General features: G+C 33.0%; 3 protein-coding genes across 5 annotated transcripts; 2 read left to right on the top strand and 1 right to left on the bottom strand.

The window, feature by feature from the left end:
• Window positions 1–14576: 14576 nt before the first annotated feature.
• Window positions 14577–43064, top strand: LOC143238356 (phosphatidylinositol transfer protein alpha isoform-like). Its single transcript, XM_076478507.1, is given in 12 exon segments — window positions 14577–14710; window positions 22720–22750; window positions 23289–23452; window positions 25648–25739; window positions 32910–32917; window positions 33212–33289; window positions 34340–34420; window positions 34772–34849; window positions 35213–35308; window positions 39939–39973; window positions 39975–40059; window positions 40673–43064. Coding segments are annotated over 12 exon segments (810 nt in total). The 5' UTR covers window positions 14577–14693; the 3' UTR covers window positions 40718–43064.
• An 18404-nt stretch (window positions 43065–61468) lies between these two features.
• Window positions 61469–73349, top strand: LOC143237675 (putative carbonic anhydrase 3). 3 transcript variants are annotated; one of them, XM_076477185.1, is made up of 7 exons: window positions 61469–61696; window positions 63643–63684; window positions 65423–65581; window positions 65709–65863; window positions 67678–67767; window positions 68401–68425; window positions 69261–69485. In XM_076477185.1, the coding sequence occupies exons 1-7, from the start codon at window positions 61645–61647 to the stop codon at window positions 69263–69265; spliced, it is 528 nt and encodes a 175-aa protein (XP_076333300.1). In that variant the 5' UTR covers window positions 61469–61644; the 3' UTR covers window positions 69266–69485. The 3 variants fall into 3 exon arrangements, with proteins under 3 accessions (XP_076333300.1, XP_076333299.1, XP_076333298.1); XM_076477184.1 differs by having other exon boundaries at window positions 67678–67777; XM_076477183.1 differs by lacking the exon at window positions 68401–68425 and adding an exon at window positions 72804–73349 and having other exon boundaries at window positions 61475–61696.
• A 5386-nt stretch (window positions 73350–78735) lies between these two features.
• On the bottom strand, window positions 78736–128654 carry LOC143237676 (uncharacterized). The gene is made up of 5 exons (XM_076477186.1): window positions 128555–128654; window positions 128269–128349; window positions 84714–84867; window positions 81995–82125; window positions 78736–79035 (listed from the first exon to the last, which is right to left on the bottom strand). The coding sequence occupies exons 1-5, from the start codon at window positions 128638–128640 to the stop codon at window positions 79002–79004; spliced, it is 486 nt and encodes a 161-aa protein (XP_076333301.1). The 5' UTR covers window positions 128641–128654; the 3' UTR covers window positions 78736–79001.
• Window positions 128655–132783: the final 4129 nt, after the last annotated feature.

The raw sequence follows: 132783 nt of genomic DNA, 5'->3' as shown, positions 1-132783 counted from the left end.
AACACAATGAAATAAGAAATTTTCATGTAAAAAGTAACTTCATATACAAGTTCAGTTGCTGGGTTCACAGTAAATCAATGTAATCATTTTATGTTCAGTTTGATAATTTGTTACTATAATAATAACATATTATGCCTTATGGAACTGTTTCTAATTACGTAATTTAATGGCCTGGCATGGCCAAGTGCTTGAATGAGTTTTCATTAAGAAGCTATTTTGTGTCCGTAAAAATACTTTTGAAGTGCCAAAGATGTAAGAATACGTTTTTAGACAAATTAATAATAAGTTGTCACCCTTATAATGGATAAGTGGCTGAATATCAGTTGTAAATCTGATACGAATAAAAATCTTCCTAGGCCTAATACAAATTCATCGTCGTGTGCAAGAACTTCAATGCAAGGTGATGCAAGTAATACTGAAACAAGAAAGAAAAAATATGATAAAAGTTTTATTGAATATGGTTTTAACTAGGCAGGTAATAAAGATGGACCTAGTGGGTTGTGCGTTGAATGTAGAACAGTATTGAGTAACAGTAGTTTGCATCCAGCAACGTTAAAACGACATCTAGAAACCAAACACTCCCAATTAAAAATCCAACTTCCAAGTATTTCAAAAGAAAATGTTTGCAATTAAATGTAAGGGAAGCTACATTTCGTTCGTTTGTCCGTAAGGACAACAAAGGTGCTCTTGTTACTTCATATCGTGTTAGTTACCGTATTGCAAAAGCAGGTGAAGTTCACACAATTGCAGAAGATTTGATAAAACCATGCGCGATTGATGAGAAATTTCTTAAAAACATTAACCCTGTATCCCTTTCCAACAACTCGGTTTCTTGAAGAATCAAGGATATATCAACAAGTTACTTAACGGAGTTCATAAGGCGAGTAAAACGAGTCCAACTCTTTCGCTTCAGATGGGTGGATCAACAAATGATGCAGGTTATGCAATGTTGCTTGTGTTTGTTTGCTATATTCACGAAGCTAGTTTTGAAAAAACTTGTTAATTTGCAAACCTTTGCCTACTCGAACAACAGGCGAAGAAATATTTAAACTGATCATGGAAGAACATGATATCCAATGGCATCTTTGCTCAAGTATTTGCACTGATAGGGCTGCAGCTATGGTTGGAAAAATTTCATTCGCATTAGTACGCATAAAAAAAAAACGCACATCGAGACTACTTACTTCTGACTGCTGTCTTCATCGTCATGCACTTGCAATGAAAGAATGCCAGAAGACTTAAAAGAGGTATTGGGTGATGTCATAAAAATAGTTAATTTTATAAAATCAAGACCAAAGATCATTCAGTGCGAGAATCTTCAGTTTAATCTGTGAGGATATGGGAAGTTTGCATAAAAATTTACTTCTTCATATTGAAGTCCGATGGCTTTCTCGGAGAAAAGTGCTTGCTCGGTTTTACGAATTGCGTGAGAAGGTAGGTTTCTTTTTACGTGAATGTCATTTTGAACTTGCATACAAATTAAGGGACAAATGCTAGATACATAAAGTGGCTTACTTTTTGGACGTATTTGTCTATCTAAATTCTACAATGCAGGGTAACATACTTCAGAGCTCAGAGTGAAATGGAAGCGCTTCAACGTAAGCTAAAACTTTGGGGTAAATGTATACTTACAAAAGAACTTGATTGCTTCGAAAATCATAATGGATTTTTTACTTATGAATGAAATTTTCTTAAGTGAAGATGTAAAAGTTTTAGTGTTGCTGCACATATCTGATTTGTCTACGACTGTTGGGGAGCACTTCCCTCCTCATTAAAAAAAAAAAATTACTGTGGATTCAATATCCCTGTGTTGACTTTGCAAATACCAACGATTTGTCTTTGAAAGAGAAAAACAGCTTATAGAAAATTCAACTGATTATACCCTAAAAAAATTTCAGCAGGAAAAAATCACACAATTTTGGATTCAAATGGTCATGGAATGCCCTGAAATAAGTAATAGAGCATTGAAAATGTTGATGCGTTTTCCAACAACATATATTTGTAAGCAAACATTTTCACTGTATACAACTACAAAGACCAAATTTAGAAACAAGCTAAATATTGAAGATGATTTCCTTACAGGTAACAATCATAACCTCAAATATTGAGTCACTAAATAAATAAGTACACTGTGCTTTTACTCATATAAATTTTACAAGCAGAAATTTTTAGTGTAAAAGTAAATTTTTTCTTTAAATATTGATATTTTTAATAAATTTATATTTTAAAAGCTTAAAGAAAACTTCATTTGGTGCTAGTGACCGATTGTTTATATTATTAGTGTATTTTTCTATTAAGGTTCCAGAATGTTTTTTCTTTCGGATGTGAAGCTCCGCAGGTCTAAAAAGTTTGGGATCCCCTGATTTAAACTATGCTAAAAAGAGTTCAGATGAACAAATACATTTGTGCTGATTTCATTGAGAACTGGGGAAGCGAGAGTCTAGGATAGTGTGTTTGTATGTTCGATCCTTTTTTATGAGTCTACACAAACAACTACCATTATGAAGTTTATATTAGTACATATTTGAGCTTTAGAAGACAAATATGTTACATGGCAAATTAAATTTGTCTTATTATAGTAAAATTATTAAACAAATTAATGCACGTGAAACTATCAGGTGTTAATAATAGAGAGATATTTTAAACAATTTCTTATGTATTGTCTTAAAAACATCAACAAAAAAGTATTTTGTAATGAAAATAGTAGAGAATTTTATACTGGAACAACTAGTAATATTCAGTCATTACATGCAAACTTTGAAAGAGTTTGACTAAACTAGACTTATCTAGAAAAAGAAAAAAAAAATATTGGACAGTTCTTGTAATTAGCTGAAAAACAACTAATAAAGTTGAGGAAAACTACTTAATGCATTAAAGAACTCTTTTGACACAAAGAAACCTACCAGTAGCTCAGTGATACATAATATTTTCACGTGACTTCTATGTATACCCTACTGGCTGTTGGTGTACCCTCTCCATTTCAACACTGATCATCAGTTAGAGTAGGCGTCTCTGTTGTGATGACAGTTGCACTGTGTTTTACTCTCAACTCGACTTGTGTCGCATACGGTGGTTGACTCTGCTGATCAGTGTAATGAGCAGAAAAATAGGAATGATTTCATTTCTGCGGTTACCTTCCCATTACTAGTGATGCTGAAATGTGCAGTATAAAGCATATTAAATGCGTGTTTTCATTTATTTTGGATGTTTTAATCCAAGGCCTATCGAAAATATATTCAGACGTAAACTTTCTACAACATGGTGTTTTTTTTTTTCTTCTAATAGATATTCCTGATAGAATAGCTTTCGTTTCAAAATTTTTTAGATGAAATCAGAATGACTATCCAAACTTGTGGAGGAGCTCACTATCAATATGATTTCTAATTGGTCGATTTTTTATTCATTTTTATTAAAACGTTTACCCTCGGTGACACAATGGTATGTATGTCTGTGGATTTGAAACGTTAAAAACCGAGTTTCAATAACCTTTGTGGGCATAGCTTTGTGTTGATACTACAAACAAACAAACAAATGACAGTATTTGAGACTGCTTAAGTGGTTATGTTCTTCATAGTGTCACTTTTTGATTTACTCTTAAAATAAATTCACGAGATCTTGTTATATTAAAACTGTAAATATTAAAACACATAAAGGTATTACTGTAATGGCATAGTCTGAAACTAAAAGTAGAATGATTTTGCCCAAATGCATGCGTATGGTTAGCATTTCTGAATTTATTATGTTAATGAAGTATTCTCAAGTTGAATTAATTTTATGAAATAGTATTAAGTAAATTTGCTTTATTATGGGAGGATTAAAAGAATAAATTATGAATTGTGTTTGGATTTAACGAAATTAACTATGTAATAGCAGATAAAGAAATAGACAGAACGTTGCATGATATGTTATACAAAATTGATACAATATTTATGCCAAAGCCAAAATGACAGTGTATGTATTTGCAATAGGACATTTGTTATACAAAAATTAATAAAGAAATACTAAATATACTCTCACACAAAATCATCAAGAAATTCTGCTTCTTCTCATCTTAACCCTACCAGCAGATTCTTCAGTGCTGCTGTTGTCTTATAGTTAATGTCATGGTGGTCGTCAGGCCATTTTTGGCTTTGGCTAGGGTTCTCTTATTATCGGCCGGCTCAACTAGCAAACAGTGCACTTTTTTCTAAAACTGTGATAGAGAGCAAGAGTTTCAGTCCACTTATTAATATTTCTATGTAGCGTCTATTGTATACTGAGGCCTGCTTTAACGTAGTTTTGTTGGAAGCTATAATTTAGCTCTCTCTCTTGATTTGGTCACGGATCTATTTGCTGTGGTTGTTTGGTGAAGTCCCCTCTCAATCTCCAAGCTTCACTGTTTCTCTGAATGACCATAATCTCTTTCCATAATTCCCCCAGTTTTCCCTGCTGACAAACCGACTTATTTTCTAGCATGGGATCATTTCCGAATAGAGCCTGGTTCCAGCAGGAAGGAATGGGAATGAAGAATGTAAAGCGGTTTCAACATACTTTGGACTTAACTCGGTTTAAGCAACCTAAACCCTTAATTATGCCCATTAGAATCCGCTAACGTTCACAATGTCTCTCTATTAGTATGTGTTTTTGACTTACAAAGCTTTCACGACATAGTTTTTACCTTCTATCTCCTCATAATACAGTTAAAGTCTGCATATGCATCTGTTATTATTGAATCTAAAATATCCAGTAAAACTGTGTGCTTATTAAAAGTATTTCGACTTGCATCACTGAATATATTCTATTACAACAAAATAAAATATTGGATACACGAAGTTTATATTTGTAATATCTAAATCTTTCCCTGTGAATTTTACGGATTATTGATAATTTTTTCACTCATGAATGCCCCCTAGTAGTGCAGCGGTATGTCTCTGGATTTACACCGCTATAAACCGGGTTTCGATACCCGTGGTTAGCAGAGCATAGATAGCCAATTGTGTAGCTTTGTGCTTAATTCAAAACAAACAAACATTCCAGAATTGTACTAATCTTTATGAAGAACACCAGGCAAGACTGTGTTCTAAGTCAGGTGTAACATGAGTTTCCATGAGACTTTTATTTTTTAAAAGAAAATTCACTATATGATGATTATTTTAATCCCAGAGTTAAAACATTCTCTTAATAACATCAATGAAAATAAAAATGTACTGTATTTTCATATGATACCTTCCGGGTCAGTTATCACAGTTAATGTCATATTATAGTTTTAACATCGAAATCAAATCCTTTATCTCCATGCACATGTTGCTTGCGATATTGTTATTTGTATAACTGATTCTCCTTATACGATACTCACGAATGACTGGTGATGTTCACATAGGCATGCAAGACCAAGAATATACCTTTGTATGTATATATATATATATATATATCACAATTACGTATTGTCTGTACTCTAGTACTTGAAAAGAGCCTTCCTTTGACTCCCATATAAATTACTTTGATAACCTCCTCGGTGTACTGTAAAGCCACGCTTCAGTAATAATGATTTTGTAACGTTCTGCTATCTAGAAGCTTTAAAACTTAACTCGTTTTTTTCATTTCAAGCATCACAAAACGAGCAATGTCTTGCATAATTCAGATAAAATAACTTTTCAAATAAAACTCTCTTCAGCTAGGACTAATACTCGTACTGTTACTACTGTATATTGTAACGGATTTTCTAATGTATACTTATTTTAATGTTGATTTTTGTATCATTTAATATATGTTTAGAAATGCACAAGTCCTGTCTGTTCGCTAAATATGTAGAAAATTCTTGAGTATAAATATCAACAATATATTTGTTAGGAAAACACTAACGTACCTTCGAATATTGTTTTTAAGTGAATTTTCGAGAATATCGCCTAATGGGTATAAGAGCTAGCTATCGCAACACGCGGAAAGACAGTTTTAAAATAATGTTGGCTGCTACAACTAATATGCTATACATCTTGGTAGCTATAATTGTTGATTAACGCTTATTAATCGGAAAGCTACAGACATTTGACCAGGAACGATTATAAAATTCGAACATTACAGACTTCAGTTAATTAACTTCAGTCATTAATATTTCTACGTAAATTTAAATATCTTCATATTATCTTCCTCAGTAAAAAGTTAGCTTGTAAGCGGTGTGAGGCCAGTCAAGATCTGACCGTTGGTGTAACAATATCAACTCAGTCATCATTAATATTGTTGTTGAGTTTGTAAAATATTTGTATATGTATCATTATTTGTAATAAGCGTTACTATAAATTGTATTTTTGTTTGTATATTAAAATATGTTTGTGTTAAGAAAGAAAATTGTGTGTCAAGTTTGTTGGAAAATATCATAAATTTAATACAGATCAACATTTAATTAACTTCTAAATTTAACTTAAACTTTCCGGCTATTTGAAATTATAACACGTAACATAAAAAATCGAAAAACTCGTCCGAGATAAATTATAATCGTAACAATGTCAACTGACATACAAACCCTCTACACGATGCACAATCAACATTCTTTTTCAGGAGAGAATACCAGAAGGCATTCTCCATAGAAAATCTTACCACTCTGCTAAATCAGATAAACGATTCTCTCAAAATATCAGATGAAATTCCACTTTAAAAAAATTCACTCATTAACTTGGAAACCAAGGGTCGCAATGTTTCTTCAATCATTGATTTTTCTAGAAATACATTGTTTGTTTTTAATTTCGCGCAAAGCTACTCGAGAGCTATCTGCGTAAGCCGTCCCTAACTTAGCAGTGTAAGACTAGAGGGAAGGCAGCTAGTCATCACCACCCACCGCCAACTCTTGGACTACTCTTTTACCAAAGAATAGTGAGACTGACCGTCGCATTATAACGCCCCCACGTTGAAGGGGCGAGCATGTTTGATGTGACGGGGATTCGAACCCGTGACCCTCAGATTACGAGTCGAACGCCTTAACCCACCTGGCCATGCCGGGCCCTAGAAACACATAGAACCCCTAGTTTACGAAGTAAATCAAATGGAAATCGTCAAATGTAGTGCTTAAGTTGTACCACAAATATCACCTGATATGTCAAAAAGCAAAGGTTATAAAGCCTTTTCAGGTGAGGTTTTGAGCTTTTAGTTACAATTTTCAGTTGTGCAAACTGTTAATATACAACGTATTACATCTACTCATCCCAGCTGTCTTAGCTTCAGGTAATTTAATGATAATCATGCAATGTAGTGCATAACTTGTACCTTACCACACCATCCAAAAGCTCAGGAATTTCTGATCAACAAAATATTTCAAACTTCTGACTACCATATTCAGTTATGCAAACTGTTGATTTACTAAGCATTATATCTATTATCTCCCAAGGTGTTTTTACTTTTATAATTAGATACCTATCATTTAATACCAGGTAGATCTCTTTCTAATAAAACTCTGGTGAATAGATTAGAAAGTATGGATAGATGAGCAATTTTGATTTCATTAATTGTCTGATCAGCAAATTGACCTAGCTCTGTATTAATCAAGTGGACGTCAGACACACTTTTTTCATTATCTTACAATCAATGATTTTTCTAGCTCTTGGTTATCATCTAGTCCCACCCCTATTGGTTGGGAGGCTGGTTTCACTGACTTGACTGACTTTCACACTTGTCTTTGGCGTTTACTCATCTGGTTTCTTGTGGGTAGTCAGATACGTACTTTCAACTCTTTTTTTTCCTCATTAAGTGAGTCCATATGATTTGCAACTGCATTATTGTCATCCTCTGGCTCTTTAGTCTCAGTTTCAGACTCCTAAACAAGTCAGTGCATGAGAAGTGTATGTTTTCAGCTAAATGACGTGATCTACGTGTTTTACAGATGGATCCAAGCTTTTGTTGCTGTGCTATCGGCATGTATTTCATTCAGACCTGTATTCCACACTGGTACATATGTTTTTTCGCCATTTTGTTGAAACACTTATATTATTGAGCAACCTTTAAAAATTTTTAATGTGTGAAATTGTGAACATCAATTAATCAAGACCTTAACCACTCTATATTTCCATTGTCATCGTGAAACACCCGCTCACGAGGGAGGATCATGTATCAACATGGGCATGTTTAGTGAAAAGTATGTGGATCACTGTTCAGTTACTCTGTATGCCATCGTAACGTATGGAAAATGGTCTTTCCAATTAGGTTTGTCAGAACTAACACATTTATTAGTTTGTTGCCCATTCTGCTCAGCCTGTGATAATGCATGTCTTCGTCACAGTTAACACCTCACACAGCTCAGAGAACAACTTACTGTTGAAACTGTGTAACTGATCCCCACAAATTTTACTGGTCTTACAGACTGTGCTATTCATTATTCTACCTACACATTAACTAGACACTACCTTTATGTATTGATTAATGAATGAACCCACTTTGTGAAGTAGTTGATAGTCGTGAGTCTATAATTATAACTTCTCTCTTTCTCCAGGAACAAACCAGTGATATGTAGGGCTATACTCTGTAGAGGAGACCCAACACACCTCTTTTGGAGTATATCTGCCTTGGCTAGTTCTTTCTCTGTGCAAAGTACTGAACATCTCCATTCAAATATGGTCAAGAGAACCATCATGTAATGTCAGCACACGTACAAGTAATATTTTGATGTCGTCCTGTTATTGTTTTATGTAATTTGTGGACACAGTCTTGGCTTATTGTTCTGGAGAACACTAGCTAAGAACCGTAGTTTAATGGCTTATAGTTATAGTACAGCATACCTTCCTGCATATCTGAATGTGACACAGCTTTCATGCTTTTTTGCTATGTTATTCTGTTTGTATTGGTCAGAATTTGTCATGCTGCATAGCAAGGAATTTACACTTAAAGTCTTGGTCTTTCACTTACTCTTTTTATGGTTTTCAGGCTGTTAATTATGGCATATATCCAGTGACAGAATCTCCTACTGCATGACTTGATATTGTTCCCAGAAAAAAGGTCTCAAATGCCACATGGTGTCTACAATATGGACATTCAATAAGCATACGGTGTCTTATCCACTAAAGTAAGCTTTATGGACTGAAATACTTTGTAACATCCTTCATTGCATACAAAGTGTTCCTCAGTTTTAGTGAGAAAATAAAAATTGTACTGATCAATATAATGAACAAATTCATACTTCTTCTTTAGTCACTGGTTAAGGCCAGTGTCATCACCAGAGTCTCCAGACACGCAACCTCTGCCTATAATATAACCAAGAAACTCCACTTATCAGTGCATGATGGTACATCTTTCTAGTTTCAGTTTTAAGCCTGCTTTACTGAGCTACTCTAATACTATTCTGAGGTTTATCAGCTGCAGATGCTCCACAATGGCACAGTAATACGTGAACCCACAATGCCAGAAACTAGGTTTTGATACCCGTGACGAGAAAGCACAAAGTGCCCATTGTTCAGTCTGTGTTTAGCTTCAAACCAACAAATAAACTGTTGCAGAAACAAACATGCAAGCAAACACTAAAAACATTTTTGGTGTAGATAATGCAATTATCATATTGCATCCATTTCAATGTGAGCTCCATTAGTCTTTTGAAAGTAGTGGGCATGCTACCTTGACCTTATACTAAGTTGTGGAACTTATGCAAGCCATCTATCTTGCTGAAAGAAAGCAAGTCTACTCTCATCAGCTAACTCAATTTGCCAATGTCCAGATACCAGATATAAAGTATTGAACCAATGGTAATCTTCTAATGTATACACAAATTTACATTTTTGGGAATGAGTGTATTCACCCATCTAAAATCGACACAGAAACATAGTGTACCTTAACCTTTTTTGATAACCATTACTGGATACGACCGAGCAATATTTAAAGGTTATATGACTCCATCTTGCAACATCCCCTCTATTTCACTCCTAGCAACGTCCCATGTTCCCCAGGAAAGTTTTCATGGTGATTGTTTTATTGAGTGTGCATCTTGTATATTTATGTGGTACTGAGTTTCTTTTATTTTACTTAGTAGGCCATATCGTTTCACAGATACATTAGCCTATTCAATCAAAAAGTTACTGAGCTGCTTTTGTTGCATTGAGTCTAGCTTGACTGCACATTCCTCAACCAATGATCTAAGCTATGTTGGTAGTCAAGCATGCTTCCAGCTGCAGTATGATGGAACATACAATCCTAACATTACTGCTTATGGCAACTATTTCATTTTTTCTTACCATGCCTATAACTATTCCAGAACACATCTGGATAGCCAATCAGTCTTTTGAATACATGTGATGTCTAGTATAAAACAATCTATTATTTTACAAAACAAAAAAAGGTGTTCTGATTTTGCAAGAAGTTTCGTATTTTTATTTTATGATAACGTCATCATGACTAGTTATTCTTTCACTGCATTCATTATCAATAACATACAAACATCTTCCACTCGGCCAGAAGACGAAATTTACAGTCAACGATGATTTTTTTCATCCTGGATTTACGATGTCACTGCAGTATACCCATTAGGCAAAGAATACGTTGTCTGCTATAAAGAACAAATATAACTAAAAGAAACTATCGTTAGGTGGGCTGTGCTTCACATTCACATTATTTTTACGAAATAATCCAAAAAAACCTACCCAACAATAAAACAAGTTATAACACTGCTGTTAAAAGTGGTATTGTTTCAGTCAAAATAAAAACAGAATTTCGATTAAATTCCAACTTTCAGTATGACAACAACAGAATGAAGTGAAATCAAATATTTCGTAAATGTGAAGAAACATTAGATAGGAGAACAAGGGAAAATAAAATAGAACATTAGAGGAAGTCCAAGAACAAAGAGATGAAAAATAAAAAAATGATAAAGAAGAAACAGACAGAAAATGAATAGAAAAACAGAAAATTTATACACAAAAACAAAACAATGACAAATGTTCTGTGTTGAGCTGATAAGTTGTTGTTTTGAATTAAGCACACAGAGCACAGATAGCCCATTGTGTAGCTGTGCTCTGTCCACCACGGGTATCGAAACCTGGATTTTAGCGGGTAAGTACGCAGACATATCGCTGAGCCACTGGGGGGCCGAGCTGATAAGAGTGGATGAATGCTTTATTAAATGACTTCATGTCAGTTCCATGTGTCACCCTTGTAGGTTAAAGTAAATTCTAAACTAAAAATAAACCCCGAATAAAGTTTAAATACAATGAATATAAAACCACAAAAGTTGTTTAGGAATAAAAACATATTTAAGGTTAAACAATAGGACTGAAATGTTACAGAAACATTAAACTGAAATCGAATTGTTTAAACTTTCTTATATTCATTCATTTTGCAAAGTGAAAGTAAAAGTTAGAGATTAGAACAACGATAAATATAAAAAATGTAGACCATTTTTGCTGACAGAAAAACACGTTAAATAAAGTTCGAAAGTTATCAATGTGTTATAAATGAAATATGGAATATTCTTTAAGTGAATAAAATTTTTAAAATGTCCTTAAGGTCTTACAAATCCTATCTTATAGTGGCTAACTTGGCTTTGAATACAAAAAGAAAAACTGAAAGCAAAATAATATTTACACATGAAATGTATCTTGCGTATGAAATGTGTTTCTACTTACAGTCAAACTCTAGTGTGCAGCTACTCTTGACTTTTAATCAAATTGTAGGTACACAAACTAATTTACATCAACTATTGCAAAATTTACCTACATCACATATTTCTCCAGACACTGGAATCCGTCTGCACGAGACAAAGAATGATTCCTCATATCCATTTGGATCTGAGCTTTTGTCTGAACATCAGGGCACTGGAAAAAAACTAGTAAATTGTTATTTATTTGCATGACGCATAATCATAATATGTGAAAAGTACTCATGTTAACCAATTTGGTCAGAGTTCTCTAACTTAGCAAGCAGAAGCCTGACAGTCCACATCACACCCTTAGCCTATCCATCACACTGAGAATAATACAGGAAATGTTACACTTTTATCACACCCATTGCTTAACACAATTTCAAATAACTGGTTAATAAAATCCTCTCCATAATTTTTATATCTTTCTACGTGCTTCAAATTACATTAGTAATTGTTCAGCCAAAACATCAATGATGGGTTATGCTAATACATCAACCATAGGATAAGTTTTTAGCCATTTGATGAAGCGGTCAAATATTTCAGTTTTGGGCAGATAATATATTACCTCAATCAAAGAACATACAACTCTTCTATATTTTTTTATAATATTGATGTTTTTTCTTCTATAACAGAACGTGTGAGTATTAACAATATTAAGTGGCCTGGCATGGCCGAGCGCGTAAGGCGTGCGACTCGTAATCCGAGGGTCGCGGGTTCGCGCCCGCGTCGCACTAAACATGCTCGCCCTCCCAGCCGTGGGGGCGTTATAATGTTACGGTCAATCCCACTATTCGTTGGTAAAAGAGTAGCCCAAGAGTTGGCGGTGGGTGGTGATGACTTGCTGCCTTCCCTCTAGTCTTACACTGCTAAATTAGGGACGGCTAGCACAGATAGCCCTCGAGTAGCTTTGTGCGAAATTCCAAATACAAACAAAAACAAACAAACAATATTAAGTTAATACTTTCGTTGCTAGGCAAGATGACATAAAATCCACTGTTGTAACGCAGTGTTACCAAAACGCACTTGTTTTTCAATAGATCAGAAGTCGTTAATCTAACTGATTTGTATCAAGTATTATGCCATGAATACACCACAAATTCATTTCATGAATGATCTTAATTATGGTTGGCTTACAAAGGAACTTACTGGTATTTAACCACTTTGACTGCACTTTTCTGCTTCTTTAATAGCCAAGCTCGATTTCGCAAAATGTATTTATTTCAGATAGCTATGAAAATGCCCTCCGCTAGTACAGCGGTATGTCTCCGGATTTACAACGCTAAAATCAGGGGTTCGATTTCTCTCGGTGTTCTGAGCAGATAAACCGATGTGGCTTTGCTGTAAGAAAAAACACACAAAACTATGAAAATGATGGTTTCGTATAATATGCCCTACCATATTTGACTAGTATGTAATAAGCAATAGATTCAGAAAATGTTTTGCAAAACCTAAAGTTTTTGTTTGTTTTTAAATTTCGCACAAAACTACTCGAGGGCTATCTGTGCTAGCCGTCCCTAATTTAGCAGTGTAAGACTAGAGGGAAGGTAGCTAGTCATCACCACCAGGGCGAGCATGCTTGACGCGACGGGGATGCGAACCCGCGACCCTCAGATTACAAGTCGCACGCCTTAACAAAACAAAACAAACTATAGGAAATAGTTTATAAAAATAAGCAACGTAGGCAACTGCACTGAAGATTCAAGGTGGACAAGAAATGTTTACATGTTTAAATTAAAAAGTAGAGAAATACGTATATGACATCCATAAACCAAGATTACCTATGTAAACGATTATTACGAATATACGTTCATGGGAGTTACATCTCAAGGTATATTACAGCAACACCCATCGAAATGAGTACGAACTCAGTCAATGTGGTATTTACCATTTGTCTAGGATAGAGATTTAACGAAAGTTTACAATATTTCATGTCCTGTTTACAAGAACGCCAATTAAATAACTCATACTGTAGAACACCTGCATGAGAGTATATAGAACAATAATAGACATACTTTTCTTCCGATTTATGAAAAATTGGATTAATATATATGAAATTAACAATTATTTGAACTCTGACAATAACATTTCATCTGTAACAGTATGTATGATAGATGTACCTTAAGTTTCGTTTTCATGTTGAAGATTTTTTGTTTGTTTATTGGTAGGTACAAAGAAGCTACACGTTGTGCTATCAGTGCTGTGCCCATCATAGGTATCGTAACCTGAGTTTTAGTATAAGAAGACCACTAATGTACACGGCTGAATTTGTTTGTTTGTTTCGAATTCCACGCAAAGCTACTCGAGGGCTGTCTGCGCTAGCCGTCCCTAATCTAGCAGTGTAAGACTAGAGTGAAGGCAGCTAGTCATCACCACCTACCGCCAACTCTTGGGCTACTCTTTTACCAATGAATAGTGGGATTGATCGTACATTATAACGCCCCCACGGCTGAGAGGATGAGCATGTTTTGGTTGGCCTGGGTTCGAACCCGCAACCCTCAGATTACATTTCAACTCAGATTACGACCCTCGGATTACGACTCAAGTTCCTTAACCACCTGGCTATATCGGGCCACGCGGCTGAAACACAGAGCGTGTTGAAGCAGTATCGAATTTACAAGTTAAATACCAAAATCATAATTTTTTCTTCGTCATCTTATAACTTGATTACAATTGAAAAATAAAATGCAGACTAGTGGCATACAATTCATATTATATTTCAACAAAAACTCAAGCATTTTTCAATTAATACAACTGTTATTGATTAAGGCTTCAATTCATGGATACATTAAAAAGGTGAGATATTTTATGAAGGAAAGTCCATCCTTTCTCTGTAGTATGTAATAACCTTCAATGAAATGAATAGTAGATTTATTTCGAAAATCTTTTACAATAGTTTTTTTTGTAAGTACTTTATACTTCGTAATCTAATTTTATTGAGTTTCCTTTAATCACAAAAATATATTTTATCTTCACGTTTTCAGTAATTTTATTGATTAAATATCAGGTGAATAATGTTTATGACGTCATGCAACACCTTTTTTTATTCTTCCCCCATGTGAAGGCGGATGATGATTGTACTTGTGAACCGTTATAAATTACTAGAAAGATGTTGATTAAAGAATTGTAAGTGATTAGTTACAAATATACACACGCATGTATATATATATATTATTATTGTAATTTAGGTGTATTACTCGTTCTACTCCTATATCTATATTCATTTGCTAAGAAATAGTAGTATTACTATTACTAATAATAGTAGTTGCTAGTTGTACTGGTGTACGTGTAATTGTAAACTGTAATGTGTATAGTTATAAGTAATACCAGTATTACTATTAAAGTACAGGCTTATGACATTTATAAATGCGAATAACCTGAATCTAATCCGGCATTTGGACTAAGATTATTTCTACCATTGTTAACCTCATTTTAGTAGTGGAGATGTATTCCTAAATCTGATTTAAGAAAATATTTCAGTTTTACTCGTTTCAGCGTTATTCATTTGTAATACTAATACTGTAACAGTAGATGATAATACTATTAGTGTCTCCCAGTGGGATAGCAGTAAATCTGAATTCACAATGCTCAAACCAGGGGTTCTATTCCCCACAGTGGACACAGCAGATAGCTGCCCAGTGTGGCTTTGCTATAAGGAAACAAATGTACTACTAGTATAAAAAATCAGGAAATAAGTGATAGTAACAATGGAAGGCTTAATTAAAAACAGATATACATTATTAGCTTAATATCTGATGTTAGTTAAAATGTCTGAGGCCTGGCATGTCCAGGTGGGTTAAGGCGTTTGACTCTTAATCCGAGGGTTGCGGGTTCGAATCCCCGTCGCACCAAACATGCTCACCTTTTCAGCCGTGGGGGCATTATAAAGTGATGGTCAAACCCACTATTCATTGGTAAAAGAGCAGCCCAAGAGTTGGCAGTGGGTGGTGATGACTAGCTACCTTACAGACGACTAGTGCAGAGAGACCTCAAGTAGATTTGCGTGAAATTTAAAAAACAAATAAAATTAAAATGTCTGCATGACTGTCTCAGCATGAACTTTTATAGACTGTAGCATTTTATTTAGTCCATCAGGCTATTTACCTTTTAGCTTTAAGTGTCTTAATTATTTAATACAGAAATAAAACTAATTACAATGTGCTATTTTTCCACAGTAATTTATCTTAAAAGTTCTTCTTCTAGTATCGGTAACAACTAGTAAACTACCAAACACCAGACGTAACCAAAAAAACTTGTAAGACTGAAGGTTAGGATTTTTTACTCTTTAATAGATGGTGATGGAAGGGTCTCTAATAACTAAAAATTAAAGTTAATGAACCTCACAGATGCTTCAGTTATGGTCATTGGGAAAGGCTACCCATGTGAAGCTACTTTTTTGTGACTAATAAATATGTCTTGTTTATCAACTGTTTAACATAAAACACTTAATAAAAATAATAAGAATAATGTAAGGCTTTAACTTTAGCATTTATGAATGATTATTTATATTTTGTAATTTTAATAAACTGTCAAATTCATTAAAAACTAAACCAAAACCCTCAAAGCTAACTTTTATCCTTTAAATATTTATCACATTTTCCTTTAAACTCCTTCAAATTTACTATATCCACCATATTTCAGTGTGATCCTTTTGACAAGCTAACCACTGTGTAAGAAAAACAAAACTGTCTTAGCTGAAGATGATTCCTACCCTGCCAAAATTTATATTTCTGTTTCTAAGGAGTTATACCATTTTCATTGTTAATTATGAGAGAAAAAAAATATACCAGAATTATTAATTCTTTTAAAAATCTTAAACATTTCAATCAAATCCCTTATAACTTCTCCTCTCTCTCTTTTTTTTTTTTTTAAGGTGATGGTAACTTTTCATAGGTCTGGCATGACTAGGCGAGTTAAAACGTTTGACTAGTAATCTGAGGGTTGTGTGTTCGAATCCACATCGTGCCAAACATGCTCACCCTTTTGGCCATGGGGCATTATAATGTGATGATCAGTCCCACTATTCATTGGTAAGAATTGGCAGTAGGTGGTGATGACTATCTGCCTTCCCTCTAAATTAGGGAAGGCTAGTACAGATAGACCTTGCGTAGCTTTGTGCAAAATTAAAAAACAAAACAAAAAACTTCTCATATGCTACCCTTTCTATACCTAGTATCACTGTAGTAAACTTCTCTCACTCCTTCTGCCTGGAACGGCCAGGTGGGTTAAGGTGTGCAACTCATAGTCCGAGGGTTACGGGTTGGTATTCCCATCGTGCCAAACATGCTTGCCCTTTCAGCTGTGGGGGCATTATAATGTGACAGTCAATCCCACTATTCGTTGGTAAAAGAGTAGCCCAAGAGTTGGTGGTGGGTTGTGATGACAAGCTGCCTTCTCTCTAGTCTTACACTGCAAAATTAGGGACGGCTAGTGCAGGTAGCCCTCGAGTACCTTTGTGCGACATTAAAACAACAACAACAAACAAACAATACTCTTTCCAACAATTCAATATCTTTCTTAAGAACACAGTACTCCAAGTGAAACCTAATGAGTGATATAAAATCATAACCTCTTTAGAATTGTATTCAGTATTTCTATAGAGACAACTTAAAATTCTGTTGATCTTAGTTAGTGCAACAACACATTAGGTGACTTAAGGCACTGACCAACAGAATACTAAGATAATTTTCTTACTTCCATCAACTTCATACTTTCTTTAAATTATAAGTCCACATGCATTATCTTGAATTTTATAATTAAAAGCCATCTTCTTAACTAACCAAATGATGATGTAACTCCCTCTGAAAAGCAACATCCTTCTCTTTACAGCTAGCAACATTTAAGACCTTAGTTCATCAGCAAGTTTAAGGAATGTATTTGCCATTTCTTCAAAAACGTCATTGATGAAAATCCAAAATAATGAAGATTGTAATATTCACCTTTTATGTGGCACATTTTCAGATGATTTATTTAAGGGCAGATGTACCAAATTCATACCTTTGTCATCTTTGCAAGCAGTAATCTCTTCAAAGAATGTAAAAAAAATTAGTAAGTCAGTTTTCTCCCAGTGAAACCATGTTGATTATCAAACAAAATTTTAAACTGTTAAATTATGCTGCAAAGTATCTTTTGTCAAACTTTTCAAAACTTTTTCCACAGATGTAAGACTAACAGGCATATAATTACAAGGGCAATTTTTATATCAAACCTTGAAAAGAGGAGTAACATTGGCCTACTTCCAGTCATTGCAAAAAAATATCAAGTGGCTTACATGTTACATAACCTTTTTTGAGATTCTTGGGAAAATATCTTCCCAAGGAGCTTTATCATTCTATAAATTTCCCAATTGTTTTGTAAATGAGGGTGAAGGTGTAGATTTTGTCTATCTGGATTTTCAAAAAGTACTTGACAAAGTGCCACATAAAAGGCTTGTAAAGAAACGTATCTCTTTGGGTGTGGGAGATAACCATTTGGATGGAAGAGTGGCTTGATGAAAGAAAGCAAAAGGTTGTTAGATGGAGTTCAGTCAAACAGGATTAGTGTCACAAGCTGTGTACCTCGTAATTCATACTTAGGATCATTGCTCTTTTTGATTTGCATTAACATCATAGATGAAGCAGTGGGCGATAAATTACTTAAATACACAGATTATATTAAGATCTTGGGTGGTGTTCGTTGTTTAGGGAATGCTGTTGAGTTACAAAAATATTGAGGTAATTTAGTGAGTTGGGCAAATAAATGGCAGATAATTACAAGATATTATATGTGGGGCTATCATGATTTGATTGGGAATAGCCTTAACACTGTTAAAGAAGAAATGGATCTAGATGTAACCGTTGATCAGTCTCTTAAATCATCCGAGCAGTGTGCTGTTGCTAGTAACAAGGCAATTAGAATTTTAGATTGTATCTTCAGAAATATTGAATATAAGTTTAAAGAGGTTATAATTTCATTGTTTTGGTCACTGGTCAACTCACATTTGGAGTAAAGTTAGGTAGGCATGACTGGAAGATCAGTATAATAAAAAATATATAGCATTATGAAACGTATGCGAATTAGACTAAACATGTAATTTCATGGTATAATATGCAGTCATTCTAGCATGAAAAAGCATAAATAATATTTATTGTCTAACATTTGTTTGATGTTCATGAGGTTGGTCAAGTTACTGCACAGCCCATGTAGTTAGAGTATAGAAAATAACAAAATACAGAATATTACAAAAAAACAATTGTTTGAAATGTATTTAGGAAGTTTTATATATTATGCAAATCTTAAGTAAAAATATGTAATTAAAAATCTGATTTTGTATGTATAAAATACTTATCTTTACCAAAAGTCAACCAAATTTTGTGAAGATACACATGTTGTATCAAAATTTATAGTGCAAATACTTAATGTGTGCAAATTTGTAGATGGACTTGTGTGTATTATACTGAGCCTGTCACAAAAGCGTTAATTCATTAAAATTGCTCTGTTAGTCCTCAATTTCCAAATAAAATACATTCCTTGCACTAGCACACAGTAGCAGCTGTGTGGCTTTCATACCTGTGCTACTCTTAACCACTATAGTCTAGAAGTGAATAACACTATATAACACAAATTTTGTTCCTGGATAGTATGTGTTTCTTAATTGCTTATGTTTTAAAAGTACAATAAAATGGCTGTTATTTCCTTCAAACTTTGCTTTTGTGACCTGGATAATGAAATTTAGAAATTAACTTATTTTCTATCTAAAAAATGGACAAATTTGCACATTTTCATTTACATAATGTCTGAATAAAACAACATATGAATCAAGATTTACATGTATTTATAATAAAGTTATACAAAAATGTTTAGAAGTGAGTAGTTTTTCGAGATTTGCGACTGTAATGTAAATCACTTTCACGTATCAGCCCCCAAATATAATCTCCCATCATGTTTTCGTTATACGCTCCTTGGTAGCGGCATTCAGAGTCCAATATATCTTGGTGGAAACACTTGCCTTGGTCCTCTGAGTATGCTCCGATGTTCTCCTTGAACTTATCAAGATGAGCGTCAAGGATATTGACTTTCAGGGACATCCTGCAGCACATTTTGCCATAGTTCTTCAGCAGAGCCTCAACCAGTTCCACATGAGTTTTGGCCTTGTGATTGCCCAAGAAGCCCTGAACCACTGCGAAAAGCTGCCCCAAGCTTTTTTTTCCTTTGTACTCAGCTTCTTGGAGAATTCTGTGCACTCCAGGATCTTCAGGTTACAAAAGCAAAGTTTGAAGAGAAAAATAGGTCTTTTCCATTTACTTTGGGTGTAATAAATGGAAAATAACACTTTCTGCCCAGGAACAAGAAAAAGTAAAAATTTTGTTACATAGTGTAATCAATACTAAATGCAGCTAGCCTGTTTACAACACTGTTAATCTTAATGTTTGAGTAATAAATATGCTACTCTATAATTATCTTTATACTAAAGTAATTCTTTATCTTTAAAACATATGATAAATAACTAGTCTTTAGATTATATTTATATAATAATACAATTTATTTAGCCTGTTTTGTAACTTATAAGCTAAATTGTGGCAAAAGTGGTTGTACACTGCAACCTAATCTACACTAGTTTGTACACAAGCATGTCCCAAGTTAATTCTACTATTAATATTTACCTGTTGTATTATGTTATCTTTTTTTATTATAATCATAAAATTATTACAAGTAAAAATATTCATCAGATACTTAGATATTTTAAAAATATATTCCAAAAATTTCAAAAGCTTAGTTTTCAAATGTGTTTACTCTTCCTTGCATACAAAACAGTACTCTGCATGAATGCTACCTTGGCATGGTTTTTACCTGCTGTTTAAGTTATTTTGAAATATTTTTTCTTATGATGAGAAGTGTGTTTCTTATCAAAAGGAAAGTTTATATTAATTATAAAAAGATGGCTCTGTATTTATTTAATATAGGTATCTCTCCACCCAAAACATTATAAACATTTACAGTTTTGGGTTGGTATGTTGCTTCAGTACTTTGAGCTGGATTAAATACTCAGTTTTCAGGTGTATTTGCTTATATTTATTAGAAAAATTTAGTGTTTTGTATGTCTTTATTTCATTTAGTGTATCTTAGTCATCACTATCATGTCAGAAAATATGATAGGGATATCCTACAGTTTTTCTAAAGATTACGTGGTCGTTTTTTTATTGCACTACTTCATACCACTAATTATATATATATTTATTGAAGTTTTTATATTATTTCAATATTTCATGTGAACAGTTGGTGAGTGTTTTAATTTTGAAGTTAGTCTAAATTTTTTTTTTTAACTTCTGTATGCTTCTAAATGATGTATTTTATTGGATTGACATTAAATTTTGACCATAAGTTATGTAATTTAAGATATTTATTTCATCAATACCTTTATTAATATAGCTCCCCCAGAAGTTTAGGTTATAAGAATAGGAGAAGTTGTATATGGATATAAAAGAGCAAGGAAAATAGTATTTAAAGTTTAGTCTTTAAATATAAGTTATATAGGGATGATTTCATCACTTTTGAAAGCTAAGACTGTCAGTTTTGAAAATGTTTGTTCTTGCAAATGTGGATGAGCAAATATTTATTAATAACAAAAAAAAAATTTAAGGTGGAAGAAATAGCCATAAGACTGTGGTGTTACAGAACATAATGAGTTAGGTAACATAGTTATTAAAAGCATAACACTGTGAACCTCTTGTGATAACTAAAAAGTATTATTAAGGGGAAGATGCACATTTACTTTCAGAATTCCTTTTTTCACCAAAATGTATTGATTTTGCATTTCTAGATGACAATATCCCGAGTCGGAACAGATTTCTGCAACATTTTGTTATTTATGATTACGTATAAGGTTTATTACTAAGTTGGACAATCTGAAGAAGCATTTAAAGACATCTTAATTTAAAGTCAGTTTTCTCATTGAAAATTTTAAGAAGATCAGAGTAGAATAATTTATCTAGAAAATGTTTGATAAAGTGATAAATCATAAGGTTTGGAGAAATGATTAATACTTACTGACTATATAAGAATAGCTAAGTGATTATATTTTTAAAACATTTGTAAAAATAATTGTAAGTTTGTGAAAGTGCTCAACATTTGAGAAAAAACAAGTTTTTTTTTCGTGTACGAGGTCTGTTCAAAAAATACGCGGACTGACGTCATAAAACAAAATGTACTTTATTTAGAAGTTACAGGTCTGGGACCCCTTCAAAGTACTCTCCTCCCCAACGCACACACTTATCCCAACGGTGTTTCCACTTGTTGAAACAGTTCTGGTATGCTTCTTTTGTAATGCCCTCCAGCTCCTTCGTCACATTTGCCTTAATCTCGGGAATCGTCTCAAATCTTCTTCCTTTCAAGGGTCTTTTGAGTTTGGGGAACAAGAAAAAATCGCAAGGAGCAAGGTCAGATGAGTAGTGGGTGGTGGTGTAGAACAGTGATCGAGTGTTTGGCCAAAAACTCACGAGTTCTGAGGGCCGAATTTCGCAGCAACGCGGTGCATCTTCAATTTTTCGGTCAAAATCTCATAACAAGATCCAACTGATATCCCACACTCTTCAGCAAGCTCCCTGACAGTCAAACGTCGATTTGCCCGCACCAGGGTGTTGATTTTGTCGACATGTGGGTCGTCAGTTGACGTGGAAGGACGTACAGAACGCTCATCATCTTCAATGGGCTGTCGATCATCCTTAAAACGTTCATGCCACTTGAAACATGCTGTACGCTTCATAGCAACATCTCCGTAAGCCGTGTTAAGCATAGCAAAAGTTTCAGTCGCAGATTTTCCAAGTTTAACACAAAATTTCACAGCAAGTCGTTACTCCTTCAGGTCATTCATTCTGAAATCCGCCAAACGAAAAAATCGCACTTCACTTAAAACCGCGTAGCTAATACACATATGAAGATATCTTCAATCGGGAAATGGCATCGTAATCAGCTTATCTGTGCGAACCTAGCAACACCAAGCGGATTCCCCTGAATCAACTGGAGCTGCGCAATTCAAACAGTCCGCATATTTTTTGAACAGCCCTCGAATAATTATTGATATCTCAAAACATGAAATCATATTTTATATTTGTATAAAACTGTTGGATTTTCATACTAATATATTTTATTCTCTCTAGCCGTGTTGTTTTGCCTTTGACAGTTGAAGAGGTATGAAAATTTCTATCTAATTATGGCACTTAAAATTTATCAAATATTCCATAAAAATTATTTGACTTCAGAGATATTTCTGTAGTCTATGAGACTTAGAATGTATGTTTGTGTTGTAATTTAATTTGTACTTTAGGTTATTAATCTATTACTCATTTTTTAATTTTTTTTAAGAACAAAAATAATGTATGTACTTTTGTTTTTGATAGAAAAGGGATTAGTAATGTTTTGCACCACAAAAATATCTCATAATCTGTACATTCTCTACTTATGCTGTCAGAGACACTCGCTTTCTTGGACATTTATATATTATGTAATTATTAGGTTCTAGAATTACTTGATCTGAGATATTGTTACATTTTTAGCAGGTTAAGTAAAAACCTCTTGCACAGTAAAATCAGAATTCTGATTTTCTGGATCACTATCAGACAGATAAGTCTTTTGTGGTGATGTAATATAGTGGTAGGTAGCATGTATTCTATGTTTTTGAATATGTACAAGGGATAAGCAGTAACTCAACCTTGGTAACACTTTGCAGTATCAAGTTGGCCAGCTGTACTCTGTAGCACAGGCAAGCAAGAATGAAACTGGGGGAAGGGAAGGAATAGAAGTCTTGAAAAATGAACCCTTCACAGATTTCCCCTTGTTGGGTGGAAAGTTTACATCAGGCCAGTACACTTACAAAATTTACCATTTGGCAAGGTATGTACTGTATAACATAGAGATGTTATTTAAATTGTATTTAATTTTGATGCCAGAAGAAACTCATTGAAAAACAGTTAAAAAAATTAACTGTAATCAGGGCTTCAGGAAGTGATAAGGCCAGTTAAGACATGGCCTGACCACTTTTTCATGGAAGTGATAAGGCCAGTTAAGACATGACCTGACCACTTTTTCATGGCATGTTAGTTACAACCCGTGTATTAAGGCTTGCTTCTTTTATTTCAGTGTTAAATTGTGTGTATGCAGCATTTGTAGTTAAAATGGGGAAGGCATGGTCCCAGATCCTTTAGAAAAGGCATGCTTTGCACATTCATGTGTCATATTGTTAAGCTGTGACAGTGGGCTGACCAATTGCTTCCTACAGCAATGGTAATATTTATGAAAGTAAATTCTCAAAGTTTTACTGCTTGAAATTATTGTTCATAAGATATAGATTCACTTTATAAAATGAAGTAAGATGTATTCCTATGGTGATATTAATGAAATTTAATTCTAAGACCATACTTAAGTATTTGATGTTGTCTACCCACCCCACTGAAGTTTGAGTAGGTAGGTAGACTATTTCTTTTTTCTTTCATCTTCAAATTACCAATAATAAGAATTGCTTGAGGCATGAAGTATTTCTAGGAGAAATATGGAATCATGTCCCCTTAAAAACATTGTAATAAGGAAGTCACAAATGGTGCATTCTCAATGCTTAAGTGACCATGTAGGAAGTTTTAGTGTCAGTTACACTGCAGCATAAAATTATGGTAATTCCTGGAAAGATGGCAGCACTGTTGTTTTCTGCACCAGGAATCGACTCACATAGTTACATTCACTGCACTGATAATTTCATACATTTACAGGAAGCATACTGTCAACTTGTGTAAACACATACTGTCAACTTGTGTAAACACTCACGTAAGCAGCTGGCGTTTGAAGATGATCCTAAGGTGATGAGTAACATTCAGAAAACTAAATACTTTGTAAAACATAAAGGCTACCAGAGAAATAACCAGGCAGCTGAACAGACCTTGAAGAAATTAAAACAATTTGCCATTGTTTGAAAGTGAATTGTTAGTAAAGCCTAATATTAGCTTATCATCATATCAGATTCTGTATTTATAGTGTATTTCTTCTTAATATAGTATTTGAAATGTATAAAATGTGAACTTACACATTCCCATATATATACTATAAAGGAATGTCTTTGGATTTATTCAAGTTCATTGTATTGAAGTATTGTTTACAAACTAAGTATTGGACTTTATAAAGTAAAAATAAAAACAATACATGGTATTTTAAATAGGGTACACATTGTGTAACTTGAAGTTCCAGTTGTAATTTCTTTTCAATAGGAAGATACTTCGGTAACTATGCTGTGGTTACTGTGTTGTGGTAGTGAATTCTTATAGTGCATACATGTTGCTTACCTATGTAAGAAACAATGCAGGAGTCTGTTTTTGCATAGTAAAATTTGTGACATTAGATTTTGGTGTGCTTACCTATGTTTATATCCATGTTTTCTAAACCTTATCCAGATAGTTTATGTATAAAACATATTTATTTATTTATGATATACATATATTTTTATTAGGAGAATTATTTGCTTCATTAGCTCAGTAGGGGATGTAACACTAGTCTAAATCTACTAAGCTGGTCAAACTGTATGAGGTATTACTAAGATAATAGCTAAAAATACCATTAACAGGAAAGTAACTAATTAATGAATCAGAACATTTTAAACAATCCAGAATTTTATTTTCTGATTGACATTACATACTATTACTTAGACCAGCATATTAAATTAGCAAAATTACCTAAAGTTAGTAATGTATTTTTATCCCATTGAAGGTGTAGTTTGACCTACTTTCAGGAACAAAAAGACACTATCTTACTGGTTTGACTGAGCCCTAGTGTTTGACTAATTGCCTTCCCTCTGGTCTATCACTGCTAAATTAGGAACAGCTAGAGCAAATAGCCCTCATGTACCTTTGTACAAAATGCAAACCAAACTAAAAAATATATATACATATTAGAAACTATAATTGTGTTACAGATAATTAGAAAATTTTGCTAAAGTTACTTTTATTAAAAGTATAACTTACTAAAAATTTACCCTTCACACATTCTGTTAATGTTATGTAATATTTTATATAAACCCATTATTTATTATTCTATATATAATTTAGTAAAGTTCCTGCTTTCATTCGACTTCTTGCACCTAAAGGCTCTTTAGAGGTTTATGAAGAAGCTTGGAATGCCTATCCATATTGTAAGACAGGTGTGTATATTATTGAGGATTGCTTCTTTTTTGTTTTTGTTTTTCACTTTACTGCACATGCCTTTAAATTTTATACTGCTATTACTTTTCAAAAACAATGTTAAAACATATGTACTATATAGATTTAACTTCTGAAATGAAATGTAGTTAATAACTAGACAAAATTACAAATTAAAAAACTTTTTGCATGTTACTTCAATAAGTCAACATTTTCCTTATCTGAAAATGTGTTTCCATTAGATACTCATCTTTTCACACAGGATAATTATCTTCTGCACATTCTTCTAAAGAAATTTGCAAGCCACCAGTCTCATGGAAATTTCTACTTAATTTCACATCAAATCACCAGAATTTGTGCTGGTGCATGGTAAGGTCATCATGCAGCAGAACCATTAACCAAAGAGAAGTGCAACCCAAATCCATGTGCACTGACTCTCCCTACATGTTGCACTTATAAATCCTAATATCTTTACTCAACAGTGTGTTTCTCATGACATCCTTTCCTTGTTCATGGCCACTTTTGTCAAGATTTGTTGACTGTTTTTCCCTTCATCCTCCTGATTCTCTGTCATTAATTTCTATTTGAATAACTTGAGGATTGGAAGCCTTACTTTCTTTGTCATTTTCTAGTTCCTTCATCTTTTTGTCTTTACCTTTCTGTTCTCCCTCTCCTACCTCTACCTTTTATCTGTTGCACTTCTTCATGCTTTGATAGCTTCTGAGGATGTTCATTCCTTTTTATGTTGGCTTGTTCTGTTTGTTCCCCTACTGTTGATACTTGTTGGGTTATCTTCCTCTTTTTTTGACACCATCTCTCCTTTTTCTTTCTCTAACTGTCTTGAGTTTTGTTGGTTTTTTTGCCACATGATCTGGTGTGATAGGATTTCTTCCCTCATTCTATTTCCATTTTTTCTTCCACTTTCTTGACCTGCTCTTTCATCCTATTCTTCATCTAAATCAGTGTTCTTCTTACCTTACATTCCTCCTTATGGTGGACATAACAGGTAACCATATGTGGGTTTGCTAAGAAATAAACTTTCTGTTCCAGATTCCATATCATTCTTTTTTCCTGTTTTACTTCTACAAGCAGTCTTGTTCATCACTCTTCTTGCCAGTGACTTGCAGATGTTTTTCTCTCCTCTTGCTGTTTGTCTCACTTTTTGCCAATAGTTACTTTCCATTTATCAATCTTAGTCTCTTTTTCCATTCTCCCTGTTTCCTCCCTTCGACTCCATTTATGATCTTTTTCACCAGTTCACACAGTGTGTGAGACACTTTCCTACATATTTTCTTGATCTATTCTCTTTGTTTTCTCTGTCCCATCTTTTATATTTGCTTTTTTTTTCCCTTAGCATTGATGCCTGTTGTTTTTTTATTTTTCTGGTATCATAGGGGCTTTCACTTGCCATGTTCACAACCCATGGTTGATGTTCCTTTTCTTTGACTGTTTATATCTGTTTACCTATTGTGCAATGTTTCTTTTTCTCCTACCTCACTCATGTTGTGGTAGCTGCTTGGTTGGGAGAAGATTTGTTTTGGTATCTGGGTCCTTTCTCAAACCGATTCATTATTAAATACTTTTGAACATTTTCTTGTTCTCATCATGTGTGAGAGGTTTTATTCCCTTTTGGTAGCACAGGCTTCTCTAGAACTCTTTCATTTTGAAGCATGCACTCATGTATTTCCTACAGTGGACCTTACAGACTTTGGGTTTTCTCTTTTAGGGTCAGTTGTTCTCTTTTTTGAACCTCTTCTCTAAGAATTGTCACAATGACTGGACCATATCAGTCATACTTCTTTCATTTTTTACCACCTTTTAAAACAGATGTTCATCCTCTTTGACACTTCTCTCTTAGATTGATTTTGCATCCATTTTACTTATATTTTTTATTTCAATTAATTCTTCACTTGGAAGAGAGCAGTCACCTTCCCACAACTGTCTGCAGGTAGTGAAGGGTGATATACATGTGGGTTGTTGTGGGCTTGAGCACCCACATCTCACTCTCTTAATTTATATTTCTAATTCTATATCTATTGCTGTTCTTTATTTCTTACGTGAGACTGGCAAATGGAGGGTAAGACTGATGGATGGTGTATCCCCACCACTGTGTGGATCCTGCTTCACAATCACCTCCAAAACTTGGGGTACATTTGATAATCCCACATTGTAGCTTGTACCCTGAGATCTTTTCAGTTGATGCAGCATTTTTGTGGTATTTTATTTTGACTTGTTTTTTAGTTAAAATAACAAATTATATATTTACTCACATACATACATTTCTTTTCTCATCCAGAACACACCCATTCCATGGATTATCATAATAGAAACCAGCATCAAAGCAGTGTTTCTGCCCACTTCTCTGGCTAGCAATTGCACTGCCTTCAATAAAAGACCTTTCTGGACTGAGGGACTGATGGGGATCCCAGCGCAATTTCTAATACTTTTCTCTGCACACATTTCCAACTATCCTTCCCACTTTCCAATACACATTATTCATTACTTCATTAAAGGAAGAGGAATCATGAGCATGTAATAGAGGGAGAGTTATTGGGAATAGAGCTGTTACACTGTAATTGATGAAGTACTGATGAAGATGTCATAATGAAGTTGTAAAAGATCACATTATTTCATGTGTTATTAAGTGGGAGTTTTCACAAGGTTGGTGGCTTGCAAGTCTCTTTGGCAGAACACATGGAAAATAGCTCTTCTGTGTGAAAGGTGAATATTTATTGGAAATACATTTTCAGGTAAGAAAGTGTTAACATATTCAAGTAATGTACAAAAATGTTTTTGAAATTTGTTAATTTTGTCTAGTTATTAACTACTTTTTGATGCTGTTTTCATTGCATGAATATGATCTGTATTTGGTCAGTCATGAATTGTACTGTTAAGTTATTGAAAATAGGCTTTTTGCATTATTTCCATTGTTTAAAGCTGGTTTTTCTTCAAATACTTAAGAGTAAAATGCATCTCACCTAGCTTAACTTTAATGGTTAATCTAAATGGATAAATATATAAAAAAATCCACAAAAAAAGCTGTATCTCTGGACTTGTATTTAGTTGTATACATGTTATCTCTGTCATTTAGGTTGGAGATACCTTACTGGTTAGCATGCCTGCCTATTAATCTAAGGGTTTGTGTTTTGCCTCTCATTGTTACAAAGTTGTACTCCACACTATGGGACTATTGATATATTATAAGAGTGATGGAAAAATCTGTATGATTAGTTTAGTCCAAGAGATTGTTGTTGATTATCAGCCATTCCTTTAGTCTAACAGCTCAAAGTTAGGGATAGTGAGCAAATATAGCTTTGCACATATATCTAAAACAAGAAAAATATATGATGTGAGGGCTTAAAGGTAAAATGTCTTAACTCTTTCAACATAGGCTCAGTCCCTGGGACCAATCTTGTAACAATTTTGTGCCTTTTATAGTTTTCATGATATAACTTTTAAAATTAGTAAGCATGTCTTCTCAAAACATTACAAGTTATCAATAAACATTTCAAGGATTTCATATATAAAATATCAGAGTTTTTATCAAGTTTTAAGGTTTTTTAAGTAATGTTTTTATTGTGCCTTTTTTCTTTTCTCATGTTGACCATCCAAATTGTGAAGCAGTTTTGATTATAAGATCAAAAATACTTTTATGAGTCAGAAAATTTTTGAATTTCATGTGCAAAATCTTCATAACATCCAGATAATTATCAAACTTTTTTAAAAGAAAAAACCTGTAATTCTCACTAATAAATCTGTACAGGTTTGGTAGATTTTACCAAATTCATAACCACCATAAAAAATTAGGAAATAAATATAAATTGTGCTTTTTTTTTTCTAGAATGATGACAGATTATAACACAAACATAATTGTATAGTCTAACTTGCTTAAATGTCACAACATTATACAGAAATATATGTTTATTATTTTTATTATACTGACTTTTCAATTATACTTGGCTAACATTAGAGAAGTTACAATGATGTGGTACACATTAACTTATGTTACTGTATTCAAGAATATAAAACTAGACTTTATAAAGTGATCTGTCCTGGCTGTGTTTTAGTGGACTAGTATTTTGTAAAATAGTCACATTTAAGTTATAATACATTATACATGTATATAGGTTATTAATATTTACCAACAAGTTCTTAAACTAATTTTTCTTGAAACATAGAACAGTAAATAAAAAAGTATAGCAAAGAATCATCTCTTCTAATTAGGAATTTTGTATTTGTTTGCTGCTTTCCATAGCTTGCTAAGCCTTATCAGGTGTTGCAAGTGGAGGATGCAAAACAAAATAATGTTTTTCTTTCAAATAAATAAATAAATATACATATAGATTTGAAAGAAAAAACTCAAACTATGATATCAATACCATTGAATTCCATTGTAATTTAACAAGTATAATAACTAAGCTGTTATTTGGGTCTAAAAAAAATATGAAATTTTGAGCTTACTATTGACTTACCTTACCAGTTTCGAATATAGTATGAAAAGCATGTGTTTAAAGCCTTAATGCTTCAACAATGCTAAGAAAGCTACTGGAGGGACATTCTGAGTTTTTGATTAGTCATTCACATGTCACAGACAGAAGCAGGTGCGCACAAGGTGTTTCCAAATATGGAAAGAGGTGGGCAGAGCCATTGTGTTTGAGTAAGTGTAGCAATATTTCAGCAAATAGAAAAGATAAGATGTTTTTATTTTATATTCTAGCTTGTCAGTATTGATAATTTGAGATCTTCATTTGTATGAAACTATAAACTTTATTTGGACATCACAAACATTTAATTTGAACCAGTGCTACATTCAGTATACTTTATGGAACACAAAAATCAATATTTCGTTTTTTTTTTTATTTTTCCTTTTAAATTAAGAAATTAACTAATGTGCAGTACTAAAATTTGAATTATAGTGTACTATTTGACACCATATTTATAGACAAAACTTCATATAGTAATAGTTCAAAATAATTTTGAATGCAGGTCAACAAACATGATATTTGACCTATGTCAGTAAGGTTAATAAAAGTACAGGTTTAGCAGTTTTCAACATCTAAATTTTTCTTGCTGTTAGTACAAATGTTGGAGAACTGTAGCTGGTGACAAACATATTGTAAGGAATATTACTGTTATATTCAAAACTAGGGATGGAAAGCATAGGCCACACATAGCTGTATGCACATATACAAAAATTATATAACTCAATAGCTTAAATGTAAAACATCTTAAAGTATGGGTTTTGGTTCAAGAGTTCTTTTCCCTCTCATTTGTATATTTACTATAGAACTGTAGTTACCATGACAACAGAATTGTTAAGTAATATTATTATTTTGCCTCATTATGCTAATGATAAAAAACAAAATATTTACTTAGTTTGTAATTAGTGTACAGTAGTATAAAACTACCATCATTGCTCCTGTAGCTTTTTATTTTATTTATTTATTTTTAAATTTGTTTTGTCCAATACATTTTATTTAAAAAACTTGATTTTTTATATTTATGCATTTCTATAATAGTTAGTTTTGGTTGTCATTGTTAAATGACTTAACTAATTAATTAGCATTCTGACTGATTACCAGCTCTTTCAGTACTTATAATAAAATGTGGTACTTATGAAAATGAAAGTTATTGAATTTAACAAAATTATTTTAATCATTATGGCTTCTTTAAAAAAAAGTTTATTCTTTTTGTATACATTTAGTAAATGTGAATAATTGTACGTAAAATATCAGTAAAGACCATTTCTGATTTACTTTATCTATGTAATTAAAAGAACACTTTGTACCAGTCAACCAATGTATGATAGCTAGAGCCTAAGTTTAAATATGCTCTTTACATGAAGCAAGAGTTTATCAACTATATAATCTATGGCATTTAGCCTCAGTGATAACTTTTACAACTTCATTCATTTTCAATGCTCTACAGCTAACATTGTGAGAGAGAAAGAGAGAAAATAGAGGTTTCAGATGATATACAAATATAATTTACACACACATTGTAAGAAAACATTTATAAAAAAAATCATATGATGACAGCTGATTTTTACGCTTCCTGATACTATAAATTTAAAAATTCACTAATAACTGTTATGTGTTTCCAAGTATACAGGCATCTTAAAATTGACAATTAGACCTAAAGTGTAAATATACAGGGTGGCTTGTAAGTCTCTACCCATCCATATATCTTATGTATCCAGTGTATCTGTGTGGTGTTCCTCATTCTCGCTGCATAATATTATGCGACACTATGTTCTGTGAAACATTTTCTTCAACATAGCAGGGGTTATTGTTCCAAATGCCCTGGTAACAACTGCCTTCAACTCATTAGTATTATTGAATATAACATATGGATGGGTAGGGACTTATGGACCACCCTGTACTTCATATGTGAAGAAAGAGTTTGTCTGCTGAGGGAATAAAATATATCATTTTTATTATTGGTAACAGAGAGCCTAACACTTTGTTAATACTTTAGGGAAGAATGAAAAGAGTTTATAACAGTAAGGAAGGAAAAAAACAAGTGAAATAGTGACAGATGAAAATAGTTGGTTTTTACATTTCTTGATACCATAATTATAAAAATTCACTATTTAATAATGTCACAAGTGTTTGAAAGAAAAAATTATCAAAATAGTAGTCAAAGATGGGGATTATTCAGAAAGACAAGGTGATTATACAAAATGTTTTGTGTACAAAGATTTATTTTATTTATAGTCTTTCTATATTTTTACACTTGTTTACTTTAAATCTAATTTCAACTCCATATTCTGCTTAGTAGGTTTTGTCTTATTTATATCAAACTACATAATACAACAACATTACTTAAAGGAGTTATCTGTTTAAAACATTTACCCTTTTCACATGTATATATATACAATATTCCACTTAATAATGCTACATATGTGAAAAGAACTTTGAGCTCTGACAATATAATTTATAGGGTGAAGATTCTGTTTGGTCTTTTTTTTTTTTGCTAAACATTGTTTCAGTTAACAAATAATTTTAGTACATGCATCATGTATAAATCATGACTTTATCTTACAGTATATAAATAATATAAGAGGTAATATATATTTTTGAAATTATTTGGACCTTTAAAGTTTTTATTATTTTTAAATTTTACTTTTTTGCTGTTTCATGTGCTTGTTATGGATGGATATAACATTGCAGTGATAACGGTGAGTTTTAATTTTATTGTAATTTAGCTAAAGGTATACACTGATAAATTTTATGAACATCTTACATTACTCAGTTATTCACAAGCCCTATTTTTAAGATGCTTTAAAGAGTAAAATGTTTTGTTTTTAAAAACAAATTGCTGAACAAAATAGCTGATATATTTGAATGTATAAGAAACACTTCAGATGTGTGCATGTGGAAAGAAATATATTTACTTTGGTTGTTTGTTTTGGTAATTTGTATATTAGTGATGTTGAGCATGTGGTTTTAAAACTTTAAATCCATTCTGTTAGAATCCGGACTATATGAAAAACAACTTTGTTCTGTGCATAGAAACAATGCATGCACCTGACAGAGGGGAACAGGAAAATGTAAGTATTTCTATGTTGTGATTATTTCTTGATATTATTACAAACGAGAAAATGTAATAAATGTAATAACTGTTCTTAATCAAGTCATGAAAAAGTAAATTATTTTCATTCAAGTCTTAAATGTATTTAATAATTAGTTTATCCATGTCTGAAGTGTTAAATGTTTATGTAAATCCCATTCAGAAAAATTCAAGTTGTGACACTAAAAAATTAAATTCGTATTTAATAGTCTTCACGTATTATTGAATCTTTAAATATGACTAGCTATATAGATAAAAACAAAATTGTTTACAAATTGCTCCTTACTATACCAAAGTACACTATATTTTATTTATTATTTTTGTTAAATATATTTGTTAAACTATTTATTATATTGAATACCATTATTTTTTAATTTAATTTTTTTTGTAGAAATTTTTTTTTCTTAGAATTGTGTGTTTGGGACTAACACAAATTTATGCTGGCTGAACCTTATAATATTATTGTAATAACAGTTGGAAATATTGTTAATGCAGTAAAGATACCCAATTGGTAAAACAGTTCATTCTAACCTTTATAAGTAGAAACACAAGACAAGTATACTTAATTCACTGATGGCCAAGTTGCTTTTTAGTTTCTTTAAGTTCATTGTTTGCTCTGATAAGGTCAAATGTACCTACATATTTCAGCTTTTGTAAATGTCTGATTGAATGACTGAAGAGGGTATTATTTAATGAAGAGTTTAGTGTGAGTGATAATCCACTTTGTTTTTAGTTAAAAGTTTCAACAGTCAAGATTAATACCTCATTTTGATATTTGTTTTGAGGGTTTTATAAGAAATTGACAATTTAGGAAAAAATTATTAGCAACATATTAAACAATATATGATTATGCAAGCTTTTTAGATCAGTAGGTTTTCATTCAGGATCTGCTGGTTATTGCCAACTTAAATGCAATTAATAAGATAAACAGAGAAACTTGACAAATTTAGTTTTGCTCTTATCACATTCTAATTTATAATTCATATCATATTCAGTTTCTACTAGTTTATGAATTTTTTCTGTCTTTTAGGTACATGGGCTTTCTCCTGAGAAGTTAAAACAGCGAGATGTGGTATTTATTGATATAGCTAATGACAATGTCGAGACTAGAGTAAGTTGGTATTTATTATAGGAATATGAATGATTTATTTTGGATGTTAATTTGTTTGTAACTATTAATTAATAACAATATGCAGGATAAAATGTTCATTTGAAATGTGACCAGTATAAAAGAAAAGTCATAATTAATTGTCTTTAATATAAAGTTTATCATCCTGTTACTTATTCTGAATACTGCTTTCACAACTGAATTTTATGTCAATGCTGTTTTCATAAATCAAAATTTCATTACATATTAAAGTCATATTATAACATAGCTTTAATACCTCTTTTAAAAAATAAAATTAGCTTTTACTTTCACATACAATTGCTGTTTAACTACTCTTTTGTGATTGTGTTTCAGGATTATAAAGAACTAGAAGACCCAAAGAAGTTTAAGTCCAAAAAAACTGGTAGAGGACCATTAACTTCTGGTTGGCAAGTTAGTATTTTATATCCTCTAGTTTATTGTTAGAATTTTGTGTCTTGTTATCTCTTGTTTTGTTGTGTGTTTGTCTTCTTGTGTGCAGTAAACATTTAACATATTTTTTGGTTTCTTATGTGTTATTGAGTTAACAATCTGGACACTGTTTTGTATTATTATGTTCATGAGTCTATGAATGTGGATCTTGTTTTCATGGGCTATTGGATGTTAAAAGCATCTGTTTGTTTTTTTTTTCATATATATATGTTCATAATGGTAGTATCTGTGTATTTTATTATTGATCATTACTTGTCATATTTTTGTTTGAATCTTACTACTGTCATTAAATTAGAACTGCAGTATAATATGTTATCCCTATAGAAAACAGCTAATCCTGTTATGTGTGCATACAAGTTGGTGACTGTAGAATTCAAATGGTTTGGTTTACAGAATAGAGTGGAATCATTTATTCAAAAGGTAAGTTTCTCTTTCTCAAACCTTCTTGCTTATTTATTTACAAATTTTATGCAACCCTTGTAGGAAAAAGCATTACTTTTAAAAACTAAAGGGGAAAATCTTTTCACATTATGCCATTTTATAATTTCATATATACTGTTGGTTTATGAGTTTCGTAGCTCCTTTCTTTTGTAGGAATTTCATTATATTACTTTCACTTTACTAAATTTTTGAATGAATAAAAATTGAGAAGCTATTTGGAGTAATAATAGATTGAAATTTTGACCCTTGTGTTTATGCAGAAGCCTATTTTGACAAATATAAGTGTGAACCTTATGGTAATAGTATTAAATAGTGATTCAACAAGAAATGATTGTCAGAAACTTAAGTAAGTTAATATACAGGGTGAGCCAAAAGTAGGTGGGACAGCATTTGGAATAGGTTTATGTATCGGTTATATTAATGCAATTGTATATTATAAATATGTTGCAACTATATTATTTGTGTTATATAATTACAATTGTATAATTACATTTGTTTTAATTTAATCTGTTTTCTTTTTTTTAGATTGTTAATAGAACTCATAATGTCAAATACTTTAAATACAGATAAAAGAATATGGGTGTTAAAAGAGTATTGGAAATCTCAACAATTTGAGCATTTGCGTTAATAAATAACATTTTATTTTCATCAATATAATTGTCTTATTACATATAGTTGTACGTATACGTGATCTCTAAATAAAGGTTTTTTTACTGTCCACCTACTTTTGGCTCACCCTGTATGTGTGTTAGGCTAAGAATTATTCTACAGTAGGTATCTGTGATTTGTTGGAGATAAATTCACACATAAACAAACAGCAATTACTCTACTTGTTTTCAAAATTTAGGAAAGAGTATAGTGCAAAATATCCAGTCATTGCATCAAAAGTTAGTGACAGTCATGCGTTTTGTACAGTTTGTCAATCGATTTTTCTGTGGCACATGGCGGGATAAACGATTGTTCCAGAAATACAAAATCGGCATCTCACCAACAAAAGGCTGAGGCGAAGACAAAAACTATGCAGATAACGACATTTATGAGTAAGAATTCAAAATATGAAACCATACAAATAAAAGACATAATTTCAAAAGAATTATTTTAAAATTTATATATTAAATACACAAAACACAATCATAAATGAGCAATCTATAGCAGTAATAAATAATAGTTATAATAATAATAAACAGCTTAGAGACATTGGTCAGGTGTAGTAGCTGCAAATGAAAAAGGGCTCTGTCTACAATCATTACGCTCAGTCATTTGAAACGGTTGGCATCTCTGCGACTATAATCATCCCTTTACACTGGTGGAACTCTAAACTTAGCCCTTCATCGGTCTGGCAGTACATCGGTCGGACACGATGATGTAAAATACGAAATTCTATGCCATCTATCTCCTGCTTTTCTTGCTATTCTTCTGATTGTTTTTTAACCAGATCTGGCAGGAGAATGATTTATATGTTGCCTGACACCAGGGTATTGTTCTACCTTTCTCTAATCCTAGGAAGGATCCCAAGATTCCTTCAAACTACCATCCAATTGCTTTAACGAGCTATCTCTGTTGTAAGATTTTAGAGAAAATGGTTAATGCTTGTCTTGTTTGGTTCCTCGAATCAAACAACCTCTCGTCCACCCCATGTGGATTCTTACTAAAGCACTCCACCATGGACCACCTGATTTAACTTGAAAAGTCAATCAGAGAAGCCTTTCTTAAACGACAACATCTTGTATCAATATTCTTTGACATTGAGTAGGCTTTTGATACAACATAGATGTATGGCATTTTGCAAGACCTCCATTTCTATGGGTTATGTGGCCATTTGTTCATTTTTATTAAAAAAATTTTTATAGACAGGTGATTCCAAGTTCTTGTTGGTTCGACACTTTCCCATTCTTTTCTACAGGAACTTGGAGTGTCTCAGAGCTGTGTTTTGAGTGTCACACTTTTCAGTATAAAGATTAATGCCATCACTGAACAACTCCCTCTTACTGTTGACAACTTTCACATCTTATGCCAGTCGTCGATATTGAGATATATTGAGGGGCAGCTACAGACTGCTCTCAATCATTTACTGAAGCAGATCACAGCAAATGGTTTTAACTTCTCTCTGTCTAAAACCGTGTGCATGCACTTTTTTTGCCAACAGGGGGTATTCACCTTGATGCTGAACTCCGTATCAGTGAAGTTATGCTACCTGTAGTCCCCGAGACAAAGTTCTTGGGCTTATCTTTGACCGTAAGCTGACCTTTATACCACACATCAAGCAGCTTTGGGTCAAATGTACAAGAGTATTGAACATTCTCCGTGTTCTCTCTTCCACCATTTGGGGGGGCAGATCAATATTCTATACTAAAGATGTATTGTGCTCTTATTCGACTGAAACTAGACTATGGATCACTGGTCTATGGCTCTGCCAGGACCTCGGCCTTGAAGATATTGGACTCCATTCATCATCAGGGACTTTGGCTCTGTACTGGGTCTTTACTGTATGTTTCAAAACATTGTTCCTTACCAAAGCATCCTACCTGGTTTTGTGTCTTCCTGCCTCAATGGGTCATGCTTTTCAGAGCAGACGATCTGCCATTGCTCCTTTTGGCCTTTATATCCAGGCACAGTTAGATGAATTGGGACTATCCTTGGTTTGTTGTGGTGTGGTGGTTGCATGCAGAATCCCCTCTATAACTTCTATGTTTACTGCTGAACTGTATGCCATTTCTGTTGCCCAGGATCACATAGAAGCTAAGCAGTACTCAAATTGCATTATTTATACTGACTGTCTTAGTTCTCTACTGGCCCTGGAATAGCTTCACATTAGTTCTCACTAATATTCAACACTGACTGGCCCATTTCTCTTTAACATTATTTTCATCCAGTTTTTCTGGATACAAGGCCATGTTGGTATTTGTGAGAATAGTCTTGCCAACACTGCAGCTAAATCTATCTGCTCTGGTACTGTACCTGTTCCATACATGGACTGTGGTCCTGTATTCAAGGCTTGGTTCTGTGCCAGTTTGCAGTTAACTTGAAGTGAGCAACATAAAAACAAGCTTTTCCAAATAAAACACTGTATTTGACATTGGCCATCTTTCTTTCTTAAGGATCGGAAAAAGGAAGTTGTTATAACTAGGCTATGCATTGGTCACAGTTTTTTAACTCATTGTTTTCTTTTATCTGGGACCAATGCACCAATGTGTTGTTTGTATAACACTCAGGTAACAATAAGCCACATTTTACTGTCTTTTTCATTGTTACGACTCTCAATGATGGCACCATTTTAAACATGTTTTGTCCCAAGGTTTATCCGTAACATTAGACAGTGTTATTGGCAATGGTGACACTGTCCACCTAAGAAATGTTTTTAGTTTTTAAAAGCCATTAATCTTTTTAATGCTATTTAAGTTTTTTTTTAATTTATACATTAGACCTTTTCTTAATGTGATTCCCTTTTAAGAATCAAAGTACATCTGGGCCAATTTAAATTAGAAAATGGCCATAATGCCAAATAACTCTGAACCAGGACTGAAAAGGCCAACTTCAGGTGACTAACTCTGTTGTTTGAACTTACCTGTTACTCTTCCTGGTGAATTATAATAATTACAGTTATGTTACAGAAAGTCTTTTGCAACTTGTATTACTGTAGTTCTTCTCTTACCTCTTTAGACTAGATATAAAAATTGGATTTAATGATATTTATGTTTTTAATTCAAAAATTAAACTTTGTTTTACCTTAATTTCCTTTTATGAATTTTATAATTTTACTTTAATTTTAACTTTTTACCAAGTGTTTGGCACAGATAACCTAGTTGCTTTTGCCATAAAACATCAAACCAACCAACAAACATGCATGCAAAATTTGTTAAACTATGAATGTCATAGTTATATCTTAACACTTTAAAGTTCTCTTCTTTTCTAGTCAAACATCAATTTTAGGTCTATTCAATTGCTTTAGAATTCAGTTGACAAGCTAAACTATTTTTCTCTATTTCTGTCACCAGACTATCTGAGTGTAGTTCACTTTACATTGTTGTTGAATTACTGGCATTGTATTCTATACTTATAAAATCATCTGCTCCTCTTTAGTATTTCCACTGATTGTCTGCCTTTTGTCAAAGTCCAATCAGGATTGTTTAATTGCTTTAGAACACACTTTGATGAGGCAACTTATTTTCTTTATCTCTTATGAAATTGTTAATCTCACTCCTATAATGATTAACTGTACATTTAACTTTTTTAATCAAACTTTTCCTTTACTCTCTTCTGCTATTTTTTGTGTCTGCTTGCTACTATTTATATGTGTATCACTTTGGCCTTCCAGAGATCTCTATATCCTCTACATCAGTGGATTGTACATGACATTCAACAGCCTCAACATCAGTGAATTATAAATACAGTGTGCAAATCTTACTGAGTTATGTAACCAAACTTGTCATAAATATTGCCTTTAAAATAATTGCTTTTATCTTGTTATGAAAAAACTAAACAGTCATGAAATATTTAATCACAAAATTAATTAATAATACCCACACTAAACAGATTATGTGTTATCTCTAATTGTACTACAAAGTAGTGATTTTTAACTTGACTTAGATATTACTAACTTGTTTTATAGAGCGAGAGACGGATTTTTCTCAACTTTCACCGGCAGGTTTTGTTGGTTAGACCAGTGGCATGGCTTAACAATGGAAGACATCAGGGAACTTGAAGATAAAACTAAGAAAGAACTGGATCAGGTAAAGTCTGTTGGTAACTTAAAAGTTTTTTATAAATATTTACTGTTACATATGAAAAAATACAAAAATATGAAGGTGACATAGGAAAGAAATTACACTTTTGGAGATAAGTCACCTTAAGAATCTTTAGTTTTGTTTTTTATTTACTTGATGATGGTTCAAGCAAATGCTATGTTTTCCTTCTAGCCAGAAGCAAGTTTATCAGTTGATGCCAAACACAAATACACATATAGTGTTTGTATATGCTTGTGTATGTGAGTGTTGTCAAACTTGTAAAGGTTTGTGTATTTTGGTATTAGGTTTAAAGAAAGAACCAAACTCAAGTTACCATGAAAGTATACTTGCACCTAATTTTTTACTTTAACTGTATAATTATGGTTAATTGTAATACATTTAATTATTACAAGTATTTACAATTATTATTTGTTAGATTCTTTTCTTTTCATGTTATTATGTTGTTATTTTTAATTTTTTCAGTGTGTATTTATTAATGTTTATTGTTCAGTGCTAACATTACAGACTTTTTCTAAGTATTTTGAAAAACAACAAATAGGTGTGTACTTTGGTAGTTACATAAGACAATACAGTGAGTGTAACACTGTTTTTTTAACAGCAAATTAACCAAGGACCAGTTCGAGGAACACAAGGAGATGAATAGAACCTATAAACCAGTGTAGTAGCATCAGTATTGTCACTGTTAGCAAAACTTTAGTAGATTCAATTCTTCACTGTGTAAACTGTTGTGATGATGTTTCTGAAGCTAAGAAAAATCAACCTCTTCTAATCCACTTCTAGTGTGTAATAGATCAGTTATACCAATTATGTTTTGTTTTGTTACTTGATAGTGATTTGTTGGGTCAATTGTACAAAAGCTCTAGCAACATTCCTTGAGGCTTGTGAAATAATGCTGAGACACACTGTTGTAATGAAATTTATGTGTATAAAGTACAAGGATGTATTTACTCAAAAACAATGTGACTATTTTTAGGAATTTGCTTTGGAGATTTTGCTTTTGTATGTGCTACTATTGTTGGGATAAATTAATTTCTCTTACTTTCAACTTCTGTGATGATCTAAATGCTAATTTTTGCAGCAGCTTTGGAGAGTCAATACTCTGTTGTTTTCATTATAGATTGATTTAGTTTCATTGTTTTCAATAAAACCCAAAACATTGCTAAATACATTACTTATAGATATGGTTTTTGGCATGTGACACTATTTAGTTTATATTTAGACTATGTATTTTTACAGATATATTTCTGTGAATAGAAGCATTAACCAGTCATGAGGTTTGTTTTATGTAAAATATTATCCTGACTTCAGTTTAGAAGTTGTTGCCACAGTGTGTACAATAATCTTTTCAATACAACTTTGTAACATGGTATTACCATTCGTTTCAAAATCATATTGTTGGCTACTATATTACTTAAGAAAAATATACCTAAATTTTCATGTAAAACAAATAAAAAATATTTAGAACATAACTTTGCACTGGTAATTAATATTTTAAAAAAAAGACTTTTCCTCTATGGAAATTCAGTAAGGACTATGAGTGTATTGGGAAGTTTTTAAACATGTTGGTGTTTTAAACTTCATAAAGAATATGGGGTGGGGGATATGTTCAAAAACTAAATCAACACTCTCAGATATATTGAATATATCTTAAAATTTTATCTTGTCTTTTAGGGTAAGTGTGTGAAGCTTTCTTAATCCTCATCTATACTGTAATACATTATAGCATACTATGTGTGGAAAGCATGTGGCAGTGATTTTACATTCAGTGAAAAGCGCATGGTAAAGATGTAAACACTAACACATTAGCTCAACAATAGGATATGGTTAGCAAAGTTATAAAATTACTGAAGGTCAGACTAGAAATTAAAATTGAGTTTACTGGTGATGCTGAAAAACTATTGATATTTGACAAAAATCCTGAGACAACAAAAAAACTTTTTCTTTTGTTAAATTTCTGAATTTTTTTTTCATTTAAATGTAAATAAGTTTATGCTTCTTTCATGAAGTTGAACAGAAGGTAGTAGGCCTTGATGTTTCTGGTCTTGTCACATGAAATTTCACATTTTTAAACAACTTTGTCATATACAATAGCTCAAGAAGATGAATTTACAATTGTGAAATTGTTAAATATTTGATGAGATATTGAAAATAGCACTCAGTATTCAAAGGTAATTGTTTGTTCTCAAACAATTCTCCAAGTGAACCACTCCCTTGCACACTGAAAAGTGTGAGGTTTAATTATTTTCCTTTTCTCCACAAACATATTAGGACAGTTATCCCACTTCAGTTTAAATAGGATGTCATTTGTTTGCTTCTGTAAACCAGAAATGAAAATACTATAAGATGTTGACCATAATTAGGCCTAGACAATGTGGATTTTCAGGTTTACAAACAAAATAGATAAATTGTCAAAAAATTAGAGCAGAAATATTCATGACCAAGGTTAGTTTTTATGGTAGTTTTGGGAATGTAAAATGACAGTCTTTTTTATTTAAATATTTGAAAATAAATTAATCCAAGCTAGGCTTTGCACTGTTACAATATGAAAATGTAATTGTTAATCTTAAAGTAAAAAAATGAGTTAACATAGTGAAATAGTAACTTTGTTTAATTCTTAAAACAGGGAGATAAAATTGGAAACAAGATTCATTAATGATCTCATTAAGGTCTGCTGTTTTTTTTGTATGAGATTGTACCATGCATAAATGAATTGTATGCAGTGTATGTTTTATGAACACCTTATGAGAATTAATTTAATCAGTTTAAAATAAAAGGCAGAAATTAAAGATTACTAACTTGTTGCTGAAGTTAAAATGTTGAAAAATTTTATCAACTATCTAATTAAGGTAGATTTTTCCAAGCATAGACAAAGTTATATACAGTTTGTATTTGATAACATAATAAGTGGATGATAATTCATTAGTTTGTAATATTAATTTATTTTCTGTAGGTTTCAGTTTTAAAAAAATTAAAATTGGCCAAATATTAAATGTGTTACTTTTTCTTTTCAACTTATACTATGGTTATTGCTTTCCAGTTAGTGATAATGAAATTTTAAAGTTAGGTGACATACAACATTCAGTTTGATAGTTGATAAACTGTTTGGAAGAGGAGAATCACATAGCAGAAATCTCGGAAAAAGTTCATATAATAAATGAAATAGTCATGAAATTAATTTTAAAAAAGGGTAAGCATTGTTATTGTATGCTTATCCAATACTTGAAGTATTTCAGTTGTTTACAGTTTGTAACCGGAATAAAGCTGAGAATGGTAAAAAGTACAATCATATGATAATTCTCATTTTATCTTTGGGTGAAAACATGTCTACTCATGTTACATCCTTCCTTTTAAGCTGGAGAACTCAAGTGGGTCGATCAATTCCAGCTTTTTTTACTAAAATTATTATTTCTTCATAAAAATAGAAACAATGTGACAAGATAATTGGAAAAAGTTACAATATTTAAACTCTTAAAAGACCTGATATTCTGATATAGTCAGTTATTTAAAACACTAAACTCTAACACTGTGGTTCAGTTTAACTTTAAACACAATAAGAATCAGTTCTCTGGTTTAGTTACTAACAATAGTCACTAAAATCTTGTACCCTAGTCTAATTACATACTTTAAATAAAAATTGCAACTATGTTCTAGGTGTTTTACTGTGTTCTAGGTGTTTACAGTTTCTCTTTGATTCATTTCAAATTTTTTATACAAAGTTACACAGTGGTTATTTGGAACGGCATTATCTAAATGTGTACAGAAAGGCTGGATGGAAGACAACTAGTTATCAAAAGAACACTGCCAACTCTTTCTCTCACCCATGGGTGAACCCAAAATGCACTGTTGCAATAAAGTGGACACGAACTTGAATCTCGGGGTTCATAATGTACATACGTCAAACACTTGCTACACCTAGACCTTTGTGGCATCTATCATGTTTTGTGATCGAGTCATTAAAAGTTATAGAATAATTTAACAACAAATTGTGTGTAAAACTTCATTAACGTACAGAAGTTTTGCGCGCGCGTGTGTACACACACACGTATATAACCTCGTCAACTTTGTTAGAAAAAACAAAAATATCAGTATACGGAAAAGTGGCAAACAATAGCGATCATTATTTGTAGACATTACAGAGATTTGAAATTGAAAAACAAACTTGGTGACAAAAAGAGTACGTTACGTATTAACAATTTGAGAATAAAACTGGTATTAACGATGCTTTACTAAGTATAAAACCGTTTACAAAAGGAAATACACATGTCGTTTATAAAATTAATGGACCTAAAATATTTTAAGATTTGTATTTCAAACCTTTGTGTATTTATAAAAATGAAAATATTTCGGAACTAAAACTTGTAGTACTTTTACATCTGTTGACGGAGGTTGCGAGTTGATATATCGTCCACACAGTAAAACTAGTTCACCATCAGAGTAGTTAGTTATTGCCATGCCGTTGAGGAAAAAAAACGTTACCAGAAAATACATTCTGTTAAATAACAATTCATAAACCATGGGATTCTTCGTGGTGTTATTTTTGATTGAAGTGTATTTCCGTTGTCTTGTTTAGTTACTATCTTGCATGAGTTTACAAAAATATTTAGAAGACAAAATGCGATAATTATAACGATAACTGTAAGTAGTTGATTTATTGTAGCCAATAATTTATTATTGCTGTGATGTCAATTAAAAATGTTTTGTGGATGATAGAAGGAATTGTAATTAATAATTAAGATTTTTGGTCTGCTATTTGAAAACCTTAAAAGCGTCTTAAATTGCCTTTGACATCTTCAGTTTTTAGTGCAGAAGTTTTAAAAAAGGCCTTAAAAATACAGTTGGTTAGTACTGTATATTGAAGCAACTTTAAATACGTTACCTGACAACCACACCCAATATAAAGTTGCACAAGAACTTGTGCATCAGAACTACAGTTTTTCTTTTTGCTGTTGCATTGGTATTGTGATGTCACCAAAAATTTACTGTTTTTGAGAATAATATGTAACAAAATGTATATGCATTGGTACCGGCTCACAGCGGCACATCGGTATGTCTGTGGGCTTCAAATGATAGAAACTGGGTTTTGATACCAGCGGTTAGAGCACAGATAATACTGCTAAATTAGCGACGGATAGTGCAGGTAGCCCTCGTATAGCTGTACGCGCATGTAAATTGATAAATAACAAGCCTTGTGAAAATTAATTCACAACGTTGTTGAAATGGATCCATTATCATTTGTGAATGTTGCACCTGGAGTAAGTTATTATCAGGAGATGGATACAAAAGTCGAGATGAACCCTGTTTATTACCTAACAATATTATAAACACCTTGTACCATAAAGAAATTCTGGATTTATACGGAAGTAAGGCAAGCAAAGTATGGGTTCATTGAGACAAGGCTTCCAATCATAGTTTCAATTCAACTGTCACATATCTCTGACAATTTTCGTGCTTTGTCTAGGAATTTCTATGTGATTGAACAGTTAAAATGGATGCTGGAAAACCGTCGCCCTCGTATATTAGACAGACTAGCTGAGGTACCCTGGACGGAAGTTATGTAAATTTATGATTAATGAAAGGCTATCTTAGGATATGAAAAGTTGTTTCGTTATATATGTATAATACTACTAATAATTATGATAAATGCTCATAAAAACAGTCATTAAGATAGGGCAGGTAATCAAGAATTAACTAGAATTTAAAAGTATTTTAGGTTATTTTTATTAAATTTAGACATTTATATTTGTGTTTGGCCTGAGGGATTTTACAGGTAGTGTGACAGATTAGACTAATAACAACTCAGAACCTCTTTAAAAGATTAGGAAGCATTTTGAGTCAAACGCGAGTTAGGTTAAAGTAAATGTTAACTGATTGATTACCAAGTAGGTTTTTTTAACTTAAGCTTGGTTTTTATTTTCTGTTATTAAACTAGTTTGGATAAATGATAAAGCATAAGTTGACTCATCTTAATTAAAACTTTTGTCAGACTGGAGAAATATAGAATATTTGATGCTTGGAAGTGAAGGTAAAAATTTAAATGAAAACTTTTCTAGTTTATTTTGTGTGATGAAGGGTGTCTGCTCGAAACGTCGCACAACTAGAACAAGTTTTCATTTAGACGTGTCAGTTTATTCTATATTACCACGTTTTTTTCTAATGTCTTGCGAAACAACACCGATTCAAGAACAACTGGATAGTTTATTCAGTTTTCTAACGATAAGTTCGCGTTTCGATAATACAATAAAACGTACTGTGTGTACAACAGATGATAGAAAGTAGTGAAGTTGTATTAACGTTTAGTGTAAAGCTAGGCCTATAAGTAAATAATAGTTAATTTGTAGAATTTGTGGTAGAAAAGAGATTTCATTATCACTAAGTGGACTAAACTGTGCATTTTATTATTTACTAAATAATCCAAAATAATGTACACGCCTAGCAGTATAAATTTTGAAACACTTGTGTCAGAAGTGTGGTTATTTTGGTAAAAAAAATAAAACCAAGATTCAACTTCAAAATGTGCTTGAAGCAACAACAAAAGTTTAATGGGAAGAAACAAATATTAAACGAAGATTGGGGAGAAAAGAAAAATTAGTAGTAAATTAAATAATAACTAAGATAAAAAAGAAAGGGAAATGACAAGAACAAAACACGAGGTTTACAAAGTAATTATAAAGGGAAATGAATTAGATCAAAGGCAAGATCGAACAGTTTACAGAAAATTTTCAGAGAAAATTCATAAGAGGTAAAAAGGGACATAAATGAAGAGGGCATGTGTGTTTCCTTATAGCTATCTGCTGTATTCACGGAGAGGAATCGAACTTCTGATTTGCTTTGTAAATCCGTAGATATACCTCTGTCCCAGGTGGAGACGAAGTATGAAGAAAGATTATAACAATAAAACCAGAGAATTACAGAAGTACATCACAAGCAAAAACAAAGGTATAAAAAGACACCAATTCTAGTTTAAAACATTTGTATATTCAAGTGGCAAATGCAACGATCAAAGCTGTGGCATCTCTTTTTTTGTATCCACTCAAGAATTCTAACTTCAAACGATATTAACTATTTCAATATGTTTTGGGAGAATCAATGTGATCTGCAATTGTTATGCTACTTAAAACTGCAGTATATTTTTGGACTACTCCAACTGCACCACTAATTAATCAAATTAAGAGAAAGGTGCATTGGGAAATAATTTGTGAGTTGTTGGAATTGTAAACAACAAGGTTCATCTTTCTGCAAGTTTTAAAGGACTAGTTTTAATAACAATAAGTAATGTTAAGTGTAACAATTTATCCCGGAGGAGCCTCCAATTTATTATGTTACGTATTACAATTTCAAACAGCCTGAAACTGAGTAAGATTTTAAATTTAATTTAGAAGTTAATTAGATGTCGAGATGTATTAAATCTATGACATTTACCAGCACAGTGACTGGAACACACTGTAATCTTTCTTTAACACAAGTATATTTTAATGTACAACCAACAACACAATTTATAATAGTAGTTATTACAAATAATGATTTATATACAAAAGTTTTACAAACAGTACTGAACCTTATAGCTGGTTTGGAACTGAATATTTTATCGACGGTTCAAGATGAATAAAATAATTCTATGTCGATATCCGTACAGTTTACTTAACGGATAAGCCATCTCTCGCTGCTTAAACACGAGTTATTACCAACGAAGATACATAATATCCTCGTAGAAATATCAATGTCCGAAGTTAATTCACTGAAGTTAACCGGTTTATAATGTTCGAAATATATAAAGTTCACGGTTAATTATCTGCTCTTTCCCCATTAATAAGCATTAATCACAATTATTGTTTTCAAGGCTTATAGTATACTAAGTGGAGCAGACCAACAATATTGTAAAACATTTTCCGCGTGTTGCGATTTCTGAACTTTGAGGCATAATGCTCAAATGTTCAGTTGGTATTAATACTGTTATTTACATATATGATGTTAGAAAAAACACGTTGGTTCAAGAAGTCTTGATAGAAATGAAAACTCTATAACCTTTCAGGAGCAAAGTGGTATTTAGATATGTGAGGTCTGTTCAAAAAATACGCGGACTGACGTCATAAAACAAAATGTACTTTATTTAGAAGTTACAGGTCTGGGCTAAATTAAAATAGATGTAGATCTTCAAACTAAGCTATTCAGTTAGCTATTGAATAAATTTAAATTGTAGATAAACAACTAAAGACAATATTTAAAGAATACGAGATTAGTCAAATAGTGTGGAAACATTAACCACTTTTAATGTTGCTTTGAGTTTACTTAGTGATTATAAGTTTTTGTTGTTTTTGTTTTTTCATTTCTAGTTACAACTTTTTACAGTAAGAAATAAAACTTTATAATACGCAACACGTTTCTATCACTGATGCGCATATTCTCAAGGTCACAAGTTTTAATGGTAAGGGAGGTTTTAGCACATATTTAACACTTAACAATCTAACACTGTATTTAAAGCGGGTTCGTTACATAATTTTCATGATATGTGTTTAACGTGAAAATGAATCTAGTCATAATATTAAGGTTATATTTATGTAATAGTATTTTTTAAACTTCTAACAGAGGTATGTTAATATTATGTATTAGCTTGTGTTTTGACAAAGAAAAATATATTGGATGTGTCGTATGTACAAGAAATATTAGCACTTATTGAAGTTAAGTTTATCAGTGAGAACTACAGTAAAACCTAAGGCGGAATCGCACGAGACCAAGTACAATTTCTAAAATTTCCGGCTTAAGCAGGTTTTCCGGGTTAGACAGTGAACATGTATTTGTTTTTTACCAGAATGGACCTTAAGGTATTGCATGATTTTCACCGGACTTCTATGTTGAATTCCTTGACTATGCGTTTGAGTTTTACATTGAAATGTTGTAGATATGGTAGGTAAATGGTGGTAGTGGTCGTGAATTTCTGATCTTTTATTTTTGTCATGTTCTTCTTCAAAAAGTTTTTGATGAAAGAGGAGGTGTAACCATTCTGTTTAAAATTCTCTATGATTTTTTTGGTGTTCTACGTCGATGGATGTCTTATTGCAAATGTTTTCTGCTCTTTTGGTTAGGTATTGGATTATAACACGTTTTATCGAGGTTGGATGATAGGACTGGAAGTATAGGTATTTGTCCGTATGGGTGGGTTTTCTGTATACAGTTGTGGTTGTCTTGCTTGTTTGTTGATGAGTATGTCAAGAAACGACAGACTGTTTTGTTCCTCATAAAGATAGCACAAGACTCATGAAAACACAAAATTCTGGAAGACAAGAAACGAAACCTTGGCAGGGGTTTAGTTTAGGGAGAGAGAAGTCTGAGGAATCCTCTACCCAACAGGGGTGTTCAGGAACGTTGTAGTTCCTCTTCGTACCCGCTCATGGAAGATTATTTAACTTTACGTTGGAGTTTTTCCTGTATTTTAATTTGGCTTGTTTAAGGTGGTGAAGTGAGTCGGGCAGAATGAAAATGTCAGGTTAGAACGCTGAGCGAGACAAAGGCGGCACAAGGGACGTAGGCCAAGCCGGAGCCCGTACTCAAAAAAGCCTAAAGGCAGACGAGACGAAACATCAACTCAAACGGCACGATTCGGGGTTGGACAAGGAAGTTGCCTTGGCCGGGATATAAAGATCCAATGCCTGAGATTTAGGTGTAGGGGGAAACGGGAGTACCCCGAGAAAACCCACTTTCACAGGACAGGCGCTGAATAATCTACCTAGACCGTGCCCGGAAGTAGCTGGAAAGAAAATCAAGGTTATTGATACATATTGAAATAGAACACAAGTGGCTTAAAGCAAGAATGTAGAAGTAACTAATTGGATGGTGACTTGGAAAACTGCTGGGCTGTGATCTTGTAAAGCAGGGAGAAACTTCAGGTTGAACTGCGTTCACATCTGATGCCCAGAGGTGATGGGGAAAGTCGTGAGGGTGGAGGTGAGTCGACTGGATGTTCTTCTTTGGTGTATTGTTCTTCATCGGTCTGGGATGGTTTGTTTCTTCTTGTAATTTTAGTTTGTGACTTCTGAGTGTTTGTGAACTGGTTCTCTGTTTGAACTGACGCTGTCGGTAGTCGTAACTTGAATTGTCTGAGTTTGGCTGGTGGTTGTATTACGTGAAGCTAGCAGATCTGGCAAGAGCTATCGCATGTCTTCTGTGGATTAGTGAGTCTTGAGGTGTTGCTGGCAGTGGAAGTTGGTGGCGTCAATGTAGAATTGCATGAATCTGCTTTCGTGTTCTATCTGGCTAGTTCTGGACTTAGCGGTTGACTGTTGATTGTCTATGTTGTCTGGAGGGTTTGTATGACTACCAAGCACAGTGCCGACACCATTTTACGCAACGGATATTATTATTATATATTTCATTTCAGTGCCGAACGCCCTCACCGTCGCTCAATAAAGCCAAGGACACCCAAACCACCAGTTAACCACAAAATACTCCATCAATTGACGACTCACCAAAGCCATTCACCGACCCACCACTTAACAAGGAAAAGTACTTAAACTGACTTCTAAAGCAAAATATCACAGAACAGTCAGACTACAACTCTAAATATCAATGCGTGCGACGTCTCAACCTTTATCGAATATTTCCGTACAATAAACGACGAAACTCAAACCAATATTGCCAACAATCACCAAGCAATCCAGACTGAAGTAGACAATAAGCAACTCACCAGAGCCTTTAGTAAACTTCAACAAGAAAACCAGCCAACTCTACCGGTTACAACGTCCACACATTCTCCTAGAAACTTCAGACGGTTCTCCAACAAAAGGCTGGTATTGATCTCACCATGTAGCGCTACCAACGACGTTCCTCTTGAACCTAGCCTCACCGACTCTCTACACTCGTCCAGTCTCTTCTAACACTAGTCTTTGGTGTTTGGTATGTACCCCAGTTAATTTATATTAGTATTTGTTAATCCTTGTATCTTCCTCCCTTCAGCTTGCTTCCGGGCATGGTCAGAGCATTTTTATTCGGTGCCCCACCAGTGACAGTGGGTTTTCTCGGGGTACTCCCGTTTCCCCCCACAGCAAAATTTCTGTTTCATTGGATCTGTTGATCCCAGCCCTGAAAAGAGGTCCATCTTTAAGAGTCTAAATTCACGTGAACTACAGTCATGTATGTTACCTGTGCCGTCGTGCTGGCTTTGCATCTCCCTGCTCGTTCCATCATGACCACAACTACGCTTACATTCATTTTTGAGATTGTCGCTGAATCTTTTCGTCTGGCTCATTACACGCTTTCCAGGTTACCGAGCACTTTTCACAGCTATGACCGACTCGCATCACAGAGACCATAAACCTATCAACGAAAATCAAGGTAATTATTACTACTACTTCAGTTCAGTTAATAATTTTCAAATTATGCGCTAACCTAACTTCAGCCGCATGTGGGATGAAGAGAAACAAGTATTTCTGACCGTCCCCCTTCGGGGGTAAGAAATAATAATTTAACCTAAATACCTAATAAATAATTGAAACACACACTGACCTGTAGATGAAAGGCGGAAAACTTTCCAAACGTCGTCATTTTCACTTGTGTCTCCACAACAGGCAGTTCTACAAAGTGTCATCTGGTCAAAAGTGTGTGGATTATAATAAATCATATATTTAACAACTCTACCTAGTGAAGACAGTTGGGAATTAGGCGTTTGGTAATTTCCCACCAAGAAAGTTTTAACAATTAAAGCGTCACTTTGGTTCTATTTTGACTCAGTTTGACCAGGATATGATGGAAATAACAAATACATGCAAGAAAAAGTAATTAAAAAAGGAAATAATTTCATGGCCACTGATATGGCCTGTTTTCATGTTAGCATCTTTACCACATTTATTAGACTCTTTATTTCCGGTTCCCAAGTTACTTTCAGAATCGTTGTTTGTTTACACTGAGTGATTACGATGTGCTGAACACACACCTAAAGTAAGGGAAATCGTAAACTTGTTGAAACTTATGGAGCGTAAGGATGTGCTGGCCTATATGAGTCTCTCGTTCGATGTATATGGAAATAATGAACATTTTATATCTGCACCAATTTCAACAAAATCTTTTCTGAAAAAGTCTGTAAATATCTAGTGTGATATTTTTAAACACCTACATGTATGTATATGTATTACAATTTCAAATAGTCTGAAACTGAGTTAAATGATAATTTACCTTTTGAAGTTAAATAAATATCGATATGTATCCAATTTATAACACCTGCCAACATGATTGACACAAAATTTTATTTTTTAATAAAAATATATATTAATATACATTTAATAGTATAATTACAATAACGGTTATTACAAATAACGACCTATACGCAAAAGTTTTGCACTAAAATTTTCCCCTAATATTTTCTCAGGCAACAATTCATTATCGGTTAGTATTTCAATAATACCTTTTTTTTAGTTCTTCTGATCAAATACAGTAAAACATGTCTAAGGCGGAATCGCACGTGACCGTGTAAAATTTACGGCTTAAATAGTGAACATGTGTTTTCTTAATTATATATAACCATATATTACACACCAAGAAAAAACAAAAGACTGGAGCACTCATCAACTGATAAAACATATCACTGTAACAGAAGTCGTAACTGCTATTAACAACACAAAAAACAAAGCCCCTGGAGAAGATGGTATTCAAGCTATCCTCCTAAAACAAGGCACTCAGAGATTATATGAACACCTAACAGCGTTATTTAATCTCTCACTATCAGCTGGATATATCCCCGTTTCTTGGAAGGAAGCAATAATATTAATGTTCCAGAAAGAAGGAAAGCCAGCGAATAAACCAAACAACTACCGCCCGATTAGCTTAACCAGTTGTATTGGCAAAGTATTAGAGAGGATAATTAGTAATCGTCTGTCAGTTTACTTAGAAGAAAATTCAAAATTACCAGAAATTCAAAACGGATTTCGAAAAAACCGCCAAACTACAGACCACCTGATTCGACTTACAGAATCAATTACCGACAGCTTCAACAAAAAAGAATGCACTGTAGCTTGCTTTCTCGACATTGAGAAAGCATTTGACACAGTGTGGCATAATGGCTTACGTCATAGATTACTTGAAATGGCATTACCCCAGGAAACTATTCGCTGGCTGTCCAACTTCCTAGATAACAGAATGTGTAAAGTAAATGTAAATGGGGCCCACTCAGGGTCCTTTTCACCCGAAGCAGGAGTCCCGCAGGGAGGGGTTGTTAGCTCTATATTATTTATCATGTACGTGAGTAATATGCCTCTGTCGGACCTAAATTTAGGTTATGCATCACAGTTCGCTGACGATGTAGCAGTCTGGAAAAGTGCCCCCACTCCGTCAATAGCAGCAACGAACCTACAACCAGTCCTAAATAACATCGAAGAATACTGCCAGAAATACAGAATCAAAATCAATATTCCAAAAACCCAAGTCATATTATTCAGCAGACTGAATAAACTGAAAAAAGATCCACCAAAACTCTATATGAATGGATCACTTTTACTGACTGCTACTTCTGCTAAATTTCTAGGTCTAACCTATGATTCAAAATTAACGTGGTTACCACATATTAAAAATGTACTGATACGAATCTGGAAAAGAGAAAACTATGCAAGAAGTCTTTCAGGTAAAATCCAAGGAACATCACCAGACAACATACTTAAAATCTACAAAACGTACATTAGACCAACAATAGAATATGCATCACCTGCCTGGATTAACATAGCACCCACACATGTACAGAAACTTCAACGTATACAAAATTCAGTACTAACTTCAGCATATAAAGTACCACGTAGCACCTCAACCACATTCATGCACAAGTATGCAAACATAGACACAATATCTGAAAGACTCTTGCATAATTCTCTAAAATATTTCAATAAGAATTGGCATAAAAAATGACTTAATGTGTGATCTCGACAGATATCACGTACATGATGTAAATGGTCCTAAATACCTCTCCCCTTTTAACATATATTTAAGAAATGTAACACAAGCTGGCCACTATGCACTAAACACTTAGTCCTTGTTTCTATTTATTATTATAATTATTATTTTCTTTTTTTAATCATTTTTTCCCTCTCTTTTTGAATTATTATTACTTTTTTTGTGCGTGTGTGTGTTACTACAAGTAGTAGTAGCATTCTCTCTATCGAGAAAAAGGAGAAAAATACAAATATATATATATATATATGAAAATACAAAAAATAAAAAAGAAGAAAAAAACACAAGAGAAATAATAAAAGGAAAAAAAAAACTTCTTGTTCGTCCATGCATGGACTGAGCCCTGAAATGGGCCTGAGTATGATGTTATACTTTTACTCTGGCCCAAAGCTTAAAAAAACCAAAAAAAAAACCCTAAAGACAGACGCTATAATCGTTCGGGAGGGAGGAAGAGGTCAAATGTACCTGACCCTCCTGGGTATTTAACAATATCAATACCCAAATACCGACACAGTGACACAGTGAATTATATATAATTTTTTGAGCAGAACGTTATACTTGCTTTATTCAAGGGAAGTAAGACATTTGTGAATAAAGTTATTATACTGTTTGTGCTATATTTATTAGAATAAGAACTAAAATATACATTCAAAATATACATAAGTATAAAAAATCTTGATCAAATTTATTTGAAGAAGGTGTCCAGTTTCAACTGTTTCGTTATTTTAATGGGCTTTCTCATGCAGTTAAAACAGAACACCAATTCTACGGCCTTTTCATGAAGTTCATTTTTCCTTTCATTTTTGCATACAGTTTGATAGTGTTAATATAACTTAACACTTGCAATGAAGTAGGAATTTCTGTTTCCTCACTGTCTTTTCCATTTTATTCATCTTCTGAATCTCTCACACTGTTACCATCTTGTTATTCTATTATGTATTTTAAATCAATTTCATTAGTTTCTGTTAAAACATTCTTTTTAACATTCAAAAAACTTTCTGCATTCACAGAATCATCTGCATCAATCTTTTCAATCAAAGTTTGGATTTACTAGAATCGTCATAACAAACAACTTCTACACAGTCTCCGCCATTATCAAGAATAAATCCACAGTTTCAAAAGCACTTTATTATGCTTTTTATTGAATGACTTAAAAATGCAATTGCATCTAACAAGTCAATTTTCATGGTCATTTCAGATGCTCTCTTACAGTCGTCCATGTTTGCAATAATATGCTGAAGCATTAGTTTTCTGTATTTCAATTTTATATACTGTATATTTTGTTTGTTTAGAATTAAGCGCAAAGCTACACAATGAGCTATCTGTGCTCTGCCCACCACGGGTATCGAAACCCGGTTTTTAGTGTATAAGTCCGCAAACGTACCATTGTGCCACTGGGGGACTTACACTGTATAATTCCATTATTTAGTGGCTCTAGAACTGATGTTGTACCTGGAGGTAGATAGACTAAACAAACATTTCAAAGTTGAACTTTTGGGTGACAAGTTGCATTATCTAGAAAAATTAAAATATACCTATTTTTTGTTTCATTCTTTTGTTTAATTTAAATTATTAATTATTATTAATTAATATTATTAATTATATAAGAAACTAATATCGAATCAAAAACATTTTTTCCGCCTGACTCAGGTTCTAATCCTACTTGTTGATAGATGAGGTAGGTGAAAGATTGTTTTCCGTCTGCGTTACACAGGTTCCGCCATGTAGAGAGCGTTTTGCTAGAAACATTTTATGATAATACTGCAAAATGTTGATATTTTTAGCTTGAACAGGTTTTCTCCATGTGAAGTTTCCGGCTTAGACAGGTTTTACTGTATTATAGGAATTGATAAATATAAAATTAATTTTTATTTATTTCGAATTTTGTCTCTGATATAAATCCCGGACGAGCCCCCAGTTTATTATGTTACGTATCATAAGTTCAAACTGAAACTTAAATGATAACTTAGATTTAGATGTTAAATTAATGTCGATATGTATAAACAGTTTTCTTTTTTAATATAAATATGTATTAATATACGCTCAATAACACAATTGCAATAACGGTTATTATAAATAATGATTTATATACAAAAGTTTCACAAACTTACAAACAGTATTGAGTCTTCTATCTGGTCTGGAACCTCCTTTGATAACTTATCAAGGGTTTACAGTAAGCGGATTAACTTTGAGGAGAGTTTCTCGAAACTCCACCTTATGCAATATAAACGATATATCATTGTTTACGTACACACTTGTATTGTTGATTATTACACCCGAAATTTTTTTTTATAATTTTAGAAAATTCGCGGAAATTTTGTAACACAGATTTAACAGTATAATTTGGAAACTGAGTTAACAATTAAAGTTTCTACTTATAATTGTAGAATTATACATATCTGTTTACGACATTTACTGACATCAACGAACATATCAGATTACACCGGAGATGAGATTCCCAATAAAAATGTATTCGTATTATAATGTGTACGCAAAAAAAATAATTTTGTTCATGTTTGTAATTTATAAAATAGTTTACTTGAATTTGTTTTGAATTACGCACAAAGCTACTAGAGGGCTATCCGCGCTAGCCGTCCTAATTTAGCAGTGTAAGACTAGAGGGGAGGCAGCTAGTCATCATCACACACCGCCAATTCTTGGGCTGCTCTTCTACCAACGAATAGTGGGATTGACCGTCATATTATAACACCCTCACAGCTGAAAGGGCGAGCATGTTTGGCACGACGGGGATGCGAACCCGCGACCCTCAGATTACGAGTCGCACGCCTTAACACGCTTGGCCATGCCGGGCCGTATGTTTGAAAGAAGTAAGAAAATAGACACACAACTGTTATTTTAATGTCTTAAAAATCAAAAATATATTAAATAGGTAAATGAATTAAAACTTTCATAACTGTAAACATCTTTATATATTTTTTATTCCCATTCTTCTAAATGAAAAATGATATTTTACGTACTAATATCAGGGGTAGATAACAATCACAATGCATAAGTCATTAAAGTGTGATGTTTGATTTTATTTATCATCAGTTACCAAACATACAAGTCACACTGCAGAATGAAACCATCCGATTGGTTTAATAGTAGTTAATGTTAAAGCTACTAAGTAACTTCTCCTCATGACAATGTTGCCAACAAGAAATATTGTCGTTAGGTCATTTATTTGTTCACTTGAAAAAATTTTAATGATTGTGTGGGTTATGAGTCATGATGTGTTGCTATCTGTCAGAACAATGAAAGGCATATGAGTTTGACGAAAAGCAGATTAAATAAATTATGATATTGAGTACTGGCATTAAAATAAGTCCTAGTACTCATGTCTGCAAAACCTCACTCCCGAGGTACACTGTATCTTCTCCTGTTAACAGTCACAACTCTAATTTATATATGAACCATTAGTTATTCTGACCAGTTTTATCTTATTGCATAACAACAGCACTGCTTGTGCAAGTTACTTGTGCAACTATACAGCATGCATGAAATAATTTACGCGTGATGCCATAATATATGTTTAACACATCACATGTTTTTAACTACACAGAGAATTGAGTAGTTTATATCAAAACAAACTTCAGTTATGAAAATCAACAAGTTACATGTACCACCAGAACTACATTTTGACTTTATTTCGCGTTTTTGGGTAGAGTGACGCTTTTGGTAAAAGTATGTAACAGTACTATCAAATTTAAAATATTCATACACTCACATCATAAAAATATGTTTAGGCTATGTATTAACATTTTCAGGATAGAGATATCCCTTTTCTTTAATGGTACTCAAAACAAAGGATTGTTTCTTTGTTTTGAACTTCGCGCAAAGCTACACGAGGGCTCTAGCCGTCCATAATTTAGCAACTAGAGAATGAAATAGTTATTTTTCTAATTCCACTGAAAAATGTACCAGCCAACTCGTCAGATACAGCACCTGTGGATTTCTGTGTCATCAGACTGTTGAAATGGTATCCGGGAAATTGTAATCCTCAAACACTAGATGAAATATAGATATGACGGTCTTCGAATGGAGTCTTCTTGATTGGGAACTACGTTACAGAACTATTGTAAAGTTGGTGCGGTGTCAGACACTGCATGACCAGATGGGTCAGAAGGGACTGCAGTGACATGGTGATGCTGCCAAATCGTTTTAATATACAACATGCAACCTCTGTATTAATAAATAAATATATATGTAAATATATAAACAACATGATCGCGTGTGGTTGTTGTATGCAACAGACTGCCTGATAGTAACTTGAGTTACAGCTTTCGTGGTTGTCTTCAAATAGAGATACTACAGGTTTCAGCATTGTAATGTATGAGATGATAACCTAAGCTCTCTCACTGTCACAAGACACATAATATCAAGCATAATTTAACAGAACTAAGACAAATTGGATCAACGTTCATTTGCCCATAGAACCTGCAGTGAAAAACAAACAGATTGGTACAGACTAAGTATAATAATAAACTCTGAAATACATTTACTGTTCTCGATAGCGATTAATATCTGAAGCTAAGCTATTATTACTATAAGGCCATATATGGGTTGAAAAAATATCTAAAGTCATCATCATAGAAAACAATAAACACAGGAGAAATCTACTAATCCAAAGACTTTATATTATGGTTTATTGCAGCCTGAATTATAATCTCTGTTTTTTAGAGCACAACTTTTGGAAGCTGGGCAGATGTTATAAACATCTGAAGATGTGATGTTATGTGTAAATATTTCATGTAATTGCACTTCCATACATTCCAAATTCCAATGTTCTCAAATAGTTTCTTACATGAATATTTATCAAAATTCACATACAATTATATATATAAGTATCCAAAAACCTAGAATCAGAAGTACTTTTTAGCCATAATTTTCATTTATATTTATGTTCTAGTCATTGTATAAAATAAGATTACCTTTCCTAACCGTACCATTACTAAGTCCTAAGTACATTACCATGAAACACTACTTAATAGCTCTGAAAGCAAACAGATAAACAAACAAAAGAACTGCGTTTCATTCGTGAATTTTTTAATCAAGTTATAATCCTGCTGAACAGTTAGTTCCAACCATAATTCATAGGAAGCTAACACTGGCATCTTGGTCAACCATCAGAGACGTTAAAACACACCTATACTTACATTTCTGTATCTAGCTTCTCATGGATGGTCAGTACGTAATGTAAGTATTTTTTCGTACCAACATACTTTCCTTGTTGTTCTATTCAGCTCGTTATTCCTGACCCAACCAGTGTAAATGTAGTTCACCAGTAGCATACAGCCTTAAACGGTCTATGTTCAAATGCACCACTGTAGTCCTTAACAACACAGAATGAGCTGTCTGAAAACAAGATAAGAACCAATTAGCCGAAATCAAGCACCAAAACCAAACCAAGTCTCCAAGCTTGAACTTTCATTCTTTCACTAACTTTTTGTAATTTCTCGTTTATTATAAAGTGGTTTTATCAAACTTGATGTGTAAATACATGAGTATCAATTAATCACAGAAATTAACCACTCCTCATATTCTTGAAGACACTATAACACAATTACACTGGTAGGTGAAGCCATGCATCACATCCACTGGAAGCTATGTTTCATATCCAAATGTTAATAAGATTGTGAAAAACCAACAAATCATTGCTTTTCTGCTCTGTATACCATTATGACATAGGACAGATAAACGACACTATAGCTCACTTTTGTGTAGCCTCATAAACTTGTTCTGCTAATGATAAACTCTTCACCACACACAATACTTTCTACAACTTTGTAGCAAAGAATTCTTGAAATGGCTTATTGACTGAGGTGTTCAGCCAATGCATCAATGAAGAACTTTGCTGAAGTGTTAAGTAATACAGAAAGTTTAGTCTACTTCGTGAATTAAATCATAAAAACCAGCTTATATTTATTATCTTTATATCAGTCTCTGTGAGAGGGTCAGATATATACAGAATTACTTCTCTAAAAAGAATAACTTACAGTTCTCTCTTAAGAAATTCTCTTTGGTATAGTTAGTTTTCCCTCTGCAATACAAGAAACACCCTAGTGGTCTCCAGCCTTTGCATCTAAAATATCTCTTGTCTTAGAACTCTAGTGACTACTACCTTCTTCACAAAGAGAGTTTGAAACTGACTGTTTCTGGGCACATCCTGATATATGTGCCCAGTAACGGTCAGTTTAACTCTCTTTGTTAACCTAAAGATGACCTAAGAAGGTCGAAAAGTTGTTCTCCATTTTATTTTAATTAAAGTTTTAATACTCGTACCAGTCGTTTTAGAATACATTTTACTTCAAGTGGGTTTCTCGTCATTACTATCACTCTTTAAAACAGATAATATTTTGTGGTATCGCACGAATTTGAACCTTGCTCGTAGATTCCTGGAGCTCTACCACATGGCTAACCAGCACTCTCACCTATTTAACATCAACAGTAAAGAGTCTTAGCATAAAAAATTATGCTTAGACTCTGTTTTTGCTGGATTTTAACCAATACAAAAACAGTATCATGTATAATAATTGATCATCAATATAGTATTAGAAACAACATGTTACAAATCATTTTACTTATCTGTTGATTTTTAAATTATTATGTAGTTTGCATATATTACAGCTGTAATACTTTCCTAGCATAGAAAACTAATACATCTTTATCCAGTTATATTCAAGTGAGTTTGTTGTTTTTTTACGCAATTCCAGTGCTTAGACAGACGTCCTATGTACTTAGACAGATGTTCTACGTATATAAGATTAATCCGGCTGTAAACAACACTTACTTTGTTGTTGGCGGTCTCTCATGGTCAAAGCTAGAGCAGATAAGTCTGATTCCGTTTTAATCCAGTAAACTAGATGAGTTGTTACTTACGTTTTCCCGACGTCTGACATATTGAATTTACGTTAAAAATGATAAGAAACTGTGTTTTCCTTTCCTTCGTTGGTTAAGCTGGCCTCTTGACGTAGGGAAATACTGGTCAATACTGAACATAGCCCAAAACATCAGTACATAATCAGAATCATTATAGTCTTAACCCATAGCAGATTTATGTGGTATTAATCCCGTACTTTGAATTTTGAAAGCTGCTGTTCAAAACAAGAGAAGCTGGTGTTGACATTGTTAGTTATAAGTAAAATATTTTATTTATTTCACAGTAAAACTACTATGTTAGCCTCTTTCCTTTTGGTCGAGCTTTTGTTGTCTACTTTTGCATGTATATCTTAAGAATCTCATTTTATTTTGGACTTAATACTTATCAGTTGGTTACTGTTTCGCCAATTGTTTTTGATTATAGTTCTAACCATACGTAGTGTTTAGTTGACACAAACAGAAACTTTTCTGAGTATTCCTGTGTGGAAATGTGTCTGGAGAAAGAAGACTGGTCCTTGTGAAGTGGATATGTTTCAGTTCAAGTGCGTAGATAACAACAGTTTGTAAGCATGCGTGGAATTAAGGTAGTTATCACAAAAAGATAAATACTTGTAACAGACAGAACACAGTAATTACGTTAAGGCAAATATTGTCAGCCGTAATCCCATCTCAAGTTATTCTAAGTAATACATTACTATTACTTCATCACATTCTACCGGTCGTTGCTTTTTTCTTCTGAAACATCTTGTATCAAAGGTAGTAATTAACATGCTGTTGGTAAGCCTTAGTCTTCTCTTCTTCATCTGCTCTCCTGACGCTGGTAAGCAATTTTTTTTATTGAGGATTTAGATGAAACAGGATAAACTTGTTATCTTCAGGTTACAATATTCATTGTTGAAGAGGTGTTGCCACTCGTAATGTTCTACTTCAGAAATTTGATTTAGACTTAGAGTTATCTAAGTATGTTTAGTTTTAAGCATTATATGGTTCACAAATAATATGGTGTCTCTGACAATTAGTTACAGATATTTCAACAGTTTGATTACTTTATAATATGCGGAAAAAATGTTCTTTTTGATCTATTAAATTACATCTTTTTCTCCTTATTTGCATAACACGCACTGTCTCATAGGTTATACACATGTTTTTATTATATAATTGTACACAGAGTTCTTATAGTATTTAATTATTAATTACATCACACTGGCGATGTGAATAAACCTAAATTTTAAGAAGGATATCACATTTTCTGAGTCACTTTTGAACAGCAGATATTTTGCTAGTACTTTTAGAATGTTTGTTACTTCTCGTAGACTGTCACTGCATCTTCCACAAAAGTATTTATTGTTCGAACATTGCTTTAGTAAAATAGTGGTAAGTAGTGGCACTGTTATAATGTAAAAGTGTTGAAACTGTTAGCGTGTAGGTAAGTACAGTTGTTACAGTGGTGGGTAGTGATTGCTATAATGTAAGAGTACTGTAACTTGAAGTATAGGTATATGAAATCGTTACAATGTTGGACAGTGAAACTTAAAGTGTAGAGAAGTGAAATTGTTAATAAAAGTCAGTGTCCTTTCACAATGAAGAAGAGTAAAACTATAAAAAGATAAAAGTAGTAAATTTTTGTGGACTTCCTTTTCTCTTAACCCTTTGTTGTTATATTCAAACATTAGTTTCTTTTTTTTACTGTAGACTTATCGTTTTTATCAAGTAATAAACACCATAAAAAAAGAATGTGTTTATTTTAAAGCAAAGCTACATTTGGGTATCTGCTGTGTCCACTTCAGGGAATCGAACCCCAAATTTTAGAGGTGTAAATTTGTAAACCTCTCGCTATTCAATCGTAAGGACAAAAATAATGTTAATATTTATAATAAGAGTGACATGCTAGTACTTCAACATTACCTGGTCTTCACATACAACATAACGTATTCCATAAATTAAATTATAACATGATTTAATCGAAAATTTCAAGCATTTTAATTTTCAGGCATAAAAAAAACATTTCTCGCTTACGTCATCCATCATATTATCAGATTTTAAGGAGTAAAATAGTAGCTAAAATTTTTGTTAATTTTAAAAGGAATAACTTAAATTACTTCTTTATTGTGTTTTTTCCTTTTGTAAAATGAAATAAAACATGTAATTGCAAAATCGATATAAAATGTGGAACTTGTTTTATTTATGTCACACAACGAAAAGAAATGTGAAACCAATCATATAGTTTAATCAAACTGCGTTACATACTAGCTGGGTAAACATATTTGTGTAATTGTACAAGCATCTTATCTTAATTATTTAGTAAATGTTATGCCCAAGTGTAAAACAAACAATATTAATTTAAATTCTGTTCTGTTTACGGAATGAATCTGTCCAGGTTTTCCAAAGTGATCTAAAATTCAAAATAAAAAAACAACAACAATTAAAAACAGGTTAATTAAGTACTTTATTATTATCTCAAGATATCAATGTATAGTTTCGAAATGTTTAATAACCATTTTTAGCATAAATACATCAGATAATTGCCTTTATCGTCAGATTTTGTTTTAATAGTCCACTTACTTACATCTACCAGTTTCACGATAATCACCACTGATGAAATAGTTTTGTATTAAAATAGAAATAAATTGTCCAATTAAAAATATTCGTTAGTCTTACAGCAGTTCACAAACGATGAGACAACTTTGTCATAAAATAGGAACAACTTCTGTAAAGCAAAGTTTTATGGTATTAATGATAATCAATAAACGTTTTATGTTTCGTCAGATAGACATCTCGCTGTTGGCTGGAGCTACGAGGGAGATGACGGTATGTATTTTGACTTATGTATATTTGTGATAAATTGTTCTTGTTTGAATTATATTATCTTCAAACATTAAAAGTAGGCAGAAAACAGATACAGACACGCCCATTAAAAGTATAACTCTATTAGTTATCTTATGTAAAATATAGCGTATAAAAGATAAGGTTCTTTTTGTGATTGAATAATTTTGATAGTTGATAAAATAGTTTAAAGAAAATTCATAAGTTATTATCATTTAGATATTATCAACGCTTCATATCGTAAATCAGCATTATTCTGTTGATTACTTGAAGTAACGTGTACAGTTGTAATTGTGACATTTTATTTTTTAAGTTTATCACCTCAAGTACAGCTACATCATAAAAGCAAAAGGGAGAAACGCTTAAAGATGAAGATAGTAACTGAATTTGCAAGGGATTGGCCTAGAAATGTTGATTATGATTCAGAATTTGCTACGTTTATCTATCTATACGATAAATGATAAGCTTTAATTAATGTACAAGTCTGTTATATGCAAAAAATCAGTTGTGTTACAAAAGTATTAATATTTGTACTCGTGTGTGTGTGTTTTTATAGTAAAGCCACAACGGGCTATCTACTGTGTCCACCGAAGGGAATAATTTGTTCTCAAGATATTTCTCTGAATTGGTGACGCCACTATGATTCAGACTTTGATAATTAAAAGTACGAAATGGTGTTCTTATAAAAACAAAAATATTTGTGTATTTTATAAAGTTTGCATATTGTATTCACATAGTCTCCAGAGTTATCGTAACACATATTTAAAGTCTCCTCAGTAATCATATATATTACGTAAGGTATTTACTTTCCTCTATCACGATAAGTCGCTAAATCGGCTTTAACACATATTGATAAGATATCCTGTGGATTAATTATGTTTATGGGAACTGCAAAGATAAAATTACGTTTTTCTATCTTTGAGTATTTATTTCTAGAAACACAACAACACAATGAGGTAAAAACTACTACTGCAGCGAAAAGTAAAATCTGTTCAAGAAATATATAAGACATTATAAACAACAGAAACTGGTTTCTTTGTTGTTAAGCGCAAAACTACACAATGAACTATGTGTGCTCTGCCCAACATGGGTATCGATACCTGACTTTTAGCGTCGTAAGCCTGTGAAATTACTGTTGAGTGACAAAGAGAATCAATTATAGGAATGCTTCAATACATGTGATCGATAGAAAAGTGATAAAAACAAATATACCACGATGTACGAATAACAGCAAGTTAATGAATTAAATCATCCATTATGAGATATCCTAAAACTAGTTTCGAACAAATATTTACCTTTGTACTTAATAAAGCTTTTAGATATTTATTTAATGCTGTTTTATATGGACAATATAGAATTATGCTTTTCTTAGAACTATGAGATTTTATATGTTAATTGTAATAACAAAATTACAAATGGATTTTGTAAGAAATGATGTTTAATGTTGTTGTTTTTCCGTCACAACTTTAATTTCAACAAATCTGGGGTGGTTGGCCGGTATTTTTGTAAGCCGAAAAGTTTTACAGCCAGGTGGCTAGCCCAGCTGGCACCTAATCAGAACAATCATATCTGGCAACGGGGATTTGAACTCTTGACCCTGAGATTAAGAGTCCACCACCCTTAAAATCATTATCTTAAAAATTTCATTCGTCCATACTTTTTCTTTTATCAAGCACAATGGAATAAACATATTGTAATACATATCTCTTTGCTCTCCATCTAGGGCCTAAGAACTGGCCTCAAACGTGCAAAGGAAAACAACAGTCTCCAATCAACATTGACGACAGTGAGGTCAAAATAAACAAAAACCTGAGAGACATAAAGTTTGTGAATTATGACAAAGCTTTGAATAATCCAACCTTGGTTAACAATGGCCATTCAGGTAAATTTTCCGTAACTCAAGTAGATATGCTTTTTCAAAGCATACCTTGAAATGATACCGCGTGTTTCAAAATATTCATTAAAGAAATACCAAAAAGTATTTAGTAAAGTACTCTTCTTATCTACAGTTAAACTGGACATTGAAGACGATTCAAACGTACCAAATATCCAAGCTGGTGGCTTAAAATCAGAATATATGTTCCAACAGCTCCATTTTCACTGGGGTAGTGAAGATTCAAAAGGTTCTGAACATACGTTGAACAACAAAGTGTATCCTATGGAAGTAAGTGTGTTTTCTTATAACAAAGCCATATCGGGCTATCTGCTGAGCCCACCGAGGGGAATCAAACCTCTGATTTTAGCGTTGTAAATCCATAGACTTACTGCTGTACTAGCGGGGAACATGGAAGTAAGAGCTAAGTAATTGTTTAAATATTATGTTCACGTTTAGGGATCCTGTATATTGTTTATTTACAACATACATAGATTTCTGTGGTGAAATGATTCGTTATTCACTTTTCCGCTTATAAAAAGTAAGGTATACAGAACATGATAATTATTTAATTTGATTCATCTTAAGTTTACAAATCAAATTCATACTGACAATATGCAGTAGCAAACTTGATGTGAAAGAGTGAAAGAATAATTGTTAAATAATATAGTGTTTGAACTTGAAAGCTCTTGGTAATTTATAAATATTTCCAGTATACTTATTTCTCACCATAAGCACTCTAACGAGAGCTTTGGTAGAAAACATATTGCAGAGAAAACTTGTATACTGATGTGAGTAAATTGAAGAAAGGGACTGGTCATAAAGTTTCATAATAATGATAAAGCACAACAACTGAGTAGATGTAAGACAATTAAATCACCTTAATCGCCAATTGACAAATTTCTAGCTCTTAAAAAAAAAAAAACAATTTAGGTAAGGTAAATAACATGAAGAAAACTGAGATAATCGATCAATGCATAATTGCTTGGGTAAAGTCAAATCTCTTTAGATGCATTCAGTTTCCTCATCATAATTAGATACAATATTCAAGTATTTCTAAATTTTTCTATGTCCGATATGACCATAAAAGATGTTAATAGAAACTTAAAGAAAGATCCAAACATACCCACAACATGAATGATCCTTGATAGTGTGCGACTAAAGAAGAAAACGGCAATCCAAAGCCAGTCACTTGCATGTTGTGTATGAACACATATGCTAAGATATTTTTTCTTTTTTTACATTTTCATAAACACAAAATATGTATTTACTTTCCTAAACTAAGAGAAAGAAACACCTTGTATATTACATATAAAAAAATATATTCTTCCCAATCAGCCACATCAAACTTTAGACTTTAATTCCAATAAAATAAAATAAAACGATTTATCTGTTGTATCATACTTAGTCTTATGCTCGACAAACACGTTTCGTGTCAGTACACGTAGACAGTTTAACAAAAATAAATAATTTCATTATGATATACAATACATTACACACGCTAATTAACTCTCATTATTACATTCACATAACTCTATTTGTGTCAAGTTGATTTTAGATACGTGAGAAAACAACAACAAAAGACATTTATTTTAATATTTTATTAGTTATCTCAAACTTGAAAGTATTAAACTGTATGAAGTTAAAAGAGGAACATTTTTTTCCCGCTGTTGCAAAATGTGAAATACAAGTGTGGGTATCATCACGCTTTTTGACGGCTACAACAGTTTATATATATATATATATTCATTAAATAAAGTACATAGAGGTGTCTGTATAAATAAAACATGAAAATAAACTTTTTAACAACGAGATGATGTAAATATTTTAACTTTCAAGATAAAACTCCTATGTATCTCTAAATTAATTTTGATTTTACAAAAAACAAACAAACTTGTATTTATTTTAAGATAAAGTCATAGTTAGGAACTTACACATAAAGTACTAGTAACAAATATTAAACAAAAACAAAATATATAGACGGTAGATACCATGGTAATGCCATCCGTTTTAGCATGTAGCAAAATACAACCACATGTTTACATAGTTTACACTGTGAGTTTGTAGTGTAACACTACAAAAGAGTTTTTTATTATTTTCCATAGATGCACCTTGTCCACTATAATTCAAATTATGAAAAAGATGAAGTTTATAAACACGAAGATGGCCTGGCTGTTCTTGCTGTTTTCATTGAGGTAAGACTTAGTGAGTACACTTTCTATATATCCAGTTAATTAATATCATTGTTTCTACTGCAAATAGTTGCATTTTCATTAAAAATAAATATTTCTCACGACCTGACGTACTTTCATGTTCACTTTTCACTATATAGTTTCTTTGATTGTCCAAAATAAATACAAAAACGTATACTCACTATTGTAATGAAAAAAAACTAAAGCTAATGAAGCAACGAAATTCTTTAGGCCTAATTGCATAGCAATTTACATTTTAGTTAAAATATTTGTGTGATTATTATTTTGACATTCCTTTTATCTAAGTAATTGTACATTTCATATTAAACATGTGGTGAAGTAATGTTCAGACGTATCTTTTTTCCTGCTATAGTTATATAGTATTAGAACTCTTCATTTCGGCTAAACTTGTATAATTACAGTAACACGACGTCGGCTTCTGAAAATGCATCTTTAAACACAGATATTAGACGTAATTGTAAAAGTGTATTGATAAATGTAAAGTTTAGGTTTAATTTCTATACGAGATGTTCCTTTGGTGTTAAATTAACATAACAATTGCTATTGACATGAAAATGTTTTTAAGTATCAAAAAAGAAATCAAAACTTACTAATAGAGTCATGTAACAATTTCAGGTGTTTTATACGCTGGAAAAGCACGGTGAGATTACTGCACGTGTTATTTTTATGTGGACAAGTTACAGAATCTGTTTGGTCGGTGATGATAACATTTTGTTGAATTAAAAGTAGTTTGTACTTTTCATATTCATAGACTTATTTCATCTTAAGATATAAATACACCTTAAATGTTTAAACCCGAAATCGATTTCCTGAAATTCTATTTATATTCTCTATTTGTGCACTCATATATTTTGTGTTTATTATTCTCATTTTAGTACTTAAAACTTTAAGTCCAGCGTATTGTGACTAAATATTTTTAATCGTGTTTTCCATTAAGTAATTATAGCCCGTTGTAGATTAACTATTAAATTCTGTTATAAACAGAAAGATCAGTAAAGGCACAGTTGCAATACCTCTAACATTTCCCAAAAGTTAAGAACCATATTAGCGATCTACAGTGTTTTATAACAAATGGTTTTCAGAATACCTAAAATGAATGATACACCTTCCTGATTCAATATCTTCTTTTGCTTGGTTATGTTGTATTTACAGTAAAAAATCTTTTTAGGCCCTCAGTGGCTCAGCGGTTAGTCTGCAGACTTACGACGTTAAAAATCTGGTTTCGATATTCGTAATACGCACAGCACAGATAACACATCGTGTAGTTTTGTGGCTAACAAAAACGACTATTCGTTCTTTTCCAGTTTCAGTAGTTATCATCTTTTTAATTCTTTTAAATAATTTTTACTGTTAAAATATCAGTCTTTTGTAACTTACATGTAAATAATATTTTCAAGTACATCTGTATAAGTATCTCTATATTAAGTCATGTTATTAAATTATTTTATTAAAAATCTTTTTCAACGTTAACAAAGATTGACGACAACGACAACAACGCCTTCTCAGCTTTCTCTGAAAATCTGGAATTTGTTTTTGGGAACGGCTCATATAATAGCTTGTCCAGCGATGTTATTCTGCAGGCCTTGCTTCCAACAAATACATCATACTACAGATACCAGGGTTCTTTGACTACACCTCCTTGTAGTGAATCTGTCATATGGACAGTGTTTGCGAATCCCGTGACCATTGGGATTGAACAGGTTTGTTGTTTTCATTATCATGAACCATGGTAAAGATTCATAGCAGAAGTTGCCCACATGTTCTTCTTTACTATTATTTATTATTCTTTTGCTAGCCGACAGAAAAAAAAATGGTAGTGAGTAATACAATAAAACGTGGACAATATTACTAAACGTATCATTGTGCATTGTAGTTTCTTAATTTATTTGACTACCTGGTAAATAATAGGGGCTGTGTAACTTTTGATACCAAGTAGTCTTAATGCTGTTTCTGGTTTATATAATTACGTAATCTATTACATGTATACCTATAGAGCTGCGTGCAGGCAGTGGATGTAATTTAATGTTTATATGACAGGCATGACACCAGGAGCGTAGATTTTTTTACACCCGATGGGGGGGATGAATTTTGCAACCACTTATGTGGACTGTTCAACTTGCAAATTGGTAATTTCTGATTACGTGAACCTGAAAGCTGTAAATATGCAGTCACAGAGTATTCTTGTTGCCATGATACTTGCATGTATACTTAGGCCTACTGACTGATACTTACGAACTATCGCTTAGATCGAAAAGCTTAGAAGCACACCTATATTAAAGATGTACATTTCGGCTACTAAAAAGGCCTACATCTAGGACTAATTATGCAATTCTATTGGTAAGAACACGAAAATCACAAGAACAAACACACAATTTGTAGGCCTGTGATGCAATAAAACAGTTCAACAGACCAAACTGTAGGGGGGGATGATTGTATGCACCATACCCCCACCCCCAGGATCTACGCCCCTGCATGACACATGCATCATAGTAATTATTAGCTTATTATTGCAACTATATTGATGTCGCATATCATTTGTTTAGGTATAGGGTTCCTATTCTTTCAGACATGGCGCAGCTGTTTCGATTTCGGCCATGTTACACTAACGTCTAAAACGTTACAAAAAAAGTCTAGGCTATCTTCACAACAGAAATCTTTAAGCCATAGTTTAAAATACAGCAAAAGGTTTTTTTTTATGGATACTGCAAATAGAGTAGCCATCTTTGAAGCTGACTATACTGAAAATACAGTATACATAGCGCATCGTATAGTTTTGTCGCTAACAAAAACAACTATTCGTTCTTTTTCAGTTTTATTAGTTATATTTTTAATTCTTTTAAATAATTTATACTGTTAAACTATCAGTCTTTTGTAATTTTCATGTAAATAATATTTTCAAGTACATCTATATCGGTACCTCTATATTAACTCATGACTGCCTTACCTAACCTAATTTATTTATAATAGTCTGCTTCACATAAGTTATGGCAAAGTGGGTTAAGGCGTTCGACTCGTAATTTGAGGATCGTAGGTTCGAATCCCCGTCACACCAAACATGCTCGTCCTTTCAGCCGTGGGGGCGGTATATTGTAACGGTAAATCTCACTATTCGTTGGTAAAAGAGTAACCCAAAAGTTTGTGGTGATTGGTGATGATTAGCTGCCTTCCCTCTAGTCTTACAGTGCTAAATTAGGGACAGCTAGCGCAGATAGCCCTTGTGTAGCTTTGCGTGAAATTCAGAACAAACAGAACTTGAATTTCTAAACATATTAAACTGAAACAAACAAAAGTAAATAATAATAATAGTAAATCAGTTACAAAGGAACCACTGACAATAACGACACTGCACAATCGGTTTCGTAATCACTGAAAAGTTGAAAATAGTCTGATATATATATATGATGAAGTACTATAACACGTTACTGTTTAGTTATAGGAGTCAGTTATACAGTACGGCAAAATGAATATTTAAAAATAATTTATTATAACTAATAAAAAATAAATAAATACCTCAATTCAACAGTAAAATGTTAGACTCTAGAATATTAATGCTGTGACTATTTTAATGTTTATAATTTTTAAAAAAATATTATTTTTTTTCTTTCTGCGCTTCTTCAGGGCTAGTACAAAAACTAAGTAAAGTGTAATTAAAAAGATAAATAATATAATATAAATAATCAATCCAGCTTTAACATGCATCGTTTAACCAAACACATGGAACGGACAATGGGAAGTAATAAATAAAGTTCATACGTCAGTTATATCTGAAAAATTAACTCGGTGTGATTTGAGAACGTTTAGTAATAAAATCCCAAAACGGTAGCAACTACACTGATGTCTATGGCGACTAAAGTAATTATCCAAAGCCGACGTACCCTAACTAATTAGTAAGATTACGCAGTCAATATACCTACTTAGCCATGCATGTGTCACATCGTGACACACAATAGATAATGACATGTTGATAATTCTACTTAACATCAATTTGTTCCTACGTTTGTTTACAATTTACTGAGTTATAAGGGCAATAAATAGATCAGTTACGTAGCCCAGTTTGTTTAACAAAGGAGTCCTGTTTATGAAATGTGTTGTGTGATCTATTATAAAATGTTAATGTTTTAAGTAATAAGTTTCTCCTATTTAGAAAACATTTCATACTTTTTGTTTTGCACTTTAATATCACGTGATCCGTAGATTATAATATGTACATATGTGTGTGTGTATATATACTATGATGTTTCTTTCCTTGTAAAAAACTGTGACAAAGTACTATCTAAACTTTTGAGAAAAAACACTAATTATTTATTTTCTGAGTCAAGTAGATTTAGAGATTTATTGTAAGCTTTCAGATTTTTCTTTTAAATTTTAGCGCAAAGCTATATGAGGGCTATCTGTGCTAGCTGTCCCTAATTTAGCAGTGTAAGACTAGACGGAAGGCAGCTAGTCATCACCACCCACTGCCAACTCTTGGGCTTCTCTTTTATCAAAGAATGGTGGGATTGGCTTTCACATTATAACGCCCCAATGGCTGAAAGGGCGAGCATATATGATGCGACGGGAACTCGAACCCGCGATCCTGAGATTACGAGTCGAACGCCTTAACCCACCTGGCCATACCGGGTGTCAGACTTTTGTAAAGATGAAAACTTATTAGGAGTGCCTAAGCAAAGTTTAATTAATGAGCATAAGCATTATTGTTCAATTAATTCTAATGTATGGGAGCTTACCATTAAAAGGAAAAATTTACCAAACTAAGCTAGTTATAACACAAAATTTTGATTCAACACCCGTTTCAAAGGACAAAAAAAAATCACGTTTTTCTGGTGGTCAATGAAGCTGCTCCAGCATATGTGATTGTGCTATAATTGTCAGATGATTGGTTTCAGTTTTGGTTTTTTTTGTTTGAGATATAATACTTTTCATGTTTTTGGATTTATCAAGAATTATGTGAACTGTAAAATTAAAAGACTATGAAACTTGATTAATAATTTTTGTTTTAATATGATCTCATCTTTCAGATAAAAAGATTCCGAAATGAAAACCTAACGGACTTAGTTAACAACTTTCGTCCTATCCAGGATTTGAATGATCGACCAGTTGAGAAGTGTTATAATTCAGGAATTCAACAACTACCTGAAATTATAAAAGTTGTGACTTCTTTTGTAGCAGTTGTAAGTGTATATTATATTCATTAACATATGTCGCAAAAACTACTGGAAATACTGGTCATCTGCCGTTTAGAAAAACCGATTGAATGATTTAACTGAATAACATATTTTAACACTGAACTGAAACGAAAGTTGCTCTTTTTCGTGTTATTATAACGGTCATTTAAGAAGTTATAAGTCAGATTCTTACCCGTGACTGTGAATATTGATTTTGGTTGTGAATAATATAATAAAATGAGTGAAAAGTAAGGTATTTCCTAGCGCTGTCTAACCAGGCAAATTATTGTGTAAACTTAGCAATAAAAGAGACAGATCAATTTAAAAAATGTATAAGTTAATACGATATCACAACATATTTAGGAAAATGAAATAAAATTTCTTGTTTCAACTGTGTAATATGTACTGAAATATAAATATTTCATCGCACCTTGTTTCTTTGTTTAAGAAGAAAGCTACACAATGGTCTATCTGCACTGTGTTCGCCGCAAGCATTGACACTCGATTTTTTGCGTTATAACCCTTGTCTTATTACTGAGTCACCGGAGAGCAATAGCAACATAGAAACTGAAAAGATCATTTAGTCCTAATTGGTTTACCTTGAAATACTAAGATTGAAACTTACTTTTGGCCAGTTTCATTACGGTATATAGATAGATATGTGAGTAGAATAAGTGGAATTTTTGAGATAAAGAAACTTCTACTTTTATTAGTACTTAGGTCGTACTGTTTCACAGCTCCGAGAAAAGACAGTTTATTCATGCTACTCATAATTTTACTTGCTTGTCTTTGACCTTTCAGTGACATCCATAATCAGCTTTCTGCTTGTCTGGCTACTTAGTTTGGAAGGGCGACCTGCTTGATGGTATAAAGCACGTTTTACTTCTTAATGATGGACTTAATAGTACTCAGAGAGATAATCAGTGACTTTGATATTTCCTTGTAACATTATCCTGGTCTGTACTTTCCTACAACTTTATCCCTGATTTATTTGGAAAGGTTCTTGGTCTTCATGGTTGGTTTATCGAATCACTATATGAGTTGTGGCTTGAACAGATGCATTTACTCTGAAGTCAAGTTAAACCACTTTGATTACACGCAGGGAAAGACAATTACTCTATTTTTTTTTTCACCCTTCAAAGTAACATTTTGCACCTGAATTAATCTAGAATTGCCATAGCAGTGAGGTTGAATACTTATGCAATTTAAAATATTTTAATTTTCATCAAAAACCTAACTTACTTTCATAATATCAGCATTATTTTAGCTTTCTCACTTTGGAATATATTGCATAAATTCCAAATATAAAATCCCATTTGAAAGTTTTATGATTGCAGATGGCAACAAACTGAGGAAACTTTGCATGAATGAATAATTTTACAAAGTACTTTACATAAAAGTACCAACGCTGAAAATAAAGGCAAACTGTTTTCAAGAATTCTATCAATATAAAATTAGACGAGTGCCGACCCCTTCCCACTAGTGACGTTCATCTTTCATATGACGTTCATCATGTCATTCTGTATTACAGTATTAAGTTTGCATAACATAACATAACATTTCGGAACTTAGTGTGACCTATTGGTCCATTTAAATTGTTCCATCTTCTAAACTAAACTGAAACTATAAATAAGTAAATTTTTTTAAAAATCCTAAAATCATCCCTGATCATTCATGTACTTATCAAGTTTTCTTCTAAACTCACTTAAATTCACAATATCCAAAGACAAAACAACCTGTTAGAAAAATAAAACTGTCTTAGCTGAAGACAGCTTCTACCTTGTCTAAATCAATATTTGTGTCCCCTAATTGTATAGTTCTTGCTGTTAAGTATGAAAAATGTTGATGAATCAACATTATCAATTCCTTTTACAATCTTATACACTTCAATCAGATCCCCTCTAACTTTTCTTTTTTCAAGAGAAAACAGTTTTAAGGATCTCAATCTCTCCTCATATGGCAACCCCTCCTTCCCAAGTACCATTTCAGTACCCTTTTTCTGAACAATGTCCAATAATTCAATGCCTTTCAAAAGGTAAGGAGCCCAAGATTGAACACAAAACTCCAAATGCGGTCTAATCATTGAAACTATAACCTCTTTAGATTTGTTTACAATATTTCTGTAGATAAAATGTAAAATCCTATTTGACCATTTGTAACAACTCCCTGCTTTCTTTCATCCTATATATCATTCTTCTATTCAATTTGTTAACACTTTTCCCCATACCTATAGAGATAATTGTTCTACAAGCCTTTTATGCTGCGACACCCTGTCAAATGCTTTTTCAAAATCCAGATACACCAAATTTATATTGTTATTTTCAATTACATAAGCAAAGAATGTCAAAAATTTTGTAATTTTCCATTACTGAAACTATGTTTACTATCTAGTAAAATTATAAATGTTGTTAAACGACTTTGCAAAGCATCTTTTATAAGACTTTCCAAAACGTTTTACACAGCTGATGTAAGATGCTGAGTCTATAATTACCTGGACAATTTCTATTACCTCCTTTGAATAGAGGAGTTACATTAGTTAACTTCCAGTCCCCTGGTATCTGCCAACTATTCAAGGACTTACAAATAATTGTGGCAAGTGGCTCACAAATCAAATTTTTGACCTCCTGTAAAATCATTAGGATTATCGTAATCTTATCGGGTTTTTTTAAAACTTCTAATTTTTCTCAACCAGCTCAGAATTAATCCAGTCATCTTGTTCGATCTCATTTCCATCTATCAAATTGTTCAAAATGTGAAATACTTAAATCTTTGCTAATAAAAATTTGCTAATAAAATTTAATAACTTAACCATTTCATAATTATTAGATACAAGTCTTTCTTTATCATTTCTCAAGGGTCCTACTTTCACCCTAATATTTTTTATGCCATTCATTTCTGCCATAATAAGAAACGGATACACACACACACATATTGACATTTATTTATACAGATTCTGTGGGAACATTAAAGTTGCTGAAGAAGAAATTAAGTAAGATGGTGAAAGTATCACAAAGTTAATGAGATATAGTTAAATGGATCTAGACTGTGTTTGTAAGTTTAACTATGAAGAGTATATAATGGCAATTTTAAAGTGTAATAATCGCAGACTGGATTGTAAAAACCGAGTAGAGAAGAATAATTCGTCTTGTCAGTTGGGTTCTAAAGTAATCGAAACAGCCTGTATGGACTTTATTTATAGCTCTCGATACAACTGGGGTGGTTAACTATGTAACAATGATTTGTATATATGTTTGACTTTTTTAAAAACATATTATTTTTAAAAAAGTGGATGATGGGCTTTCTCTTTATTTCTGAAATTTATTGCCAGCAAGTTACAGACACCAACAGCAAAGAATCCTGCCCATACACATATCGATATTTATTCTCTAAAACCTGACACAATGCAATCAACCTGATTTTATAATATGCTTTATTTGAACATATTTGTTTCCTGTTACACTTGCTCTCATTTTCATAACTACCAAATTCACGTGTAGAAAGTGAAACTATCATAAAACTATTAAAAGCAACTAATAGGATTTTAGGTAAACCGTAAAAAACGACATTGTGCTGAAAAGCGCAAAGCTTAAGGCGAACTAAATCTAATTTCTTCATGTGTATATAGTATTGATTTCCTATAACATACATATATCTCAGCTTATGCATATTTAATAAAAATAACTCACTCAGGGCCGGGCATAGTCAGGTGGTTAAGGTACTCGACTCGTAATCCGAGGGTCGCGAGTCTGAATCCCCGTCACACCAAACATACTCGCCCTTTCAGCCGTGGGGGCGTTATAATGTAACGATCAATCCCACTATTCGTTGGTAAAAGAGTAGCCCAACAGTTGGCGATGGGTGTTGATGATAAGCTGCCTTCCCTCTAGTCTCACATTGCTAAATTAGGGACGGCTAGCGCAGATAGCCCTCGTGTAGCTTTGCACGAAATTCAAAACAAACCAACAGTAACAAACAAAATAACAGCGTTCGACCTGAAAATTGTAGTGTAATTAAAACAAAAAATTAGTTAAATTTTAAACTAATATATGATATACATATGAAAGTTTGTCCAATTAGAACATTTTCTTGAGTAATAAAAACGTTATCTTATTTGTAACATTGTGCCAGCTGACAGATAAAACAATATCAAGATTACAGCTTTAAACCTAAAAAATATTAGCTTAAAATCAATAACGTTTTGTTTTAACAAAGTGTATAGTTATAAGAAATAAAAAACAAGAGCTTCTAAATACTTGTTTCTAATGTGATGTTTGCTTTTAAAATAAAAACGTTATAAAAATGCTATAAAACAGATAAAGTCAAAACTGAATTTATATAAAAAAGTGGTAACATTTTTTGTTGACAAGCGTGTGTGTGACAGTGGGTATATATTTTGAGTTTTGAGAAACAGCGATTTAAAGGTAACTAAATCTACTGTTTGAGAAGGGGCTGAAAACCAGCTATAGTTTAGCAATGTAACTGGGGCAGCCTTAAAATTAACTGAAACATTTGCACATTTGTAAAAGGAAAAAAAAAGTATACGAAGAAATCAATAAAAATAAAACACTGGGTAAAGTGTAATAAAATATGGATAATTAGATAATTTTGTTTAGGATATAGTTTCACTGTCTATTTCATATTTTACCATTAATCTGAAGCTGTTCTATATGGATAATTTAGTGGTGAATTATAATGGTGGCAGATAACACATGTATTTAAAGAACAAACCAATGCTTAATGTTACATACTAAATATCTAAACTTGAGATTTTTACCCAGTCTAGAAATACAATAATTTTTTTACGTAATGATTTATTGTATATAGATAAAATACTGTGATACTGATAACAGCCTCATACACTTGACATCGTATCGCATCATTGTCCAAAGAAGCGTAATATTTTGAAAGAGTTAAAATCATATGCATACCTTTTCTCGTATAAATTTAATCTAAACCATTTCACGCCAGTTATTAACAACATTTCCTTCTCATTCTTCACCTTTAATTACTATTTTAAAATTATTATTTTAATAAATCCACAGATATTATTACCTCTGATGCTCACGCGTTATGTAAAATAACATTTTTCCATTGAATCATAGGTTCAGTTTCGTTAGCAGGTTCAACTGAAGGATATATCTTGGTATTACTGTTTTCAACACTTATTTTATCTTAATTCGTTCTGCATTTCAGTTTTTTCTAAATTGTCAAGTTATTTTATATATATATATATTTTCCAATCAGTTTCATGTGTATTATTTGATAGATTGTTTAGACAGAGTTTTCATGATGAAACTTTGTAGAATGGACGTCAACTGCCTGTTGTGGAGACACAAGTGTAGAGGACGATGTTTCGAAAGTCTTCCGCCGTCCATTTTACAAAGTTTCATGTGTAGTTTTATTAAAGATCCGGCTGGCTTTGTTAATCGATTTATGTATCGTTGGGATAGTTTGTTTTTATTTTCTAATTTATTTCTTTATTTGACAAAGTAAACCAAGTGTTAATTTTAATATAAGCCCTTTTTTCTTAATTTTAGTTAGTGTTTTTAGAGTAATGTTCCATCGCTTTTTTATTTCTACATGACTCTATTACGAATATCAGCATTAAAACATCATTCAACTGGTTTATATTTGAGTTATAATTTAATAACATTCACAATTCTACTAAATTTACATATGAAATTGAGGAAAATAGCTAAAGTAAGTTTAGAAACTGTTCTTAGACCAACCATGTTTTATATTTATACAGTAAATTATTAAGTAAAATTATATTTTATATTTTGAGACTGGGGACAGTCTCATTTTAAAATATTAAAATTTGCACAAGTGTCGTCCTAATTTTAATATATTAATGTCGTTTTTCTTTCTTGTAAGAAATAGGAAACTGTTTACATAGCAACAACAACAGGAAAGTTCATCACGATTAGCCTACATTAAATACATACGTCGATTAAATGTAAGAGACATTTGTTGAAGATCTGAGATAATTTATTAACTTAAGTAGTATTTAGTTGAGTTGATGGATACCGTTTCCGGAGCCCCGAAATATCTTTAGTAAACTTCATTAGTTTTATCCCAACTCCATCTATAAAAATGAAAGAATAATAAAAAATTATTTTCAACAAAATATAATTTCAACAGTAATGTAAGAACCTCATATTGACGAGAAGTATTAGTATTAAAAGGAGAGTTTTCTGACAGAGTTCAGTGACGACTAATAAAAAAACCAGTAATAATGGTAAAGTGGGACTGGATGTGACCAAGTAGTTAGCGTGCCTGATCAGAATCTGTCGTTCGCGTTCCAGTATCCCTTCGAACTGTGATTCATTTTCCAGAGACATGGATGTGTTTTAATAGTAACAGTTAAATTCTACTATTTGATCTAACAAGAGTTGGCGATGGGTGACATTTACATATTGTCCTCTCTCAAGTTTATCATTACAAAAATGAGAGACAGCCATCGTAGATAGCTATTGTAGTTTTGCAAGATATCCAACAAGCAAACAAAAAATAAAATTATTGTTCCTTTAATAGTACCATTTGTCAAGGAAACTAGACGTCCGTTGAAAATGCTGTCTTACTAGTGAACAAAGGTTTCAGCTTTATCACCCATTTTTGTTACAAAATAGTTGCAGACCTTGGTTTAACATATGTCGTTTTTGTGTATGAATCAAAATATCAAAATAAATCTTTAAGAATATTTGTAAAGAGGGTAGTTCTCTTTAAGTATTCATGCTATATAAATTCTCAATATTATAATATTAAACTTAATGAAAATCGTTTATCGATGCTGGTAGATGTTTTGAGGCTATCCTACGGCATTTCGATGTTGTTTTTTTCTTTTTCATGGATTAGCTGGCTTAACTTTTGCCAAATTACTTTTCAACTCCTTCCACAAATTTTCAATGGCATTAGTGTTAAAGCTTTAAACAATGTTTTTCATAACTTTTATATAAAATCATTAGACAGTACAACTGCAAGATTACGAAAATAATTTATTGAAGCTCCTTTACCATAAATAAATTTAAGGAATGCAAAGATATCACTAGATGTATGTCCGCACGGTCCCCAAAATGTTCTGTTTTAAAAGTAAATAAAAGCAAAATTAAGACTAACAAATATTTTTATTTATTGATTTTGAAGTTCATATGTCATGCAGTGTTGTAGCCTATATATTGCATAATTCTTCTCGTGATTCATGGCGTGCGCACGTTTTATTGATATCACGACAGCACAAGCTGCGGCGTTAAACATTTTAGTGTCTAAGAACTGACTGAATGCCAACATAGAGTGGTGCAAATGGTAAATACAGGTACTGCCTCCAAACGGCCTTTGAGGAAATGAATATGGAAAATAATACAAAAAAACTAATTACCACAGTTGGTGTAATTCTCGTATCTACTGCTGAATGTGAACGTAGATTTAATGCCAAGAAATGCACTTTTGTTTATTTGAAGTAGTGGTCTTCCTCTTGAGGCTATCCTACGGCATTTCGATGTTGTTTTTTTCCTTTTCATGGATTAGCTGGCTTAACTTTTGCCAAATTACTTTTCAACTCCTTCCACAAATTTTCAATGGCATTAGTGTTAAAGCTTTAAACAATGTTTTTCATAACTTTTATATAAAATCATTAGACAGTACAACTGCAAGATTACGAAAATAAGTAAATAAGTAGAACTTTGGCTAAAGGAATGCCACCCTTCTGCCGTGGACAGCCCAACATTGTGTTTTTTGTTGTGGTGTTAAATCTTCAAAGCAAATTTCGCATTGTCTACAACAGTGGCTACTAATAGGAAGTAAGACGAATCGAAAAATACTGACACTTATTGTAAAATAATCGCACGTTACAAAAAACATCAGACTGTCTTACCTCCATCCACTACTCATCTTTATAAAATTGCTCATTATAAAAAAACAATCAATAAACTTGAACTTTATTTCTTTTAAGGCACATTCGGTTGTCTCTAATTCCTCGTTGTTTGAAATATAAAAAAAAAAAAATTCCTTGAAATATCCACTTTGTCATTATACTTTAATTACCCGCATTCCTGCCTGTCTACCACTGGGGTCACGCAAATAATAGTTATATATACTTTACTGTAAATGGTAGCACGTTATAACTGATGATATACAGGTATGACCGTCTTATCTTACTTTTCTCTATAGTTCTAGGTTTTTTAAAAAATAAAACAGTATGTAGCGACGTAGTGTTGTTTGTTTGTTTACATTGAAAGGACTACTATGCTCAAGTAAGTCAAGTTTCTTTTTGATTTTCAGTTTTCAGCTCAAACAGAATTTATGTTGTCCTTTCCTTGGTAACCTTGAAGGGCTTAAAATACTAAAACCGCGTTTTGATATCCGTGTAGGCTCAGTACAGGTAGCCCATTGTGCACCTTTACGGTTAACCTGAAACAAGCATATAAAATTTATATTTTTAATTATTTTGAAGGTTTGTAATATTTCATAAATTTCTTTGGATAATATTACTAAACTGAATTCCTTGATCAAAAACTAAACATCCCTACAGTTATCCAGCAAATAAGCCGAGTAGTAAAAATATAAGTTCTAAGCTTACGTGTATAAACGTGGAGAAACAACCCTAAGAACAAGGACAGTATAGTTCACGGTTAGATATATTTCATCTCTCTGGGACTTGTTAATAAATACAGAAATACTTTCTTTTCAATACTTAATTACTAAACGCTGTAAAGTTTTGAAACAGCTATTTGCAGGATAATATTATCAAAACTTTATGTTAATACATAATTACGTATTAATATTAGAGAAATGTTATGAATAAATATGTATTTACGTTCTAAGTCATGGAAAACTTTGACATTTACATACCACAAACTATTGTTGTAGTATTAGTGTTGTTTTCGTTTATCTGAAGCTGAGTAATGGCATACATTTTAGATTATCAATATTTAGTAAAGCTGTAGACAATTCTTAGCACAGTCTGCATCATGTCTTCAATCTTGCTACTCTTTTTTACTTCCTGGAATTTGTTGTTATCTAATAGACAGAGTGTGACATGTACTTACGGCTTCAGACAGACGTGTTGTTTACCAAGTCTCTTGCACACTAACCCGTCACAACAAGGTAATCTCATAATCATTCCGTAGGGAAGTCTTGTAAACCCACACTCGGTGTTTCCTGCTGCACAGGAAAATTTCTGATGCAAAGAAATAGACAACAAAGATTTATTGAAAGTCAAAAACGTAGAATGGAAAATTTTGCATGCAAAAGGTTTCGTCCATTTTCCTAGAATAAAGAGGAACGACAACGACAATCTGCGACTGTAGTTAACTAGAATTCGATCTGATGATCCAACGTTACATAAAACTCTGAATATACCAGTTTCTATTTACTCCAGTACGAACTGGATGGGTTAATAAGCTTTTACACAATTCAGATTATGTTCGGTCGTCTTAAATAATTTTCTTAAAATTTCGCCATCTTCTACAAACTGAAGGTTTAAGAAATGAATAGGAAAATATTAAAGTTTATAAGCTAAACTATTATTTATGGAACTTTCACACGATAACATCTTGTAAACATACCCACAATTGCTATTGTTGTTTTCTAACCTTTCCAAACTAGACAAATTATATCTAACATAAAACATCACTTTTAATGAATGAAAAAGTACCATCTACGTATTATTGTGTTTTACACTTCATTTCCAAATGTTGATGCTAACGGACTTCCGTTATGACTGTAACGGACTGTTTTAGAAATAAAGTGGAAAACAAATGAAATATATTTAGAAAATAAATTCAAGTAATTGTTTTATACTAGTGATGTATGTCTTTATACTAGTGATGTATGTTTTATACTAGTGATGTATGTCTTTATACTAGTGATGTATGTTTTATACTAGTGATGTATGCCTCACACGTTAGCTTATAATCAGTGGAAAGGCTTTCAGCGTAACATTCATGTATCAGAACCACATGAGAGAGAATAGAGACAAGTTCTATACAAATGAACTGTGTATGTGTGTTCATATATAGTTAACTGTTTCCAATGTTTATCATTACTTCACTTGATTTATGACTTTGTTCACATTTTAAAATAACGTAAACAAATCTGTTTTTATCATTCTCGTTTTATTTAGATGTGTTAAAAAGTGATTACGCACACATTACAGAACTAATATATAAAAGTTGGTACGTCATGCCAAAACGCTATATTTCTTTAGATATATTTTTATTAATAGATTTTATTAAATCTTCATTAGTTAATTTTTGATCCAGTCACTCATTTTCTCTCATTTTTTCAAGTAATTTGAATGTTATACATAACTGAACTCTCAGTACATGAGCCTAAGATATGGTGATTTTATATCAAAATAAATACTTGCGCATTTTCTAATTATTTAACGTTTTCACATTACTTATAATCCTATAAAAAGTAAAACGAATCGAAAGAAAGTAAAAATTTAAGAATTAAACTTTATGAAAAAGAGCAGACGATCTAAAAAATGAAGTTTGCACAAAAAGTATTAAAAACGAACGTGTACGAAACATTTCGTTAAGAAAATGCGTTACGCTGTGTAAAGACAATGTGTAAGAAACAGTTTAATGTATCTGACAGTTAAAGTTTTAATAATATATTCTATGTTATTTTGATTTGAACTTATGCTTAAAATTCCAAATAATGTAACTTTACAGTTGTTACATCTACTTTTGAATGTGATATTATGGTTTGGCAATATCAAGAAAAAAGGAAAAAAGGTGTTAAATTTTATGCTTTTGGAAGGGTTAATTTGTTTAACAAGTAGCAGTCAAAATCAACTAAAAACCCAATAACTTATAAAGTGTCATCGATAGATATGTACGATAGAAAAAGAAGTTACCTTTAAATACAAACTAGACTTGAGTGCTCGGATAACACGTATATAATTATCAACTATAATTTATGATTTAACCAAAATATCTAAATGTGGTAATAAATTTTCACATTATCAGATCCAGTGGTACTAAGTTTCACTTTTAATTGCTGTATTATTTAAGCTTGAATCTAAAGATACTAAAACCAGCACAGAACTGAAACCGATTTTGACAGAACTTCGAAATCACTATAAAATTGACCTATTTTGAGGAGAGTCGATTGTTATATTTGATGTAAACTTGGCGAGATTAGGTATTTCTGTGCTAATAACAATAACTGGTATTTGAAAAACAAACACGTTTAAAAACATGTTTTAGCCAAGGGAACAAAAGATTAGCTTTAATAACAACCGAATCACCGTCTTTAGAATATAACAGAACATCAGCTTTGGCTTTCGAAGAAGAAAAAACTTTCTTCTTTTCTATTCTAGTTTTATTTTTTATATTTTCTTCAGGTTTTACCTTGCTAGCTTTCTAATCATTGTCAAACTTAATCTACTGCATTTGTTGGACTAGCAAAACTTTTCGACTTCGCAGTTGCGTGTAATAGGTGGCATATTATTTTCTGATGTTTACATTGTGTTCTACGTTGGATTTCTATATTTTAGACAACATAACACAAAAAGGGCAATTCATATTTGACCAGAAAACGGAACATAAGAAAATACTATTTAAAGGAAGAGCAAAGAATACTAAAAATGTTATTGACGTTTCTTCATCACAGAATAGAAGCCCTTATACACAGTTATTACTTCAGCATACAGTAAATAAATTCGAAAGCTTTTATAAATGTTTTATATTCCAACATTGTCATCACCAACGGAAGCATGGTTAAGTCGCGAATTTAGGGTTAAAAATGCTACTTTACCATAAAATCTTTCTTAAGATTGCGGAAATATAGAGGGCTCCACTTGTAGACAGGTTTGTCATCATTGTAGGAAAGACCAAGACCACTGAATAAACACACTAGACTCAAAATAATACGAATCTGCGTCACGTTGTTAACCATGTTCCTTTGACGCCTGTCGAGATATACAACAAAGTGTTTTATAAAGAAAGTACCATTACTTACTGGTTTTGATGATTTTTTTCATTAGATGTAAAAATTTGAGAACAAAATTAAAAGCATTTCATCAGTTGAGAAATTACAAAAATAATACTTGTTAATTGAGAGATAAAATTAATTTTTAAATATATATTTATATAATACTTAAAGAAAACAATTAAGAACTTATTTAACAAAACTGTTCTTTGAATAAATGTGTAGGAAAGACTTATAGGTGAAGAAAAGCAGAGAGGCAATAGAAAAAACAACAACTCCAAGCGATACAGATACATGAATAATAAAATTGTAATCTTAAGACATTTGCCAACCAGTGGCACAGTTGAAAATCTGCGGGCTTATACTACGAAAACCAGCGTTCCGATACCCGTGGTGGGCAGAGCACAGATGACCCATTGTCTTGCTTTATGCTTAATAGCAAGCAAGTGTGTATTTTTCTTACAGTAAAGCCACATCGGACTATCTGCTGTACCCACCGAGGGGAATTGAACCCCTGATTGTAGCTGTGGGCAATGACAAGTACACTTAAGACATCATATGATTTTAGAATAGTTCAAGGTAATAATAAATGTTTCAACAACATCTTTGTGATTTCGTATATAAACTTCAACAATTATTAAGCTTGTATCCCACATAAAAATGCAAAGTGTGCTACGCATTAAAACTACTGTTTCCTCAACCCATAAGTTCAGTCATACTACTTTCTATTTTATAATGTTTTATATTTGAATACTTCTCAGCAGTCGATATGAATGGTAAGTATACTTTGTTTCTATTTATTATTTCTTATATTATGTTTTTTTTTTCTCTTTTCTCGATTACCTTCATTATTGCTATTTTCTACACGTATTTGTTTCTCTTTGTAATGTGTGAATATGCCCCTTTCTTCTGAAGAACGCTGAGCAATGGTGCATATAAGTTACAGCTGCAACTGGTACCACGTGCTCGTGATGTATCGTCTCTTTCGTTTAATACATTTCAGCTTTTTCGCGCTAGAAGATAATATATGCTAAAGGTAGGTAGTGAATCGCATATGTGTCAATGTTTTTGTCTGAACCTGGCATGTATATAGTTCCTTAATGACCTATATCTGAACTGGTAATACACTTCGATGTTTGTAATAATATAATAAAAATCACTTAGAAATCCAATAGAGTTTAATGTATTAAATAATGAAAAATCTTCAGAGCAATATTTTTCCAGTTTATACAGATAGGAAATTGGATTTAAATTAGTGAGACAAATAGTACTGACTTCGCAATTTTCCTGGAGAAAAACAAGAAGAAAAAAAAGTGAAATTCTATTTATTTTTATGACTCTTGAAAAGCTTCTCAAAATACGTAACAATAAAAATGTACTCTTTCAATCATGTCAAACACCCATTTGTTCGTGTCAGGTTAATACATGTTTCTTTCAATTTACCCGGAAAGAAAAAATCTTTTCTAAAAAATTCCACAAGTCAGACTGAGTAGCTACAAAGTAAACAAAGCGAAAAACGTCAAGAACAAAACTGAAACTCAGTTTTACTTGACATTTACTAATACCTTTTTTTACCTGACTATAATAAAATTTTCTCAAATAACATTAATAACTTTTAACGCTATATACAGAATAAAAAAATTCCACCATGCTACTTTTCTTATTAAACACATGAACAAATGTTGATCTGATATAAAGAGAATTATAAATGTATAAATATATGCAAAAGAAAAAAAAAGCCAAGCAAGATTCAAATAAGGTATCTTACACTATGTAACAAAGTAAGATTCAAATAAGGTATCTTACACTATGTAACAAAGTAAGATTCAAATAAGGTATCTTACACTATGTAACAAAGTAAGATTCAAATAAGGTATCTTACACTATGTAACAAAGTAAGATTCAAATAAGGTATCTTACACTATGTACAAAATTTTTTATTTTTTCTTGTTCCTGGGCAGAAAGTGTTATTTCCCAATTGCTTATGCCTAAAGTAAATGGAAAATACCTATTTTTCTCTTTAAACTTTGCTTTTGTGACCTGGGTAATTAAGTTTTCAAATTTACCTATTTTCCAGAATATTCCAGGTAAATTCAGTGCTGAGTAGCTGATAGGAAATTTTCTCGAACTTACAATAATTTTCTAGAATGTTGTAGAACTTACGAGAATTTTCAGGAACCTTTTAGAATATTCTAGAATTTTCCATAATAATATATATACAGGGTCTCACCACTCACCACTTCAGTTTAGTTCCAGCTGCCTAAGTGAACACATAGACCTATCTGATTTTATCAGAGATGACATCAAGAAGCTGCAAGCATTCTCCAGACATATTCTGCTACGTATGTGGCCAATTTATCAAGATAACAGCGAAAAAGTACTCTGTGACAGCATTTGCTAAAATGTGTGAAGCCTACAAGGCATATTTCGGATTGCCTGTTGGACATCTCATTTTACCTGCGAGCACTGCAAAAAACTCTAGAAGGTAAGACGGACAATTTTTGCTTGCTTGAATAGTAATTTATTATACAAATTTTAGACCTTTTAAAATTTAAATATCCTTTAATTTATTTTTTAATTTCCAATAGCATAGAACAAATATCACATATAAAATATTAAACATTTTGCATGAACCTTTTACACATTAGTTGTGGATGAAATAAATTTATTCTTCATAATAACAATTTTATTTTGCTCTTATCTTGCATGATAGTACAAAGGGGAAAGAGAGTCATGAAGTTCGCTATTCCAAGAATTTGGCGTGAACCCATTGACCACTCAAGCAATTACTACTTCTGCATGGTGGACCCTTCCAAACGTCGGGCTGGCAAGAATCCATCTGCTATCATGTATTCGGACCTTCCATCATCCATCATCCCAGTGCCACACTGCCTTGAAGTCTCTGTACCCACTCTGCCAGAGAGAAAGCAGCCATCCTCAGAAGAGAGCAGCAAATCAAAAGAGGAGATAGACGTTGAAGATCCAGATTACAATTTCAGAGGTGCAGCTGGTGAGAGAAACCCATACTACCACAACCAAAGAGACCTCAATGACTTGATCAGAGATCTTGGTCTAAAAAATTCGAATGCCGAGCTTTTTACATCTAGGTTGAAGGATGGGATTTGTTAGATAAAAGTGTGCAAGTCGCAAGTCTGAGGAAGCGTCACCGACATTTTTCAAGGTTTTTCACTTGTCAAGATGAGCTCTGCTTCTGCCACAATGTATCCGGTCTGTGCGAGGCTGCCTGTAACCCGAATAAGTGGTTGATAGGTTAATTTCTAAATTTCATTATCCAAGTCACAAAAGCAAAGTTTGAAGGGAATAATGGCCATTTTCTGTACTTTTACAACATAAGCAATTAAGAAATAACACAAGTTATCCAGGAACAAAATTTGTTTTACATAGTATTATTGCGCTGGGTGAAAATATTTTATTTTAATTTTTCCCTGGAACGTTTTCACAGAATAACATTCAATAAACTGAAAAGTGAACCAACAAAAACGTGTGTCGAAATAAATCATGCGTTAGAATAGTGTCTTATTTTACCAGTTATGTCATTTTAAATCTCTTCTCAATTATCTGTTAACTAGGTGGATGTTGCAGAAACAAGACAATCTAAAGTATATTCCATTGAATATCACCTGTTTCTTCATTACTGTCATTTTAAAATTAGGAATGGCTGTGCAGACAAAGCTCTTCTCCAGCTTCGCACAAAATTCTAAAATAAAAATACAAATATTAAAACTAATGATGGTTAAAGTGAATAATTAGCAGTAGACTCTGAATACAAGATATATCAATATATATTAATATCAATTATATCATTACAATTGATATAATTTGTAAAATGAAAGAAAGGAACAATCTGTGACTTTGTTATTTCTTTTCTCTCCCTTATACGGACAATTCTTTTTTTCTCTGATTGCTTTTGGTATTAAAGTGTATTTCCTGTATTTTTTATTTTTGTTTATTTGTCAATAAGCACAAAATTACAAGATAAGCTCTCTCTTCTGTGCATACAACTGGTATTAAAACCCGGTTTTTAGCATTATAAGCTCTGAGCTATTGAGGGTATTTTTTAATGTTAAATGGTATTTTGATTTGAATTAAAGGGTTTACACATTCTTTGTGTTATACGTCGACTATGTTAATATCGTAGCATCTGGTGTGGCTAAATGTTTGTTACGATTTTATATGCACAAAACTGGGTTGTAGTTTACATTTTAATTTCATATTAAAATGTAGAAAATAAGGAAGGCCAGGATATTTAAGTAAAGAGGAATTTGTGATACAAATATTTCTTAAACTAAATCCTTCTATATCATAATATATCCACTCAAACATCTCTTCAAAACCTTTGTTCAAGTTTCAGTATCGCATGTTCTTTATGTATAGGATGCATCTAGTCTTGAACTATGCTAATACTGCAGCTCTCTAACATATAGATTTTTCTGTTCTCAAACTCAGAAGATTGTTCGATAATTTGTTAAACTAGTTTTGGTGTATCTTCTGGAATGATAATTATACGTGGGGAGAAAGAAGTCATAAACTTTGTTTTCCTGTTTTTGTTAATGGAACTCACCTGATGATGGAGCAGCCTGTGAAGTCCTAGCGACTGATTAGCTTGGAATTATACATTACCCTAAACAAAGATAGTTTGTTGTAACTTAAACAGTTACTAATTTCAGCCTTCTGTAATTAGGAGATATCTTTATTCAAGTATTTTTTCTAAATTTTCAAGCATTTTCCTCACATAATAATTTGTAGTGAATCGCATATATATCAATGTTTTTTAGTCTCTGAGATGTTCTATTCAAATAGATGATACAGAAACCTGTACAGTCGACTTGCATAGCATAAACTGGAGTATCTACCTTGTAGAGTTGTGGGATACTTTACTAAGGTTTTGTTTATATTCTCTTTGTATAAAAGTGCAATATTTTCATATTTCTATCTCTTTCTGTTTTATTTCCTTACTATTAAATGAGTTATCCACTACCCCAGTAGCCAAACAATAGTTACACAGGTTAGAAACTAGCCACCAATCTGGTAGTATTATAAACATCAATATTAATAAAGAATTTGCTTCCTTGTTTACTTGGTTTCCTTTGCTCTATATGCTTATCATATTCTTCGCTTAAAAATTCTGATTCTATGACCTCAGTTTATCTGAATACCACAGTTTATAACCATGATATACACTTTCGTCTTTAGACCACTCCAACAGAAAACTATAGATGCTTCACGTGAAAGATTTTTGTTAAGACACTTATGGTATTTTAAAATTAAACTGTTTTGTTCTGAAATAACTTTGTCCTCAAGCATATAATATTAATAGAAATAATGATATTAAAATTACCTTATTCACATTCAGTACTCGCTGATAGAAATAATAATAATAATTGTAAAATTATATAACATAAAGAAAAATTAAAGTGGTTGTTGCTGGCTGGTGGTTTGGAATTAAAAAATGACTTATTTGTTTGTTGAATTTCGTGCAAATCTACTCCAATGCTACCTGCACTAGCCGTCTCTAATTTAGGAGAGATAGACTAGAAGGAAAGTAGCTAGTCTACATTACCCACCGCCAACTATTGAGCTACTATAATCAAATAGTGGAATTCAGCATTACATTAATAATGTCCTCACAGCCGAGAGGTCAGTATTTTCGGTTATGTGGTTCGAAAGTGCAACGTGCAGATTGCAAGTCGAATACCCTCATTACTAGGCCAAGCTGGTTCAAAACTGGATTGTGCAATGGAGAACGTTTTGTGACGGAACTTCATAATTGGAGGAAGAAGAGTTTGTGCTTTTATCAACATCAAAGTCCTCTATCATATAAATCCTATCAGACTACTTTATTTTAATTATAAGTTTGGTACAATTATAATCCAGTAGAAGGTTCGACAGGATTTAGCTTGCTTTAAAATGCTATACATTTACATTTATAGTGCAATGTTTAAATAATATTCATTCAACATTACAACGAAAAAGTAAGTCATTTCAGGTTTATGAAATATGTAATGAAGCTTAACAAGAAATTAACAAAAATAAATAGGTATATGTAAAAAAATAAAACCTAACATTGGTCAGAGTTCAGGCCAATGGTTAACGTTCCAATGGATTCGAGGTTCCACGATTTCACTCTTCATTCTTGCAAAAAGAGAGAGAGAGAAGTCGGGCTTCGCACTTTAGAGTTGTGGATGTGTTAGAGTGAAAGTAAAATCCCACTATTCTACTAGAGTAGCCCACAAGATGGCTTTCTGTCTAGTTTATCACTTCAAAATTAGAGACGGCTTCGTCTCTAAATAGAAGCAGATAGTCTTCGATTAACTTTTCACGAAATTCAGCAAATAAATCAAGGTTAGCATAATAGTAAAAACAACAGCAAAATAGTTGTATATTTTGTTTCAATTTAAGCACAAAGCTACACAATTGGATATCTGTGCTCTGCCCACCACGGGTATCGAAGCACTGTTTCTAGCGATGCAAGTCCGCAGACATGCCCGGTGTGATAAGCGTTTAATAACACATTAAGTCCAAAATACAAATAACAATATCTGTGCTTATGAACTCGAACTTGAAGCGATGTTATTTTGGGAAATAGTTTTAAATGAGCAAAAACAACGAAATGTGACGATTTTGACATTTGTTCTTTTTTCTTAGCAATCTTGTCCTTTCAGTCCTGTAATCGGATCTCTTTCAAAGCAGTAAAACTTATCGCTGCGTTTACTTCAGATGTCCAACTAACGTAAACCTACACTACTTGAACCGATTAATGGGCTTTTATTGATTAACAGACACTGTTAAGAAGAATTATATAAAGTTTTACGTACAGGGTGTCACTTTTTCTTAGTAGAAAATTCGTGACGATGTATGAAGCAAACCACTACTTTTATATCTTGAAGTAAAAACATATTGCTCTCTTTCTGTAAGGTTAGTTTCTTTAACAGCAATATTGGTTTAAATTTTTAACATATAAATATATTTTCATTAATTAAAATGGTTATTTTGAAATTAGAACTAACCTCTTGAGACATCATTCATTAACAAAAATGTTAATAATGGCGAGGGTTTTCATGTAATGAATAATAGCATTTGAATACTTGTAAGTTTTTGTTTTATGATATTGCATAATTCTAATTAAACAGGTATATTAAACTGTTAGAATTATTCACTGGGTGAATTTTTAGTTATGTTCTTCGTACATAGATTATTATCATCAATTTGGTAATTGATAATTCGGTACAAAGTATTCATAAGTCTGGATATGTTTCAAATCAAAACTTGGTATAACTGAAATTAAGCACCTTTGTTGAACGACAAAACGTATTATATAATTAGCAAACAAAACATATTTTTTCAAAACCTTATAAAATAAATATTAAAACTTTAGCCACTTAGAAAACTGTATTATTAAAGTCATATAGCTGCACTTTAAAAAACGAACTTAATTGGTGCAGTTTTGAAATTGGTTGTCTGAACAGTTGGTAATTTCATGATCATGAGCTAAAATTAAAAACAGTTTTAACTGGTGGTCAGGATTTCATTTCAGTAATCTCTGTTCTTCATCTACTTCTCAGATTACATCATTTTGAAATATTAATTTGTCTCAGAAGTTAAGTATGTTACTAGCTTCTTACAGCCTTCTCTGGGCTCTACGGATGGATAATTCAATGCGTAAAAGCTGAACGGAATACAAATAAAACATTCATCGCTCACAAAGCATTTACTGCAATACAAAATTAAGTAATTACTCTTGTCATTTGTTAGAAATGACGAAAGTAATTACTGTTTAATTGTGATGCGAGCTCTTGTACCTTGGTTTTAATTATTTCAAAAGTGGATCTAAATGAGAGGAGCTTCCTTGGGAGCTAATTTTGAAATTAAACTAATGTGTAGTTATGACGAAGAGAGTAGCACAAAAGAAACAAATTGTATTAAGTACTCAAAGTTTAAGAATATCAGCAATGAATGATACCAAATCATGATAAATTGTTAAATAAATAAATGGTTATCACAAGGTTTATGAATTTTTTTTCGCACGTGGTCATGTTTCAGTTGTTTTAACAAATCTTATAAAAGAAGAGTTTATTAGGTAAATTTGTCATAATCAACATGATCATAATCAACACGATTTACTCCTCGTTTATTCAATTTGATACTTGTGGAAAAACAGAAATTTAAAAATGAAAACTATAATTTAATCGAAATATTATTACTCTCCTATTTCGTTTGTGTTCAAAATAATATTAGCTCACTCATTTAAACATAACTATTTGCAAGCCATACGTATAGAAACATGCAAACGTTAACAAATAACTTACCATTAAATAAAAAACTATATAGAGGTGGCTACTAAACTTGAAAAAATGAACCAAACAAGATGGAATTGGACATGTCACTTGACCCAAATAATGATCACATAACAGACTAATCTGTCTCGACTTTAGATAGAAAATAAAATCCCAACATTCCTGCCTTCCTCACTACGTCTATTGAAGGCTTGGTATTTGAATAGAATCTCAACTTTCATCATCATATCTTTCCTTTAGTTAACTTTGGAATATGTGTTTTGCAAAACGATTTTACAATCAGTAATATTTTAAGATTATAAATTCATGTTCAGTTTCTTTACTAATGAGAAGGCCAGTGAATATTCTTCATGTAAGGTAGTGACGTCTTAGTCAGCTGAGTGATAATTAGTTAGATCTAGTCCACTTCAATCCTTAGCTTGTTTAGTTCATTATTTTTCTAGTTCAGTAGTCAGCTGTATACTGTTTTTTAATTTTGCAATGATTGTTTTCCTAATACTCGATTGTTTGTTTTTTATAAAACGGCTTACGTGGATTTCTAGCTTATAGAGTGTATTCCAAAGGTTTACAAATGTTACAGAGAATAATAACAAATCTGACAGTCAAAGATCGTGGAGACTGTTTAGCTCTATCAAATTATAAAACTATAGTTACTGCTAGAGCTAAGCAGGCGCTAACCTTGAAGAAAGATTATGATGAGCGGAAATAAGAAATCTATGTATTGGTAGTTTGTCAGTTTTCAGCTTTGAGACGTTCTGGATAGCTGATGAGCGGCACGTACACCAGTGATAGAGCGACTATACCAGGTAGCTCTTTATATCTAGCTTCTGATGACCTGTATATATACTGATTTTTTTAACTCCTTCACTTTATACATAATATATGGGTTGGCTCCCTAAAGACACCATTTGTATAGTGTACAAAGCATTGAGTATTATATGCATGTTACAGACATTCAATGTTCATCTATTACTGGTTGGTAGTTCCTGTTTAACTTGATTTCCGTAAGAAAGCTTACTTCACCGAGTAATAACATAATCTACACTAGATGTATGATTTTTCTTTTTTTTTTGGCATAAAGATTGTTTTGCTGTATCAAACGATAATAAAATCATGGTTGCTGCTAACACTGGACATGCTCTAAACTTGATGAACGAAGATAATAAAAAATCTTGGTTTTAGCTGTTCGATAGTTTTCGACTTTCAGGCACTCTGGAAAACTAAAAAGCAGCATATACACTGGAGGTAGAAAAACTACACCAGGTGGAGCTTCATATCTAATTCCTGATTAGCCGTACAGAAGAATATCCAGATAGCTTTTGTATTATTTTAATACGGAAGTCCGAGCCATCCCTACATAAAGTTTGTTAGCGCACTGTCCGATAATAAATGTTTTTAGGTACACAATTTGCACTAAACACATTTATTTCGAAAGCATGACAAACGCCCAGTCACAGTGATATCTACAGTCACTGCAAGTGTTGAAGTGTAAACACAGAAATACCTACAGTTACTCTTAGTACTGAAATGTAACCATAGCAATACTTATAGCCGCTGCGAGGAGATCAAACTAAACACGTTTTAGTTCCTAATAATCAATCAACAGCGGCGAGTATAAAGCTCATTGTAAATTTAAACGCGATTATATATAAAATATCTATTACGTTTCTAGATAATAATTTGTTTTAAGATATTCATTAAAAATGAACAGAATTAACTCCTGTTAGTCCACATGAGAACTTTCTCTACAAAATAAATAAATTACAGATTAGACAATTCTATAACACATTGTACTGCGTAGGTTTAGACCAACTGCACCTAATAAGCTATATTATCTAAGGTTCTATCGTATGAACAAATTATGTCAGTTACAAACTTACCTGTTTTACTTGGTAACAAAAGAGCTATGAATAAAAAGACAGGATAGATATTAGACAGATCGAACGTCTTTATTCTGACAGCAAGGAAATGAATGTGTTGATCCAGTTAGTTGAGCTCACCTATGTCATGGGTTCTTAACTAACTCGCGACAGTCTGCGCATGTACAAAACAAAACTGCTATCTACAGAAATGCATTACCTCCTAATCATCATCGTTAGTGACATTATATCATTGGGTAGGAGTTTCAGTCTCTAAAAGATGTTTTTTTTATTCTCTTTAATCTATGAAAGTTGTAAAGTTTCAAGAAGTGTAGCCTCAGGAAACTTCCTCCGTTTGTTTTTTTAATCCAGACTCACTATTTGTTTCTGGTGACTGAATGTTCTCATATTTATTAGCCCTCATGTCATAGATTTGTTTTTATAATACTGTTTACCAGAGGTATCAACATACTGCATCACACAAGGTATTGTAATGATTTTGTCTGGCACAGAACTCATTTAAAAGAACTGACTAAAAATTGGGTGAAATTACCCATTTTATATCAAGTGAATAAGATATTCTGTAGTATCATCGGGTGCATTACTTAATTACAGAAGAGAATAGCAACCAAAACACAGAAAAATGGTAAAAAACGATATACAGGGTTGAAAATGAATTTCTAACTTCTGAGCTAATAGACGAAATTGTACTCAATGTAAACGAAGAGAATGACAAAGTAGTTTCTATTATTTGTTTCTTCGTTTTTAATTTTACCCAAAGCTAACCGTCCTTAATTTGACAGTGAAAGCCTAGAGGGAAAGCAGCTCGTAATCAACCACCCACTATCAACTCTTTGGCTATGATTTTACCAATGAATAATGGGATTGACCGTCACATTATAACGTCCTCACGGCTGAAAGGGTAAGCATGTTTGTTAGAACGGCGATTCAAACTTACGGTCCTCAAATTAGGAGTTAAGCGCTCTAACCATTTGGTCATGCCAGGCCCAATTTATCTTAGAAAACAGGTCAAACCTGACGAGTGCATGAGAAGCTAGACGGCACTATTCTCTTGCATCTAGAAAGATTCATGTAACATAAGAAAATATAAACTAGAATTTGTTTTAGATTTGGGAGTTAATATTTGTTTGTTTTAAATTCCACGCAAAGCTACACGTAGGCTATCTGCGCTAGCTGTCCTTAATTTAACAGTGAAAGACAAGAGGGAAGGCAGCTAGTCAACACCAACCACTCGTGGACTATCTTCTTACCAATGAATAGTAGGATTGACCGTCACATTATAACGCTCAGGGCTGAAAGGGGATTCGAACCCGCGACCCTCAGATTACGAGTCAAGTGCCATAATCACCTGGTCATGTCGGGTCTAAAGAATTAATCACTACAAAAAATTAGTATATGATCAATCATCACAAAGCGCACTTGACGGTTAAGTAAGTATGTACAAAAAGGAAAAAACATAAACACTTGGTATGTTTCACGTGCATATTTCTCTTTCGTTTTACATACAGGCCAAATTCAGTGATTTCTAACTTTGAACCTTAAAATATTATCATATATATAAAAAAAACCATAACACTGGCTTTGTATCTTCAGCTGTAGACCCTGTGCATCGTGCAAAATGCAGGCGAGACAAACAAATACAACTTTTAAACAATTGTCATAATATAGTAATCTATAATATAAACAAATATAATAGACCTTTAATAAAGTGTGTGTGTATTTTTCTTATAGCAAAGACACATCAAGTTATCTGCTGAGTCTACCGAGGGAAATCGAAACCCCATATTTTAGCGTTATAAATCCATAGACATATTGCCTTTAACAATGATTTAAAACATAACTTTAAAATACACAAGTGATGTTTTCCATTAAACATTAAAATCCACTTACGATACAAAACATTTTTTACAACATACGAAATATTAGGAGGATAGCTTTATTTTATTCACTTGTAAATAACATAAAAATAATATTATAAGGGATAACTATTATCACAGTTTTAATGCACAGAAATTAAAGCTGAATTATTTGACGATTAATGGTGATTTTGTATCTCAGAAGGGCTGGTATGGGTATTAACACTTTTAGTAATTAAAGTAGTAATACCCAAACAAGCCGTTCTGAAATACATTTTTATTCCAAGTGGGTTTATCGTCATCAAGAATATGGGTGATATTTATTACTTTTAGCATTTTGCTAGTATAATAATGTCATTAATGATATATAAGAACTATAATACTAAAGACACTCGCATAATGTGGTAATGACTTAGAGCAGTGGTTCTTAACCTTTTTCAGTGTTTGCACCCCTTTCAAATCAGTAATCATTTCTCGCACCCCCTGGAAACTTAAATATAAAAAAAGCTAAAATATAAAGCATACTCTTATGTAAAAATATAGATTTGCATTAATTATTCATGGGCATCCTCAGGAATCATTAGGGGTGTGGTTAAGAACCCCTGGCTTAGAGTGAGGTGTCATATTCAATAAAAGCGTTCTACGGTGTCAGTAAATTTGTGGTTGACTGCTTTGTTTTGCGTGTTGAGTATCATTCTTGTCTTTTAAGTCCAGCTTGGATTTTTTGCAAGTACCGAAAAGATCTCGCGAATTACTCTGGTCATCCTGCTTTTCTCTAAATAGGCATGGTCCAAACTTCAAATACAGTACTGTGCAAAAGTATTAGGACAAAGTCAAAAATTAGATTTACAACTACATTAAAAAACAGTGGAATGTAAATCACAGGTAAAACATCAAAATTTTATTAATATTCATATTTAGTACAACAAAACCGCAATGAAAGTGCTAGAGTTCAGATAATATTTTGTATGTTCCCCTTTTGTTTTAATAACTGCAGAAAATCTTACAGGTATTGTCGCAATATACTTAACAAAACTGTCCTTTGGGATTTTACTTCATATATCTTTAATACATTCCCATAAAGTTTTGTTTTGGAAGTAAGTTTTGATTTGTCCAGTTTTTTGATCTATCAAATCTCAGATCCGCTCAACTGGGGTGAGATCGGAACTCTGTGAGGACTATTGCATTATTTAAATGGTTCCAGCAACTTCTTTAGTAGCTAAAAAAATTCTGCATGGGTTGAATGAGTGTTTGGGATAATTATCTCCTTTGTACTAGAATTCTTCACCAATAATATGTAAACCAGTAGGCATACAACGAAGGATCAGTACCTGATGGTTCTTACGCTAGTCCATTATTACATCAATATAGCAAACATTTCCTGTCACCTTAGAAGAAAAGCACCCCCAAACTATCACAATTCCTCCCCTGTGCTTCATGATAGATGACCTGTATTAAAGTATCTTTCACCTTTCTTTCACTAGACGTACAACCTACGCTTTAAACCAAATATTTCAAACTTTAAGTCATCCATCCATGATACCATGTTCCAATCAACAACAGTCCAGTTTTCTTCTTTTTAGCAAATGTCAGTCTCAAGGTTTATTTAACTGCTGTACGATCAAATATTTCATTTTTGTACTTGTTACTGTATATCTGGACACTTTTATATTATTTGGTACATGGTTGTTTATTTCATGCTTGAGGTCAGGGTCAGTCTTCCTTCTGTCTCAAAGGCTGCAAAACGTATTATTGAGTTTTCTGCCTCTTCCTTTCCTATTTTAAAATTTATCTGTCTCGGTCTCACGATCTATGATGTACTTGACAGTATTTGAGGAACATTTCAAATCTACAGCAATTTGTTGTAGAGTCCAGCTAGCATCACATAAAAACTCTGCTCTACTCACAATGAACTACGCTTTTGAGGCCGTGACATGACAACAAAACTTAACATATATAGTGTTAAACACCGTTTTTATCAAAGTTTATTTGTATAGTGCTATTAGATTGATTTATTCTAGCATATGTAGAAACCATATGCTAACTCCTTGCTAGCTTCTTTCTGTATAATTAAAACACAGCATTTGGCATCATGATAGTTACTTCAGGCCCTAAATTTGACCAGTATGTTCATTCAAGCAGAATCCTTATAATATGACCTTAGTATGAGTATATTGTTAATAGAGATAAGTAGAGCATTACCTTAGTATGAGTATATTGTTAATAGAGATAAGTAGAGCATTACCTTAGTATGAATATATTGTTAATAGAGATAAGTAGAGCATTACCTTAGTATGAGTATATTGTTAATAGAGATAAGTAGAGCATTACCTTAGTATGAGTATATTGTTAATAGAGATAAGTAGAGCATTACCTTAGTATGAGTATATTGTTAATAGAGATAAGTAGAGCATTACCTTAGTGTTGAAATTTACAATGTTAATAGAGATAATCTAGAGCATAAAATGGTATGGAGCATTCCTTTGTTCCAAGAGATAAGGAAAGCATTGTCTAAGTATGAGGAAAGGGTGTCTGAGTGATTTTCAGAGGAAGTTTAAAGTGTTGGAAATGGTGTTAATGTTATAGTTAGAAACACTGGATGTAGAAACTTCTTTGTATTGAAGCACCAATAATGAAGAAATGGATTCCCCGTTGTGGATATTCACAGTGGCAGTATTGTTAATAGAGTTAGAGTAAATGGCAACTTGATCGTATGATTCCTATCTCTGTTACCTAGAGACTTTAATTTAGTAGCATATTCTTAGTATGAGTATATGTGTTACTAGAGACAATTTTAGAATTTTTTTACCAAGTATGTCTTATATTGTTAATAGAGATAAGTAATGCATTACTTTAGTATGATGGTATACTGTTAACTGGTTAGTAGAATGTAACTACAGTGTAGTATATGATAAGTTCTTGTTAATAGTTGCTATGGCTACTACCTTAGTAATGTATATTGTTAATAGAGACTAAGTAGAACTTAACTTGTTATGACGTATAATCTTAATAGAGCTTCTGCATACCAGAGTATGATATATTGTTCCCCACGAGAGACAAGTTTAGAGCATCACCTTAGACTTATGACAATATTGTTAATAGAGATAAGCTCCAGGGAGCAGATTACCTTATAGCCTGATTAATATTGTTAATAGAGAGAAAGATAGAGCATTGCAACCTTAGTATGAGATATTGTTAATAGAGATAAGTAGAAAATTACCTTAGTATGAGTATATTGTTAATAGAGATAAGTAAAGCATTACCTTAGTATGAGTATATTGTTAATAGAGATAAGTAGAGCATTACCTTAGTATGAGTATATTGTTAATAGAGATAAGTAGAGCATTAACTTAGTATGAGTATATTGTTAATAGAGATAAGTAGAGCATCAACCTTAGTATGAGTATATTGTTAATAGAGATAAGTAGAGCATTACCTTAGTATGAGTATATTGTTAATAGAGATAAGTAGAGCATTACCTTAGTATGAGTATATTGTTAATAGAGATAAGTAGAGCATTACCTTAGTATGAGTATATTGTTAATAGAGATAAGTAGAGCATTACCTTAGTGTTGAAATTTACAATTTGTAATAGCATGGAACATCTAGACCCATAAAATGGAAAGAATGGTTAAGCATTCCTTTGTTCCAACACTTTTGGACAGTGTTGTCTAAACCGAGGAAAGGGTGTCTAAGAGTGATTTTCAGCAGGAAGTTTAAAGTGTTGGAAATGGTGTTAATGTTATAGTTAGAAACACTGGATGTAGAAAATTCTTTGATTGAAGCACCAATAATGAAGAAATGGATTCCCCGTTGTGGATATTCACAGTGGCAGTAGTCAACAAGATTGTTAGAGTAAATGGCAAATGATCGTCGGGGATTCCTTTCTCACCTACCTAGACTTTAATTTTGTAAAATATTCTCACTTTTAGTATACAATGTGTGTACTCTTATTACAATTTTTATGAATTTTTTGACAACCCCAATGTTGTCTTCTTATATTTTTCTTGGGGTAATGTTTCTTCTGTTGGTGTAGTAAACTCTAACTGGTTAGTAGAATGTAACTACAGTGTAGTATATGATAAGTTCTTGTTTATAGTTGCTATGGCTACTAGTGAATGTTTATAGTTGCTATGGCTACTAGTGAATGTAAAACTGGGGGTGTTGATGACGGTAATCTCAGTGGCGCTTCTGAACCCAGAGTTTATTTGCGATCCCCACGAAAAACCAAGTGTTTATTGTATCATCCATAGACTTCCTACAACTATTTTAAGGTCTGGATTAGCTCCAGGGCTCTAACAGATTGCTAGATAGCCTATTAATATAATCAAAACAGCCAAGAAAGGTAGTTTTTTTCCATTGCAAGCTCTATATAGATATTGATAATCAGGTAAACAGAAAAAGAGACTTTAGCAAACTGAAATTAATATAAAAAGACAGGTTTAAAATTATTTTTCAACTCATTTTCCAGTTGATCAGAAATTCATCTACAAATGTAGGTCTCAAAGATGATATGATTTAGTTACAATTGCAGTCTGCTTAAGAAACATATTTTAAACATTAGTATTAAAGTACTTGTGGAATTAAGCACAATAATTCCTGGACTCAGCTTATAAATAAGCAAATTATCTTTTATTTGGAGGCTCTATTCATCATTGTCCCTGACGAAGATCTTAAACATATTAGAATGAACGGGGACGTCACATTCACCAAGGACATGCAAGTATTTTGGACTTAACTGCTGACCTTAGGTTCGCATGTTCTTTTACCCGTGTTAGTAATTTTCTTTTAGTGGAACCATTGTATTAACTGTAAGGAACCAGTAGATTTATAAACAACAAAAGAAGACAGTAATGTTGTAATTTGATCCTTGAATTTAAATAAAGAATTATAGCAACAGTTAGATTTGAAATCACATCTCAACTGTATCTACAGGTATACTCTATGAATAGCATTTTTCTTCTGATTCTTGATGATAGAATAATATTTACCCATAAAAGATGCACTTATAAGCAAAATATATTTAGTACAACAAAAATGCAAGATGTAATAACGCTTTGCTTATTCTATCAACATAACCTGAAAAGTCATTTAAACACAGTAATTATTTGATATTCTTGATGTAAGACACATATGTGCTAGATATCTCATAAGTTCGGTAAAAAGGTACTTCAACTAACGCCTTTTTTAACATACTATGAGTAAAACTTGAAGAGTTAAATATATCTTGTAAAAGGTTTTTGTGATATACTTAGTATATAAATTATCCATTGTTGTTATTAATTAAAGTGTCCACAAATAAGAGTTTATGATCCTCCTGTTTTGTTTTGTTTTTGCAATGAACATCACATTACTGTGTCTGATCTCCAAATCTTTTAAAAATCAGTATACCTGGTTAGAACGTTTAAAAATAGTAACGCTGTCATCCACGTACTCACAATCATAAAGTGGTTTAAATCCTTTTGGGCTTTTAAAGCCAATATTTTTCGTAAGCAACTACAAGGCAATATTGCTCAGGTTCTACGTTTTACCTCAGACCATAATATAGTTCATATTTACGTGTTTCTTTACTGAAACTTAAAGTGTTTGATTTTTAATTTCGTGTAGGACTATCTGTGGTCAGTGAAAGACTAGAGGGGGGAACAGCTAGTCATCACCTATCACTGCCAACTCTTGGGCTACATTTTAACCTTATAGCGTCCTCACAGCTGAAAGAGCGAACATGTTTGGTGTAACGGGGGATTAGAACCCGTGATCCTCAGATTGCAGATCGAGCGCCTGAACCATCTGGCCATGCCTGGCCAACATATAGTGGAATTGCATACTTATGAAGCATTTAAATCTGAATAACTGAATATATTACAGTCTTTGTTTGTTTTGAATTTCGCGCAAAACTACTCGAGAGATAGAGCTATCTGCAGTGTAAGACAAGAGGGAAGGCAGCTAGTCATCACCACCCACCGTCAACCGTCCCTAATTTACCAATGAATAGTGGGATTGAGACACGCTGAAATGGCGAGCGTGTTTAGTGTGACAAGGATTTGAGCCCCCGACCTTCAGTTTGCGAGTTTTGATAGTCACACAACTATCATCTAAGTACAGACTGACCTGTCTCTCTTTCTAGGCCTGGTGGTTAGGATACTCACCGACTTACAACCTGCGGATTACGAGTTCGAAATCTTTCCCTGAACATGGTCGCCCTTTCAGACATGGGTAAGTTATAATGTGATGGTCAATCCCACTTTTCATTGGTAAAAGAGTAGCCCAAGAATCAGCGGTGGTTGGTATTGACTAGTTGCCTTCCCTCTGGTCTGTCATTTCTAAATGACTGACAACTAATGCAGACAATCCTCGAGTAGATTCGTATGAAATTCTAAAAACGAACAAGCGCTTACGACAGAAAAAAAAATAAGTAACTGATGACATACTTTAGCCAGGCAGAGGCTGAATAATAGCAAACATGCCTACATATATCAACATCCCTTATTATTACATACACATATAACTTCACCAGACTAGAAACCATGGTAACCGAAGGTGTTCTTCCTCTTGACTATGTTTACAGATAATCATTCTATATATTATTGCGCTGGTGCCTACAATTCAATAAACTCAACTCGGTGATACAAGTATACAACTGCAAACAAAATTCATTTGAACTAAGACATTCTATCTAAATTTCATATAACTTAGAATATACACATTCTGATCGACATAAGATAAATAATTATCAACATTAAATACGTCTACTGTTCTAAAGGGCAAAAAACATCATTTGAAAATCTTGTTAATGTGCTGCCCTCTTTGAGTCTATCTATCCATTACAGTCAGCGTCACATAAAAATAAATACGAGGAAAATCTGGTAAAACAAGGGATTTTATACCAGCATTTATCTTTTGTACTGAATAAGGATACTACTTCCTTAATTTACACATGGGTGTCATGTAAAGGTCTCATAAACTTGTGTTTAAATGCTTCTTAGATTTCATCCTTTTATATAAATAAGTAATTTAATGGTATTTATTATATAAACATGACAAGTGAATTTTAACCAGTGTTTGTTCGATTCACTTATTCTATGGTTTAACTTACCTTGCAAACGTCTGAATGATACTGCTGCAACTAGTGTGTTTTTGTTATATCTAACGTATTTGACAACTTGGCAAAAACTTAGCAGGTTGAGTCGGTTACTTGACTTATGTTGATTTCCTTAGGTGTTCCAAATCATGTTAATTATTGTTCAGCAACAGGCTGAGTTGATGTACTAATAAATGGATACTCTTCAGTCTATTTGAAGTAGTTCACAATGACAAACAATGCCACTTATTAGACTTCAGCCTCCAGCAACAGACCAGTTTTACCTAGAGCTACACACGTGCAATGGAGAACCAATTCTCCTTGAATTCACTCTCTGGGAAGAAAATACAGTACAATGTTTTTGCCATTTTTCATTGTCTTGATGCAGATGTTGCTATTAGGATCAGCTTTGCACGTTGATATATGCAAGCACAAATCTGGTTAGTTGTTTGGCGTTTATTAGCGTAAAGCAATTTAGCCATCTGCGCAAAAAAAACAGTAAAAAGCGTAAAAGATCGTTGTAAAATATAAAATTTAATCAAGATAAAAATAAAGAAATTTCAAAAAGCAGGTGAAAATTTAAATAGGATTGAAAATTCCAAGATGAACACTACCACAACCACCAATGATACTGTCCAATGTCAAGGGTAAACCAGTAGAAAAAAACATGTCTAAAATGGTGTCGTCGTTCATAGTCGTAACGAAGTATGAGAATAAAACATAAGCTATTGTGACTTGAGTGTCACAAAGACCATACATTGATGCAGCAGTCCCAGATTTAAAAAAAAACGAGTTAAAAACTGTGACCAATGCTTAGCCTTGCAAGCACGGTTGCCTTCTTCCGATCCTTCTAAAAATCAACAGAAGGTTTGATCTGGAAAAGCTTATTATCATGTTGCTCACTCCAAGTTGACTGCCAACTGACGCGGAGCCGAGTCTTTAATACAGGACCGTAGTTTATATATGGGACAGGCACGGCAATGATAGCATCAGAGCAGGCGGACGTAGTTGTGGTGTCAGTGAGCTGGTTCCCGCGAATATCGATGTGGCCTAATATCCAGAAAAAACTTAATAAAAACAAAATATAAAAAAGGGTAAGTTAGTTTCTAATATCGACGAGAACAGGGTGAAAACCAGCGTGAAACAATTCCAGGACAAGTAGAGAGCTAAGCTAGTCGGTACAAATAGTACAATTCGCGCGCTGCATAGCTTCTACGTAATTCAGGACAAGAGCAATGACATACAATTCGGCAGTGAACACAGAATCTGTATAGAGGATCCTGTGTGCAACCACTGAACCACAGTATACCATGACTGAGCTCACAGAGTCATCTGATTTTGAAACATCTGTATAAATGAGAATGGAAAGATAGTTCAAAAGATGTTTGACAAGTAGAGCATGGTACTTCCAATCAGGAGTATCCACCTTCCCCAGATGACTCAAAGCAATGGTACAGGGATGGTAATAAGCCATGTTGGAATGGGCTGACCAGTGGAGACAGCAACTTCATCCAAGAACAGACTCATTTCAGCCAGCTTTGCCTGGACACGAAGGCCAGAAGAAAGAATGACAGACCATCTATTCTGATAAAGAATAGACCATTGAGAAAAGAAGACACTACCCCAGGTTAGATGTTGAGGTAAGGATCGAAGTTTTGAAGTATATACTAAAGAAAGTTGCAAGTAGTGGAGATGAAACAAACTGGAGAAAAGCAGAAAGTCCCTTGCAGAGCCAACCCCCAAATGGTGAACGGGCTCAAACATCTTCAAGGCCTAGATCCTGGCAGAACCAGAGACCAAAGACCCATAGTCCAGTTTGGATCGAACGAGGGCATCATAGATCTTTAGCTTAAAACGGGTGGAAGAGAGGGCAGAGAGGATGTTCAGTGCTCTTGTATGGTTGACGAGTAGCTGCTTGATGCGTGAAATCACGGTCAGCTTATAGTAAAAAATAAGCCCCAAGAACTTTGTCTCATGAACCTCAGGAAAACAACATTACCAAGATAGAGCATTGGATCGGGTTGAATATCCTATTAGTGACAAAAATGCATGCAAAGAAAGAATAATTAAAACCGTTTGCTGTGGACTTCAACAAATGCTTGAGGACAACCTGAAGATGCCATTGAATAAATCTCATGCTTGGCGAGATGTAGAAGTCGTTGACATAGAGCCTGTTTGTAATGGTAGGAGGAGGCTGTGCAGTAATGGCATAAATCTTCTCACTGAAAAATGTGTCACTTAAGATACAGCTCTGAGTAACTCCAACTTCTTGTGGAAAAAACGTGAAAGTGTCGAGCCAACAAGGACTTGGAATCGCTAGTCCATTAAAAAGTTTTGAATAAAAGTTGGTAAATGGCCGTACAGCCCATATGAGTGGAGGTCTCGTAAAAATGCCGCACCTCATATCGTAGGCCTTCTCAATGAAACCAAACAAGAAAAGCATTAACTATCCTCTCTAAAACCTTACAGAGACAGCTCGTCAAAGCAATTGGACGATAGTTTGAAGGAATCTTGGGATTATTCCCAGGATTTGATAAAGGGAAGACAACAGTCCAATGCCAAGCATCACGAAAAAACATTCTTTTGCCAGATCTGGTTTAAAACAACCAGAAGAATAGGAAGAGTAATATGGCACATCATCTCATAGTGAATATCACCAGGTCTGACTGATGTAGTGTCAGACAAATGAAGAGCAAGTTTGAGTCTACTGAGGTAAAAAGGCAATTATAGTCATAGAGACGATCAATCCAAAAGGATAGAGGCGATCTCTCTGCTCGAGACTTGATGACCAAGAAGGTGGGGGATGAAACAGAAATGGTAGATGCATTAGAGATGCTTTTACCGAAAGCTCGACAATATTCTGGGCATAATCAATTTTTTATGGCCATCAGAGAGCAAGATTGAAAGGAGGAGGAAAGTATACTGCCCACCGATCTTCCAAATTTTGTCCCATATGATTTTGGAACTGGTGGTAGAAGAGATGCTAATTGTGAACTTAATCCAAGGGTTCTTCTGGCTTTGATGTCTTAACTGCCAAGCATGGGCATGGACCCGTTGTAAAGCAATGCTGTTTGATAGTATGAGATACCTAAGAAGGGTATTCCAAGCTAGATTTTGAGCCTTTTGTGTCATTTGACAGACAGGACTCAATCATGGACGAGGATACTGTGGAAAACGTGTCGAGTTTTTTAGAAATGGATTGAGCAGCTTCCTGGACAATACAGTCAGTCACTACTACCATGCGGTCGTTTATCGATAGCATACAAGTGACAACAGGATCAAGTTCCAAGCCAGGATAGAAAAATGATCACTGTCACGTGAATCAATGTCTACCCTCCCAAAAAAGTGAAGGTGAGCAGAAAGAGGTATCAATAACAGTAAAAGACTAATATTTTACGTGAAAATAAGTATAAGAACCAGTACTGAAGAGAGAAAAGTTGTGATTCGAGAGCATACATTCCATGGAACAACCCCTCCAATCAATATCATCACAATTATGTCCATTAAAGGGTTAAAAAGGGAGATGACAACTGTTTACTAAGAACATCAAGGTCTGATTGATCATAGGTCTCTCCAGGATACAGATAGAGAGAACAAATAGTGATGGTATTACTCAAGGAAAGGAAGATGGCGACGGGCTCCGAGGGTGTATCGAGTAGCAAACACAGGATGAAGACACTAGTAAAAGCCCTATTTCTGTGTAGGAACAACCATTAAGTTTTCTGTAGTCAACATCTACATTTTGTTGCAACTGCCTGGGATGATTACTACCTTCTTAACTGTGGATAGAATTTTCACTGGGGGAAATATATATTATATTATATTATAAATATGAAATAGTCCTATAACTGCAACTGATCTAGGATCTATTAACTCATACAATGATGGAGTAACACCCTTTGTAATTCCGAAAGGTCCTTTCCACCTCTAAATCATTTTTGCAGTAAAATTATTTGCTGCAGAAGATAAAGCAGTAAATAATACTTACTGTATTATTATTAATCCTTAATAATACTAACGCACCTACTTTATGTGTGTCTGGATTTTCACTGTCGCTTCAATGTTGGATATTACATCCTGTTTAATATATTGTAATTCAGCTGTTTGTTGATCAATGGTTTGAGGTTCTGTTGGACGTTTCGTCATTCAGTCCCAAGAAAGGGAGATCTCACTTCCCAGAGGAACTCTGGATGGCGTATAAACGCTTAGGCTTATGAATAGAAGTTTTAATGGCTAGAGAAAATTCGGATAAATGATTATAGCAAGTTTGATTATTCTTCTCAGTACAAGCAGATATCATTCTACCAATATTTCTATTTACTTTTTTGGTAAAATTTTATTCACATAAATTTGCAAGTTTCAACCATCAAATGAGACACAAACTGTAGACCATTATCAGATACGAGAGTCTTACAAATACCATATCTACACAAGTATTCATGAATTCATGAAATATCCTTCATGGATATTTGTTTGACAAAATATAATAAAAATAATATGCTGATATACTCTATCATAACCAAAAATAATCATTTCCTGTCCTAGATGTTTACTCCCATTATCTCGATAGGTTCCATTAGTTTAGTGCTTTGCATAAATCTAGCTGGCTGTTTCTGATCAAACTTAGTGATTTGACAAACACGACATGACAACACATAATTTTAATGTCCTTTCTAATACCACTAATAACCAAACTTGGATACTTTGTCCATTGTTAGTTCTCCAGTTTAGGTGATATCTTAGTGACGTCCAAATCTAGGATGTCTAGATAAGGCTTTAAGGAAATGATTCTATTTTACTTTTATCTGTCGTATTTAAAATGTTAATTCTTGTAACTAACTCCAGAGCTGTCTGTAATCATTTCAAGGAAGTGTGTTCAATTGTAGCTGTGGATTCTTCTCTATCAAGAATATCTTAATTTTTTCTTCAGCCTAGACTATAAATAGATATTCTAACAATGTATTTGTATTGTTTCTTTCTGAAGAGTTAAATGTTCTACTGGCATATACTACGATACCTGTCCGAGACATAACTGCTCCTAATACAACTTTTGAGACATAAGTATGCAATAAATAGTGTTCACATTTTCTTGGAAGCTGCAAGACAGAGGATTCACATAAAGCTTGCTTCCAATGTAACAGTCTAAAATGAACATACCACTGCAATCAGGATTTATTTTCACATGGTACACTTCCTTCATAACTGATATAAAGGTTCAGCAACTGTAACAAAGTTTGGAATGAAATGATTGTACCAGGCACACATAACTAAGAATGTGCTTAAATCTTTCCATTTCTTGTAGTTGCACAGTCTGTAACAGCTTTTTTTGTCATTATTTGTGTATGTCCTTTGAGAAGAAAGTTTAAGTTCTGAACATGATACTTCTCATTGGTAAAATGTGCTTTTAGAAATTATTACAGTAAGATTAGCTGTACATAACTTGTAGAACAATTCAAGGTATTTTAAGTGTTGTTTAAATTTGGGTGAAAATACTATAATATCCTCAATATAAGCCTTGCAGCATTCAATTGCTTCAGCTAAAACCTTATCTGTAAGTCAATGGAAGCGACATGTGCATTTTAAGGCCAAAAAGCATAAGTTTAAATTGATAAGTCTGTTATCCATTAGGAACGTAATTTTATGTCAGTCCTCCATCTTAACATGTACTTGCCAGTATCCACTAGATAAGTCTAATGTACTGATACAGGTAACTTCCGACAAAGTATTTAGGCAATGGTTAGTTATCAGATCATGAGAATTAATTTAACTTTTGTAGTCAACACAGAATCTAAACTCATTAGCCTCCTTCACAGTAGCTACAGGAGAAACTTACTTTCAAGGGAATAAAAAACTCCTTCTTTGATCGCTGCTCTTGTTTCCCAACTGCTGTATTTTGTGTGTGTTTTTTTCTCTATTTACATGTTTTATTTTCTTGGAATAATGAATATATAAGTGCCCTATTTGATTACAAGTGTAGCATGAATGATAAACACAACCATATTCATAGAAAATATAATTTGTTATCTTACAAAGTGGCGAAATCGCAAGCTGATTTATCTGCAGTCGTCACTGCTTTGTTATCTGTGAGCCAGAAGATTCTACTCATTTGGAACAAAACACAAACAAAAATTGTCACAGATAAAATCCAGTAGGATTACTTTTGTGAAAAGTAAGAAAACAATAGTAAAGATTTTTTTCCTAACCTTTATTTGTCTAATAATAAATAAGAGATGTATAACCATGGAAATCTCTATATTTATTTGTCTAATAAATAAGAGATGTTTAACCATGGAAACCATTATATGAAAAAAAATTCTTTAAACAAAATATTACTTCGTAAGAAGTCACGTAATAACATTATCATACCTTTTCCTTTTTGTCAACAAGAAGAAGACAATTTCAAAAAGGATAGCAATATCAAAGATAAGCTTTTCAGTCCACCACTAATTATTTCTCTAGCATATTTTGTTTGTTTATTTATTTCATTTAGATAAAAGCCATATTGAGCTGGTTCTCACGATACCTTTTCACAAAAACAATCAAATCTACCCGTAATTATCCTTCCATTAAGATTAATTTTCTCGACTTCACTCTCTTTTTAAAATAACGTAATTTTACACACTGATATGTACTAAACCTACTGACAGACCACAATATCTTCAACATTATAGGATTATAACTTACTATGAGTCAAGTCCTCAGAATGAAGAAAATCTGTTCAGATGAAAAAAAGTTACATAAATCACACTAAGGATATGAAACAAACCATGTTACAAAGAGGACAGAAATATACCGAAACTGACAGACTGATTGAGAAAACTAACACTCGCCGAAAACAAAAATCATTAAACAGTAAAATAGCAAAGTTTCAAACATAAAAAACATCCTTAAATAGCATAACAATAAAGTTTCAAACATATTGTTATTACCTATCAGTTTAAACTCAGAAATATTTCCTGTGTTATGTAAAAAACATTTTAATGTACTACAACTAAATTATGTTCTTACACAAGAGGCTCGGCATGACCACCTGGTTAGGGCGCTTGACTCGTAATCTGAGGGTCTCAGCTCGAATCCCCGTTCTAACAATCATGTTCGCCCTTTAGCCGTGAGAACGTTATAATGACGGTTAACCCCACTATTCGTTGGTACAAGTATAGCCCAAGAGTTGGTGGTGGGTGGTGATGACTAGCTGCCTTTCCTCTAGTCTGACATTGCTAAATTAGGGACTGCTAGCACAGATAGCCCTCGTGTAGCTTTTCGCAAAATTCAAAACAACCAATCTTAAACAAATGTTTCCTAAAGTTCCCGTTGTCTCCTTCCGGAATATCAAAAATGAATTACACTCCACCAAAGAATGATTGTCATCTATGTAATAAAACTCGTTATTTAACCTACAAATTTATTAAAACTACTGACTCTCTTCCAGACAACACCATTTACTTCATATAGTGCAAAAAAAAATGCAATCACGGATATATGGAACAAATCCAAACGCTTTCTTACAGATCGTTTAAACAACCATAAGTCTTCTGTTAAAACCTTAAAAGACTTCCCTATTACCCAACATTTTAACTAACCCGATCGTTAATGACACGACTATCGTCGGTATTGAAACCAATTTTAAAACTAAAACGGGTACAAGTGTGGCGTATTAGAGTATCACTTTTAAAAACTATCCAACCTTGTGGATAGATCCTGGAATCAGTGATATCCGATTATTGGTTAATGCTCTGACAGAATTGTTTTTATGGTATGAGTCCCTTTCTTACCCTTTATCTTTCTTAATAGTTATTATTTATTAATAACAATTATTCACGTTTATCTTTTTTTGTCTTAATCAACGCTCATGTCTCACTTTTACTTTAATTTATCAACACTCGATGTTGTTCCTCTTAAATATTTTTATTTTTTTAAACATAAAATGTCAAACCTCTTTATATTTAACATTCTTGTTTCCGGTCGTATTTCATCAGAAACCAGATACAATTATAATAATACGTTAAATCCATGCAAAACATTTCCGGATTGCTATGTTGGTTTGCATGACCTCACTTCAACTTCACTTCATCTCGCACACCTAATTTCCTCCTGAAAACGAAATGTCCACCTTTCGAAAGTGCTCGAGTTACGGAGTTCCATATCTTTGTGCACCTTCAATGGTCCTGAAGCATAGCATCCACTGCAAAAGCTTAAATTGCAAGGATTCCATGTCCTAAACACACTAATGCTCCTTGCATTCTTTCCCTAATCAATCTCATGTATGACGACAAAGATTCCCAGCATTCATTTCAATCATACAAAAGTCTATTGACATTACATCTGAAAATTGATATTACATATGGAATAGCTTTTTCATTCTCCAGCTGCTTTGGTTCTGTGAAGGGTTAATGAATGTTAGAAGAAAGTCGTGTTTGCATAACTGTTTCCTGGACATGTTGATAACTTTTTCATTGATCTTTGTGATCATTTATTCGTATCTGTTACTCTTATGGTTACCACATCAGCAGTAAAGTTGTTGCAGATTTCTTTCTGGGTGGTTCTGAGCCCCAAATTGAACCATATTTGTTGTTTGTTGTTTTTTTTCGAGTAGCACTAAGTACAGTAAATATCTCCTTCTTCCAAATTATGTATCCCCTATCTGAACACGCATTTAAGATCTAAATGTATGGATATTTCGCATTGGAAAGATTTGTTACATACCCTTCTCAAACTAATCAATTTTTTGTCTGTTAACTCAAACTTAGGAACTACTATGCGCATATAGCTCTTATGCAGCTTTGCGCGACAATTCTAAACAAATAACATTTAAAATCATTAGACAACCCACGCCAGTAACTCACAACGTTTTTTTTCAGAGCAACATACTGGACTACTATGGTTCCAAAAAGGCTTAGTATTCAGTTTATACTTGAAGAAAGCATTGTTCAAATAAAAATCATTTGCGTGAGCTTTTCTAAGCATTTAAAAACATAGTTCTTGTTCATGTTAAAGAATAAATGTGATATTTAGCTGCTGTTGATTACTAATTATAAAGTATTCATTTAGGCGAGCGTTTCAAGATGAATCAAAGCATCGTTACTACAAAATTGGTTAGTAATCGGGAAGCATGTGCTATCACGAAATAATTAAGCTTTAAACTGAAATTTGGAGTTCACAAGCTAGTAATTCGAGTGGATAACATACGAAAACGCTTTAGTCTAACTCTTTCTTCCATTAAATTGAATTTGTTGTTCTTTATCCAGTTGAGCGCCTCTGGTGACCATGCAACCTCCTTAGATTAATGATATATCTGCACGTGAAAAATAAGTTTTTAATATTGTTTCCAAATAGTAATAATATATATACATATATAATGTATAATAATTGAAATGTGACCGTATACTACAAAATACTAGTCTACTAAAACATAGGGAATGCAAGAGGTCAGTTTCATATCATAGGATACCTCACATGAATGCATGTGCACTGAATCAGTGTAAGTTATGTAAAGTCAGGTAGGCACGACTGGAAGATCAATATAATAAAAATTAATAAATATATAGCATTATGAAACATATGCGAGTTAGACTAAACATGTAATTTCATGTTATAATATGCAGTCATTCTAGCATGAAAAAGCATAAATAATATTTATTGTCTAACATTTATATGATGGTTATGAGGTTGGTCAAGTGACTGCAGAGCTCATGTAGTTAGAGTATAGAAAATAACAAAATACAGAATATTACTAAAAACAAATGTTTGAAATGTATTTAGGAGGTTTTATAGATTATGCAAATATTTGAGATTTTTGATATGAATAATACTTTTCAGTCATAACATGAAATCACTTTGTACTCAGACTAGTAATGAAACACTCAATATTTTCACAAGCAAATCTTTAGTAAAAATATGTTATTAAAAATCTGATTTTGTATGTATAAAATACTTATCTTTACCAAAAGTCAACCAAATTTTGTGAAGATACACATGTTGTATCAAAATTTATAGTGCAAATACTTAATGTATGCAAATTTGTAGATGAACTTGTGTGTATTATACTGAGCCTGTAACAAAAGGGTTAATTCATTAAAATTGCTCTGCTAGTCCTCAATTTCTAAATAAAATACATTCCTTGCACTAGCACACAGTAGCAGCTGTGTGGCTTCCACACCTGTGCTACTCTTAACCACTATAGTCTAGAAGTGAATAATACTATATAACACAAATTTTGTTCCTGGATAGTATGTGTTATTTCTTAACTACTTATGTTGTAAGTACAGAAAATGGACATTATTCCCTTCAAACTTTGCTTTTGTGACCTGGATAATGAAATTTAGAAATTAACCTATTTTCTATGTACAAATGGGCAAATTTGCACATTTTCATTTACATAATGTCTGAATAAAACAACATATGAATCAAGATTTACATGTATTTATACTAAAGTTATACAAAAATGTTTAGAAGTGAGTAGTTTTTTAAGTTTTGTAACTGTAATGTAAATCTCTTTTACATATCAGCCCCCAAATATAGTCTTCCATCATGTTTTCATTATACCTTCCTTGGTAGTGGCATTCAAAGTCCAATATATCTTGGTGGAAGCTCTCACCTTGCTCCTCTGAGTGTATATGCTCCCATGTTCTCCTTAAATTTATCAAGATGAGCATGAAGGATATGGACTTTCAGTGACATCCTGCAGGCCATTTTGCCATAGTTCTTCACCAGAGCCTCAACCAGTTCCACATGAGTTTTGGCCTTGTGATTGCCCAAGAAGCCCTGAACCACTGCGACAAAGCTGCCCCAAGCTTTTTTTTCCTTTCTACTGAGCTTCTTGGAAAATTCTGTGCACTCCAGGATCTTCTTTAGGTTACAAAAGCAAAGTTTGAAGAGAAAAATAGGTCTTTTTCCATTTACTTTGGGCGTAATAAATGGAAAATAACACTTTCTGCCCAGGAACAAGAAAAAGTAAAAATTTTGTTACATGGTATAATCAATACTAAATGCAGCTAGCCTGTTTACAACACTGTTAATCTTAATGTTTGAGTAATAAATATGCTACTCTATAATTATCTTTATACTAAAGTAATTCTTTATCTTTAAAACATATGATAAATAACTAGTCTTTAGATTATATTTATGTAATAATACAATTTATTTAGCCTGTTTTGTAACTTATAAGCTTACTTGTAGCAAAAGTGGTTGTACACTGCAACCTAATCTACACTAGTTTGTACACAAGCATGTCCCAAGTTAATTCTACTATTAATATTTACCAGTTGTATTATGTTACCTTTTTTTATTATAATCATAAAATTATTACAAGTAAAAATATTCATCAGATACTTAGATATTTTAAAAATATATTCCAAAAATTTCAAAAGCTTAGTTTTCAAATGTGTTTACTCTTCCTTGCATACAAAACAGTACTCTGCATGAATGCTACCTTGGCATGGTTTTTACCTGCTGTTTAAGTTATTTTGAAATATTTTTTCTTATGATGAGAAGTGTGTTTCTTATCAAAAGGAAAGTTTATATTAATTATAAAAAAATGGCTCTGTATTTATTTAATATAGGTATCTCTCCACCCAAAACATTATAAACATTTACAGTTTTGGGTTGGTATGTTGCTTCAGTACTTTGAGCTGGATTAAATACTCAGTTTTCAGGTGTATTTGCTTATATTTATTAGAAAAATTTAGTGTTTTGTATGTCTTTTTTCATTTAAGTTATCTTAGTCATCACTATCATGTCAGAAAAAAGTTTTCATGTGGGCGGTGCCATTGACGTATTCCTGGAAGATATGAAGAGCAGTTTTTTCTACCATGATGAATAGCTGCTCAAACACCACTTCTTTTGTATTCCCAGGCAAACAATGAACATGAATTCTACCATTAGCTTTAACAAGCAGGAAGCAGGACTCATCTGAAAAGATGATACGTCGTCAGTGTCTTAGCTGTAAGATGGCATCTTGTCTTACCAAAGTAACACGGTGATGAATTCTAGTAAATATCGGTTTACGGGTCATTCTTTGTGCAAAATAACCTTTTTTGGCCAGTTTCATAATCACAGTTCTTCAGAACACTCTGGAATGAATGTGTTCATGAAACTTCTGTCGTAAGGTGTTACAAAACTTCTTTAGATTTAAACATGTCAACGTGATCAAAACACAGTCATCTCAGACAGTATTTTTTCAGCGTCTACAAGAAGACTTTCCTGGAACAACGTTTCTTGAAGTTCAATGAAGTTTCAGTATTCTGGATACACTGGGAGCACCCTACTGTTTTGGTAGTGTGCGCTGCTTCACATCACTTTTGGACAGTCGAACAATTTGACGCTCTATAGTTTCTCGAGCGTGACAAGACACAAAACTACACCAAGTACAGAGAATTTGTTTAAACAAAGCTTTGATATGTTTCAAAAAAAGATTATACAAAAAGCATGTCCTTTTATACAGCACAGGTGTGTGGATGTGTTTGGACGAACAAATGCTCAAAACAACTTATACAGACCAGAATAACAATTCGTGCGAGATCGTTCGATCACACACTATCTTCAATGTTACTACTTCGACATTCACTTAATAATTACTCTATACATGCAGAGACAATAACGTCAATATTGAACAGTAGGTAAACTGTTTGGCCAAGACTATACATTATAACATTGTCTATAGCGTACTAGTCGTAAAGGACAACACTGCTCTTATCAAACCTTTATTAAATACATTGTATGTACTCTAAAAGTTGTAAAGGAAGTCACTGATATTCAGTCTTTATTAAAGACAAATAAATGTACCCGTCCCCAGTGACTGAAAAAAATTAAGTTAATTTATCAATTCAAATTATGCCATGGAGTTTAAAAAAGTTAATTATATTGTATTCTTGGCTTCACTCAGACCACATCTTGGAACTACTTATACCGCCCATCACAAAAAGTAATTCTTGAGCATTTCATTCTTGCTAAGGTTAACCGCTCAACAATAACGGATGGTAAATCTACATTTTTACTCTTCAAGTTACGTCACATTTTAAAATGTGAATAATAATGCGATTAGTTTAATGTAGAATATCCTACTTGTGAAGTAGAACTTTTCATAAACATTATTCAGTCCTGTTCTACCGTTATTCCCAAAACGAATATTGAGCTTAGCCTGAGTGCACAACTTTTCAAACGGGAGACAAATGAACGCTCCGACAGACACCACGATTCACAATATATACGAGATACATTATAATATTATGGGAACTGTAGAAATCGAAATGGACAGCATTGATTTTAATATAATAATCATGCAATCTAACTTCAGTCTAGAAACATATTTTCTTGTATATTATCATCACATTTTCATGATGACTTGAAGAAAAAATTAGTCTAAAGTTTTATGCGTTACTTGTTTGTACGTTCAATGAAGGCCCGGCATAGCCAGGTGGTCAGGGCTCTCGACTCGTAATTCTCGAATTCGAATCCCCGTAACACCAAACATGCTTGCCCTTTCAGCTGTGGGTGCATTATAATGTAACGGCCAGTCCCACTATTCGTTGGTAAAAGAGTAACCCAAGAGTTTGGGGTGAGTGGTGATGACTAGTTGCCCCTCCTCTAGTTCAGTTCATGATTTCGTGAATAGCAACTTCTATCATTTCTCAAGTATATTCCTGATATATATTTGAAAATATTATATTTACTACTTAGAAAGTATAATCTGAAATATCTTGTTTCAGCCACGGAAAAAACAAAATAACTTGTTTATTTTTTTACTCAAACCTGTTTTTGTTCTTTTTGTAATGATTGTTTTCATCAACCGTCGGTCTTGTTAACTAACAATATCGATTGGGGTTATCATGGAACATGGAAGCATTTTTACTTCTAAGGATTTGTTAGTTTTGAACTTTGCGCAAAGCTTGCAAAGGGCTATTTGTTCAAGTGAGCCATAAATTAATATCACATATTAACCCCCCGACAGCTGCAAAGGCGAGCATATTTGGTGAACGGAAAGACTACTACCATTCCAGCGCTCTAACCACCCGCTATACCAAGCCACTACTTCTAAGGGAAGAAACACAATAAATTGTGTTAAAAATTAAATATCTATCTTTTCATAACCCAGCTCGTTTGGGTTACATTATGTGTGGCACACTTTCAGAATACGGTCTGTACTGGTATGGTCGGACTGAGGCATAGGCCAGTTAGGCCATGGCCTACGGTCCCACAAGTAAGATTTTGGAATGAAACCTTTGCCAGTCTCTACACACCTGAGTTTGATAAGAAAAATAAATCACTTAATAGATGGATAACTAAACAGATCATGAAATAGATAAAACTCGGAAAGAAAAATCGAAGAACGTACTATGTCAGCACACTATTCCTAAGGAGTATTTTTGTTTTTAATTTTGCATGGTTATGTCAGAAGAATTTATAATTACTTAAGCTTAACTTTTCTTATGTACGGTGTGATGTGTCATTAAACTATATTGGGTTATTTGTTTGTGTGAACTGAAGAAAGCTTGATAAATAATGTATCCGTAAGAATGCGTACAATTTCTACTTCGAATGATATTTTCTTCCTTCGTATGCTTTCTGTATTCTTGGCAGTTTGTTTGTTTGTTTTTTGGAATTTCGCACAAAGCTACTCGAGGGCTATCTGTGCTAGCCGTCCCTAATTTAGCAGTGTAAGACTAGAAGGAAGGCAGCTAGTCATCACCACTCACCGCCAACTCTTGGGCTACTCTTTTACCAACGAATAGTGGATTCTTGGCAGAACTGACATGAGCAATTAAGACGTAATATTGCGTTTATTTTGATAGTTCAAGGATCGTCATATTAAAATTATATCGTTCATTATTTAAAATGACGGATACTTAAACGAGTCTTTTCGCTGATATTTGTGTTTCTTCTGTTTGTGAAAATATCAGATTTTGAAACATTTGATTATTTTGGCAAAAAAGTTTTTACAAAGCCAGAAATAGTTCAACAAATTCTGCATCCTGTACTCACGTACAAAAAGCTGTTTTAATAAACGATCAACCTGTGCAGTGTGGAATTTATACAAAGTACGAGTTCGTATATCGTCCAAAAGCTTGTACACTGCGATCCAGTTCAGTAATATAGATACACATAAGCATCAGCTTCAAAGAAATTATCGTTTTATGATTATCTTTCTAACCTTAAATAAAAGTTACATCAACAAAATATTTAAACAATATATGTACGTGTGTGTGTGCTTGCCAAGAACCGCGAAACGTTCACGGTAGGTTTCATACCCTTCACTTCAATTTTCTTTATTGTAATTTTCACGGACCAGTTTAAGCTACGCTTTCTCGCAGGCATTTTGTGTTCGATTCATAAATCCTGGTCTATTTGAAAATATTTTACGCGGCCAGACAAACAGATTGACGTGGGAGTAACTTTATTTAATAAAACTACACGTAGTTGTAGTTGTTGAATTAAGCACAAAGCTACTCAATGGGTTATCTGTGCTCTGCCCACCACGGGTATCGAAACCCGGTTTTTAGAGTTGTAAGTCATCAGACATACCGCTGAGCCACTTGGGGTCAAAACTACACAAAAACCTGATGCAAAGCGAAAAAGCAGATGAAAGGTGTTTATAGTAGTGTACGAAAATTGTTACAAAGTAAGATTAATGTAAAATTTTCATGAAGAGACACTTAGCTGAATATGCAAAGTGACAAACATATTGGTGTGTGTGTGTGAGTTACTCGGTTTACAGTGAAAACTTTAAAACGTTACTAACCACACTTAAGTGCGGGCATTTAAGCAACAATATATGCATCCTTTTCAGTGTAAATTTTAACAAGCAATGTATGGCTGAACGCCAGCAGAAATAGTAGGGCCTTTTGTCGGAATAATACCCGCCATTTAGTCTTTTTCTGAAAATCTACATCAATGTGCATTATTTTATAAGAAAGCTAGTGATGTTTGACGATCTATAATTAGATAATATCTAAAGAAGTTATCATCGTTTTTGTCAGTAAAGTTGAATAATTTTTATACCCTATGTTAGAGATTTGTTATGGCATCGTTATGGTATATTATCTATGAAATGTTCACCATTACCGAACTTTCTGAGAAATCTGTGATGAACTACTGAAATAACAAGCCAGACTATTTCTTTTCGAGATAGAAACGAGGTCGAATTCAAAGCTGACCTGTGAAAGTAAAATATCAAATGTCCGAAACATTAAAAGTGTAACAAATGTGAATATAATGACGATACCACAGCAATTGTTCACTGTGACAGAAGTCAGAAAAACCTTCACTGAAGGAGTACTGTCAAGCATACAGTAGCAGCAAACTTGTGGATGTATCCGACAACTTGTCCTCAAATGGGGATGAAAACAGAAGGAGGACAACTATTCAGGACCAGGTATGGAAAGAGAATATGGATACTTTTTCTGAGTGAAGTGAAAAAATATTTTAAATATAAGAGTAGTATTGATATGTATGACAAAGTAGTAACTCTAACCTGTAGGTAGTTCACTTTAGAAATATAAAATCATCTTAACAACAGCTCGAATAAAAACAAACGGTCATACGATCCTTAGGTTATGTTCTACATACCTATGTACCTAACAGTGGACTATCTTCACTATGGTAACCGCGGTGATCAATTTCCAAATTTTAGCTGAGCCATTAGTCGATTTACTTTTAGAAAAGAGAAATTACTAGTACACTAACAACATTATTTTATGATGTTGATTTATTATTGCTTGGTTTAAATCCGTTTCAAAGATTGTGTTAATACAATTGAAGAAATTAATCTCAGAATTGTAGAAGATAGTCAGGAACAAGTTTTCTGTACCCTCGAAATTAAAACTGTAAGTTTTTATTGATCTTGAATTTAGAAATTAAAGTGCGATAATATTTTGTTGGTAAGGTGAAAACAACGGTTTAACATACCAGCAAAAAGCTATGCTACAGAAAAATACACAGTCACCACTTTGAATGTCACAGGTATGGTCAGAAACGAAACTACCTCACTCCCTCAAATTCAAGCATACCGCCACTTTTTGCAGATCACTTTAAACATCGCTTAAATAAAACCGTGTAGCTAATTATTTCTCTTACTCCTGCCTTTCTGAATAGAGGTATGGTGAACAGAGTCGAGGGTTAGTGGACAGTTGTGGGTGAATGCATGAATCCTTACTAACTCAGGTGGTAGTAGGAAATGATACTACGTGAACCTTAGACTGAACTTGAACATGTGTCGAACTTTGTTTTGCTTGTTTTTGAATTTGAATTTCGCACAAAGCAACTCAAGGGTTACCTGTGCTAGCCGTCCCTAATTTAGCAGTGTAAGACGAGAGGGAAGGCAGCTAGTCATCACCACCCACCGCCAACTCTTGGGCTACTCTTTTACCAACGAATAGTGGGATTGACCATAACATTATAACGCACCCACAGCTGAAAGGGCGAGCATGTTTGGTGCGACCGAGATTCGAATCCACGACTGTCGAACTTTGTACTGGGATGTTTTAAAACAATATTTTTGTTACATTTTCCTCTCTCCAAGCATTTTTCGAAAGGAACAAGTCCATAAATTGCTTGAGGCTACAATTTGAAAGGACGCAGTTGATGAGGGAGCGACTTTTTAAAAGCGTCCCTGTCTATGAAATGAATAAAATTTCGTCTATGTAAGAAGAAATTGCGTAATAATTCATATCCATAGTATTACTGATACATAAGTCGTCAAAGGTGTCGGAACTCGATCTTAGATAAAGTTTGACCTTTAACTAGTGTTCAGGAATTCAAAAGTATTTAAAATTTTCATTGAATTTTGTCTTTCCACGTGAGCTGATGACATTATTATTGAATCACGTGATATACTGTAACGTGGGGAAGTAGTTAATATACATATATTAACAAAATTCATATGGTTCTGTGACCGAGACACCTGTCTCTTCCTTACGAGTACGATGGAAATCTTTCTAGAAACAATAGTGTTTCATGCTGCGCGTGTTAACTAGTAAAACACGATACCCAAGTGACTCCTTGATGACGAGAAACCCACTTGACATAAAAACGTCTCTCCGAACGGCTGGTATGGGTATTAAAACATTTATTGATAAAGAGAGAACATTGCAAAAAACAACAAAATAACACGAATAATTACATGATTATTGAAAGATACGGACTATTTCCAAAATTTTAGTTTTATATCAATCTGAACAAATATATTAACACAAACCTAAGACAAAAAGATATACTTTGCTTCGTAAGGGGCAAATCTAAAATAGTTTTATTACTCAGATCACCTGATGAGGCTTACAATCACTACTGCGTAACACTACAGGATGAAAAGGCGAGGTATTGTAACAGGAAGATCTTGTCATTACTTGCATGTATCCCTTCGTGGGTCAGTGGCTAATTTACCACCTAGAGTCCTAGACTATGTAAAAACTACACTGACAAACACCACACCAACATTATTTATAAAATACAATGCGATAACTGCCACGACTTCTATATTGGAGAAACAAACAAAAAATTGGAAACTAGATTCAAAGAACACAAAACGTCACCTTCATACGTTTTCGAACACTGCATGTCAAATAAACACAACATAACCATAGAAAACATTCAAATACTAAATAAAGAAACAAACATAAACAAACGCAAAATTAAAGAAGCCTTACTTATACAACAACTTAAACCCAAAATAAAACAATACAAAGGAACACCTTTATACCTATATTAAAAATAAAATAAATAATATAAAATTAAATATTCAAACATCTAACACCGCCCTCTACATTCCGACACTCAGTTACACAACCCCTTTCAAACATGTGGTCAACTTCCGGTCAGTTTACCTCTTTCTTTCTTTATGAACCTGACGAGGCCCGGCATGGCCAAGCGTGTTAAGGCGTGCGACTCGTAATCTGAGGGTCGCGGGTTCGCATCCCCGTCGCACTAAACATGCTCGCCGTTTTAGCCGTGGGAGCGTTATAATGTTACGGTCAATCCCACTATTCGTTGGTAAAAGAGTAACCCAAGAGTTGGTGGTGGGTGGTGATGACTAGCTGCCTTCCCTCTAGTCTTACACTGCTAAATTAGGGACGGCTAGCACACACAGCCCTCGAGTAGCTTTGTGCGAAATTTAAAAACAAACAAGCAAACCTGACGATGACCGAAGAAGATCAAAACATTGTTCGCTCCTCTGCGTAAAAGATTTTCTCAACCCGAACGAGCCGTTTTTAGATATATATCGCACTACAATTTTGTCTCAACTTGGCAGTAAATCAGAATTATTCAGATCCTATTTCCTGTATGGGTATAAAATAATTATTTCTGTCTTTTGTCCCGTAGGGGGAGGTAGTAAATTTCTCTATACCCTAGCATCTAATGAGAAGTCATAATAGACAACACAATCTGTTCACTGACGTCCTTGTTGTCTTCCTACCTCTTATTATCCAAGCTCAGTTTATTTCCCTGCATAACATTTCCGGAAACTGTGTTTCTTCTGACACTTTTCAACTTATCTGCTGGCCATTATATGTGGATTAGGTTGAAATGCCACAAATGTATATTTAAGTATTGTTTTCTGTTTTAAATTTTACAGTGTATAGTAAGTACAGTTTTTAACAGAAACCTTTTGGTATCATACGTAGTTTTACTGGGTTTATGATTTAAGGGAATTAGTTTTATTATTGTGATGGGCTATTCGTACAGGAATGATTACAAATTATTTTCCGTTACTTTTGATCAGGGTCCAGAAGTAGCCCAGTGCTTAGCATACTCGGTCTATGAATATGAGTATTCATGGCTCGCGTCCCCTTAACCAAAAAATGCTACGCTCACTGAGGACGTGGATGTGCTGTAAGAGTGACAGTCAAAACCCAGTATTCAGTCAAATAAGAATATCGCAAAAGCTTTTAATTGTAAGCTTTTATGGACTGCACCTAGCCTTACATAATTTTGTTGCTATAGCGCAGATCTTCATCAGGTCAGTTAGTTTGTTTGTAATTAAGTACAAAACTATACAACAGGCTATCTGTGCTCTGCCCACCACAGGTATCCTACCGCTACAGGTCCGTAAACATGCCGTTGTGCCACTGGAGAGCTATCATGTCAGATTCCTTGCGTTCGTGAAATGTTATTGATACGCAACAGTGTGTGGAACCCGAAATGTATAAAACAATGGAAAAGCAGTTCGAAACTTCGTTCAAAACTTAAAATCTATATACAATTCACAGAAGTCTTGCTCTCGTCAGTAGTCCAAAATTAAGGACAACATATTGCCTTAATAACTTTGACATAAATACAAAATTTCCTTTACTCAGAAGTTCCTACTCAAGTACAATCTTATCAGCTTAAACTTTCTCTTAAATCCATGAACTGGTAGTGGGTGCTATTGACTCCCTCCTTCTAGTATATCAGTTCAAAATTAGGGACGGTCTAGTGCAGGGGTGTGCAACAGGCGGCCCGCGGGCCACAACCCGGCCCGCCAAGCCATTTAGTGTGGCCCTAGTTGTTGTAATCTAACCATGTGGCCTGATCTGTAATCCAACGCAAATGGAATATTTTTAAAAGCATCGATCCTACGGGATTCCCAGGCTTCGACTCGACAAACTTCTAAAATTATCTTTGCTAGAGAGGAGCAGGCCGAATTCGATTGGTCGGCCTCCTTAGGGCATGAATAGGTGACGTGCACTAGCACTATTGTCTACGACTCAACGTCATGTCCTGAACCTCGCCTTCGCCCGCTGGCGACAATTTTCCCTAACCTCTGCTGTCCGTCATTCATTATTGGTGAAAATTTTATTACCTTTTACAGTTACTACAAGAGATTGAAGGTAAATTGATTATTATTTAGCATATTGTTGTGACTTTACTGAATTTATTAAAATTTTTGCTTTCAGATGCATCTGATTCTATGTACAGTGTGACCTCGTTATTCGCGGGGTTACGTTCTTTACCCTCCGCGAATAGCGAAAACCGCGAATATTGGACGCAGTTTTAAAACGTATATGTATGCGATTATATACTATATGAAATGCTTCCCAAACACTAATGATACTTATACTCATTGATGCAGTAATAATGTAGCAATATTGCATACTGTTATGTATTTCACTAAATTGTACCGTGCGTTACCGGGCTGTGCTTTGCCGTTTGCGTTGTTGGGGAAGCTGAGGCAGTCAGCCAATAGCAGTCAATCTTGTTTGGTGAAGACGACAATTGATAAAACGGTTTGATTGAGTAAATACAACAGAAATCTCCTCGAAAAGCCCTTTCAGTCTCTGTGACCTACAAAACGCAGTTCGCGCATAACCCGCGAATATGCGGGGCCGCGAATGGCGAACCGCGAATAGGCGAGGTCACACTGTATTTTGCTATTCTCAATTAATTTAAGTACCGGAAGGCTATGATCGGGATGCCAATTTAGAAACATGTGTTTCTGTCCATAAGAGGTTCCATGTGTAAATAAATTCTATGTTTTTTCTACTTTGCTATTTTCGTGAGAATAATTTTTGTTTTGATTTCAGGGCTAGTAAAATGTCAGCAGTTAAGAAACGAAAAATTGATGATGAGGAAGGTTATTCAACAGTGAATGGTGCACAAAATATCTTGTTGTCCCACATAATCAAGGTGTTGTCTGCCTCGTCTGTCAAACTACAATTGCAGTCATGAAAGAGTACAATATTAAGCGACATTACGCAACTAAGCACTCCTCCCAGTTTGATGAAATTGTTGGTCAGGCACGAAAGGACAAAATTGAACATTTAAAACATCCATTGAAAAGCAACAAGGTGTTTTACCACTTTCAAGAAAAATTCAGAACTGGTGACAAAACTGAGTTTTAAGCTTTGTGAATGTATGGCAGAAAAGGAAAGCCTTTCAGTGATGGAGAATTTATTAAAATTGTTTAACAATATTCACAGAATATGCATGTCCAGAGAAAAAATATTTGGTGGAGCAAACTAGCCTTTCCCGCTTTACTGTCTCACGCAGGACAAAGATCTTTCAGAGGACATCAAAGAAACTTTGAAGAGAGATTGAATTCGTGTGAAGCTTTCAGTCTGGCTTTGGATGAAAGCACTGATATCAATGACACATCCCAACTTGTCATTTTCATCAGAGCTGTTACTGCAGGCTTTGATGTTTTCGAAGAGTTTTAGATATGGCAAGCCTTTCCTCCACAACCACAGGACAGGATATTTGTGAATAAGTGCTTAAGGTTGTAGAAAAGTTTGAACTGAATCCTTATAAATTATGTGGTGTTACAACAGATGGTGCTCCTTCCATGACAGGTAGGACAAATGGATTCACCAAGAAATTTCTAACTGCAATTGGAGCACAAGACGTAGTTGTAAGCCATTGCATTATTCACCAAGAGAGCTTGTGCACCAAAGTTCTGGATTTTGCAGAAGTCATGAAAATGTCGTCCAATGCGTAAATTATATTCGAACACGAGGATTAAATCATCGACAATTTAAAACTTTTTTAGATGAGCTGGACAGTGAGTATTCAGATGTTTTGTACTTCTCTGCTGTACGTTGGCTTAGTAGAGCTGCTACTTTGAAGAGATTCTGGAATCTGCGAGAGGAGATTAAGTTCTTCATGGAGAGCAAACGTCAGAATGTGGACTTCTTGAGCAATGAGAACTGGCTGAATGACTTAGTATTCCTCACAGACATTACACAGCATCTGTCTGATTTAAACTTAAAACTACAAGGGAAAAGTCAACTTGTGAATAAGTTGTTTGAGCATATTTGTGCTTTTGAGAAGAAATTGGAACTTTTCAGGTTCAGTTGAGAAGAGCCATATTGACCCATTTTACATGTCTTGCAACCAGGAAACTGGAATTTCTAATCTTGATTGCACCAAATATGAAACCAGTGTACAAAAGCTGCGTGATGAGTTTGCAAACAGATTTCCAGATTTCAGACAAACTGAAATTAGATTGAAATTGTTCGCTCAACCTTTGATTTGGCAGTGGAAGACAGTCCTGATGATTGCCAAATGGAACTCATTGAACTGCAGGCTGACATGGACACTAAAAGGAAATTCTCTGAAAACAGTTTGCTAGACTTTACAAACTCTGTGTACGTGAAAAGTTTCCCAATTTGTCCCGTCATGCACAAAGAATTGCCTCCCTTTTTGGTAGCACCTACTGCTGTGAGCAATTTTTCTCCAAAATGAAGCTCATCAAAACCAAATGTAGAAGTCAGCTGACTGATGAACATTTGACCAGTCAGTTAAGAGTGGCAACCACTTCTGTCAAAGCTGATATTGACAAGCTCTGCAAGGACTCTAAATTTCAAGTGTCGCACTAAAATGATCACTCATGCAAAAATATAAAATATTATTGCTTGCATTTTGAGAATTTTTTTAATTTATTGTGCATGTACACGAATAAGCTTGTTTTTTAAGTGGCCCCGCTTGATTGATGAAGTTGGTTATATGGCCCACCGACGAAAAATGTTGCACACCCCTGGTCTAGTGCATTTCGTTCTTGTATATGTAGCTTTGCGTGAGACTCAAGTTCTGAAAACGTTTTCATCAGTGTGTAAATAAAATATTGTGAGTTTTGGAATAATCTTAAATATAACATAAAATTGGTGAAACAAAATGAAAAAAATAATTTAAAAAGAAAAAGTAGAAAGAATAAAACATGATCAGGAAGGAAGCAATTATTAGTTGTATTTTTTTACCGAGACAAAGTTTTCAGTGTAATCTTTCCTTCCACATCTTATCCATATAATCCTTTTGAAAGGTCGTTTTTGCTTTAGTTGTATTGGATATTTAAAGAACTAAACCAGAGATTACAAGTTGAATATACTTAGAAGCAATTTTTATGTTTTCGTGAATTAACTCGGAAAGACTTGCAGTTATGTTACTGACAGATCGACTGATTAACGCAAAATATAATATCAGTACCTGTATGTTGAGTCAGCATGTATGTGTATATGTCTAGCTTTAGAACTACTAATAATCAGTTTTTTTCGTTGTGGAGGTATCATAAGTTTGAGGTTTAATGGTCGCACGTGTCATTTTTAGAATACCTTAAATATCGTCTCAAACGGTTGTTATAAAAATTAATTTTTTCTTTGATTTCTATTAACTGTTTACTTTTCGAACTTAACTTCGCTTTAGCATGACTAGAGACGACTAATTTTATGTGTTAGCTAGGACCAACAATCTTAGAATACAACAAAGAACTTTGGTAAATGTCTGTACAGGTAAATTACATTTCTAATGTGTTTGTTACTTGGTTGATGTTGTATTGACGAGGAAAGAAAGTCTTACCGATCACACCCTTTACGTATCTTTTCCCTTTGTTGTCTCCTTCTTCTGCACTTGACAGGTGGAAACTTATTATATTCCCTGCTGAGTTACAAAGTAAAAAAGGTAAAATCACCGATCTCGCTAGGCGTGACGTAACTTCTATTATCGTTTTAGAACTTTCAGCCATGATTACTTACGTCAAAGATGGAAGCAGCAAAAGAAACTCGTTTGATATATTACATTTTACATGTATACAAGCACTGGTTAAATTAGAGATTTTAACAAACTAATTACAGACATTTCTTACTTTAAACAACATTTTGTTGTCGCCACACAACAAAGTGAAATATTATCAGATTGAAGATAATTATCCAAGACGTTTATCGTCGTCATTTGCTAAATTAGGGACAGATTACCGTCGTGTAGCTTTGCGCGAAAATCGAAACAAACAAATCAATCTTCTTGGATTATCTGAATCTTGTGATTTCTGATTTGAACATTTCAATCTAAACTGTCTTATAACACAGAACAAATTGTTTAATCTGTTATGTCGCTGGGTGTTTTGTTTGAATTACTTCATAAAAATACTACCTTGTGTAGTTCACGTAATGATAATGAACTTATTTCTTCAACATCGTTTGCTACAGGCTGTGTTCAACTTGATGTAGGGGTGTAGATGCCTACACACAACCTTAAATCCGCCACTGATAATTTCTGCTAAATAACTCTTCTCAATCAACAACTGTTTTACTTTATTTATAACCAGACGTCTCTTGTAGATATTAATTTAAATTGCTGAATTCTTGACGTCATTGTGAACTTTTTAGGTAGTACAGGACTCAGGACCACTTTTATCAACTTACTTGCCCTCTAGCAAATATCTAAATTAAAAAGATGAAAATTTAGCTTATAAAATTTATTTTTAAAAATATTACTTATGATATAAACTTGTAAATGAATTAAAAATACAGTGGCGCACTGAGAACAAACCTACGTTTAGTTTGCTAGGGATTCGAATCATTGTCGAAGTCTTGGATTGAATAAACTTATAAAATTATAACAATATAGTTTTCTTGTTAAAATGAGAACCAATTAAAAGTTAGTTTGAAATTTTAAACGAATTAAAGCATACGTTTATTTTAATTTTAAGTGTATAAATTTTAATTATTGTGTAAAATATAGCAAATGAATACATATTCACATAAATATTTTCGTATTTGATGGCGCCTGAAATTTAATTTTTATGCCATTCTCAATCTTAACGAACAAAAATCATCAATTTGAACTGGAGTTAGGAATAACATTATATATTGCAATCTTGGATTGAATAAACTTATAAAATTATAACAATTTCATGAGAGTTAAAAATATTAAATATTTTCGTATTAAAACACAAAAATGATGCATTTCATTCTTTCATAACTAGTAAAGGTGCGTTCTGGTTAATGTTTCAAACATTCCGTGCAGGTGTTATGCATGCAGTGATTTGACAGGATGTGAAATTTGTAAATTTGTGTTAATCCTCTGCCATAGATGGAGGTTACATTTCATAAAATATTTCAATAACACTTGTAGTGACTTGACTGTGTGACTTTTACCCTAAAATGTTAGTCCATCCTGTACTAAACTTGAAGAAAATGGAGACTTGTACAAGTTAGTATGAGTTTGGGAGAAGCTTTTCTTCTTTTAATATATAATAATTTACTCATAAATGTAATATTAAATTTCGTGTATGTCTTTTGTAACTGTGTACTAAAAAAAGTTGCAAACTTTTCATTATCTGTTCCATGTATCGTTTGGTAGATTGTGTTAAGCAATGTAGTAAAAATGGATAAAATGACTTACAGATACTTGAAAAACCGTACCAAATACTGTGATGTGGTAAACTTATTATAGTTACTTCCTAACTGAAAGATTACCAAATTCTTAAGTCCTAATAGTACAACTTATACAGATGTTTAATTTGACCTAAGTACTGACTCATAATGCATTCCCAGTAGTATCTGTCCACTTCGACTCCATATCTCTATAACAATAATTCCATATGTGAAATTCAACATCTCTAAAATTACTAAATTATTTGAATTGTTCAAGTTTAACGCTCCGAGAAATGCCGTTTCTGAGTGATTGTGAAATATGAGAAAGAATTGGATTGCACTGATCCCTGGGCATGAGTTAAACAAAATGCTGAAAATTTATATAAAATTTTGATATATTGTAATAAAAGTAATACTTGAACAAAGGACTGATTGTGACTTAATCGTATTCTGCAAATACATATTCATGTAACCATATTTTTCTTTCTATATAAATAGTTAAATGAAACCACTGTGAGGGTCCATGTGTTTGTTTAATGAAAGTTCATCATGCACATGTTCAAAACGGGTTCATTCATTTTTTGTTTATTGTTACTGTTTTTGTTATGATAATCCACAAAATATTGCTAATACACAGTTCAAATATATAAAATTTAGGATTTATTTTGCTGTTATGTTCTTAGGTGATGGAACTTTTGAACCGCTGCACTTGTCCTTGCCAATTCCCGATGGTTAGAGTTTCAGAAGGAAAATATCTCATTGGTAATACGAAAATTCTTATTTTTGTCAGGGTGAGTATTACCATTATCTAGTATTGATAATAGTGATTAAATTTTCTCTCTTTATGGCAGTCTAGTCAGTTTCTAGTTTTCTCATTCATTGATCAACAGTGAGACCTTCTCAACTTTTTTTTTTCTGCACAGTAGAATAATTTGTTTGTTTGTTTTGAATTTCGTACAAAGCTACTCAAGGTCTATCTGTGCTGTCCCTAATTTAGCAGTGTAAGACTAGAAGGAAGGCAGCTAGTCATCACCACCCACCGCCAACTCTTGGGCCACTCTTTTACTAACGAATAGTGGGATTGACCGTCACATTATAACGCCCCCACGGCTGAAAGGGCGAGCATGTTTAGTGCGACCGGGATTTGAACCCGCGACCCTTGGATTAGGAGTCGAACGCCTTAACACATTTGGCCATGCCGGGCCTATAGAATAATTTAAAAAATATAACTTCTTACTTGTATGTGCTTTCAACTCTTTATTGTACAGTATTTGAGTGGAACTGTAACGTAATTTTAACTTTTTATAAATGTATAAAAATAATAGTGAGCTTATCGAAGTATCATTGATTTGGCGCAGGTTAAACAGTGCTAACTACAAGTTCTCCGGAATGACCGCGGAGTTATAGAAATATATATATATGTTTGTAAATATTAATTTGTAAACTTCTTCAGTAATTAAAACAAGTTGTGCCTTATCCACTGTTTGTTGAAATGAACATGATTTTATTTTGTAATGAAGCTCAGAAATTGTAAATAAGGTTTATTTTTAGCTCGTAGTGCCACTTATTGAATTAAAACAAAGGTAAAAGAAGAAATTAATAAAATATTTCAAAAATATAAATATTTCAGAAACACAACTTCAAAAAAATGTGATTCTTTTTTTATTATTTCTCTATTCACTTCTTCTGGTCAGTCGAATATCTAAAATTTAAGTTTTACCCCCCCCAGCACAGCGGAACGTCTGCTGATTCACACCGCTAGAAACCGCGTTTCGATACCCGTTGTAGGCAGAGCACAGATAGTTCATTGTTTAGTTTTGAGTTTAATTTCAATCAAACAAAATCTAAATGTTCCTCTTTTTTTCTCTCTCTTTATTCCACAGGAATGAATTAAAACAACGTTTTTTTAATCTTTTCGATACCAGCCAGCAGTTCGCTACTTCCTTAAACTATCGGAACTATTGCAAACTGCAAATAAAACGAAAAACCATCACGATTTACATACGAACATTTTAATTACTTTTGTGAAATCCTACGGATCGGTGATTGAGGATCACTGGTTTAAATAAAGTATCAAGAGCTTTTGTTTCCAAAAAATAAATTATTTTCTTATATTACAAAATAAACCGCACTTCAGTAAAAGAGCATATAACTTTAAAAAAACTGCCACTGTAAAGCAAAATAAATAAATAAATAGATAAATGACGAAACTGTTTAGATTTAATGAGAGACTTCGATTGAAAGTTTCACATAAAATTTATCAAGTGTACTACAAAAACAATGTGACAACAGTTTATTTTGAAAACGTTTTGAAATTATCGACATATAGTGTTGTAACATTATTTTCGAAGCAAATGAGAAATAGAAGGTTCAATAATGGAATATTGGGAAACAGTACTCAGAAATGTTTTCTATAATTTGTAATGAAAAAAATGTTTCGTTCTATTTAGCAGTCTTAAACAATCCCAAGTTCTATAGTCGATGTATTTTGAAACAATACCACTATATATAATAAGACACTTGTAAGAAAACAAAATGCATTGGCGGAGAGACAGATTGTAGCCTGCTTGTGCGAGACTATTGTTGTTAGTTTGTGTCAGAATTCCGTGCAATATTACACACAGGCATTTAACTTGAAACTGATGAGACATGGCAGAAGGCAGCTAGTCAACAATATTGAACGCTAACTCTAAGATTATTCTTGTCTGTGGTATTAAGT

The sequence above is a fragment of the Tachypleus tridentatus genome, chromosome 13 (assembly GCF_004210375.1).
Source record: "Tachypleus tridentatus isolate NWPU-2018 chromosome 13, ASM421037v1, whole genome shotgun sequence".
Classification (NCBI taxonomy): domain Eukaryota; kingdom Metazoa; phylum Arthropoda; class Merostomata; order Xiphosura; family Limulidae; genus Tachypleus; species Tachypleus tridentatus.
The sequence above is the reverse complement of the archived record's forward strand: the minus strand, read 5'-3'. Positions and strand labels throughout refer to the sequence as shown.

What these genes read in the sequence shown, in the direction of transcription:
- LOC143237675 (XM_076477183.1), top strand. Translation starts at nt 61,645, where the DNA reads ATGCTGTTGGTAAGCCTTAGTCTTCTCTTCTTCATCTGCTCTCCTGAC. An exon ending in GAGCTACGAGGGAGATGACG is followed by an intron (nt 63,685 to 65,422) that starts GTATGTATTTTG and finishes CTCTCCATCTAG; the next exon opens with GGCCTAAGAACTGGCCTCAA. An exon ending in TTCTTGCTGTTTTCATTGAG is followed by an intron (nt 67,768 to 69,260) that starts GTAAGACTTAGT and finishes ACGTTAACAAAG; the next exon opens with ATTGACGACAACGACAACAA.
- LOC143237676 (XM_076477186.1), bottom strand. Translation starts at nt 128,640, where the DNA reads ATGACGACGATAAACGTCTTGGATAATTATCTTCAATCTGATAATATT. An exon ending in ACAACAAAATGTTGTTTAAA is followed by an intron (nt 128,350 to 128,554) that starts GTAAGAAATGTC and finishes TTTGTAACTCAG; the next exon opens with CAGGGAATATAATAAGTTTC. An exon ending in ATCTTAAGAAAGATTTTATG is followed by an intron (nt 82,126 to 84,713) that starts GTAAAGTAGCAT and finishes TCTTTGCATCAG; the next exon opens with AAATTTTCCTGTGCAGCAGG.